The sequence below is a fragment of the Papio anubis genome, chromosome 5 (genome assembly GCF_008728515.1).
Source record: "Papio anubis isolate 15944 chromosome 5, Panubis1.0, whole genome shotgun sequence".
NCBI lineage: Eukaryota > Metazoa > Chordata > Mammalia > Primates > Cercopithecidae > Papio > Papio anubis.
In genome coordinates this window covers 152,062,184-152,186,120 of record NC_044980.1, presented here as the reverse complement: position 1 = coordinate 152,186,120, position 123,937 = coordinate 152,062,184, and the positions used below count along the sequence as shown (strand labels likewise).

At 42.9% G+C, this 123,937-nt stretch overlaps 1 long non-coding RNA gene and 1 pseudogene across 5 annotated transcripts; one reads left to right on the top strand and one right to left on the bottom strand.

Annotated features, from left to right (window-relative positions):
• Positions 1-12,744: 12,744 nt before the first annotated feature.
• LOC110743562 lies at positions 12,745-111,617 on the bottom strand. Of its 4 annotated transcripts, XR_002522837.2 has the most exons (7): positions 110,813-111,617; positions 108,219-108,322; positions 105,967-106,031; positions 101,124-101,435; positions 100,513-100,585; positions 87,580-87,653; positions 81,292-81,641 (listed from the first exon to the last, which is right to left on the bottom strand). It is a non-coding gene; the product is annotated as an uncharacterized LOC110743562 (long non-coding RNA). The 4 variants fall into 4 exon arrangements; XR_002522835.2 differs by lacking the exons at positions 100,513-100,585; positions 101,124-101,435 and adding an exon at positions 12,745-16,429 and having other exon boundaries at positions 81,557-81,641; positions 110,813-111,511; XR_002522836.2 differs by lacking the exons at positions 100,513-100,585; positions 101,124-101,435 and adding an exon at positions 107,534-107,671 and having other exon boundaries at positions 110,813-111,511.
• Positions 25,050-25,532, top strand: LOC101025027 (annotated as a pseudogene). The gene has a single exon (XR_648667.3). The product of XR_648667.3 is annotated as a 60S ribosomal protein L27 pseudogene (transcript).
• Positions 111,618-123,937: the final 12,320 nt, after the last annotated feature.

Genomic DNA, 123,937 nt, shown 5'->3' with positions numbered 1-123,937 from the left:
AGAAAATCAGAGATGGAGAAACTTTAAAGATAACTTGTCCATGATCACGTGGCTCATTGGTGGCAGAGCTAAAGCAGTATCTAAGACTGCTGATTCTTTCCATTAAAATGCAAATCACCAAGCATAAAGCTCAGTAGCAGCAGCAGAAGCACAAGTGGCAATTATAAAGCTCTACATGTGTTTTTACATATTGACTCATTTAAATCTCATAACAGCCCATAAGGTAGGTACTATTATTCTTTTTACACTAATGAGGAAACTGAGGCACAGGGAAAGTAAGTCACTTTCTTACCTAGTAAGTGGTAGAGTCAGTATTCAAATCCAGGCTGGCTTTGGCGTTCAGATTCTTAAGGCACTTAGTAAGCAAAGAATAAATAATGAATGAATGAATGAGTGGATGAATAAAATATCAAATGATTGCAAACTGTTCTGGAATACCCTATCAGGTTTTATCCTTCTCTTTGTCTCAAAACAAATGGATTGAAGTGGAAATGTATCACACCCCTGTTAGCATCTGTTTAAAGGGCATAGGAGCTGGAGTCAGACATACCTGAATTCAAATCCAGCTTTTCTGCTCATTAGCTATATAACTTTGGAAGAGTCACAAAAATCTACTTAAATCTTAGTTTTCTGATATGTAAAAGAGATGCAAGTATAGTGGCCATCTCCTAGGTTGTTGTAATGAAAATAAAACAAAGTCATTAAAAGGAATGATTATTTTAAACACTGCCACATATTTTTGCTGCCATGTTTGGTTTTCAAATAAGCTTGATGTTGTCTTAATAGTTGTTAAGCCCCCTGAGGGCAAAGCACTGTTCCTTGAACTTCTTTATCTCCAGGATCCCCCTCTGACTGTATTAATGACACCTTACTCACTGATAGGGATCAGACTCGGTCACTGTTGCTGTGTTTACATACCAAGAGGAGGAAGAAACACTTCAAGGCATAGTTTCTCTGACCTGTGCCTCACTGGGTTTCTTCTTTTACAGAGAGCATGCAGGAATGCACAGAGAAACTTCTATGAACAGCAGAAGATGAACTTTGTTTTAGAGAAAAGCTACCTTGAAAAATAATTGAACAAGGCATCAACAGCAGACTTCCCCACCCCGGTTTGTGACCTTGGGCAAATTGCTTTCTTGCTCTGGGTATCTATTTCTCTTCCTGTAGAACAAGCAGGACAATTGTTCAGGTCTCTAAGGGTTCCTGCCTGTATTAACATTCTAATTCTTTGAGTCCTCATTCAGTGATTCTCAAATTTCCCACCCACCCCTCTTAAGCTTCACTATGGGACACTGATGGGGAAGAACAAGGCTCTCATCAAATGAGAAGTGCATAAGAATTATTAAGTATTATAACATCCACAAAACCATTAGAGATACTATATATTGAGCACCTACTGTATGTTAGTTAGTAAGTGGCATGGATGGGATTTGAATCCATTTTTTTTTGTGATCCAGGTTATATTATTGTTTAAAAAAGTTAAAGCAAAATGGTAAATGATTTGTATAATATACTACAATTTAGCCAAGAAAAGTGAGGTGGTGAGTACAACTCATACAACCACATGAAACATGGTATATCTATATCTATGCAATAGAAAAACTGTAAAAATGTTAAGTGGTTACTTATAGTGGGAGTGAGGAAATTGAGTGGAGATGGCAGAGACTTCTTTTAACATATCTTGTTTTAAAAAGTACTCCCTAAATATCCAAAGTAGAATGAAATGAAACAGAAATTTGTAACCAGTCATTGACATAACCACATAGAGAAGAACTTTTCAAAGTGCTTTAAAGTGCTTCAGCTTTGCTTTAAAGCACAGTTATGTGACTGTACATCCCTACTAAGATATAGCATAAGAAAAAAAAGTACTAGAGAAAACAAATTATTTATTTATTTATTTATTTATTTTATTTATTTATTTATTTATTTTTTGAGACAGAGTCTCGCTCTGTCGCCCAGGCTGGAGTGCAATGGCGCAATCTTGGCTTACTGCAAGCTCCACCTCCCGGGTTCCCACCATTCTCCTGCCTCAGCCTCCCCAGTAGCTGGGACTACAGGCGCCTGCCACCATGCCCAGCTAATTTTTTGTATTTTTAGTAGAGACGTGTTTCACCATGTTAGCCAGGATGGTCTCGATCTCCTGACCTCGTGATCTGCCCGCCTCGGCCTCCCAAAGTGCTGGGATTACAGGCCTGAGCCACCACGCCTGGCCAAATTATTTATAATAATTATACTTATGGTGGTAGTGTTAGTATTGTTAGTCTGAGATGGCGGTGAATATAGTCTGGGATAAATCAAATGAATCATTTTGCAGGTGTCATTGAAAACCAGGAATTTCAACATGGGAGAAAGGAAATATATATATAAGATAGATGACAGTAGCTAAAATCCTGGAATTCCGAATTTCAATGAAAACTACCTGTATGATGTATATCAGTACAGGAAAAGCCTAGCAACAGCAATCCAGAAGCACTGAGCACTCCTCGTGCCTAGATTGCTATCTCTACATACCACTTCTCACTAAGAGAAGTCCAGGATCCTCAGCAAAGTGGCTCATTTCATGTCTGGGGCAGGTAATGTGCAAAATGAGCCTGGAGAATCTGTCATATCAAAAAGCAAGGAAGCTATCAAAAATTACTGGGATTCTGTCAAATGAACTCAGGAGCCAACATGAAGAGACTCCTACTGGCCAAAAATGAGATAATTTGAGAATTAATAACTTACAAATGATCTCTAGTATGTTTAAATCCATGATATTTAAAAATATCCATAGTCACCCTTAGAAGTTGCTGCAGAACTAGCACATTATTTAGAGCACTGGTGGAAAAAAAAAAAAGAAGGTAAAGAGTAAAGAATATTAATCATGTTTTTCTGTGAGAATTATGCCTCAGCATAATCACGATGAGAGAAAGTTTCTCTGTATAGAAGTATTCTACCTAATTAACAAAAAAGGCAGAATATAGAATTAGTCTATCACCATTTTGCAATTCCTAATGAATTAATGCATCTAAGCAATGACCAGTGACTGCTCACATTCCAGAGAGACAATCAAATACAGCGTGCCTTCTGCTAGATGAAGAGGGCACCACTGATGAAGTAGCCTTGCCAAAAGAAATTGATTGTGAATTTAATCAAAATTCAACATCCAACTACTGATTGACAGAAAACACAGGGGACCAGGAATCTATTAAATATCACCACAAAGATGTCATCAGCAAGATCAAGATGTGGGAAACTCTGCAGGACAACCCACCCAGTTTCTTCTCCAAAACACTGGTGAGGAAAATTATTTAAAGAGAGAAATGAGACAGAACCTGTAGATTACAAGGGACCTAAGAAATGCAGTAATCAATTACAATGTATGGGCCTTGTGTGGACCCTGATTCAAATGAACAAACAAAAGCAAATAACAACTTTTTATAAGACAAGTAGGGAAAAGTGAATAAACATCTATTATTTTTTGATGATATCAAATAATTATATCATATGATACATCAAAATTACAAATCCATTTGTAATTATTAATATTTTTAAATGTGATGATGCCATGACTGTGCTTTTTTTTAAAGAGCTCCTATCTTTTAGAAAATAAAACTAAGATATTTACCTATGAAGTTATATGCCTTGTAGGATTTGCTTCATAGTAATGCAGGGGGAGAGAGGTTGGGGAAATAGATGAAATAAGACTGGCCATGAGCTGATAATTGTTGGAGCTGATGGTAAAATGGTAACTTTTACTAGTTTACTTATAGATAAGTTTGAAATTTTCTCCAATAGAAAGGGTAAAAGCAAAACTCTCACAATGCCACTGATGGAGAATCCTAGATGAATGGCCCTTGTTTCTGTGGCCAACTTGGGACAGCATAGGCTGAGTAAAGAAATGATGGTCTCCTTTCCTCCATCCTGTTCACAGCCATTGATCTCCAGAGCCATGGTCTCTCTCCTCCCCCAAGGTATGAGCAGTGCAAAATGAGAGCCCTGAGAGCAAGCACCAACATTATATTCTCAGCTGCAGAAATCAATATTCCTCTTCAGAGCCTGAGGTGGGAGAAGGCACCTGGCACCTGGTACCTGGCCTGAAATGCAGCTCTGAGGGCATAAAGCAAGTTGTGTTGGCCTCACTTTCTTTGCCTTTCCTTGAGAGTGCTACAGATTCCCTTTCAGAGTTCAGATGCCTGCAGGTTGGTGTAAACTACCTATAGATTTCCACAGGCTCCCAGGGCCGGAGGGGCTGATGGGAGTGGAACTGACCACAGCACAGGGTCATTTCTTTCTCAGTCTTGATAGATCTCCTCAGTTTTCTCGATCTCCGTATTCGTTGAACCGACTGTGTGATCTTCTGCAGAGTGTCCTAGCCAATCTCCCTCCTCCTTTCGTTCTCTGCTCCTCCCAACTACTACCTAGCCCTCCAAACCATTTGATTCTCCACATTGTACTCAAGGTGGCTTTTTCAGAGCCCAAAACTTATTAAACCAACCTGCTCTGGCTTCAAACCCATTGCTCTGAGACTGAAGACTCAGATACTTGATACTCAACGTGGCTTCAAAGATCTATACCATCTACCCTCTGCTGGCCTTATCCCACACCAGAACCCTCCATTTTCCTTGTTCCCCAGCCGCTTGTCTTTCTTGTCACAGAGTTTTTCTCATGTCTATCATTTATTCATTCAGCAAATATTAGTCAAGGATCTACCATGTGCTAGGCATATATAAAACTTAAGTAAGTTTACTGATTCTTCAGATGTCAACCCTAGTGCTCCTTTATCAGGTAACTCTCCTCTGACATTCTTGATTATGGTTTTGTTCCCCTGTTTTATGCTCTTCTGGCATTGAGCATATCCCTTTGTAGTCCTTCTACTTACACTTTTACTGGTGTGGATAACTGATTTCTTCTTCCCACCACTAAACTATAAGTTCATGAGAGCCAAAGATTATGTATGATTCTGTTCACCATTCATATCCCCAGGCACCCGGCACTGTGCCTGGCACATAGTAGATTTTGGTAGAATAAAGCTAGCTGAAATTTTTTTCAACTCATCATCAAAGGATGGAGTCTATTTTGCCTCCCCTTGAATCTGGGGTGGCTCCATGACTTGTTTTGATCACTAGAATACTACAGAAATGACACTGTGCAACTCCTGAGGCTGTGCCTTAGAAGACCTGTAACCTCTCCCTCTGCTTTGCACACTTGCAGAGTTTCTTTTAGGAATCTAGCAGCCATGTTGTGAGGAAGCCCAAACAGCTATGTGGAGGGGCTCACATAAAAGAGAAACAAGGCCCTTGTTTGAACAACTGGTATCTAAGTGCCCCACCCAACACCATGAGAAAAAGAATCTCTCATTTAATCCCTAAGGTCTTGAAAAATTGATTATTGTTTTAGTACACCAAGTTTTGGAGTGCTTTGTTAGCAACCATAGGTCAGAAAACAAACAAACAACAGCAACAAAAAAAACAGAAGTTCAAAAAAATACTTGGAAAATCAGTAAATAGTCTGTTGTTCTCTGAGTCTTATTCAGTCCATAGTGCATACGTGGAACCTCTACATAATGTTAGAGACCTGGAAGAGCATGGTCATAAAATGTGGAAGTCTTCATGGAAGGACTGGAAAAGCTATTCAGTCAAAAGTCCAGAACTGATGAGATCCCACCCACTGGGAAAACAATGTAAGGCAAGCAAAGCAGACTGACTGTCATTCTGATGTTCTGTGGGGGGCCCTGGGACTCAGCAAAACCACACCCTGCTCTCCCAGGGCTTTCTGCAGGCCCCTGCCAGCCTGCCCCTGGTACCTCTGAGATGCGAGGTGCCTTCCATGAGGGAGCAGTCATCCCCAGGTAGGAATTATTTGCTTAAATGCTGGAATTAGCTGATGAGGGTTCAAATCCCAGTTTCCCACCGGTTTTTAAGGGAATATTGTACCTTGTCATTCAGAACTTTACCAAGGATGAATCACCATTTGAAAAAATCAGTTCACTATTAGCGTCACTGCTGATAGTATTTACTTCATTCTCTCAGCACACAGGTGTCCATCTGCACCTGGAGCTGCTGCATTCAAGGTGCTTTTACATAATGAGTAAACACATTGATTATTTTGCTTCTAGGATAGTGAGGTCTGAACATTTCCTTATCGAAATACACATTATTTTATTCCAAATTATTTTTCTTTTATATTTTCTTCATAATAAAGATGAGTATTACACATATTTCAAAGTACATTCTAAATGGGTTACATTATGTTTGAATTTCATTTCACATTAAAGAGAGTTTAAAAATATCTGTCATGAAAGGGTGCTTTAAATCTAATGGGGTTGGGAGTACTGTTGTATCAGAACCTCAGCTGCATGGCTGTGAGTTACTCATCCTTTCAAATTCTGCATCTGTACAAACAGATATAGCATCAGTGCCTGCCTCATAGAGTTGCTATGTGGATCAAATGATAGCATTGGGCTCATGAATGTAACTATCATGATGATCATTACAATTATTACTATAACGAATAATACCAGCCTCATCTTCACAGCTTTGTCTAACTGAAACTTGACCTCAGCTCAGTAAATAAGGGCCTTTGTGACCTGACCCCACCCACATCACACCACTAGGGACCCTGTGATCCAACCACACATAATAGCTTGCAATCCCCTGGGCGTTCTGTGCAGTTTCAGGACCCTAGACTGTGTCATGCTGTTCTCTCCGCATAGAAGGTTCTTTTGTGTGGCCCCCACCCCTCCCCAATCTTCCTTCAATACTCAGACCAACTAGCACCTCTTTCAGGAAAGCTTTTCCACCCACCAACCTGACATCACAACCCCTCCTTGATCCTCCCAGAGCACACGGTGTTTCCTGCACCTCTTATAGCTATGTTGTAATTATTAGTTGATTCATCCACCTCCCATATTAGACTGTGAATTCCCTGAGAGCAGAGAGGATATTGTTTGTGTCTTTAACTTCTGGCACAGCAGCTGGTGCTCACTAAAATATTTGTTGATTGCTTGAATGAAGCGAGTGAGCAAGCGAATGAGTGAACGCTACAGCCTCCCTAGAAACCCACTCAAGAGCTAGGACGCAGCAGGACCAGGCCTGAAATTCGGGTCTTTAAACATCCAGCCCAGGTGCCTTCCTGTAGTAACCTGGCTCACTACAGTGGTCTGCCCTGATCAACACTGCAGAATAAATGATTTTCTTCCTAGAAAGTCTGACCTCCAATCTCAGAATTCCCAGATGTCTTGGGCAAAGTATTACCTTTGAAACCATGAGGAGGAGTATACAAATGTAAAAAATGAGAGGGTCTGGGGCGTGGCAAAGGCTCTCAGGAATTGTACATCCCCTGGTTTATAATACACAGGTAGAGCGTCTCTGGTCCAAAAATTTGATATCAAAATGCTCCAAAATTCAAAACATTTTGAGCATCGACATGACGTTCAAATGACTACTTCAGATTTTGGATTTTGGGATTAAGGATGCTCAGTCAGTAAGGATAATTCAAATACAGTTGATCCTAAACAGCACAGGTTTGAACTGCATGGGTCCACTTATACAAGGACTTTTTTTTTTTTTTTTTTTTTTTTTTTTTTTAACCAAATGCAGATTGAGAATACAGTATCATGGAATTCCCTCTTCCCAGAGGTTGCCTAATGGGCCAGGAGTCGGGTTGTCAGGTGACTGGGCAGTAGCAACCAACCAGCTCCTTAGTGAAGAGGTTTGCAGTCTCAGGTCCTGATTTTGGGATGCTGGCAGAGTGGACTTGTGCATATTGGCTACCTCAGGTCCAGATGCTCCTTTTCAATGTTCATATTCCAGTGTGTCCAGCACCCATTTTATATTCCTGCCTCAGTTCCTACCTGAGGAAGTAGACAGAGCATAGGACTAGGAGTGCAAGGACCCAATTCTAGACCTGGTTCTGCTATTAACCATCTGGTGGCCTTGGGGAAGGTCACATAACCACTTAGGGGACCAGTTTTCCCATTTGTAAAACGATTGCACTTAAATGTATGCCAAGGTTGCTTCTAACCCTTAGTATTCTATGACCTTCCTACTCAAAGCAATGTCCTCAGACCAGTAGCATCAACATCACGTGAGTCCTTGTTAGAAATGCAAAACCTCAGGTCTCACCCCAGACCTCTTGAAGTAGAATCTACATTTCACAAAACTCCCAGAGGATTCCCATACACCTCAAGCTGTATGTATCTATCCTGTGCTCTGTGTTACCACTTGTTTAACAGCTGGGCTGAGTCTCTCTCCTCCTTCCAGAAAAGTACTTTTGAAATTGGACAAGAGTTGCTTCCACCTAGCAGATTAATGTCATCCAGAGAAGGAGGGATAGCTTTTTGGAAAAGGTTTGTTCAACCCCTACCACCTAAGTAAACTCCAAATCAGATTTCTTTCTCTCCTTTTCTACCTTCCTTTCTTCCTCCTTTATCCCTTCCTTTCCTTCTTTTTTCTCTTCCTTTCTTCTTTTATTTTCTACTAGAAAAACGGAGAGGGGAAAAAAAAGATCCCACCATTTTCCAACAAAAGAATTTCTCTGCTCCTGTTTCTCCAGCGGCCTTGGTCCCCCTGGGATAATCACTGTGTGTGTGGCCCAAGACCTGCCTACCAGGGCAGCCCCCTGGATGAAGGGAGCCATCAGCTGAGGAGGTAGAAGAGGCTTTGGAAGTGGGAGAAGGGGAAGCCAGTGAAGGCAGCACTGATAGGGCTCTGCAGGGAGCCAGGCCCCACTGAGCGTGCTTCTAAAAACAAACATTCTGGATCGCTTTTCCTCTTCTCTTGCCAAAATTTTCCTTCTGGGAATGGGGCCACAGGACCGTTGCCCCCATCCTCAGGCAGCCACGGGGGAGATTCAGAGACCAAAGCTACCCCCTGCTGCACGCTGCTGGTATGCCCAGACCCTGACAGATGATGAATGTCTGCTTGTGTTAGGAGAAGTCAAACATTAACACATGATCTTCCCAGTCCTCCCCCTATCTGAAAAAAGGACTGTGGCTTCTCCTGCTGAGTTTTTTCCTCTTCCGCACCTTTTCAGGGAGGCGTCCGCCATTGTCAGATGGGTTCTTTGGAAAAGGAAAAGGGGAGAAGAGGTCCAAGGACTGGTGATTATGAAAGAAGGCATCTTTTTAGCTGAGTTTTAAGGAAAAGGCATGAGAATAGTTAAATTATGTGAGGGTTGTTGATGAGAGAGAAAAAAATTGATAAAGTATCTTTATAAATTGGTAGTTCCCAAAGTATGGCTCCAAGACCACTACAATAGCATCAGTGTGGTTTGGGAATTTGCAGATTCTCAGGCCCCACCTCAGACCTACTGAATTAGATACCCTGGCAATGGGATGCAGAAATTCCTTTTCATACGCTTTCCAAGTGATTTTGATAGCTGCTGAAGTTTGAGAACTGTGCTATAGAACTACTGTTCCCACAGTGCTTGAGAATGGGAGGTAGAAAGCTAGAGTTCGTTTGAAACAATTTGACTCTTTCTGTGCATACTTTGGCTCTAAGACTGGAAGCTGTGCATCACCAATGGGACAGGGTTGCACCTTTCTTCCCGGTGTTCACTGCCTGGAAGGGTGGTCTGATGCCATGGATGCTGCCTGGCTCTTGTGCAGAATCACCCTGCAAGAGCCTGTCCCTGAGCAAGTCAGTACTGCTGATCAAGCCAGCACTGAGCAAGTCATCTGTCCCTGAGCAAGTCAGCACTGCTGCTTCCAAAACAAATCACAGCATGTAAATAAACAGGAAGGACCCATCTTTCATCCTTGGGGATTTGTTCTCAAGAACTGATATTCTCAAAGTCCTGTTTTCATTCAATAATAAGTGGCACATTCAATTTCTGCCCCAGACTGCAATCCTACCTTAAACTATAACCAGAACTGGACAGAGGCTGCAGGACTGGAGAGAAAATATATTCTTGTGATTCAAGTTTTCCTAGATCCCACCAGGCTATAAATACAGAGAGGTTTCAGAACAAACCCAGATATTTCGGTTTTGACTCTGCCTTGTTCAGGGAGGCTGTAGCATCCCGAGCCTACTGCCAGTGTCTCATGAGATGCTCATAAATTGGGTTGACAATTACCATGTGTCATCTGTTCTACAAGGGGTGCCTTTTACTGGGCATTGCCCTACCCAGTAGGTTCTGACTCACTTAATAGGTTTGAAAGTAGTTTAGCAAATTCTTAATGGCCTCATAATATTCCACCCCAAGAATGTACCATACTTGGAACACTCAACTCCCAGTTATGGCCCTTTCCCATTTTTCCCTCTCACAAATGATGCTGCAATAAACATTCTAGTATCAATAATCTGATGTACTTCTGTGAATGTATGTGTAAATTAAACTCTTGCCCATGGGTCAAAAGGTGTATGCATTTATACTTGATTTACATTACCAAAATGCACAACTAAAATATTGCATCCAGTTATGTGCACATTAACTGAATAAAAACCTCTGTTACCTCATTCACTTGTCAATACTGAGTACAGTTGGCCCTCCATATCTGTAGGTTCTGTATCCATGGATTCAACCAACTTCAGATTGAAGATATTTTAAAAAATAAATAAATACAAATATCAATACAACAAAAAACACATATAAAAACAATGCAGTACAACCACTTTTTACTATTATAAATAATCTAGATGTGATTTGAAGTATACAGGAGGATGTGTGTAGGTTATATGCAAATACTATGCCATTTTATATGAGGGACTTAAGCATTTTCAGATTCTGGTAACTGGAGGGTCCTGGAGCCAATGTCTTGAGAATATTGAGAGATGATTGTATTATCACACATTTTAAATTTTTGCCAATCTGACAGGTGAAAAATCGCACCGTGTTGTTTGGATTTGCATGTCTTTAATTTGATGAAACTGGAACATCTTTTCATTCATTTATTGAATATTTGCATTTATTTTTCTGGGAACTGCCTTTCATATCCTTTGCCCATTTTTTGGTTGGCCTGTTCATATTTATTCTTATTGGTTTGTATACGTTCTTTGTAAAATAAGGAAATTATCTCTGTCTGTTCTATGTGTTGCAAATATCATGTACCACTTTATCATTTGTCTCTTGACTTTGTGGAATTCACTTCCACAAAGATATTTTAATTTTATGTAGTCGCATTAATTAATATTTTGCTTTATGAAGACTGGTGTATGGGGGAAGAATAGGCAATGAGGTTACCCACTTCAGATGGTATTTGCTCGCCCCCTTTGTCCTTTCTGAAGCCAGAGACTTGGAGTTGACCCAAGGCTGAAGCAAAGGTGGGAGGAAGACTGTACTGGTCCACCTACTCAAAAGGCTACAACTGGTCCCGGATCGGCCACTTTCATAGACCCAGAGCAACACTCCTTTCACTTTTGGTGCAAAAGACAGTTGGTTGACCCACTCTCCTTTACCCTCGTGGAGAATTATCTTTCTTGGGCCTCATTACTCTTCCTACAATCTGACCTTGGTGGGGGTCACCCACCAAACAAACGTCCTAACTGAATCTCCAAGAGAGCAAGTTGAAGTTGTTGTCTTTTTCCTTCCAGGGGCCACTGTGCTCCTAAAAATATAGGTGCAAATAGCCCATCCATCTCTCCCCAGTACAAAGGAAGGCCCCATCTTACTACTAATGGAGGAGTAAGTCACAAGTCCCTAATTCAACCAAAATGTCCTGGTACAAAATTAATGAACCCACTGATCATCCCTTAAACCTTCCAGAGGAATATGTCAACTTAATTGAATCTCTTCCTGGTGGCACTTCAAGTATAAAAAGGGAGGTGACAAACATTCAAGTTCTGTGGGAAAGGACACTTGTGGGCAGGGTGGAGGGAGATGGTCAGTGCATGGGCACATCTACCCTGCCCCGAGTTCTGCCCCAGGGTCAGCTCCCCTAAATGCTCTCCACTGCCCAGCGCAGCCCTGCCTCTAAAAATGCCATTTTAATTTGATTTTTTTTGTTTTTTTTTTTTTTTTTTGAGATGGGGTCTCACTCTGTCACCAGGCTGGAGTGCAGTGGCACGATCTTGGCTCACTGCAACCTCTGCCTCCCGGGCTGAATCGATTCTCCTGCCTCAGCCTCCCGAGTAGCTGGGATTACAGGCACGTGCCACCACATTCAGCTAATTTTTGTATTGTTAGTAGAGACGGGGTTTCACCATGTTGGCCAGGATGGTCTCGATCCCTTGACCTCATGATGCACCTGCCTCGGCTTCCCAAAGTGCTGGGATTACAGGCGTGAGCCACTGCACCTGGCCTAATTTGATTTTTACAATCACACCTATGGCAGTAGCTGTCAGCGGAGAGGTGGACCAGGTACTGCAGCTGTTCGGATCCCAGGTGGTTTGTCAGAATGGAGTTGGTGAGTCGGGAACTCTACCATGCTGCTTTTGGGCGAACAGAAAGGGGTCAATAGAAAGAGTTATCTAAGATGGAAAGCTGGCATAACTCACATCCTGCTCATAACCCTGTGCCCATACCCCAGGAAATGGGTATGAATTTTGCTTCTCAGCTCAGTGAGAAGAAATGTTGCATTACTTCAAGTCTAATAAAATCTAATTCTTAAGTCCTCACTCACAGGTTGGTGGGAAATTCAGTCTCAGTTATAATTTTGAGAGCTCTTCTAGCCCCTGAATTCATACCAGAATCCAGGACCTTATTTGGAGATGAGGTAACAGAAAAAGAGTCATCCTGAGTGAGCTCACTGCTGACGCGCCAATGGTTGAAACCCATGGCCCTTTGAAACGTGCTGCTCACTCCTGTGCGCTGCTGGGTATTTCCTGAAAGCTACATTCCAAGTGTGCTCTGAGATCCTGCAACCTTCTGAGGGTGCTGAGTGTGGGATGGAGCGTGGGGCCCTGTCAACTAGAGGACTTGCTCAAACCTGGCCGTTTCTTCAGTTGTGGTGGTTTTAAAACATGTCTGCAAACCCTCAGACCTTCCTCTCATTAAGAGGTGAAGCCTAATTCCTCTCCCTTTGAGTATGGCCAATCCTTGGTGTGATGGGCTAAACTGTGTCCTTCCTCTCCTCTCAGATCCCCATATTGAAACCCCCAGTACCTTCAGAATGTGACTGCATTCAGAGACAGGGCCTTTCAAGAGGTGATTAAGTTAAAATAAGGCCATCAGGGTGGGGCCCTAATCCAATTTAACTGCTGTCCTCGTGTAAGAAGAGGAGATTAGGACACAGACACACACTTAGAAGGAAGCCCACGTGAAGACGCAGGGAGAAGAAGACCATCCACAAGCCAAGGAGAGCAGCCTCAGAAAAAAACAACCCTTCCAACACCTTGATCTCAGACTTCTGGCCTCCAGAACAGAAAACAAATTTCTGTTGTCCAAGCCACCTACTCTGCGGTGCTTTGTTATGGCAGCCCAGCAAACGAATGCCCTTGGGGACTCACTTCTAGTGAATAGAATGCAGTCAAAATGATACTGCCTGACTTCTCAGGCTAAGTCAGAAAGGGTGATGGAGCTTCTGCCTAGTTCTCTCCCAAGACCCCCACCTTTGGAACCTGGCCACCACACAGTGAGGAGGAAGCCTGGGCCCCACCGAGAGGTGTAGGTGTTCTGGCTGGCATCCCCAGCAAGGGCCCCGGCTCTGACAGCCAGCATGAATTGCCAGGTATGTGAGTGAGCAAACCATGAGAGGAGTCCAGCCCCGGCCTTCCAGCCACCCCAGTGGAGAGAGAGACATGCTGTTCCTGCAGCATCCTGGCCAAACTTCCAATTCGTGAGCAAAATAAATGCTGTTGTTTTAAGCCAGGGCATTTTTTTAAAGCAGCAGTGGATAAAAAAGAACACCAGTCTTGAGGTATCAACAGCTTCTTCTGCTTCTCTAACCTTAAGGAACTTTTTCTCTCTCCTCCTCCCGATTTGGAAAGACCCCACATAATCTCCCTTCCATTTGTCTTTAGTTATGCAATATTGGCTTCTCTTGCCAGGGGGAAAGGGTGGGGGTAGGAGAGGTTTATGCTAACCAGTGTTTCCTACAAATGTACACGAATACAGTAACTAGGGTATTCTCCATACAACAGGCTTTTATGTCAGGTGGAAGGTGAGGTCTGTAAAAGTAAGCAGGTCAGTGCATGTTTATACAATGGTGATGAATAAGTGCAGGTCCCCACTGGCCGCCTCTGCTCATGCTTCATGCCAACCTTGAGTGCTGAATGTAAAATTCAGCACTCCTCCACATCCCTCCAAAAAACCCAATTCCCAAAGCACTGGAGATAAATGCAGACATCATTGAAGTTTGAATTGGGAAGTGGAGAGACGGGTACATTTCCCACTACACAAGAAGACTTTCAGAGTCTACCGTAGACATCACGACCTTTTCTTTCTAGTCTTTCCACAATCTATCCCCTCTCCGCAAGTGCCCTATCACCTCCACCAGTGAGATTCTACCTCCCTTCCCTAATGTGCTACACCCAGTCTAATAAAAAATCCTGGGCAGCCAAATAGGAAGAGCTAATTGTTCCTGAAGCATGCCCCAAAGGCTTTCAGCTCATTCCAACACACTTCCAAACTCATTTTAGTGTTGTTACTCATGTTCCTTGTTTCTGTTTCTTTCTCTTGGAGCTCAAGGAAATTGGCAAGAGTCGCACTGTTTTCTCTTTGCTGTGCTGAAGAATGCGACCATGGCAGCCCTCCTCTAAAATTTCCATGCCAAAGTCAACAATGAGGTGGAGAACCTAGAGCCAGGCACCCTGTGCCTGGTGTCCCAATCTTGTTGTGGCAATGGCCTTATCTGCAAATGGCATGCAGCACACAGCTCTAAAATAGCAACAAGACAAGGCAAGTGCAAAAGGAAATGCTCCCAGTGTGCCCATCATCATTTTTCTTGCTAGATGGAGGGTATTGGAGTCTATTCCTCATCTCAGAGGTGGGCAAACTGTGGAAATCAAATCAGTGGGTAACACCAGGGATGTAGGTTAGTGGAAGCCAGCTGCCTCTCAGAGAGGCAATTATGTAATAATTATAATATTGTTATGTAAAAATTATAACGGTAACTTCCAGACCACTTCTTCTGAGACAGACATCATGCCAAGTGCCTTATGTACCATCCCAATGAATACTCAGAACAACCTTATGAGGCAGGTACCATTATTATTCACATTTCACACATGGATGGCAAAACTGAGGCTCAAAGGTCCTAAGTGCCTTATCCAGGACTACAGAGCTAATGAGGACAGCTGACTAATGAGCAAATGAAGGCAGTCCTCTTGTCTCCTAGTCAGTATCAAAGGAATATCAAAGGAATCTGGTCTGAGAAGGCCCAAAAGAAGAGTTGCCTTTTTTTGAGTATGTGCTAACCCTTTGAGGAGAGGTCTCTGTTTGGTTGCACATAGCTGCCCTGTGAGGAAGGTGTGCTTATCATCCTCATGGAACGAATGAAATGGGTTCAGTAGATGAGTGAGAAGCAATAAGCTTAATGGGCTGGATGGAATCAAGAGGGTAGGTAAGTCTGGGAAGTCTGTGAGTCACCTACAAAGGGTTGGCAGGTTGCTTTCAAGGTTTCCATTTTTCACCGATCACTCTTCTATTTAATATTCAACTAGTAATAGTCTGAACCTCTCCCTCTCCACTGGACCACACCAGTGGGTGGCATCTTCAATTTCCTTCCCCTATTTTACTGCCACTCCCTGAAGAATGCTTACTGCTTTGTCTAAATCCCTTCAGGTGACTTTTTTAATAATCTTTAGACACTGGGGCTTTGCTTATCCTGCTTTGCCTCAAGTTGAACATTTGAGAGCATCTAATGCACAACACCGAAGTTGGCACTTTGGTCAGCTTCCCAAAGCTGACAGCGAGTTCTATCCCTGAGTGGGGCATGAGGGCCAGGCCCATCTTTTTATACAATACTAGGGCAAGTGATGGTGCCCTTGGCTGGCACTGTTTGAATGCAGCAGCCCCAATGAAAGTACCTATCTCTCACATTACCACACACACACCAGCACTAAGTATTAACATCGTCAACAAGTGAAAAATTGATTGGTTTTAAATTTGCATTGCAAAACAAATCTTTTACACTGCAAAGCACAAGACAAGTTCAAGTCCAACATATAACATTAGTTAGAGGGCACACAATCTACCTAATGACAATGTTTAGGGTTGTCAGGACAAAAACCATAAAGGTGACCTTTATTAACTACTTGGTAAGTACCAAGTACTCTGATAAACACTTTATACACTTTAATGACTACCCTGTGAGGTAGCCATTGTTACTGTCTTATTTACAGACAAGGAAGCAGAGGTATAGAGAAACAAAATAATTTAATTGCTCCAGGACTTGGTAAATCAGTAACAGAGCCAAGACTACCCCATTAAGGCAGTAGAGCATCCAAGAGGGACATGTTTGGTGGTGCCTTAGTTCCTCCTCTGTCAACCACTCTGATGTGATTCAGGCATATTATGTCCTCCAAGCCGCTGCTACTCATCGTTAAAGTGTTGGAGACTCACCTGGTTGCTGTGAAGACCAAATGGGAAGGGGAGGAGGGAAGAGATAAAAAGGAGAGAAAAAGAAGAGACAGGGAGAGGGAAGGGGAGGGGAAGGAAGCTCAACGACCTCGATTAACAGTAGCATAAGCTGTAAAAACATCAAGCACTCTGACTATTTCCACCAAAGACACTTCTTCACCAAGTTCTGGGCAAGCCAGGCCACTGACTATGGATGGGGAACCTAAACCTGGTCACTTCCCACTCCTGGGCACCCTCTCTGCAAAAAGAACACAGTTGATTATCCCTAAAGAGTCCCTAGAGCTAAAGAATGTGTCATAATGGGGCCCCTAGCCGAGTGGAGTGACTCATGCCTATAATCCCAGCACTTTGGGAGGCTGAAGCAGGGGGATTGCTTGACCTCAGGAGTTTGAGAACAGCCTAGGCAACATAGTGAGACCTCATCTCTACTAAATTTTTTAAATTAGCTGAGCATGGTGGCATGCACCTGTAGTCCCAGCTACTCAGGAGGCCAACACAGAAGGATTGCTGGAGCCCAGGAGTTCGAGGTTGCGGTGAGCTATGATTGCATATGATTGCACCATTGCACTTCAGCCTGGGCCACAGAGTAAGACCTTGACTCTAAAAAAAAAAAAAAGTGAGGGGCCCTACTGTCTTGACTCAGGCCTTCTCCTCTTCCCATCACCCGCCAAGCAGCAGATGGGCCAGTAGCCACCAGCGACACCTGCAGGCGGTGGGAAGCCCTGCAGCTGCTCAGTACAAAGGCTCAGGACTCCGCATGTTATTAATACTTCATTGAGTTGAGGGAAGGTCTTTGATTTTCTTTAAATCGAAAGTCTGGGGGAGAGTTTCTGTTTGTTAAACAATCTCATGCATCAAGAAGTATAATTCCCAGGAATTTCCATTCTGCTACCTGTTTCGTGAAATGCAGTAAGGAATTTTGTACTGTTCTCTCATACACACATTCAAGACTGATCTAAATTTCAGATGCAGCCAGCAGTGGCCTTGGTTTCATTTTTTAAGGGTCGTATGAAGGTATCCCATGTCCCTCAACAAAATCTTCTCTTTCCTAAGCCTGTTGAGAAAGATTTACTTGCTATTATCAATTCATTTCTTTGGACTAGGCTCTGGCCTCTTTTTGAAGAGTATTTTGAAAATGCAAACTTGGTGATAGAGATAATCCATCAAGTCTCTATCACACAGTATAAAGGACCATCAGGCTGCTCATTTTAATTATTCACTCTATAAATCTGGGGAAAACATCTCAACTCTCTGTGACTCTGTTTTCTCAGCTGTGAAGTGGGAATAATGGTGACTGTAAAGATTAGCTGATACAGTCCACGTTAAGGGTACAAGGCCTGGCACAGTCAACATGGAAGTGGTGGAAGGCGTGGTGGTGGGCGTCATAGTAGAAGCAGTAGGAGAGGAGTTATTGTTGTCCACACCAGAAGAGATGAGGAGAAGTAAGACCAGTCAGTACCTGGAAGGCAAAAGGAGTGCTAAAAGGAAAGAAGATGGAAGACAAAAGTCACCAACTGGGCCATTTTGCTGAGAGCTGATCCTGGTGACCCCATGGCAAACACAGACAACCAGGACGCCTGCCACCAACTCAGCAGGAGTTAGGTTCCAGGCACCTCTGCTCAGACACTGAATTCATTCCCTCTGAATCCTCATAAGAACACCATGAAGTAGGTTCTACTTACAGTCGTCATTTACAATTGAGAAAACTGAGCCTCAGAGAATTAGGGCAACTTGCCTTAAAGGCATACAGCAAGGAGGCAACAGAACCAGGATCCAAGCCATCTCTCTGAGCCCAAAGCCTAAATGGCAGACTCAGAACCACTGCCCTAGGAACCATAGGCAACATCAAGCAGCTTCATTTCTGCCTATTCCCTGGCCCAGGAGGCTGCAGCAACAGGGTGGGGTGGGGGGTGGCTGTGGGGGTACAGTGCACATAGCTCTTCTCTCTTCAGAGTCTGGGGATTATAACCTTGCAGCAAGCAGACAAGCCCTGGCCCAGGCAGGGCTAGATCTGAAGCCCTGCTATCTGCTTCATTTCATCAGGCTGCTGGCGGCTGAGCACAGGAAATTAAAAGCAACTCGTAGATCATAGAGCGTGGCACCCAGTGATCTCAGACAGAATCCATCCCCTTCCCTCCCACTTCTCCTTGTGCAAGAGCATGGCTTTTAGCAGTCAGTTGCTGAATTTGTGCAGGGAGTCAGGCTGCCCTAGTCACCAGGGCCCTGGAGGCAAACAAGGAGGCCCTGTCCTCAGAGGGCTCGGAGTCTGGGGAGGTAGTCCCTTTACAGTGGGGGTGTGTGCGCGTGTGTGTGTGTGTTCTGGAAGGAGACACAGGAAACAGTGGTGGCCTCTGAGGGGCAAACTGGGGTCAGAGGCAAAGGAACGCCCAACTTTTCCATTTATATCAATTTGTGTGCTTGAACTTTTTACTGTGTGTTTATGTTAACTATTTTTACAAACAATACATCTTTTAATGATGAAATAAAATACGAGTCTACATAGAGGATAGACTCCTAACCCACAGAGAAGGGCAAGATTAGAAACGATTTCTTTCAGGTGATACTCTTGAGTTCTAAAGAACAAAATCAAGAGGTAACGAAGAAAGAAGAGGGAATTTCAGGTAGAGGGAGCTCAAGCAAAGGCGTGGAGGTATGGGGGTGCCAGGGCAGTAGCTTGGTGTATGGGAAAGGGCCTAGCACTGGAAGATAAAGGATTGGACTCTCAGCCCTTCTCCTTGCTCCTTCGTCTGTTAGCGACACACCACGGCACTGCTCAGTTCTAACCGTAGACCTATTGTGAAATTAATTGTAGAGGTGGGTAGTCATTTCACCTGCTCCACTCTTGTGTATCAGCAGCAACATCTTACAGCTGAGGTACACCATAAGCATGGGCATTTGCTAATTCTGCTTGCCTGGCATCCCTTCCTCTGAGTTTTGGCAAAAGTAGCCCCTTTCCTTCCTCAGTCAAGTCTCCTCTTATTCTCCTATGTGGTCCTGAGAAGATGGCCGGTCAATCTCGACACCCTTACCCCATGCTACCCCAGCCAAGGAGGGTGGGGATGTAACCCAGACTCAGGCCATCGAACTTCTCTTCCTAAGGTTTGAACTTGGTGGAAGCCTTCTTAGCATGGCAAACCCCTGGGCCAATTCATCCCCATGGGGTTGCCCTGAAGTGGGGTCTACTGTTCCTGCTTATTGGGACCTGACTGTTCAAATTCCCCTTCAGTTCTACGTGCCACCCAGAATCCTCCCAATAGAACCCTTTGTTGGCTTTTTAGCCTATCAATTTCTGTTATTTACTACCAAAGAAGTCTGGTGAGTGCCTTTGTTCTTTGAGAGTCAAATAAAAATATGGCTTTAGACCCCAACCTGCACATGATAAACGACCCTCACCCTTCTGGAGAATTCCTATTATCTCTTGCCTTATTTCACTTGTTTCCAGTGAGTTATTTTGTTTTAGTTTATCGATGGTCTCACCATCCTCTGTGGGCTGTCTTTACCAATAAAAAACAAACAAACAAACAAACAAACAAAAAAACTCAGCAACTTTCTTCACCTTCTCTCTGTTCTACCCCTCCCAAACAAAACCCACTTACTCAAGGTAGTGTGTGTGTTTGTGTGTGCGTGTGTGTTTGTGTGTGTGTGTGTGTGTAGCAGTCTTTGAAAAAGAGAGAAAAAGGTTTATAGAACTCATACACAAAAAAAGTACAATAAAAAGTTAGATAACCCTGTTCTTAAAAAGTTTAACCAATGCAGACTTCAAGTTCTAGTTTCTCTCTGCTAGATCCTCTCTACCTCTATTTCTTGTCTTTCTTGAACCCCCCTCATCCAAGCTATGTTATGCAAAAAAAAATAATAAAATTATTTCTCTTGTTATCACTTTGTCTCCTACCAACTTTGCCCTCAGGATTTCAAGGCAGTCTTGTCCCACAAGAGAATTCTAGGGCTGGCCCACTACAATGGTTTCTGCAGACAGAAGATGAGAACAAGGCCAAATGACCAGTTGTGGCATCTTTCAGTCATAAGTTCAATGATTCTGGGCACAGTAAGAATGCCAATCCTCCTTTCTACTTTAATTCACATTCAATTAGATGGAGCAATAATCTCGGCAAGCCTCTTTCACAGGTGATGTTCATTTCTCTCCAGAAACAAGGAGCCCTCTAAGGGAAGGAAGTCATCGGAATTAGAGCCACAGGTGGCTGAGGACAGGGCCAGGGACCAGTAGAGATTCTGGACAGCGTGACTGTCTGGTTGGCAACTGGGCTTTTCCCCTGCTGAATCTTTCTCTTGTAACTTTGTGTGCATACACCCGGTCACCATACACTCAGGATCCTGAGGGTGTGAGATCTGCATGGTATTTGCTTTTCATGGCGCCCACCCAAGCAATGATTGGCACTGGATACACACTGGGTCACATGCTTGTAGAATTAGCTTATAGAATTACCATATCCACTCCCAGAACCCAGAACATATCCACTCCCAGAATTAGCATATGCCTGTAGAATTAGCATATCCACTCCCAGAACTCACATTTCTCACAAATCGTTCATTCAACAAACCATATTAAATTACTTCTCTGTGCTAAGCAATGGGGACAAAAGCAAAATAAGTCCCCACCCCTGGCCACAAGAGTCTAAGAATCTAGTAAAGGATGGAGAGAAGAAACAGGCAATTATTCAAAGGTAAGATAAGTACTGGGTCATGGATCCGCTCATCAAGTGGCTATTGAGCATTTTCTATGTGTTAGGCTTTGTCAATTACCTGGGATTCAGGGGAAATAAGGCACATCTCTGTTATAAAAAAAAAAAAAAAAGAAAGAAAGAAAAGAAAAAAGCCCTGCGAGTTTGATTGTGTGTTGGATGTCTAGAGGACAGGAAAAGTGGACAGGAGAAAATTCCCAAGCACCTAACACAGTGCCAAGCACAAAGAGTCACTCAGTGAATATTTACTGAATGAGAGTTGACTAAAACAAATAATTACAGACATGATACAGACTATGACAGAAGCAAAAGTGGGCTGTGGCTGTTTGGAAATCAAAGAGCATCTTTTAAAAGGGAGATGGCACCTGAACCTTGCCGAGTAGGAATGTTCCAGAAGTAAGAGAGAAGACTAGGGTTTCAGGAACAAGGACCAGCACCTATGAAGGCTCTGAGGCACAGACCACTGTCACCTGTGGAGAAGTGATGAGTGGAGAAGGAGCATGAGTTTGGTGGGGATGGCAGGGAGTGGCCAGTAATGGGGTTGGAAAAATAAGTCTAAGACTATATCCCTGAGGGATTTATGACATATGAACACTGGAGAAGCAAGTGGACAGACGTTGCTCCTCTGTGTCTGCACTTTCACAGCAGAAAATAGAAGGCATCTCTCACCTACCTGATAACAGAAGAGGTGAGAATGTACGCTTTAGAATCAAGTGGACACTGGGTTCAAATCCCAGCACTACTACCTTTGAACAGTGAGCTGTTGGGCAAGTAACTGAGCCTCTCTGCACCTCAGTAGTTTCATCTCCAAAACAAGTACCATGAAATCCACCCCAGGGGAGTGTTGCAAAGAAATAAATAAGGTAAGGTATGTAAAATTTTGAATAGAGTGCCTGGCTTACAGTGACTATTTTTAAAGCATTTTTTTTTATTGTTATTACTGTAATAATTGTTATTCCTGTCATTCTATTTGGAATAACGTTACTTCTCATCCATCCTTTACTGCCTATTAAAAAAAAGTTAAATTTGAGGCCAATCTTTTCCAAATTGGTTATCTCCACAGAGCAAATGAATTTAGAGCCATTACTTGATGGTGAGTGGGGATTACTCAGGTTGGAAGGAACCTCCAAGAGCCTGTGGCCCGACAAACCTCTTCAATTTACCACTGAGGAGCCTGAGGCCCAGGTACCAAAGGCTGGCCCCTGACCCCAAAAGAGCTTACAGAGAGAACTGGGCTAACCCCCAGGCCTTCAGGCCCAGATCCAGACCCTCCAGATACATTTTACTGTCTCCCATTTAACCCTGTTGCCATGTCAACAAGTCCAAGATTAAAATCTACTGCAAATGCCAACCTCTCAAACACACATCAGAGGGCCCCGCCCACCTCACCGGGCCTACAGAGGTTGGTTTGCTTTCTTTACACCCTCTTGTAGCATCCACAAGCTGCTGCTCAAGTCTGAGAACAGACTCTGCCCTGGAGCCCTCATAGAGGAGGGGTCCCTCCCAGCCAGTGTCAGCTTACAGTGGGAACAGGGTCTGGGGCATGGCCAGAGCCTGGCTGACACCGGAATGTTGTTGCTTCCCCATGCCCTCGTCCGCAGCAGAGGCGGTGTCAGGCTGTGGCCAGCCTCACCATAGCAAGGGGCATGTTTCTCACCAGCAGGCCTGGCCGGGTTGCTTTGGAGTCAGCCCCTTCTCTGCTTCAGGCTCCCACAGTTTCCCAGAACTGCCCCTTTGGTCAGGGTCACGGCTCTCCTATGGAAGAGAAGTTCAAGGGGAGACCCTTGGCAGAAAGGAGCCCAGCTTTTTCTGGAACTCCCCCAGTAGCTCTTCAAACCCCTCACTAAGGGATTTAATGGGAGGACTCACGTGTCCTGAACAAGCCAAGTGAAGCACTCGTCTGCTATTCTGTTCCGTTTGTGAGACTCAGAGTGCCTGTCATACCCACAGTCAAATTTAAATAAATATTTAGCAAATGGGGTTATTTTCTGCACCATGAGGGAAAGAGGTTATTTTCTGCACCAGAAGTTATTATTCTCTACTCACAGCTGGCCAGACTGTGGGTGAGGTTCCTAACCCATAGGTAGCCAAGATGTTGGCCCATGTGGGAAGCCTGGTCTAGCCAGTAGGACTCTCCTGTGCTGGATGGTATGACCCACTGAGCCAATCAGATTCTTTCTTGTGCCTTACTGTATTCTCCAAATACATACGGGGGCCTTCCATGTGCCAAGCACTATGCTAGGTTCCAGTGATACAAACGTAGAAGGGGCTCTGTAACCTCAGACCTCTCTGCTCTTAGAAGGAGTTCAATATAGGAATCCATTCCTTATTAGCAACTTAGACTAACTGTTGGGATTTTGTTGTAACATATACACAACTCTCATTTATAATGTAACAGTTACTTTAAATAAACTGATGCATTTTTCAGGACCTTCGAATTCCAGGAACAGAAACCTAACCCAATCCAGCCTAAAGAAAAATCAGAATTTACTGGCTCATCTCCATAAAGGCCAGGACTAGAGCTGTCCTGAGGATATCGAATGATGATGTTGTCTCTCCCTCTCTCCTTCTTCTCCCATCCCATCTCACGCCATATCTCAGATCTCTGCTTGTCTCCATGCGTGGGACTCATTCCTTCCTCACATAGCAGAGCTTATTCACACAGCAGGAGGTATGGCATGGGCAGCTCCAGGCTTCATCAACCTAGATTAGCAACTCCCAAGGAAACAAAGATTTCTCTCTCCTAGCACTCAGATGTAAAATTCAAGGGCAGAACACCAATGAACCAAACTTAGGTCATGTGGCCATCACAAAGCCAATCACTGTGGCAAGAGGCATGAGATCCCATGATTGGTCAAGCCTTGGTCACATGACACAGCTTACCCACCAGAACCACATGGTGCAAAAGAACAGTTCCCCCAAGGAAGGAGGGTGCCTTTCCATGGAAAGGGAGTAGATGCTGAACAGGATGGAGGGGAGGAGGCAGAGAGAGATGTCTGTTACGCCAGAAGGAATAAAAGGAAAAACTATTGTTTTCCAAAAGAAAAGGTAGAAAAGGACTTTACCAAAGAGTAATTTTAGGATTGTTTCTAATGGCCAGCTTTATTAGAATACAGAAGACATTGATATGCTTTAAACAATTAATGAGTGGCAATTTTCATAAGATACACAGAAGAGGGGAGACAGCACAGAACTAATACAGTGACAGAGGACAAACCAAATATCTTTGAGGGAGGAAGAGAACTCATATGCATTGAACATTTACTGGGTGCAGTACCTTGTTATGAAATTCTGTTGCTATCCTGTGAGGCAGGAACTATTGTTTCCCTCCATTTACAGGAGCAGGAACTCATGCTCAGAGAAGTGTCCAAAAAAAAAAAAAAAAAAACTTAAAAAAAAAAAGCCTCACCGATAGTTCCATGACTAGTAAGTGTGGAGCTGGGATGTGATTCCAAGTTCGCCTGATTCCAAAGCTCATGCTCTTTCTACAAGTTTGGTCTGCCTTCCAAAGGCAAAATACATCCCTGCTGAAAGGTGGAGGGGTGAACAATGAGTCCCTTCTCTATTTATAGATGGAGAACAAAACCAGGCAGCCCAAAAGGGCAGAAGTGCCAAGAAGGAAAATAGTTTTTCTGGGTCCTTAATGAGGACATTTTTCACTCCCAAAATGGAGATGGTGCGGGAAAGTAAGATTGCCCATCACGGACTGCTGCAGCAGCCAGGACAATGCAGCCAAGAAAGGACAATGGATTCAGCACCCAGGGGTCATTAGTGGCCTTCAAGAGGCTGCTTCAACAGAGGAGTGTGTCCAGACCTGATATTTAAAGCAGTTTACAGCAAGTAACTGGTCGAGAAATCAAGACTGCTAAAGTAGATCTACTCATTCAAGAATAGCAGTACACTTTTTTGCTGTAGGCCTGAGTGGTTGCTGCCGAAATGGGCAAGTTCATGAAACCTAGGAAGGTGGTGCTTGTCCTGGCTGGACGCTACTCTGGACGCAAAGCCGTCATCGTGAAGAACATTGATGATGGCACCTCAGATTGCCCCTACAGCCATGTTCTGGTGGCTGGAATTGACCGCTACCCCAGCAAAGTGACAGCTGCCATGGGCAAGAAGAAGATCGCCAAGAGGTCAAAGATCAAGTCTTTTGTGAAAGTTTATAACTACAATCACCTAATGCCCACAAGGTACTCTGTGGATATCCCCTTGGACAAAACTGTCGTCAATAAAGATGTCTTCAGAGATTCTGCTCTTAAACGCAAGGCCCGACGAGAGGCCAAGGTCAAGTTTGACGAGAGATACAAGACAGGCAAGAACAAGTGGTTCTTCCAGAAGCTGCGGTTTTAGATGCTTTGTTTTGGTCATTAAAAATTAAAAAGGAAAAAAAAAAAAGAATAGCAGTACATATAATGATATCTGCATGTTTTAAAATTACAGGGAATGAATGAAGAGGAAAGGTTAAAAAAATCAGACTTTAATAAAAATGAGTGCTTATCTTATTTTGCAGATAGAAAAGTGCAAGAAAGACATGCCATTAAAGACGGAAATAAAAATCCGAATTAACTGGACCAGCTGAGAGTCTGGACTGGGAAACCATGAGTCTGAACCACTACAGGGTTCTTGGGGAGTTGTGTCTTTCCTGACACACTATTTGTCCACCCTTTTCTTTGGGCAACAGATGCCACTCCTGACCACATAGGTTGTCCTATAAATGGTCTGGCCACTTGTGACACTCTATTCCACTGGAAACAGTAGTCAGTTGACCTGATGTGACTCAAACTAAGCCAGCCAGTCTATCTTTCTGGGACTGGTGTATGGGCACTGGGAGAGCAGTCTTCTCTCTCCACTAGATTGTGAAGCTGGAGTCACCCAAGAGAAAGGCACAAGCAGCCCCCACATGTGAGCAACACAGATTAGCAATGACCTGGGCAACAAGGATTTTTCTCTCTCTTTCAGCATCCATACGTAAAATCCGAAGGAAGGATCTTTGGACGTGTGAAGGAAGCCTATTCATAAATAGGAAAAAATGAGGCCAGTCCAAAGAAAGATGGAGAGAGAGAGAAAAACAAACAACATCCTTCAAAATTCGGAATCTAGCCAAACCTGCTCCCCATCCTGGACTTTCCTGTTTTTTGGGCCATAATCAGAGTCCAGTTGTTCTTATTTTTAGCTGCCATAGACAAGTGAGAACATGTGCTTTTTGTCTTTCTGTATCTGGCTTGTTTCACTTAACATAATGACCTCCAGTTCCATCCATGTTGTTGGAAATGACGGGATCTCATTCTTTTTTACGGGTATATAGTACTCTTTTTTTTTTGTATTTAAGGAAGTTTGAAGTGGGATTCTCTAGCTGGCAGCCAAAATAGAGTTCACTAACGTAATTCCCACTGAAGCCTCAATCAAACCTCAATAGGTTGCCCTGTGAATGGAAATTAAAATTTTGACCTGACAGAGCCACTGAGAATGAATATAATTTTTTCTAAAAAAGGCATGGAGCTCTGTCCTCAAGAAACTCATAGTCATGGGAAGTTTTTTGCTTTCCTGCTACAAATAGGAAATCCCTCAGAAAGGTTGATGATGTCAGTGTACGTATGTGTGGTGGGAGAGGGAATGGCAGGGGAGGCACAATCCTCTTCCAAAAGAGAAATAATAATGACCAAGCTAACTATTACACTTGACAGATATACACAGGAACCAAAGGGTAGTGCGCAGAGCTTTGTATGTTTCTCATTGAGACACATCAGCCCACCTCGAGCCCCTTGGTGGGCTTCCAGACATCATTTCCCTCTTGCCTAGCTTTTCCTCCCTTTCTTGGGATTCCCTTGTCCTGTTGGCCTTTTGGGCTCCTCTGCCCTCCCTCCAGGGCTCCCAGAAAAGCAGTTCCATTTACTCCCATTGGGAGCTGAAGAGAGTTGAGTCAGATTCTTTCAGGGAAGGGGGCTTTGGGCCCTTCGGTAAAACACCAAAAGCTCAGCAAATTTTGCTCTAACAATGCCATCTCTCCTCTCACAGCACCTCTTCCATTAACTACTGTATTTGGAAATGTTTGTCTCTTTTCTCTGTCTTACCAAAAGCATTTTCCCCAAAAGAGGGGTGGGAAGAAAAAGACCATTAGAGAAGGACCAGTGCTCAGGAACAGTCTTAAAACTCTCCCACAGGGCCGGCCATCAGGTGGCACAAGCTGAAGGATTCTGGGCAGTCCCTCTTCCCTCCCTCCACAAAAGCAATATGCTGTCTTATGCTTGGAACACCACTTACAAACTGTAAAGCCATGCTATACAGCTATTAGAGACCATTTTTTAAAACCCTACTCTAAAAAACTCTTTCCATACATAGTAGACCTGCAATGGTGGGGGGCGGGTGGTTAAATGGAGGGATTCCATTGGTTTGTAGAATTATTTTCAAATTCAGAGACCCCTGCACTGTCTTCCACATGCTGCTGGTGAAGAAGTGAATCGTTATAACCTTCCTGGTAGGTCATTTGGCAGTGTGCTTCAAAAGCCTTAAAAATGTTCATTTTTTTTTTCCAACCCAACAATTTTAATTCCAGAGCATGAACTAGCTCCACCATTTACCAGTTATGTGATTTAGGCTCTCTGAACCTCAGTTTCCTCATATCTAAAATGGGGATAATATCATAGTCTGGTTGTAAGGATTAAATGAAATGTATGGAATGCCTTAGAATGATGTCCAGCATACGATTACATGCTCTGTGTCAGCTAAATAAGTGATCAGAGAGAGAAGTAGAAATACATCTCAGTATTGTTTTAATTGGCAAAATTTAGAAACATGTCTAATAATGGATTGTTAGCTAAACTAATTATGTGCATCCATAAGATGGAACATTACATGCCCATTTTAAAAATCATGTTTTCAAAGAATATTTGATGATATGGAAAGATGTTCATAATATATCATCAGGCAAAAAAATTCAGGTTTTGAATAACATACACAGTATAATCTGAATATCAATATAAAAAGTAAAGAAAATACTTCAAAGTATTATTGGCAGGTATCTCTAAGTAAAGAACCTTTTCTGCAATGGAATCACCCAGGGAACTTAGTAAAACAATCCTGCTCTAGGATGCCACCCCTAGAAATTCTGATCAAATTGGCCTGGGCTGTGACCTGGGCCTCAGGATTCGTATTTTTTTCCACATGCTTGGATATGTTCCCCAGACTTTTTCCCCAAAGTTTTCTAAAATAAGTACGTATCACTTTTATAATTAGAAATTAAAACCACAAATGCTATTTAAAACACATTTCAGTTACCCCCGTGAGAATGGCTGACTAAGCAATTATTTCAGTGACTGGCTTACCAGACTGTTTTCTCCCAGGGAAAGCTGGAGTTTGGCAGAGGAGGGAGAAGCAATTCAGAGTATGAGTCACTGCCCTGGGGAACAGACCTAGGAGGGGCATTAGATGGGGAAGGAGGGTGTGGGGCTCAAGGTGAGGACACTGGCCACTTGAGGGGCCAGGGCAGGGACCGAAGAGATCCTACTGACCGGCTTCACAGACTGAGCCTGGTGCACAGGCCACTCGGTTATTTATGGCCCTTCCTGTCTGACGCCTTGCTAGGCGCCCCTTGTGATACCGGGGTTTCATTTATGTGTGTCAGCATTATGCTTTCTCTTTTCCAGCACCCCGTCTTGATAAGGGGCGGGAGGAACGGACGCAACAAGGAGAAAGGAAGCAACGGAAGGTCTTCGGCTCTAAAAAATGTAACTGACAAAGAGTCCAGGGCTGTTTGTATTTTTCTTCCTCTGTGTCTCATATTAAATGCTTTGGGTCTGATGACTGAGTTTCTCCAGCTGACATAGCATTCATTTATTTTTTCCCATTCATTCAGCAAGTCCTCCTTGAGCTCTTATTATGTGCCAAGACCTGTGCCAAGTCCTTTTCATCATTTAATTCTTATCTAGAGCCTTAAGCAAATGACTCAAGTGCTGTGATTAGCTCGCCTTTTGCAGATGAAAAATTTGAAGCTCAGGGAAGTTATAGGCCTAACGTTGCCCAGCAAGTTGTTAATCATATCATCATCATCATCATCAGAATAGCTGTTGATTATCAAGAATCTTTGTGCCAGGCACTGTACTGAAAGCTTTATACCCATGTGTCTTTAATCACTCCACCCCCGCAATAGCCCTATGAGGAAAAGTTTATTATTATTAGCCATGATTTATAGATGGAAAAGCTTAGACACAGAGAGAGAAAGTTATTCATCCAAGGCCACACAGCCATTAGGCAATAGGGAAGGATTTATACTCAATATGTCAAACTCCTGGCCTCCTATTGTTAAACCGTAAGTAATGATGCTCCCACAGCTTAGTGACTGAACTTCAGAAGTCAAGCTTGATGCCTTTAGCATGCAGTATATTTAAGACACTCATGTCAATTAAAGATGTTCATCTCAGTCTGTTTTGGCTTATTCTCAATACCTGAGATTGCTACAGCCTACAAGCCAATAATATGAGGAGCTGAAAACCTACTCCAGCCTCATTTGCTTTTTGTTGTTGTTGTTGTGGTTGTGGTTGTTGTTGTTGTTAAATTCTTATTCTCTAACTACTATTTCAAGCATGTGCCCATTATCATCCAAAGGACCACGGCAGAAGAGAATTATGGGAAGCTGAAAGAGAAGGCAAGAAAAGGGCACCTGCTGGTCGCTACGGTGGAATGTTCGAAGGGAGCAGGAGGCAGCTATTAGCATTCAGTTTAATGGTGTGTTTAGCCCCATCCATAACTGGAAGTGTGTTTACCGTTTCATATTTCCTTAGTGAGCAGGAGCCACAAATCTCATTCTCCATATTGAAAGCCAGTTAATGGTTCTAATTATGTGTTGGCTCACACTGTTCCTCAACCAAAGGATGGGACAGGGAGAGCTCCCCAGTTACCCCCAGCTGTGTGACCGGATCCCTCACACCCCGGCCTTACAGGATTAACCACTTGCTGTCCAGTGGGTCCAGATGATTCAAAGTTGCTTAGGATGTGGCCCAGGCACCCCCACACTGAAAATAAAATGGGGTCACTTCAAGCCCCAAGAACACTTCATCCCAGTGCTTCCCATTTAAATGGCACATTACGAGCTGTTGATCCACACAGCAGTCTGCAATGTTGTCAAGCTCCATTGCCCACATCCTGCAAATGGAGATACTGAGATAAAGGTACACCACCTGGAATGTGAATTAGTCACTTCCTATGAGGGAATGGAAAAGTTCCTAACTACAAGGAATTCGCTAAATCTCTCCCCAAACCTTCTTCCTCTGCCCCAGTGGTTCTCAAGCCTAGAAGCCCATCAGAATCACCTGGAAAGCTCTGGCTCCATCTCAGATCAAGTGCATCAACAGTTTTGTGGGTGGGGACCAGGCATCTCTATTTCATGAATGCTCCTCAGGGGATTCAGCTGGGCAGCTGGGCAGCTGGGCATGAGAACCATGGCTGTGACCCCTCCACCATCTCTCACAGCACCTCATTTATGAATCTGACATTTCATCCCTTCTGCCAAACACATTCTTCACTAAGCCAGAGTTCCCATTAGATAATATGACTAAGTGGTTAGCACGGGGATGCTGAGGCCTGAGTGACCTGGGTTTGAATCCTATCTCTGCTACTTCCTGGCTGTACACTTAGACTTTTGAATCCTATCTCTGCTACTTCCTGGATGAATACCTGTAAATGGTATTCATCCATCCATCCATCCCATTTCAAACTGTCTCATTTAATTCTCATATCAGGTCTTTGGATAGAGGCTATTTTATGTAAGAAATCAAGGCTCAAATAGATTAAGTAACTTGTCCAAGACTACACAGTTAAACATACCTGGCTGTAATCTCATTATCTGCAAACCAGGAGTGGCAATAGTGGCTACCTTATAGGGCTGTCAGGAGAATGAAGTTCCTGGCACACAATTAGTGTCTCATAATAAATGGTAGCTATCACCATACATAACCATGGCCTAAGCTATTTCTTACAGAAGATGAAGAGAAGAATGACTGTTCTGGGTCAGTGTGTTTCATGATGGGCAAGTGTGGCAATGCCCAACTTTATATTCTCAAAACCCAGTTTTTCAACACGCATTGAGAGGGTGATTTTTCCCCTTGTTCAATTAGAGAGAGGCCTAACAGCAGCAAGAACTATACACTGGATACTTCAAGGAGATGAACAGTTTGGAACAACCTTGCCCGTCTTCTTTTTGAGAAAAACACTAAGTCTGAGTATTCAGAACATCCAGATGCAAACAAAAAAGTAGGAAAACAAACAAAAACCAAAATACCACCAGTTATCTGGCTTGGAACAACATAGATAGATTCAGATCATTGCTCTGATTTTCCATTTTCCACGTGTGCATACAGATTCCTCACAGACAGCAATTAACATGCATTTTGTGCTTGTTGTATGCCAGGGCCATATTGTTTTCTTCTACAAACTGTCTTATGTCTTTATTTATTTATTTTAATTTAATTTAATTTTAATTTTTTTTTTTTTTTTCCGAGACAGAGTCTCACTCAGTCACCCAAGCTGGAGTGTAGTGGCGCAATCTCAGCTTACTGCAACCTCCACCTCCTGGGTTCAAGTGATTCTCGTGCCTCAGCCTCCCAAGTAGCTGGAATTACAGGCACGTGCGCTACCACTTCCAGCTAATTTTTGTATTTTTAGTAGAGACAGGGTTTCACCATATTGGCCAGGCTGCTCTCAAACTCCTGGCCTCAAGGGACCCACCTGCTTCGGCCTCCCAAAGTGCTGAGATTACAGGCATGAGCCACGGCACCTGGCCTCAAACTGTCTCATTTAATTCTCATATCAGGTCCTTGGATAGAGGCTATTTTATGTAAGAAATCAAGGCTCAAATAGATTAAGTAACTTGTCCAAGACTATACAGTAAGCAGTAATATTGGGACTTAAACTCTACAGGCCCCACTCTTAACCAATCTACTGTCCTACTCCCAGGTTTTAGTCCGGCAGGGTAAATACATGATGATTATTCCATGGCCAACACAATGCAGTCTTAAGTGCAACAGGCTCCAATTCCCAATGTCCAGCTCTGCAGCCTATCACCTCTCCTCATTCCCTGCACCTGATTTGTTTGAAAGGTTTTTGGGAAATAATAACAGCATCTTTGCCAGGAGTGTTGGAGTCCCACAGAAATATCAGGTAACCCGAAGCCCCTCAAGCATCATAAAGTCAGCTTAAGAAGCAATATCACAACCTTTGCTTCCAAGACTTTTCAAAGCTTTTTCCTACTTCTGATTGCACTCCATCCTCCAAATAAGCATGTAGGTAGATGTGTTCTCATGTTAAAGAAAAGATAAGTTCAACAAGAAGGGGTGAAAACTAGGGCCAGAAAAGAAGTCAAGCATTTCTGCCTCCTAGTTTCTCTCTCTCTCTCTCTTTCTTTTTTCTTTGCCTCTAGTTCACATCTTTAGGGAGGCAATATAATATGTGTTAAAATGAAAAACAGATGGCACATGTGCCACTAGACATTCTACTTCACCCCTTGCAGACATTACTAATTGATCTCTGCACTCTTCTCCACCAATTTGGACATTGCTTCAATATTCTTCTCAGCTAAGGGCTCCTGGCAGCAACTGCCAATCGATGCCCACACGGCAGAAAATGCATATTTTATCCATGGTATTGTAATTAAGAACATATACTTTGGAGTCAGTCAAACCTAGATTAGAATCCCAGGTCTGACTGTGTGACCATGGACTTGTTACTTGACTTTCTGGACTTTAGTTTTCTTATCAGTAAAATAAAGATGATCATACCTTCTTCACAGAGCTATCATTAAAAGCAGATGAGAAATGCCTGTACAGCTCTGGGCTTCTTGCCTGGCACAAAGAAGGCCCTTTGTAAATGGTATTCATCCATCCATCCATCCCATTCCTTAATAAATATTTTTAGGGGCATTACCATGCACCACTCTGCTGGGAACTGGCACTACAGAGGCAGGCAAATAAGATAAAGTGGCACATTCTGGTGGAGAGAGCAGTTTTTGGTGAATAATTTTTTATCAAATAATTTCAGCTTGTGATAAGTGGTATGAAAGAAAAGATTTGAGTGATGAAACAAAGAACACCAGGGTGGGGTGGAAAGCAACATGGGGCCTCTTAGACACCACAGAAAGTTTCATCCCTCTCAAGTGCCAGTTCTTGAATCCCTGGCAGAGCAGAAAACAAGTGGAAATGGGACTGAGTGGTGTTCTGACGCACTGTGATGGCAAAGGAGGCAGGTTAGTCATAGTGCTTCTCCCCGCCATCCCCAGTCCTCTCTGTTTTGATTGGCTCTATCCCGAGATAAGAGAAATAGCAGAAAATTCAGCACTGGATTCATAGGCTCTGACAAGGCCCCTTTTAGGTCCCAGCTAATCTGCTGCAATCAGCCTGCAATCTTCAGAGCAGACCCAGCTACCCCAGCAAATCAGCCCTGGACCCCTGGGGATCCATCTTAACACACGTCCTCCTTCCTCTCTCATTCCCCTCCCCTCCCCTCCCCCGCCCCTACTCCTGCCTCCATAAGTTCCTCCCTCCACTTTCCCCTACGCTCCTCCCTCTGCTTCCCCTTGCCTGTGGGTGCAGAGCCCACTGAGGCCTTGGGTGGAGCCCTCTATCCCCCTTGACAACTACTTGAGGCTGCACTGGATTTCATTACCTGACTATGAGCTTCACAGAGACAGAGCCAAGAATCATTGCCTGGGAAGAAAACATCTCTGAAGAGGTTATAGGTCTGGGAGCCACCAAAGCATGACTTTAAGGATATGTGTGCTTTCAAAGCAGGGCGGACTCAAATAATTATAACCTGCACATATAGGATGCCTGACGAATCATCTTCATGATGTCCATCTTCCCAGCAATGTTGAGAGGCATTAGGCAGGTGATGACACCAGAAGCTCAGTAGTATCAGGGGTCTTTCCCAGGGCTGCTTAGCTGCTTAGCCAGTCAGAGAGAGACCCAGGACTAAAACCTAGGTTTATTTCAACACCCGCCTCACTGCAATGCAGTTTTCTCCCTCTGTATCAGTCAGAGTTCTCCAGAGAAACGAATCAGTAGAATACAATAGACTATATATATATCTATATATGTATATATGTATATATGTATGTATATAGATATATATATAGAGAGAGAGAGAAAAAGATTTGTTTTCAGAAACTGGCTGACAAAATTGTGGCAGCTGGTAAGTCCCAGACCTGTAGGGCAGGCCAGGAAGTTGGTAATTCAAGTAAGAGTTGAAGTTGCAGTCTTGAACCTGAAATCCATAGGACAGGCCAGCAGGTAGGAAACTTGGGCAGGATATCTAGGCTACAGTCTTAATGCTGAATTTCTTCTCTAGAAAACTTCAGTTTTTGCTCTAAGCTTTCAACTGATTAGATGGGGTTCACCTACAATATGGAGGGTAATCTGCTTTACTTAAAGTTAACCGATTGCAGATGTTAATCACATTTACAAAATACCTTCACAGAGACATCTAGACTAGTGTTTGACTAAACCACTGGGTACTGTGGTTGAGCTAAGTCAATACATACAATAAACCTCCTTAGAACATTTTCATACATCATTGCACTTAATCCTTATAATAACCTGTGAAGGAGGTTGTTGACATTATCCCCATTTTACACATGAGAAAACCAAAGCTCAAGAGAAAAATAACCCACCTGACCTCGCATAGCTCAGGAAACTGCCTCCTATTACAGAGACTTCTCAGGGTCCTAAGGATAAAGTATTGACGCCTGCATTTGGCATAAACGCATCAGAGCTTACACACACTGCAATGCTCTTCAGCCGGCATTCAAGCAGTTCTTCAGTTACTTAGAGATATCTCTCTGGGCCTTCTTCAAGTCAATTAAGGGATAGGAGTAGGCTCTTTCTGGAAGGATACACACAAAACACAGAAGGTAAACCAGGTGGCTGGGGGGCAAGAAAAGGAAAAGGACTTTTTACCATATATTCTTTTGTGCCTTTGAAAATGTGAAACATGTGAAAGTGTTGGTTATTAAGTTAATGAAATTAAAATAAAACAATAAATGAATGAATTAATTAAAAGGAACCTACAAGGATCTCAGACTCATGAGCGCATCATTGCACTTTGCTTTGGACACAAGAAAGATGAGGCAGATGCAGCAGCCACCATGTTGATCAACACTCAGCTCTCAATGACTTCTGGCTTCTTTCAAAAATCAAAACCACCCCCAAAGAATGAGGATTCACCACCATTGAGGATATTCAAAGAACGTGCTTCAGGCTCTGAAAAATATTCCAAGAGGAGTTTGAAAATCCTTTTGAGCCAAAGCAGTATCACTGGAGAAAGTAAACATTACCCTCAAGGTGATGCTTTAAGGAAGAACTCACTAGACTGTATTACTTCCAGTTTCATTCTTTTTCTTTCTGTTTTTGCTTTCTCCCCTTTTTTTATCCATCACATAACAGCCTTCAAGTGCCTGATCAACTACTATGTGAAAGGAGAATTAGACCAGGAATTGTGAAATCACATCCCTTCCCAGTCCAGGCAGGTAACATAAATATACGAAGTTCCCAGGGAGTGAACAGCAGGAAGTTGTAGGGCTACAGGAAAAGAGCTGCGCCTGCCCACCCAAAGCACCCACAGTCAACCACATTTAATTTATTGTGCTGGGTAACGACCTTGTCTAGATTCAGATTTGGTCATAGTCTACCAGTTTATCCCCACTGAATGTTTACTCCCACTGAATTAGGCTTTCCCTTCATGGATAAGAGAGAACTGAAGCCAGCAGAGTTACAAGGAGGAAGACTTCAGATCATTACGAGAACTAATAAACGAACAATGGGAGATACTCAGCAATGAAGTGATTAGCTAACAGAGGCATGAGTTTCCTATCACTGGGAGGTATTTAAGGACATAAGTTGATTGTATGCTGGCTGTGTAGCTGAAGGAGGTTCAAGCATCCAATGAATTGATGATCTTTAAATTCCTTTCCTACCTAGAGACTGATAAACGGCAGACTCAGGAATACTCACATCTAATTAGTGTCAATTCACAATGCTTCCTCTTTTCTTCCTACTTCCCTTCCATTTCTAACAACCAAAAATTCTTCATAGTGTTATGCATTTTTTACATTTGTTAAAAGGAAATAGGAGATTTTTTCTTCCTTTTTTCTGTGATACTTCTCTTTTTCCCCTTCTTTCTTGACTCTCTTTCTTTCTCCCTATCTCTATCTCTGTCTCCTTCCCCTTCTGCCTCCCTGCCTATTCTGCTTATAGCCCTAGGAATTTTTTTAGGAAATCATTCTCAGTCATGTGGTTTGGATGGCACTATACTTCCTGCTCCAGGATTGGATTATGTGATCCAGGCCTATCCAATCTGCGTAGTTTCACCCTCTTGGCTACAGTGATTGGTTTGGGAATCAGCATATGAGATAAGATGGTACAATCAGAGTGAATACAAGGATTTATGTGGTAGCTTCAGGAAGACAACCCTCTTTTCCACTAGAATTGGACATGAAAGATGCAGACATGGAGACACTGGCAGCCCTCTTGCCGCCATGCTGAGACTGAGAATGAAGCCCAGACAACTGAAAGAGAGAGAGACTGGATTTGGAGTCTCTGGATCAAACGTTCTCTGAATTGTTTTGTCATGTAAGATAATTAATTTCCTATTTTGCTAAAGTCATCTTGAATTGAGGTTTCTGTCATTTATAACCAAAATCATTTCAACGAATACCATCTGCCAGCAGCAATGTGCACCTCAGATTTGAAAGAAATCGCAGTCTTCCAAAATTCCCCATGAAAATGCAAATACTTTTGACAGAAAGACTTATGTAAGCAGTAGAATTGAAGAATTATAAACATGGCAGTAGCCTCAAAAATTTCCTTTGGGAAACCACTAATGGTTTTCAAGTTTTATTGCAACAACAGAACCTTTTTTAAAGAAAGTCATACACAGAACTCTAATATATACATATGTCTTTAGCGCCAGTTCCACTGTGTAAAACTTGTCATGGGAGTTTTGTTAGGTACATATTGTGTCCACTGACTAGAGTGCTTTTCCTATTCACTGCTTCCCCCAACTCACCCTAAGCCAGTTTGCTAAACAAACTCCTATTGCCCTCTGGATAATTTAAATTAAATGTCACTTTAAGATGTCTTCTCTGATGTCTAGGGTTCAGTGCCCCTGCAATGTGCCCCCACATCACCTTGTCCTTTCCCCCATAGCACATATAACACACAGGCACAATCTCTCGTCCTGATCTGCCTGCCCACCTGGAAGTCAGCTCTGGGGGTACAAATTGGGTCTTACGCATTGTTGTGTATGACATATATCATGCCTATAACTATATACTGAATAGTGGCATTAATGAATAAACAAATAAACAAATGGGATTTTGTGCCCCTGATGCAGAAGTCGTCTGCTTCTTCAGATCTGAGTTCATAGTTTAACCTCGACTCAGAGGCTGAGGGATAGGGAGGCAGAGTGATACGCAGTCTTCCCTACTTTCCCCACAAACTATCCTTCCCCACTGGCCTTTCTCTGTTTTTAATGATTCTACTTTACAACTTTATATCTTTGAGTTAAGGGATAGCAGTGACTTCTCTAAGCATGAGTACACTTTGAGTGAGTGACATCAAATCCTGCTAGAATGTAAGCTCCATGAAAGCAAGCATTTGTTTCTGTATTGTACACTGATGTATTTTTTTTTTACACTGAACAGTGCCTGGCATATCACAGGGACTCTATAATAATTTGTCGAATAAATGAATGAATCAGAGGGCATTCAAGTCAGAAAAGAACTTGAAGAGTAGATTGTTTAATAATTTCCAAAGGACTGTGTTCTGAAAGGCTAATATGTTGACAAAATAAGAGTTTTATGTCCACAGAAGTGTCTGAACTACTGCATATAATTTCCTCATTTTAATGATTCACAATGCACATTAAATTATTAAGACTAATAATTTATGTGGTAAAATACCTATGTAAGCTTGTTTAGCGTTGAGTTTTCTAAATTTATTTGGCCAGAAAACACTTTTTTGTTTGTTTGTTTGTTTGATAGCTTTAGCATAATACCAGTTGACATCCCATAGAACTGATGTTCCAAAAACACACTTTGGGAAATGCTACCCTAGACTAATGTGCTAATTTTTCAGTGGAATCATAATGGTTCACAACGGTGTAATGTTTTATATTTCAAGTGATTGCCTTGTTACTAACTCCTTTAAGCCTCACAAAGCTCTAAGAGATCACTCAGATAACATCCCTATTTTGGAGACAAGGAAATAGAGGTCTGGAGGGGTTAAGGGATTTGCTCAAAGTCACACAGCTAGTTAGTGACAGAGATGAGAAAAGAATCCAGGTCTTCTATTTATCTGGTCATCATCAATTAACACCTTAACAGGTGTCTATCTCATCTTTTTTCCATATCAGAAAGTAAGTTGAAAGCAACTTCTTTTTCCAAGAAACCCAAATTGTTTTTGCTAGAGAAAGACAGAAATATTCAAAAACATGAGAATTCTTGTTGAGAATTTGCATTGATTGTTCTCCTTGTCAACAACCTCAAAAGATTAAGGATAACCCCAAGCATCCTGCTTGCCCTTACTGTCAGCCACGTGCATTCGTCCAGCCCAGAAGTGGCACATTCACAGCCCACATACCGTCATGGCCCCCTTCTTTGATTGTAACAGTCATGGCTAATTTATTACCAACCACTGAGGCCAGGCACGACGAAAGATTTTCTCAGTCAAGCACTTCAGGGGCCACTATCCAAAGATCAGAGCTGGCCCAGGCTGAAACCTGTTTAGTGCCTTTGATTTCTCTTTCTACATTGTTCCACCTCTCATTTCCACCATTCCTTGGTTAATGGAGTCTATAAATTTACTCCTCACAGTGTCAAGTGTTCCTTTTTATATTTGTCTAGAGTACATATATCTTAATTTCACAAGAACTCAATGATACATATACAAGTGAAAGTGTTTTGGAAACAAGAAGTTATACTTTGAAAGACACTATTATGGTATTATAGCTCTTTTAGTTCACCTGTCTAGACTAGAAATGGAATGTTTTATCTGTTTTCTATTTCAAATTTTGGTTCGTTTGTCCTAACTACTGAATTCTTCATCCCAAGTGGCCCCCTTTCAATATGTGTTTTAAAGCTAAATGGAGCATCACTTAAAATAGGTCTTTGGTTAGTGTAGCTTTAGGTACTATAGTATTTACAAATGTTTCACGTAAAGGAAAGAGTACCTAAAAAAAAAGTTGAGAAGCAAACAACGCTCAGTTTAACTTCAACTATCTTAGTCTGTTTGAGCTGCTACAACAAAAACTCCCGAAAGTAGGTGGCTTATGAAAAACATAAATTTATTTCTCATAATTCTAGAGGCTGGGAAGTCCACAATCGAGGCACTGGCAGATTTGGCATATGATAAGGGCCCATTTCCCTTGTTCATAGACAGCTGTCTTCTTATTGTAACCTAATCTGGAGTAAGGGGTGAAGGTCCCTCTCAGACTTCTTTTATAGGAGGCACTAATCCCATCACCTAATCACCTCCCAAAGCCTCACCTCCTAATATCACCTTGGGGGTTCGAATTTTAATGCATGAACTTGGGAGGCACACAAACATTCAGACCATAGCACTAACTATCATTAAATTTGGTACTACCTTTAGATCCAGGCACAAGGGACCCTGCCCAGGTTCCTGCACTTTAGAGAGGCCTGTTTGTTCCTCCTCTGACTATACCTTTCCTTATGGAGTGAGGACTCTCAGGGCCCAAGGAAACATGTCCACCCAGAGCCTGCACCCATCTTCTTCATACTAAGTACCCAGCACCCTGGAATTGCCTGACTTAATGGCCTTGAGTTCACTTCTGAGGACCAGGCAGACTTCTTCCTCAGGGCCCACCTTTCTGACGAGGTGTGGATGGAGATTGGATGTGGGATTGGGATATCCACTTGCCTGCACTTGAGGTCCCTGTGGTATAAGATAGAGCTGGGAGTGAAAAGGGAAGGAGGTGGCACCAAGTGAGACTCATCTTACCCTTCCATGTTCCATCAGAAACATCCACCTGAGGCATCCAAGAATTCACAATTCAAATCTGGCCTTCCAGAGAGTCATGAAGTCCTACTTGTCAAGGTAGAAGGATCGACTATATTTTAATTTAACAGTTTTCTGGCTTTATTTACACATTTTAAATATTCATACATATGTAAATAGGTCTCTCTATTAGTCTTACTCTGGGCTCCACAAACCTTAACATGGATATGATTGCACTTTTTGGTCATTTTAGTTCTCAAAGCAGCCTTATCTAACTTTCTGTTATGTGATCCATGATTCAAGGTCAACCTGGTGTACAATTCTAATTCTAATCTAATCATCATGATGATTCTGTCTCCACATTGCACTCAAACATTCATTTACTCACTGAACAGCCAGAAGTTTCTTCAGCTTTATGACTTTATCAGTTTAAAGTTTACTAAATGATTTGTCTTTTTTCAACCACATGATATAATATAGGTAGAAGTGCTGGTAAACTGGAAAGTGCTGTTCAAATGTATTTTGATTTTTATTTCAATCTTTCAAAAAATTCTTACAGAAAGAAAAGGCTGTAATTTCTCACTTCACTGTATGACTAGGTTTATGGATGTTTAATTTGTGATTCTAACCAAAAGCATGAGAAATGAATGGCTTTTAAAACACCCTGGTTTACCCATGTTTTTTCAATAAATTTGTTTTTTGGGGGTCCCAATTACTGAAGACACACACTTGCTTAAAGTAAACGATTTTAATTTAACATGACTCAGGAGGATGTGCACAAAAGCCACAAATAACACTAGCAAATGCATATCCTTTGTATATTTCCACCTTTCCAAATTGTCTCCAAACATCTGGCCAGGGGCTCAACTTTCCCTGAAGCCTGGAGGCATATCAAAGCTGGGGAGAGCTCATCACTGCCAATCCAATCAATCAAAACCAACTAAGTGCCCATGTGAGTTTCCAGGGGCCAGCAGACTTTGCAGATTATAAGAAGAGACTAGGAGGAAAGGAGAAGGAAAAAACTTCCCTGAAGTGTTACTTCCTGGTTATCCAGACAGTGAAGCACAGGCATAATAGAAAACCAGAGAGGACAAAAAATGTATTCCAGTTTATGGTTCCTACCTGCTTCTCCCTCTACACCCTTTAACACAGACATTTACAAGCAGACCATGGACTGGAAAAAATGCCATTCTCAGAACCAGTCTATTTATCTCTTAGGGCTCTTGCTTGGCAGAGATGTACTTAGTTTACACATTTTTGTTGAGTAGCTACTATGTGCCAGGTTCTATTCCAAGTACCTGGAATAGTGGTGAATAAGATGAATAAAGTCCTGCTCTCACAGAACTTAAATTTAGTAAGACGATTCTACTTTGTAAAGAATATCCTCTTTGAGATTCCTTCCCCAAATCCTCACTTCTCCACCTCTAATTCTTCCTGTGAAACTTTGGACAGGTACCAGACAATAAATAAACTAACAAAGGAGAACATAAGTTTATATTGTAAGTAGTATCAAGGAAATAAACCAGGTGGTGTAATAAAGTGTGACCACAGGGAAGACTCTATTGCCCTGGTGGTCAGGGGAGGCATCTCTGAGGATGTAACATTTGAACTGACATTTGGATAAAAAAAAAACAGACAGGCAGCCCTCTGGGGTGGAGCCCTTTCAGAGAGGCTGAGCCTGACTGCCCTCCTCTGTGTCTACTCGGCCCACGGTAAAACCCATTTATCTTGCCCCACAAATGATATAAGTACTGTTGCTCCTCCTGCCACCCTGTCTCCTAGCCCCACTATCACCGTCATTTCCAGCCAGCCTCCAGCTTTCAGCATCTTCTAGGCAGAGGAACGCATCCCAAATACCTCCACCATTTACTCTTGCAGCTCTTTTATTTGACTGGAAGTAGTAGTGGTGGTTGGAGAGAACTACTCACTCCCAAGACATCCCTTCATTTAATTCTATCTTTAAATGTCTGGTTTTCTTTCTCTTACACAGCATGGATGTGAATGATGGACATGAGGGACCATTTTTGCTCTCTCTCTCAGAAACTTCCCAAGGATATGTCTAGCATCTATGTTTTCCAGAAAGGATGGGTGCTTAACAATCACTGACCTCTGTTCTGGGGACTCAGTGAAGCCTCTAAGAATGCAATAAAAGTCAATTTAACAACCTGGTACATTAGTCTATGAGCTTAAAGACAGTCATCTCCAAGAAGCAAGATCTTTCTTCTGCAGGAAAGGTGGCTTCCCGTGAAGATAAGCTTGTTGACTTCATTGGGCAGGGAGGTTCTTCTTACAAGCCCCCTTTGAGGGCTACTGCCATCTCTGCAGGCAAGAATGTCATTTTACATTAGTAATGTCTGCTTTGAGCTTAGGAGGGAGAGTTGAGGTACAAGTGCTGCTGTGTATTTGCTATTCCTGGACTAAGTAAGAGCTTACATGTGTAAAGACCTCATATAGAAAGAGCCTCAGTAAGTGCTAACCTCCTGTTGGACCATAATGAACTCCCTTCTAGACGAGCATGAGAATATAAACCACTACATCACTGTACATTATTCTGCATTATTCACATTAATGAGATTTGCTTAAATTAGACAAATATAAATGTGCATATATTTTCAGCCTTGCTTCAGGGCAAATGTGTTTGGGGGCATTTTATCTGCAGAATTGGACATGATCCAATTCTAGGCTTTGCCAGATATTTACTTAGGGAAAATTGAAAATTATTCTTTGCTATATACACTTTCCAATGAGATCGACATTCCTTCAAGACCAGTGAGGTTGCCTCAGCCCACCAACCCATGAACGTGCACCATTGCCTGGACCTGAGTTCGCATGGCCCCAAGAGCATCCAACCAATCAGAGCTCAGCATCAAGTTGGCTACCTGCCAAGCACAGATACCCAGAGATGTTTGTTCATACCCATGATCCAAAACCAGGCCTTATCTCTAGTCTTCGTGAATGGCATACTTAATAAGCTACATAAGTCCATTTAAAAGGTTAACCCATGGTTAATGATCAACAATACAATAATATGATTATAACCCATTGTGTAAATGTCTACAAGTGGGAGAGAACTTAACAAGGGCAGAACATTAAAATCAAATTATGCAAAGAGAAAACAAAATCAACTTTATCTGGAAAAAAAAAATCAGCTTGCCTTATTTGCCTTATGCCTGACTTTTATATGGGTCTTGCTAGCTCTAGAGAGGCTTCTGAGCTCCAGGGTAAGGGGGAAAGACTTGCGTTTTATTCATTCCATTATTTCTTGCCAGACAGCAAAGTGAAAGGCATGTTTTGATTACTACTGACATTCAAAATCTGCACAAGGGTGACAAATCTAAAGTAAGTAATCCTGAGATCTTATGCTATCAGAAGGGAGAATTGGTTTAAAGATCATGTGGTCCAACTCTGTGGTCAAATCCAGAGAGGTGAAGTGACTTCTCCAAAGCCACACAGCTAGTGAATGGCCAAGCAGGACCAGCATTCTGGGACCCAGACTTCTAGTCAAATGCTACTTCCTGAATACACTGTACTTCTCTGGGTGTATTTTTGAAATGTTTTTTAGTTAATAGACTTCATTTTTTAGAACAGTTTTCCATTTCCTGAAAAATTGAGCAGATAGTACAGAGAGTTCCCATATACAGTCCCCTACCCCAACACCGCTTTCCCTGTTATTAACATCTTGCATGAGTGTGGTACATTTGTTATAATTAATGAATCAATATTGATACATTATTATTCAGTTCATGGTTTACATTAGAATTCACTCTGTGTGCAATATGGGTCTATGAGTTTTGACAAATGTGTGACATCATGTATCTACCATTATAGTATCACATGTAATATGATACTTCAATTGCCATATGATGTTTCACTGCCCTAAAATCCCCTGTGTTTGATTCTTCATCAGTTGTCCTTCTTGGGCATCATCAGGACTCTCTTGATGGAAGCCCAGGCCCTAATATTTTTCATGCGTTCCAATTTCTTGCTAGAAGGATGTTCCTCTAAGTTAATAGAAAAGTCACGAAATATTTCATCACCTCTCTGGGTTTCGTATTCCTCCCAACTTAGGGGCCATAGGATTTGAATCACTGCTACGACTTCTGAATGGACCTGCTTCTGGAGATGAGCTCTCCCCCGTTCCCAGGAGAGATACCCTGGACAGCATCCATGAGAGCCACCTGCCGAGCCAGGGTGAGCACCTCCTAGAACCTCATTTCTAGAACTCAATCTTTCATTATTTCAGATACACTTGCCGCTTTGTAAATGCTATCTTTCCAGAAGAGAAACAGAAACAGCTTCTGTACAGCATATTAAAAGAAGCAGCCCCTGTATTAATCAAATTAATGAGGAAGAAAATCAATAAAAGTAATTATCACAAATAAACGTAAGAAAATAAAGAACTTCTTTGCTCAATTGTTCACTTTGCCACTAGGTGTTTCAACTTCAGAGAACCATAATTTAAGTGAGGTACAGGCTGAACAAATGAGTACAGCCTAGAAAGGCGTGGGTGTGATGATTCCTAAAAATAATCATGCCAAAGCTGGGTAAGAAACCAGGCACACCTCATACCCACTCCAAGAGTGAGCTTGAACTGATGCAAGTTTTCAGAGAAGCAATTTGGCAGTATCTATTAAGAGACGAGAAAATATTTATACTCTTTCATCCAGAAATTCAATTTCTAGAGAATTTATCTTAGAGATAATCAGAGAGGTACTCAATAATTTTGGAGAAAAAAAAATGTTTCATAGTTTTGTATACAATAGAAAAGGGGAAAAAAGGAAACAGCCCAAACATCTAACAATGGGGAGGTAGTAAGATGCTCTTGGTGGTTTCCTGCTAACCACATCCTAATGCCTTTGCTGTTTGAGAGATGGACCCCAGTGGGGACACTTAATGGGAGTCACGGCCTTACTTCTCACTACAGAATCAAATGGAGCAATGCTTCCTACTCTCTGTCCCCTTGTAGGTAAAGTGAGACACGTCACCTAGACTTGGTCAGCAAGAGGCCCCTATTCAGAACATTGAAACCTAAGTATAGAAAACAAAAATTCCAGGGACAGATTGTTTCTGTGGTCAGCCCTGGCTAGGGGTACCACTGCTGAGCCTATTTTGATTTCTGTCCCTTTTGTTAGCCTATTTTTCCTTGCCTCCCATAGATCCTATAGCTACCTAATATGATTCCAGTAAATTCATCTTTTGCTTAATATAGCCAGTGTTGTTTTCTGTGGCTTACAAACAAAAACTCTGACAGACACAGAGAATGATCAAATATATTATGAAACATCTATTGAATATAATAATATTAACATATCAAAATCCATGTTTTCAACACATGTTTAAAGATATGGAAAAACAACATTGAATCCTATATAGATCACAGTTCTATAAATCTATGTACATCTAGATCATTATGATATCTATAAATCCAATCTCTCTGTGTGTGTGTGTGTGTGTGTGTGTGTGTGTATGTGTGTGTTTGTTTAAAATACTGAAGGAAAACACACATATATGTTAACAGCTCTTTTATCTAAGAGGGATCAAAGGTGCTATAGGATGTTTCCTCTACCATCTAAGCCATTTTATCTTCAAAACTAGCTTATCTATTGCCTCCTCCAAAAAGCCTTCCTCAGCCTGGCTTAGGCCCCCTCCTCTGTGCTTTGAGAGCCCCTACTACATCCTCGTATCACAGCACTGAACTGTAGTTATCTCTTTAATTTACCTGTGTCCCTGACCATTGTTTGTTTGTTTGTTTTTGAGATGGAGTCTTGCTCTGTCACCCAGGCTAGAGTGCAGTGGCACAATATCGGCTCACTGCAACCTTTGCCTCCCAGGTTCAAGTGATTCTCCTGCCTCAGCCTCCTGAGCAGCTGGGATTACAGGCGCCTGCTACCGCACCCGGCTAATTTTTGTATTTTTAGTAGAGATAGGGTTTCACCATCTTGGCCAGGCTGGTGTCGAACTCTTGACCTTGTGATCCGCCCTCCTTAGCCTCCCAAAGTGCTGGAATTACAGGCATGAGCCACCGCGCCCGGCCAATCCCTGACCATTTTTTATTGCCCATTCTTTCCTTTGTGCCTCACATAGTGCCTGCTCATGGTAGAAATTCAATGAAAATGTGTAGAATAGATACATGCAAGAATTATTGTCATGGTAAGAAAAAAATGATGTTATTAAAAAGAAAGGGCTGGGAACAGAAGGTATTCAGGTGAGAAATAAAGACAGAAAACTATTACTTTACAATGAGTAAATTATATGTGACAGTGAGTTGACTATTTTGGACCCAGTGAAACGGACAGATACTGTGTCATCTAGTATATTAGATTGGTATAGACAGATAAACCATGTCTTTTTTCTTTGCAATAACTGCCACCCCTCTCCTCTTTTCCTTTGCTTCCAGAGATATTGCCCGTTCATCCAACTGCTACTGTCCTGCCAGTGTATCGTCTGAGATTACCATCAGCTAAATATTGCATTGTCTTTGGACAATTTTCCTACATTGTGACTCCTCACTACATTTTCAATGCTTTTCTAGTCCCAGACAAGCTACAGACTGTTAATTTACCCTTGCTTTTGCCTTGCCTGAGGAAATTGAAAATAAACTTTAATTTCCTAGTGAAGGGCTACGGGTGCTTTGTGTGGTTTGGAGGAAAAAAAAATACTGTTCGATGGAATTAGGGAATATTAGGAGAGTTTCTGAAGTTAGTGAAGGTACACAGTAATTGATCACTTGCCCTCATAGTGAGAGGTCATTCCAATGAGCAGAGGTTCTGTCAATATCTAAGGTCTGTTTGATACCTGGCCTCAATCTGTCAATCACTCCCAGTAACCATAGTCATAGGCTTCAGATCTGAATTTTGAATTCCATCAGCAGCTTTCCTCTGGCCTTGGAGATGCCATTGAGACCACTCTCATAGTTAGTTACAGCTCATGCTACACAAAATGGAAGAAAAAGCTTCCTTTGGGGCAAATCACAATCTCTGGTAGGAAAATAAACGTGGATGCTTTCACAATATCAGAAGCCCAAGCCTGGGCATGTGGAGGCAAAGGAAGAGTAGAGAAGTCTTTATTGGTGGTACCACTGCTTGTAGGAATTTAAGTGAACTTGGATCTTAGGAGTTGCTTGGTTAAGTCCTACAGAGAGCCTAACCGGGACTGATGAGAAGCAGAACAAATTGTTATTTCTGAGAAGAAAAACCAACACATTAACTTTTGGAGGTTTGAGTTTTTTGTTTTAGTTTTTATTCCTTTTGGGAAAAGCTATTTTTATTGCAAAAGAAAATATGTAAAGCTAGCAACACAATAGTTAAATAGTATTTATTGTGTACCTACTGTGTGATAGGAGCTGGGTTTCAAACACAAGTGAACATGAAATAAATGAGCCCTAGATGCACAAAACTACGTGTGTGTGTGTGTGTGTGATATGTCATCTTTTATCTCATTGCAAATATTATGTATATAAATGTTTTCTTTTTACTCAGCTTTTTATGTCCCATATTTTCTCATGTTTTCAAATGGCCTTCATGATCAACAATTTAATTCTGACAAGTGACCATTCTCCTTCCGTAGAACAAATTGCTGCTATGGTAAATAACACCGAGGAGAACACCTTTGTGGCATATAGAATTTTTTTCTTCTTTTCTAATAGTTTCCTGGGAGAAATCCTCAGGAAATAGATTCCCTGGGGATGGCACATATGATAGATACATACTACCATGTTCCATTTCTATGACACTGGCAGGTTTTGCTTTGTCATTTATAGCACTGTTCCTGGCTGAGCTCAATATCGCTTCAGAATTCTTCTTAACACAATACTCCAAGCATTCTCCATCATTCAACCTCCGTAACCTGTGCCAAACAAGTTAATGAGCTTGATTGGTATCACCACATCAAAATTTTATCTTGGAGCTACGTCAGGAGAAAATGACATTTCCACTTACTTCCCTTTCCTAGGAACTCAGCAGACTGTCCTTTCAGTCGATCCAAACTTCCCTGTGGTTTCCCTGCCCACTTCCGAGTTTCTAAAGATTCAGTGCCACTCCCCATCCACGGTGTTCCATCAGAGCTCACCACATCACGATGAGGACGACCTTTCTAGAGGCAATGAGTATCTCCAGGACTTAAACAAAAGCGGCCAATTTCCTTTGGCCAACCTGGCAATCTTCCTACCAGTTCAGTGATCTCCAGCCATGGGAAAGAAACTTCCCACTGCAGTGGGAAAGAAACCCTGACATCTTTATTCTTAAGTTAGAAAAAAGCAAACCATGATGCCCCCCACAGGTCAGTATCCTTGTTCTTCTAGCCAGGAAGAGTCCACTGACCTTCATGTAGGAAGAAATGTGACTGGCTCTTGAAGTCACTTTTCCAGCAGTGTTAAGGCCTATCCAATGCCATTAACAGCTTCCTCCCCCATACACACTTAAAGCCTCCAGTACCCTAAAATCTTTTGAAGGTATTGCCTTCTACTTGGGAGTTTCTCCAAGTTCTGCTTCTTACTTTTCACTTCAAATTTCATTGCCCTCTTTTCTAGCTTTCCTAGTTTGGGGACATCTGCTACTTTGGTTTATCAGCATTTCTCTCCTCTGGTTCTTTGGATAACAGCCTTGCTCCACAACACACTTCCATTCATGGGATTGCTGCCCCCTTGTTATGCTTCCCATGTGAGTCTGATGGGACTGCCAACTCCATGTCCCTGCTGATCCCTCTGAGAGAATTAGTGCATGGCCTATCCTTATCCCCCTGGCTAAGGTGATTGGTTCACAGGATAGGCAAGTGACCCAAGCCATAGTAATCAGTCCTTCTCACATTTCTAAATCTTCTGAAATGGATTGGGGAAATCGTTTTTCTCCCAAGGTTGCTAGGCTTAGTTGACATGAGCTTGGAGCTGACTGTGGCCATCCCCGCTTTGCCCTCTGCCATGTGGTGGAAGCTCATTCACAGTACAAGATAAGGAGTCCTGAGTACAGAGATGGAGAGGGAGCGGCTGGTGGGTCCTGTTGACCAATTTGAGGCTCTGTATCTAGTATGACTAAATGAAGGGGGCAAATTTTAAGGGTCTCCTTTATCCCAAAGCTCCCAGAGCCTGCCCTAACAACAAAAGTGTGAGGTTAGCATGGAATACTATGCAGCCACACAAAAGAACGAGATCACGTCCTTTGCAAGAACATGGATGGAGTTGGAGGCCATCATCGTTAGCAAACTAACACAGGAATCGAAAACCAAATACTGTATGCTCTCATTTATAAGTGAGAAGTAAATAATGAGAACACATGGATACATAGAGGGGACAAACAGACCCTGGGGCTTATTAGAAGGTGGGGGGTGGGAGGACGGACAGGATCAGAAAAAATAACTATTGGGTACTAGGCTTAGTACCTAGGTGATGAAATAATCTGTATAATAAATCCCCGGGATACAAGTTTACCTATATAACAAAACTACACATGGACTCGTGAACCTCAAATAAAAGTTATAAAAATATAAATAAACAAGTAAATAAATACATAAATAAATAAGTGTGAGGTTGGTATGTTGGCTAATTGTGTGAGTCAACCTGACTAGGCTAAGGGATGCCCAGATAGCTGATGAAACATTATTTCTGGGTGTGTCTGTGAGGGTGTTTCTGGAGGACATTAGCATGTGGATCAGTAGACTGAGTAAATTAGATTGTCTTCACCCATGTGGGTAAGCACGATCCTATCTATTAAGGATCTGAAAAGAACAAAAAGGCAGGGGATGGGTGAATTGGCTCTTTCTGCTTGAGTTGGGACATCCGTCTTCTCCTGCCCTCAGACATCAGTGTTCCCAGTTGTCAGGCCTGCAGGCTCTGGCTGGGATTTACACCACCGGCCCCTCTGGTTCTCAGGCCTTTGGGTTTGGATTGCAACTACCTCACTGGTTTTCCTGGGCCTCCAGCTTGCAGGTGTCAGATAGACTTCTCAACCTCCGTAATCCAGTGAGTGAATCGGGTCCTCATAAGTCTCTTTCTATATATCTATATCATCTCCTATTGGTTCATTTTCTCTGAAGAACTCTAATACAGTGGTATGATCACTCTGAGAAAGATTTGGATCCCTTGTGCAGGTTTGTTGACCTATAAGGCCTGGGATAAAGCCTACTCACTGCTTGAAATGCTGGCTTTTTTTAATAGAAAAAAAAAGCCTGAACTGAGTGGGTCAACCCTAATATTGTTTCTTTTTTTTTTTTCTTTTTTTTTTTTTTTTTGACGGAGTCTCGCTCTGTCTAATATTGTTTCTTACAGGTCTACAGGGGGACATTTGTTAGAAGTTCACAAATTTGGTTACACACAAATTTTAGTAATATTCCGCAAACACCCCTACATTTCCATCAATAACCTTCTTTCCTTAGGAAGGCAATTTCTCAGGACTGGAGTGAAATGCTTTCTTTTGACAGAGAGGCAGATTAATGAGCAGATTAACTAGTCAGTCAAATGGGTGTGCTCACCATCCCCTGAATGTTTCTTGCACTCTCCTTCTGCATACACAATGCTCCCACCTCAATGCCTTTCTTCCTTTCTACCATTAACTCTATAGACACCCACATTTTTTCAATTGTGCAACCTGTCATCCAAAAATCTGTGTGTGGGTGTGGGCTGGCTGCAGGGGTGACTTACTGAGAAGAGTAGTGAGTTGAAAGCCTCCATACGTAGTATATAATTTTTGGATATGATTCAGTTGTTAGTCAAGTGTACCTGGAGGCTTTATTGAGATTTCCGTTCCTTTTGTCAAGTGTACCTGGAGGCTTTATTGAGATTTGCCTTCTTTCAGAAGACCTGAGTTTTATGAGATAATTTTAGTGGAATAAAATTTAAGAACTTCCAGATCCCAGATCATATCATGATTTGTATCCCACTTCAATGACTACTACTAAATGATCCAAAAGTTCTAGCCAACACCCAATCAAAGTAATGACAGGTAGTAATACTTCATGATCATATCACTTAGTGTGAATTAACTACTTAGGAAAACATTTTAATTACTGAAGCTTCTATGGGCTGTGCCCTAGATGCAGACAGGCCACAGAAGGATGGAGGAGATGATTCTAAATGCACTCTCCTCCAAGAAGCCTTCTCTGAGTTCCTTTTCTTTTTGTGCCTCTCATTAGAATCTGATCATTTGCTGCTTCTCATGAATAAGCATTTACTATGTAGCCACCGTGTTCCAGACACTCTGTTAGATGTTGCACGGAAGGCTTTCCTCCTTCTTTTCCTGAGAGGACATACTTCCTTCTATCCCTCCACCCTTTACCCACTCCTCCACAGACAGGGAAGAAAAAAGAGGAGAAGCTAATCTGATTGATCATCCTTTGACATTTTATTATACCATGAGCTGTGTTACTCATGTGGGCTCTCCTGGCCCATCCACAGGTGAATGGCTGAGGCAAGCCTATCATCCTTGCTCACATCACTGGTGGGCAAATGAATGCAGCATCTGCTCCTTGTCTCTCACTACCTAGTAACATGCCTGAGCATAGGGGTCCCAGGATTTAGATTGAGGGTAAGAAAGAAAGGCCTTATCGGCCTTGGACTTAAGCTATGTATTCTACTCCAGCTTCAGTCAGAACTTTTGCATGTAAATAATGGGTATTCATTTGGCTATTAGGACTACGATTCCCAGCTAGATACTGAGCATGTATATTGGTCCTCCATCAGATAGGCAGGTGCAAGTGTTGAGTGACAGACTACCAACTGCTAATCACAGGCAGCATTGTTAACTGCATCTTTCTTGTTAGGGTGGCCAAGTGTTAGTCATCAGACTCAATTCCCCAGAGTTGAGGAAAGGTACCCATCTAAAACTCCTTTGTGATAGTCTTATCTGAGCCACTGGGTCTGACCAAAGCTCGGTGGAGAGGGTGGGGTTTCCCCTGAAGAGAAATGGTGTTTTCACTACCGGTCATCCTAAGAAGAGGCCAGTCCTTATGCAGGTATGAGGGGAAACACTTCTCGCTCTGTTTGGGGTCTGAAATCAATACAGAAGATGACTACAGAACTTCCAGGAGAGGGAAGGGTTGAAGGCATAGTTGCTGCTGCCAGTCACATAAAGGCAGGTCATAAGCAAGATGGATCTGCCCTAGACCCAAAGGTGGTTCTATCCTGTGCAGTATTGTTCTTTGATGTGTGTTCCTCTTCCACTGTCTCCAGTCATTGCTACTTTCTCCTTAGACAGTGCAGCCAGACCTCTTGGCACTGTGGAAATGGAAGAGCTAGGTTTCTGCTCAGCTCTAAGATGGAGATATACTAGGAGGGCAGAGACCCACCTCCAAAGCCAGAGAGGGGGTAGCAGGAACAAACAGCAATGGATGACAGCATGGACACCAGATGAGAAAAATGGGAGGAAGAGTGGGGATGCAACTGCTAACATGGCATACCACCACAAAACATGCACCTCTGTCCATTTCTGTGTTACTCTCTCAAGATCAAAGCCCTGGGCAGAAGGGTGTCAGGGCTGGAGCAGGTGCCCATGCCCTAGTTGTCTGTGGTTATAGGGAGAGAGGAAGGATTTTCATAGTGGGGGACAGGGCACTCACAATAGGGAGTTCCCCTTCTCATACAGGAAGCAGGGTTAGGGAAAAAAAAAAATATATATATATATATAAAATGTTATATATAATATATAATTTTATAATATATAATTTTATATATGAAATATACAGCATTTACATATATTTTATATAGAATGTATATGTATGAATTATATATTTATATATAATTTTTTATATATATTTAATATACATATACAGAGAGAGAGTGAGCGAGAGAAGATATCTAATGGATATCCTCTACCCAAAGACGATCTCTTCTACTTTCTATGAAAGTACCTGGAATTTCCTCATTAGTAGCTCATTCTTAAAGTTATAAGGTCCTTTAATCTTCAGGAGTTATCTATTAAGTCATAAACATCTCTGGGAGAAGTCATATTTTAGACCAGGTGTGATGGCTCACACCTGTAATCCCAGCACTTTGGGAGGCCAAGGCGGGTTGATTACTTGAGGTCAGGAGTTAGAGACCAGCCTGGCCAACATGGTAAAACCCCGTCTCTACTAAAAATACAAAAATTAGCTGGGTGTGGTGGTGCATGCCTGTAATCCAGGTACTCAGGAGGCTGAGGCAGAAGAATAGCTTTAACCTGGGAGGTGGAGGTTACAGTGGGCCTAGATTGCACCATTGCATTCCAGCTTGAGAAATAGAGCGAGGCTCTGTCTCAAAAAAAAAAAAAAAGTCATATTTTATTAAGCCCTTATTGATTAACACCTGAGTAGGAGTTTGAACGAATGATACCCAAAGTTGAGTAAGCTGAAGGGAAGGCCCAAATAAATGGGGCCCCTAATAATTCTTCTACTTATAGGTACTGCTATTTCCCCAATGCAAAAAGTTGCAGTTGTGACTAGTAAAACATAACTCGTTAAAAAGTATTACTATTACCCTCTCTAAGGTGGAAAAGATATCCAAGATACAAGTGAAAAGAGAAATGGAACACAATTTGCATAGTACTATCTAATCATGGGAAAATTAAAAATTATATTTCTGTTATACTACACATAGCAAACAAAGTCCAAAAGAATATTCACCAGACTATTTACAAATAATATGCAGAGAGTGAGATTAGAAGATGCTTTTATTTCCCTTTGTTAAACTTAGGTTTAAATTTATCAGAGTAATTTGGATAAAACATCTTTTAAGAAATCAAATAGTTCCACAAGGTTTATACTGGAAAAACAAGATTTCTCATTATCTCTCTTTGTAACCCTTATCTTCTCCCTGGGGCCAATCACTTTCAGCTTTGGGATATCTCTCTTGGTTATTTCCTTCCATATATAAAAATAATGTTTGTAAACCAGTACATTCTGATTTTTGCATTTTATACCTTATCTGTTGACTGTCTACTCTGGCCTTAATATCCCCACACAGGTCTCCTTCCTACCTACCCTTCCTCTCTCTCTGTTCTCCTAACACATTTACATTATGCTTTTGTTAAGTATTTTTAAAAATACTTAAATTTCCAATACTAGCATTTCTAACACTGTAACTAAATTTTCAACATCACCATTCCCAATACTATAACTATGTATTATTCACTGAAGTGATCATACTATGATTTTATTTTCTTTCTTGTACAACTTTGTGGCTTTTTTCTGGAATTGTCTCTCTTTGTTTTTGCTGTCATTGGGATTAACATTATTTTTTGCTTAGTTTTCTATGTGCCTGTCACTAATTTATCCCCCAACTCTCCCATGGAGCCCTAAGAATTTCTCTCAATATACCTGAATCCATTAGTAGTCTCTCAGTTCCACTCTTCTTAGGAACATCCACCATGGAGACTTCCACCTTTTCCTTTCAACCCGTACTGAGTTTCTAGACCTGCCAAACAGCTGTCATTGTGGGTCATCTTTCACCATCCGCCTAGTAATTCCCTTCAGCTCTCTCCTGTATTGGATCCCCATTTCCAGTATCCCATGATTTTCTATTTGTTGTTTTATTTTCTCAATACGGTTGAACAAAAACTGAGAAGAGTTACCACGAGATGTAACATTTTTAAAACCTTACACATTGGAAAGCGTCTTTTAATTCTAACACTTGATTCATAGTTTATCTGGAAAAGCAATTCTAGAATGGAAGTCATTTTCCCTCAGTTATATAAAGGCACTTCATTGATTTCTAGCTTCCAAGGTAGCTGTTTAAAAGTTCCATGCCATTCTGATTTCTCTTTTCTGTATATGACCTATTTCTTCTCTCTGAAAGCTTTAAAATCTCTATTTCTGGCATTCCGGAATTTAAAAATATTGTGCTTTGTGAGGGACTTTCAAATGTTATTGTTTTGAACAGTTTGGTTGATGCTTTCTAGCTAGAAACTCATGTCCATCTGTTGTTGAATATGTTTATTATTTCTTAGGCATTGTTTTTTCATTTTGGTTTTTTATTCCCTTTTTTAGAATTTTTAAGTAAATGTCGGACCTTCTACAAACATCTCCTCTGTTTTCTCTTTGTCTTCTAGCTTTTCTCTCCTCTTTTCTACCTACTTTCGAGATTTGCTCTACTTTATCACACAGATCTTTTACTGAAACTTCTATTCTTGTTACCATATTTTTAACTCTCAAGAAGCTCAGTATAAGTAACATCAGCAAAATGGTGAAATAGGAGTTTTCTACCATTATCTCCCCACAGAGCATCACTTTTGACAACCACTCATGGATCATACTACCTTTGCGGGAGTCTGAGAATCCAGCAAAGAAGTTCCAACACACTTTGTGGGAAAAAAAAAATCTGAGAAAAGCACATTAAAGAGGGTAAGAAGAAAAATTTCACTATACCCATGTCACCCCTCCCCTAGGGCAATACAGCTCAGTACAAAGAGAGAATCTCTCAGCCCGTGATTGCTCCCATGAGAGAAAGTGAGAACATAGGAAGTGAGTACCTGGCTTCCCCAGTCATGTAGAATGCTGCCCAAGAGGGCTACACCTTTCTTTTGCCACTGAAAGTACCACGGTGGTTGGCAGAGCTCAGCAGTTAGGAGAGATTGCGAGTAGAGAAGAGAAGAGACTCATAGCAACCAAGACTCAGTATTCAGCAAAGGGCTGCAGTTTTTATTAACTGCTTCATGAACTTCATCAGGAAGCTTGTCCAAAACTACTTGGGACAACTCACCTGCAGACTCCCCAACCGGCCCACAGGCCTTTACAATGTTACACATGCCTCACATATCTCCCCTACCCCCATTCTAGCTTCCCACTTGTGGCCTCATGGACTGAAAGTGTGCATCTCAGCAGGAGGTTTACAAGTATATGCAGACAGACAGCCTGACTTGGCAAGATTGGAAAAAAGTACACAAAGTTGAGTATTTCAGGGCACCATCCTGGGAAAACAAATGAGAGGATCTCAGCACCTGGCTTGGCTCTGCAGGACAAAGAGAAGGCTGATAATCTTAATAATTCATCCCCCAAGACAGAATAAGAGGTATGAAGGGGGCATATTCATAGAAAAGCTAGGAGAGAATCTCAGAATCCCTAGTCAGACTGATAGGTGAAGGTGTTTCTCAAAGCTGGTCAGTGAAGACTAGAGGAGGTAATTGCCTCTTCAAATGCAAAGATAGCAAGGTAACACTGCAGGGAACACAGAAAATAATTGTGACACTAACTAAGGACCATGACACCAACAAAGGAACAATTTTTCAGTAACCACTCCCAAAGGAATGGAGATCTACAAATTCCCTGAAAAAGAATTTGAAATAATTGTTTTAAGGAAGTTCAGTGAGCTAGAAGAGAATAACTTCTCTTTGTTGAGACAGATAACTCAACATTATCATAGAAACAACACATGAACAAAACAATGAACTCAACAAAAAGAAATCATTTTTAAAAAACCAAACCAATTCCAGAGCTGAAGAATACAATGAATGAAGTGAAAAATGCAATAGAGGCCTTCAACAGCAGACTCAATCAAGCAGAAAATAATCTATGAACTCAAAGACAGATCATTTAAAATTATCCTGTCACAAAAGAAAAAAGAATGAGAAAGAGAAAAAGAGAGCCTGCAGATTTTGTGGGATGCCATTAAAAGAATTGCTAGAGATGCTCCTTGACTTAGAATGGGGTTATGTCTCAATAAACCCATCATAAGTTGAAAATATCATAAATCAAAAATGCATTTAATACACCTGACCTACCTAACATCATAGCTTAGCCAATCTATCTTAAACACGCTCAGAACACTTACAGTAGCCTAAAGCTGGGCAAAATTATCTAACAAAAAGCCTATTTTATAATAAAGTGCTGAATATCTCATGTCATTTATTAAATATTGTACTGAAAGTGAAAAACAATGATTATATGGGTACTTGAAGTATGGTTTCTACTGAATGTGTATCACTTTCATGGCATCATAAAGTTGATGAGTTTTAAGTTGGACCATTGTAAGTTGAGAACCATGTGTACAAGTCTTATGCAAAGAGAAGGAGAGGAGAAAAGGGCAAAAAACTTATTTAAAGAAATAATGGCTGAAAGCTTTCCAAATGTGGTGAGAGATATGGACGTCCAGGTACATGAAGCTCAAATGTCTTCAGACAGGTTCAACCCAAAGAGTACTTCACCAAACCCATTATAACAAAAACATCAAAAATCAAAGACAAAGAAAGAATTTTGAGAGCAGCAAGAGAAACGAAACTCACCAAATACAAAAGAACATTACAAGATCATCAGAGGATTTCTCAGCAGAAACCTTACAGGCCAGGAGAGAGTAGGATGATATAGTCAAAGTGTTGGGGAAAAAAAGGCAACCAAGAATACTTTACCTAGAAAAACTATCCTTTAGAAATGAAGAAGAGATAAAGTCTTTCTCAGACAAACAAAAACTGGAGAAGTTCAGTACCACTAGACCTGCCTTACAAGAAATGTTAAAGGGAGTTTTTCAAATTGAAATAAAAGGCTGCTAACTAATAAAATGAAAACATGTGACAGTATAAAGCTCACTGGTAAAGGTAAGTATACAGTCAAATTCACAATATTCTAATATTGTAATATCAAGATGTATAAATTATTTTTAATTCTAGCTTAAAGGTCAAAAGACAAAAGTCTTAAAAATAACTATAGCTACAATAACTTGCTAATAGATACACAATATAAGAAGATGTAAATTATGAAATCAAATACATAAAATGGGGGAGGGGAAAGTATAATTTTTGTAAACATTCAAAGTTAAGTTGTTATTGGCTTAAATAGGCTCTTACGCCTCATTGTAACCCTGAAGCAAAAATCTACAGTTAATACACAAAAGATACAAAGGAATTAAAGCACACTACTACAGAAAATAATCAAATTATAAAGGAAAACAGCAAGATAGTTAATATCCCAAATGTGTAAGGAACTCATAGAACACAATACCAAAAAACAAATAATCCAGTTAAAAAATGAGTAAAGGACCTGAATGGGCATTTTTTCAAAGAAGACATACACATGGTCAACATGTATATGAAAAGATGCTCAGCATCACCAATCATCAGGGACATGCAAATCAAAACTATAATAAAATATTACTTCATACCTGTTAGAATGGCTATTATCAAAAAGACAAAAGATAAATGTTGGCAAGGGTATGTAAGAAAGGGTACTATTGCACACTGTTGGTGGGAAAACAAATTGATACAGTTATTGTGGAAAACAGAATGTAAGTCTCTCAAAAAAATTAAAAATATTATTAACATATGATCCAGCAATTACACCTCTGAGTAAACGTCCAAAGTAAGTAAAATTACTAACTTGAAGAGATATCTGCGCTCCCATGTTTATTGTAGCATTATTCACAGTAGCCAAGATACAGAAATAGACTGAGATTCTGTCAACAGATGAAAGACTAAAGAAAATGTGGTATATGTACACAATGGAATGTTATTTGGCATTTTAAAAGAAGGAAATCCTGCTATTTGTGATAATGTGGATGAACCAGGAGAAAACAAAGACAATGCAGTGAAAGAAGAAAGGTTTAAAAAATATGTCAGTATTCACTTTGGGAGGCCAAGGCAGGCAGATCACGAGGTCAGGAGATCGAGACCATCCTGGCTCACACGGTAAAACCCCATCTCTACTAAAAATACAAAAAATTAGAACGTTAAAAAATTAACGTTATGCTGAGTGAAATAGGAAAAACAGAAATACAAACACTGCCTGATCTCACTTATACGTGAAATCTAAAAAAAAAGTTGAACTCATATCAACAGAAAGTAGAATGATGACTATCAGAAACTGGAGTGTGGGGAGAAAGAGATGCTCTTCAAAGGTACAAAGTCTCAGTCATAAGATGAATAAGTTCTGAATAACTAATGTACGGCATGGTGACTATAGTTAGAAATGTAATTTGCCAAGAGAGTAGACCTCAAGTGTTCCAACCACCAAAAAGGCAACTATGTGAGGGCTGCTGATACGGTTGATTATGGTGATCATTTTACAAAGTATATGTATATCAAAACATCATATTGTACACCTTAAATATACACAATTTTTATTTGCCAATCGCACTTCAACAAAGCTGAGAGAAAAACTCGTTCCTTTTTTTACACCATCCTCTTCTTATTTCATAGATACAATTTTTTATCTCTATGAAGAAAATACTGACTGTTTGTTTGTTTCTTTCTTTCTTTGTTTGTTTTGTTGCCCACTCTGTCACCCAGGCTGGAGTGCAGTGGTTCGATTTCGGCTCACTGCAAGCTCTGCCTCCCAGGTTCATGCCATTCTCCTGTCTCAGCCTCCCGGGTAGCTGGGACTACAGGCACCCGCCACCATGCCTGGCTAATTTTTTGTATTTTTAGTAGAGACGGGGTTTCACCGTGTTAGCCAGGATAGTCTCAATCTCCTGACCTTGTAATCCGCCCGCCTTGGCCTCCCAAAGTGAATACTGACATATTTTTTAAACCTTTCTTCTTTCACTGCATTGTCTTTGTTTTCTCAGTGTTTTATTTTCCCTGTTAATTTACTTTGCTATCTACATTTCAAGTTAGAAGCCATGACTACATCGAGGGGAGCCTCTGGCTATTCTTTGACTTAAGAGAGAAATACTGACCAGAAAGGACCCACCACCACTCCACTGGGGATACCCAAAGGGTAGTAGCTGTGCCATTCTTTTCTTGTGTTGGTCTACTTTCCCTGAGAACAACCATCCAATCTAACTGTGTAGTGCAGCGAGCCTGGCTGCTGCATTCTGGGAGCTGAGCGGTGGAAGGCAGCTGGAGTCCTCCACATTCAATCTAGCATCTTTCACTTAATCCCCCTGCTTTTAATAAAGCACATGTGATGTTCTCTGTCTCTGTGCCCAGCTGTGTCCTGAGCCCAGAATGTCTCAGTTTCAACCTCTCTGGAGGGGACACATTCTGTTTTCTGCTGGATTAAGGAAAGGCAAGTTGCCTAACAGCTCAGGCTGGGGGATGAACTCTGAGAATCCAATTGTTCTTTAATCAGACTTAAACCCATCCTCCTATGTTCAGACCCACCTACACCTTGGCTTGCAGAGGACCTCTGAGCCTCCAATTCCTAAGATGCCAGAGGTTCTGTGCGGTGAGCTGACTTGCTCTTTATGATTCTCTACCCTCTTGCCTCCCAGGCTTTCCTTAGGCTTTAAGAAGACCCTTATGAGTCCTGCCCCCCAGCTTGCATTCTGTTGACTTCTCTCATTTTCCCACTTTCTTTGTCTTTGTGGGTTTTACCACCTTCATTCAATCAATGTCATTTTAGCTGAGTTTGAGGAAGAAACCAAAATTAATAGATCTGTTCACTCTGTGACATTTAAATGGAAGTTTTCAGGGCATCTTGATTTTTTATATTAAAGCACCTTGATTTTATATGTTATTTATGGTAAAATAAATATATTTTATTTATTTCCCATTATAATTAGCAAAAATAAACATTTTAAGGGCTTTTCTGAGATGTTATTAGCTTTGACCATATATTTTCTCAAAAAAAAAAAAAAAAAAAAGGCAGGTGACACTAAAAGTATTATCTCTTTCTGTGACAGCTTTTTTACATGAAAACTCAGCTCAGGTCCTGGAAGAGGCTGGCGATTCCTTGGTTTGTTGCACTAGTGCAGGGTTGGAGAGAGAGAGACAGCAGGAATGTGAAAAGCAGTGCAGGGAAAATGCAAAGAGAAGAAGGGCTTGGCCAGGAGAGGGTGGGGAAGGAGTCACCCCAACAAATCCCACCTTCTTCACAGACCTCTCCAGAGTCAGGCCCTGCCAAGTAGAATAAATACCATCATAATGAAACCCTTTCCAAAACAAAAAGAGTTTGAGAGTCCAGCCGATGTCAAATCGAACGGAAATCAATACCACAAAATGCCAACCAAACTCGAGAATTAGGGCAGTACCCCAAAACCCATTGCAATGGGCTCTGACCTCAGAGATACCTAATGTGGCCAGTGGGAAGGGTGGGGGCACCAGGAATGGGACCAAGGAGGTATGGTTATGTTACCTCCCTCCTTGTTTCTCTGAGGAAATTTAATTTCTTTCTGGGGGTTCTTTTTCCTGCCAGAATCCCTAATTCTTGGTGAGGCCACAAAACCTTCACCTCATTTCTTTTGTTTTGGGTTCTCTGCTTTTATGTGCTTAGGCAGAAGCTGAATCTGTAATCCAGTTACTGTTATTTATTTGACTATTGTTTGAAAAGGCAAATAGATCGGTTCTGAACCCTATTATAGCCTATCCATGTCCCTCCAGCGTTGGGCCTGCTGGAGTGCACTGTAACCCCCTCGCAGGATGACTCGCTATTCATATTTAGCAGGTGCCGTTTGCTGTCTAATCCTCTTACCCTCCAACGTGTTGCAGCCACTCGCTGCAGCATATAAACATGCCATGGTAACTATGTACTCAAGAGCCTGTGTTCTTGGCCCTTGATTCTGAACCAGGAAAGGAAACCAAATAATGATCAACTCATAAAATGAAATGCCCAAATTAGATTTTGTTCTTCCCATGGCCCAGCCCCCAGGATTACGGTGACTAATGCAGCAAATGGAGTGAAGCACAGAGATTTTGAGCCCTGGAGGGGGAAGCACAGCTTTGGCTGCATGTCAGAGGGTTAGAACCCCAGGGAAGGAAACTGCTTGCAACAGTCCTGCCCAGTGCCAAAACAACGTGCGGATGATTGCAAAGCACCACAGTGGTTTTCTCATCCACTTCTATCTGAAATCCCCTGGAGGAAATCCACAATATGTGGTTTTCTAGCCTATAGTTGCTTTTAATAATGGTGGTCCAATTCCTAGGAGGTTGAACGTGATACAGCCCTGGCTTAATACCTTACAGCTGAGTTAGCAATCAAAGTAGTGGTTACTGTGGCAGGAAGACGGCAGGGCTTGAGAAGGAACTTCTGGAGTGCTGGTATGGTTCTGATTTTTCATCTGGGTGCTGGTTCCTCAGGGGTATTCAGTTTATGCAAGTCCATCAAGCTGTACATTTATGACATGTGCACTTTTCTACATGTGTATTATTCTTCAATAAAGCATATTTTTAAACTTACATCAGTGACTTTTACCTCTCTCGAGTCACAGAGCCCTTTGAGAATCTGATAAAGGATGTGGCCCTCTCCCCAGAAAAGCTCACAAAACCCCTAACTGTGCATCTAATCTTGGGAGTCTCATTGACTACCTGAAGTCATGAACAGAGGAGAGAGGACCCATGAGCCCCAAGTGAAGATTCCCTGCCTGCCAGGATTCTCTCCTTTCTTTGTTATTTTCACTCCCATTTCTACTCAATTGCAGAGTCAGCCATGGATCCTGCAGACAGGCTACCTGCCCAGCACTTCCACATTGTCAGCCTGGCTCATCTCTGGTCTCCTTTGTCCCCAGTTCATCCTGGGCACCTCTGTGTGTGTGCATCATGATAGGCTTCTGCTCAAAACCTACACTGCCTTCTCATGGCTAACTGTAATAAACGGAAACACCTCCTCCCAGATTTGCAGAAACTCCATCAGACCCCCTTTCTTACCTCCCCAACCCCATCTCATACCCTTCTCCAACCACAACCTGCAATTTCAATGAAGTTCCCAATGTGTTGATTCATTCCTGACTTTGAACATTCCACTTTTCTCAGCCCCAGATCCCTCTTTTTTTGGGTGAAGCTCATAAAATACTGTAGTTACCATCCTGCTTTCTCTGAGAACCCTTTCTTGACTACACCAACAAAAAGGTCTCCCTCTTTGGAACTCTGTAGCATTTTTCTCTCTATCCCCGATTTCATTACATGGTCCTGCATCATTCATTCGCTCATTCATTTGTTCATTCTGTAAGGACTATCTGTTATTTTGTTTAAACTCCATTAGCTTTTTATTGCTATAACCAATTACCACAAACGTAGTGGTTTAAAACAACACAAATACATTATCTTACAATCCTGTAGGCCAGAAGTCCAACATGGGTCTCGCTGGGCTAAATTCAAGGTGTTGACAGGGCTGTGTTTCTTTCTGGAGGCTCTGGGAGAAAATCCATTTCCTTGCCTTTTCTACCTGCGAGAGGCTACCTGAATGTCTTAGTTCATGGCCTCCTTCCTCCATCTTCAAGGCCAGTAACAGGGGGTTGAGTTCCTCTCACGTGACAGCACTCCGCCCTCCTCTGGTGACTCTGTTTCTCCTTTTTAATGACCCTTGTAATTACAGTGAGTCCATCCAAATCATCCTAGATAATCTCCTTATTTTAAGATCGTTAGATTAGCAACCTTAATTCCATCTGCAACCTAAATTCCTCTTTGCCATGTAAGGTAACATATGAACAAGTTTGGGGGTCGGGGGGGCAGGGGCGGGCATATTTTTCTGTCCTACCACAAATTCTGTAGTACTTTCTTCTCTACATCTGATTTTATCACATGGTCCTGTATGATTCAGTCATTCATTCTATAGTGAACATCTGTTTTTTGTGGTCTGGCATCTATTTACCCCATTTCTAATTATAATATCCCAAATCTATCTCTGGGAGTCATTACAACCCCCACTCTTAGGTAACATGTAAGGTTACCGTACATGTACTCAGTGGAGAAAAATCCCACCTCAAGTCCAGCTTTGGTCACAGTGACTCTTTCAGTGATGGGCATGTGACCCAATGAGAATCAGATATTGGTGGATCTGGTGGGAGAGAGGCATATGTTCTTTGCCTTTGTGTGTGAATTGGAAAGATGAGACTCTGGAAGTGCCAAGAACACCACAGGAAACCTGGAAATGAAACCCACACTGGAAAAGGCAGATCTGACAGAATATTAATGCCATCATTTGAGTCCCCTAAATCAAATCACGACTGAAATCAGACCAACCTCTGGGCTTTTCAGTTATGAGATTTATAAATCTCTTTTTTTAATTAAACCAGGTTATATCTGTCACTTATGACAGAAAGAGTTCTAAGTGAAACACATTCCTTCATCTACTCCCTTATTCAACAAGTTCACCCTGCCTGCCTACATTTGTATCAGGCACTGTGAATAGGAGATACAGTCATGAAACAGACAGACATGGTCTCTGCCCTCATGGAACTTCAGACATAAAGTGGGAAGACTGACAAAAGACTGACACACTTCAATATAATATTGCTATTATGATAGCAATTATGAAAGCATTCAGCATAGACAGGTTACCTAAAATCTGGGGTCAGGGAAGCAATTAAGCTGACGTAATAAGGTGAATATGAGTTCACCAGGCTAAGGTAGGAGAGAGGTGATGATAAATTTTGTTTCAGACAGAGGAAAGAGTATATGAAGAAGCTAGAAAGCAAGACATCTCTACTTTTTTTTCCAAATCTCTAGTTGCCTCTACAACCAGAACATAAACTCCTCAGAGCTGTGTTTTGAATTCTTTCTACATTCGGAACAATACCTAGTATAGAGGACTTGCTCAAGAAAAAAACCTGTGGACCAATGACTATCTGTACTAATATCTAAGGCTAGTTTAAGCCCTCATTTTCCTTTTCTTCAGTGGCAGATTGAGACTTTGCCTATCTAGATATAGGGTAATATAATGATAACGACCAGTGAAAACAGGAACAGTATCAATCAATGCTAAACATTTCTTGAGCCTTTACCATGTAACAGGCACTATTCTAAGCACTATTTATATATATGCAGTTTATATATATATATATATATATATAAGCAGTTTGTACGTGTGTGTGTGTGTGTGTGTATTTAGAAATAAGGTCTTGCCTTGTTGACCAGGCTGATCTTGAACTCCTGGCCTCAAGCAATTCACCTACCTAGGCCTCCCAAAGTGCTGGGGTTACAAGCATGAGCCACTGTGCTCAGCCCTATATGCATTATGTAATCCTCACTACCCTTTGAGGCAGTTGTCATTATTATTATTATTACTATTGCCATTTTACACATGAAAACACTAAAGCCAAAAAAAGATAAGCAATTTGCGGAGTATAGCAGATACTTCTGATTGACTAACTGATAGTCATTCTCCCTGTCTTCTCCTTGCTAGAAGAACCTCAGTTTTGTTCAGGGGATCATGTGTTGCAGGGGAGTGGAGTCCTACCCTAGGCCCAGGGGGACGTCATAATTGGCTTAAGTCAATGGTAATCCCATTCGCATTGGTCATGATTATACATGTGAGACACAATTGTAGACAAGAAGACATGAAAAGAAGTCTGCTAGGAATCCTTGCAGACTAAAAGGAGATACATGAGAGAGGCTCTCTTTCTGTCTCTGGACATTGTCATCCGCATGGAGTACCTAGAACTGGAGCAGTCTTCTTAGAACCATGAGAGTAAGGAAGGAGAATAGGGTCTAGAGGCAGGGAGCTTAAGAGCAACTCAAGCTCACTTCTTAGAATTGAACCAAAAGGAAAACCCCACCTCTCCATGCCCAAGTGACAAGGTGCTGGAGGCCCCCTCCCTCAGCAAAACTCCTCTCCCCTTCAGCAAACGGGAAATACCTCTGATTGGCCACAAGCCCAGCCTTTACCTCGCCCTTTGAATGGCCACAGACAAAGCCTTCATTTGCATAGGGGCTCTAGCCTCTGATTGGCCAGTTCTTCATTCGCATAGGGTGTAAGCAATCGGAAGCCTCTAAAGGGTGTTATTAAGTTCTTCTAGCTCATAAAAACCCCAGGGGACATTATACTCAAGGCTCTTGAGCTGCTTGCCCAAGCCCACTCACACTCTATGGAGTATATTTTCTCTTTAATATTAATAAATCTGTGCCTTCATCTTCCATTGCTTTGTTTGTGCATTTTATTCAATTCTTTGTTCAATGTGCCAAGAACCTGAACAACTCATAGTCAAGACTTCCCATTCGGTAGCAAGAGGAGTCAGGAAAGAACAAGCTGATAGAAGGAGGATGGCAGCCTGAAAGAATAAAAAGAGATTTGCCCTTAACAATGTTATTAAGCTGCCAAATTGACCAACCCCAGCACTGCCTTTTCTGTGGCCTTCTTATAATGTGATATGCCATACTTCTTCTCATTTAAAATGCCATCAATTGTAAGATGCACCATTACATTGTCTCTGACTAAAAAAAATTTGTTAATGCTGTCAAATTAACTATGATGCTATATTATCATTTAGAAGTTTTAGAATATATTTTTAGAATATACTTCTAGAATTTTTGAATATGCCTAATGAAAAAGTCCATTTAGATTTACTTATGCCTAGATTTTTTACACCACCTATCACGCCTGTGCATTTAAATTTAAATATAAATTTACTAGTTTAAAGTAAATTTAGCTGGGCACAGTGGCCCACGCCAGTAATCCTAGCACTTTGGGAGGCCGAGGCGGGTAGATTGCCTGAGCTCAGGAGTTCGAGACCAGCCTGGGCAACATGCTGAAATCCCGTCTCTACTAAAATACCAAAAATTAGCCAGGCATGGTGGTTTGCGCCTGTAGTTCCAGCTGCCTGGGAGGCTGAGGCAGAATTGCTTGAACCCAGGAGGCGGAGGGTGCAGTGAGCCAAGACAGCGCCATTACACTCCAGTGTGGGTGACACACTGAGACTCCATCTCCAAAAATAAATAAATACATACATACATAAATAAAGTAAAGTAGTCAAGGTATTCCTAAATCTGCTTTACATTGAGTCAAACTCTCTTGAATCACTTGTCCAATCAGAGTTATCAATGTTCTAGTTTTTCCACATACACTTATCCTCTGTACCATGAAGAACATTGGTGATGCTGTGTTTCTTAAGAAAGTGCCCTTCTGTAATCTCTGGAGTTGTTCCCAAGAGGCCATCACCATTCTGAAGGTTCGATTCTGCACAAGGACAGGCAATGCTTAGCAACAGCAATTGCATAGCATACCTCATATCAGAGATGTTAAAAATATAAAATGTATGTGTGTGTATGCACACATGTGCATGCTTCTTAGGTTATTAAAAGGGGGATAACAACTTTTTCTTATTGTTAACACACTTTTGGTTTGGTTTCTATTATTTGCAGTAAAATGCTTCCTTTCTGATTCAATGGTCATCAGTTTACTAAGTATCAGAGCTTAGATTTGAACCCAGTCATTATAACTCTAGACTAGGCTTCTGATCACTATGTTAAACAGCTTTTGTGTTTTAGATAAAGTAGCAGATCTGGTTTCTTGATAGCAATTCCCTGGAGTGTTGCATTGAGAAGATTCTGAGGCCATGGTCTACTATCTGTGACTGCCATAGAACCCTGAGTGGTGAGTCGTATTGTGCAAAACACATATTTACCTTTCTTAGATAATTGTCTCAATTCTCAACTTTCATTCAAAGCCATGGATTCCTACAGCTAGAATGGGACCAGCTTCAATCTAAACATTTCAGGGCTAATAGGCAGGATAAAAGGATATGCAAATTACATATTGCACATCTCCAGAGGGTACCATTCACATAGACTATGGTGTGAATGGCAGTCCCTGGTTACGTGCAGTAAACAACTTGTACAATTGTCCATGGCAGGCCTTCAAATAGTAATTCTCTATTTCAACATCATGGATACAAACTTCACAGCTAATTGCAATCATTTATTCTGAAATTTTATACCCAGTATGAAGGTCAAGTTATTTTTATGTCTAATTAAATTTCTCGTGTTTAAATTGAATTCTCTTCCTGGATGACACAGACTTAAGAATAATACAAAGCATTTAGTCTGGCTCTGTGGAGGCTTGATATTCATCAAACATAAGTGAATCATTAAAAATCTTTCATATATTTGAAGGCAATAATTAAGTCTCCTATTCTCATTAGCTTCTCCAGCTAAACAAACCCAATTTACTTCACAAGCTATTACTATGGGTCAGGAACTATCCATGCTAAGCACTTTGATTCACAGCATCCTTCCATCCTCACTATAACGCTATAAGGTAGGCACGCAGTTATCCCATCTTATGAGTGAAGATAGTGATGAGCAGAAGTGCAGATGCTGAAGTCAGACTACCTGGAACCAAAATATCCTGCTCCATATGATTTTGGGCAAGTCACTTAGTCCCTCTGTGCTCCAATTGCCTCAACAACAAAATGGAGATATTGCAGTACCTACTTCATAGGCTTGCCCCAGTGTTTCTAGGATTCAGCATAATGTTTGGCACTTAGTAAACAATCAACACTCTTTTGCTGGTGTTGTGATCATAGTTCCAACATTCCACACGCAGGAAGGGACTGAGCAGGGATTTGAACTCCAGAACGCTTTTCCCCACTCTGCCTCTCTGACGCTGCCACAGATTTGAAAAGGACTTTAGAGACTCTGTCGTCCAAACTCTTCGTTTCACAAACAGGGGACCAGAGGCCCACCAAGGATCATTCTTGCACACTTCACTACCAGGCAGAACAGGGCTCTCAGAATGGCCACTCTTGGCCTGTCACATTGATTCACACTTGTAATCCCAGCACATTGGGAAGCCAACGCGGGTGGATCCCTTAAGCCCAGGGATTCAAGACCAGCCTGGGCAACATGGTGAGACCTCGTCTCTACAATAAATAACAAAAATTAGCCAGGCATGGTGGTGAGCACCTATAGTCCCAGCTGCTCAGCAGGCAGAGGTGAGAGGAATGTCTGAGCCTGGGAGGTCGAGGCTGTGGATCAGGAACACAGAATTAGCCCAGGATAGAGGGAGGGGTCTGGTCTGAATAAATGGAATGGAATAAAGAAGAAGGAAAAAGAAGAAAGAAAGAAAGAAAGAAAGAAAGAAAGAAAGAAAGAAAGAAAGAAAGAAAGGAAGGAAGGAAGGAAGGAAGAAGGAAGGAAGGAAAGAAAGAAAGAAAGAAAGAAAGAAAGAAAGAAAGAAAGAAAGAAAGAAAGAAAGAAAAGAAAGAAAGAAAGAAAGAAAAAGGGAAAAGAAGAAAGAAAGAAGAAAGATAAAGAAAAAGAAAGAAAGAAAGAAAGGAAGAAAGAGAGAAAGAGAGAAAGAAAAAAAAAGCCACTCTGTCACCTGTTTTCATGCTTCAGACCTATCTACTGGGTTAAGTTTCCCCTCCCATTGGTATGAATGGAGAGACCTTTGAGGAAAAAAAAAAAAACAAAAAACAAAAAACAGCCATCTTATAAGAAATAACTTAAAGGTATGTTCTGGTTTTTGGCAAGAGCTCTTCCTCCTACAATGCCAAACTGATAGAGCTTCAGAGGAGTTCCTGGGTGTGGAACCTCCCAGCAAACCTAGGACCTCATCCAGCCCAGGAGTAAGTGCACGCTTGGAAACTCCAGAGCCCTACAGCAATTATAGGGCATTATTTGCTTGCCCCAGGGACTTCTTGTGTGAATTCATGTCTCCTATTAAATATGAAATCCAAGATAATAAATTGTCCTAAAGGGCTCAGATGTCTTTAATCGTGGTTTGATCTTCTCCCCCAGGCCTGGTGACTTCTAATGAGTTCCAGCTCACATCCTGGATGAATTATCATTGGAGGAGTGTGTGCACTCAGTGAAAATAAACTAGCAGAGACTCGTGTTTACTCTTTAATTCCCTATCCAAAAATAGTTTCCTTTTTAAAGAACATTTTTCAAATAGAGGAGTGAATGCTGACTAACCCCTTGTGCTTCGTTCCCCATGCACCCAAAAAAGAGACGCATACACAGTTGGATTTGCAGAGTACAGTAATACGAACTTGAAATATCTGTGACCTTTGACCAGTCTTTTCCCTATCCCAGGCCTCGGTTTATTCATCTATAAAGTGAGGAAACTAATAGCTACCTCTCATGACTGTTAGGAGGATTCATGTAAATAAACTGTCTAGTTCAGCATATATAGTAAACGTTGAGTCTTTGGAAAGGTTAATTTTTAAAAATTTATTTTTATTTTTATTTTTATCTGTTGTAGAGACGGAGTCTCACTCTATTGCCCAGGCAGAGTGCAGTGGCACAATCTCGGCTCATTGAAACCTCTGCTTCCCGGGTTCAAGCAATTCTCCTGCCTCAGCCTCCTGAGAAGCTGGGACTACAGGTGCGTGCTGCCAGGCTCGGCTAATTTCTTTTGTATTTTAGTAGAGATGGGGTTTCACTGTGTTGCCCAGCCTGGTCTTGAACTCCTAAGCTCAGACAATCCACCCGCCTCGGCCTCCCAAAGTGCTAGGATTACAGGCGTGAGCCACTGTGCCCAGCCTATATTTTATAATGCAGTAAAAAGTTGTGTATAAATTGAATTTGGGAAATCCATCCTGTTTTCCTATTGATTTATTTGACTTCAGAGATACTTCATCTTTTCTCTTTACTTCTCCCAGAATTATAACAGATGATGGCTCCAAAATGGTTTTCTGCCTGCCTCTGCCTTCTCTAAAATAGTCATGATCTATAAGCAAATTCTTAAATACCCTGGGGAAATCACTGTTTATAGGAATCCTGTGTTGAAGTAAGGCAGTTGCCTATAAAATAAAGAATCACCTCCTAAATGATCTGACTTGTAAGTTGGTATATTGAATTTCCATAAGTTGAACCTACACCATGAGGCTCTCTCCATTTCAATTTCCCCAGCTACTTCATTGGTTAAAAAAAAAAAAAAAATGAGTGCAACTTTTTATGCTCTGAGAAAGGGAAGGATGAAACTGCCCTCACTGCTTTCTATAGGATAGGTCACTGTTGTTGTTTAAAGTTTTAATTTTTTAGAGCAGTTTTAGGTTCATAGCAAAATCGAAAGGAAGGTACAGAACATCCCATATACCCTCTGCCTTGACACAAGCAAAGCCTCCTGTATTATCAGCATCTCCCACCAGAGTGGTGCACTGGTTGCAGCTGATGAACCTCCATCGACACATCATCGCCCAAAGTCCATAGTGTATACAGTAGTCCTCGCTTATCCCCAAGGAATAATTCCAAGACCCCCAGTGGACACCTGAAACCTGGGATAGTACTGAACCCCATACACACTATGTTTTTCAGACCTAACCAGTGGGTAGCATAGACAGTATGCTGGACCAAGGGAAGATTTAAGTCCCAGGTAGGACAGAGCAGGATAGCTCAAGATTTCATCCATGCCACTCAGAATGGTGTGCAATTTAAAAACTTGCTAATTGTTTATTTCTGGAAGTTTTGTTTACTATTTTTGGGCCACAGTTGATCACAGGTGACTGAAACTTTGGAAAGAAAAACCTCAGAGAAGGGAGACTACCACATTAGGGTTCACCCTTGGTTTACATACTGTAGATTTGGACAAATGTATGATGACATGCATCCACCATTATAATCTCATACAGGCTAGTTTCACTGCCCTAACAATTCTCTGCACTGTGCTTGTTTATTACTCTCTCCAGGCTAACCCCTAGCAACCACTAGTCTTTTTACTGTCTCCATAGTGTTGCCTTTGTTTTGTTTTGTTTTGTTTGTTTTCTATAATTCCTTCTTCTTTCAGCATCTGGAAGAGGAAAGGGCTTGCAGGCAGGGTCTCTCCCAGCCCTGGTGGTGAGGGAATAGCTTTGAGCGTGAGCATGTGAATCTGGGCGTGGGTGTCGGAGAAGGGAGCTGAACTTCTGAACTGGAGCCTGGATCTGGGTGGAGATGGAGCCACTGACAGAAAGAGCCCTTTGTCCAAACAGCCGCCATCTCTCTTCCCAGCACCTTTTGCCCCCTTCCTTCATGCATTCCTTACAGGGCTGCTGCAACCCTATGGAGAAGAAACCAAAACCCAGAGGGACTCCAGTCAAGGGCACCATGACTTCCTCTTCTGCTTTGAGGGAATGAGTCATCCTCTGGTTTCGCCATTGATTGAAAGATGAATAGAAATATGTATTCCCCTAGGGGAACCAGGCAGTCTAAGGATGAAACCTCAGCCATTATTCATATGTTTAAGATCTACCTTGGTCCTGGCAGGCGCTTCAGGTTATGAGGAGGTGCTCTGAGAAGGAAGCCAAGAGCAAAAGATTAGAAAAGAAAATAGTTGAGGATATTTTCACCTAAACTCCTGTTGTGGATATAAAATTCATAGTCACAGTTCTGGAAACACTGTTTCTATGAGTGACACAAAAAGATCAAATCAATCTTTTTACATCAAGATAACACCATTCAAAAGAGATTATAGCCCATCTCTTTTGAGTAATTTATTCCCTTGAATTGAAAGTTCTCTCTCTCCCCTTTCTCCTTCTTGTCTTCCCAAGAGCGAAGTTAAGTTCCCAGAAGACTTGTTATACCCTCCTGACTTGTTCTCCCCTTCCTTGGGAAGGGTATCTGTTCCAGGTAACACCTGTCATCCTGGCTGGTCTAGGTAACACCCAACGTCATGGCTGGACATCGGCTTTTTTCCTTATCACACATACTTCTAAAGTGTCCACAGCTGATACGACAGTGGTACAGTAAATGTAGGTTGTCCTCCCTGTGACTCAGCCTCCACTTGGTTCTGTTGATCCTGTTGTGCTCTCTCTCTGAGCCCCAACTTTTGCCTCATCCACACTAAGACTCTGCCACAGTATTCCCCTCAAACCACATCACAATGATCCCATGCAAATAACTGCAAATAAGAAGTAATGATCTTACTTCTTAACTACCTTCCTCTCCTCTACCACAGGGCATTGAACATTTTCAGATCTCATTTACACCCATTGGACCTGAGGGAAACTCAGAGACAGAGTACAGGGGAATATCTCGGATCCTTTCCACTCAAAATGCCAGCATACTGCTCAACAGAGGCCACCTCATGTTGGCATGGGACACCTCAACAGACAAGTGGTCTCTTCCCAGGATTTAGATCCTGTTTTTAGATCTCCAACGCTCTCCACACCTTGATAGGTTCTACACAAAGCAGGAGGGAAGGGGCAGGTAGAGGATAATCATTCTATCTTCGACCTGTTCAGAGTGTTGATATGAATCCTTAGAGGATCCAAGGAGAAAATGTACATAAGACATTCAGCATGGAGCCTGGCACACAGAGACTGCTCTATCAGTCTTACAAAGATTAAAGTATCCTCATCAGCTAGCACAGTCTAATACTTAATCAGTTACTTGATTGATTTGTTAATATAGCTGTGTTCTTGTCACCCACGCCGGCACAGTACCTTACATATAAGACCTCAGAAATTCTTTGCTGAATTCATTCATTTTGAGGCACAAAATCCAATCTTCCTGACGATAAGTTCTTTCCTTTCCATGGAACTGGTGGGGTGTGGGAAGAGGGGGTGCTGGTACTTCATCTGGGGACCCCAAAGGGACCAAGATATGAGCTGGCTAGAAAAGGGGCAGGTAAGTATGGGGCTTTCCCACCCACAATAGTCCTGCTTCATGTTCTTCTTTCACAATTATTTGACAGGGCGCCCCATGAAATCAAGTGGCTAAGTCAGATTTAGGAAATGGTTTTGAAATTGATAGGTGCAGGGAAGTACCCTTGAGTCAAAATCAGAAGAAAGTGAGTATTGCTGATTAAAGGCACTCCTCTTACCTTGAGACGGGAAGCAGCCGTGGGAGGTGACACAGCAGCAGGAGGGCCACACTCAGAACTATGCCTCACATACATCGGGCACATAGTTGGTGAATGAGTGAATGAATGAACGAATGAATGCTTCCAGATGGGCATTCTAAACTTCATGGTTTTTGTTTGTTTGTTTTGTTTTGTTTTGAGATGGGGTCTTGCTCTGTCACCCAGGCTGGAGTGCAGTGGCGCAATCTCGGCTCACTGCAACCTCTGCCTCCCAAGTTCAAGCAATTCTCCCTGCCTCAGCCTCCTGAGTAGATGGGATTACAGATGCCCACCACCACGCCTGGCTAATTTTTGTATTTTTAGCAAAGATGGGGTTTTGCCATGTTGGCCAGGCTGGTCTTGAACTCCTGACTTCAGGTGATGTGCCTGCCTTGGTCTCCCAGTGCTGAGATTACAGGTGTGAGCCACCGTGCCTGGCCTAAACCTCACGTTTGATTCCCCTTTGTTCTGAGGGTCACCCTGGTGTATGTTACTAGACAATACCTTGGCTATCTGAGCTTCCAAAATCGATGCAGATAGAACAGCAAATGCCCTTGGTGCTCCTGTCACCCAAGCAGTAGTCTTTGCCCACTACGTAGTCTTTGCCCACTACGTAGTCTTTCATCCCTCACCACCCTCCCTCCCTTCCTCCTGAGTCTCCAAAGCCCATTATATCATTCTTATGCTTTTGCATCCTCATAGCTTAGCTCTCACTTATAAGTGAGAACATACGGTATTTGGTTTTCCATTCCTGAGTTACAGCAAGTTCTGTTTTATAGCAGAGTAGAGTAACTATAATTAACAACAATGTATTGTATATTTCAAAATAGCTAGAAGAGAGGAATTAAAACGCTCCCAACATACAGGAATGACAAATACTCAAGGTGATGGAAACCCGAAATACCCTGACTCGATTATTACACAGTCAATGCATGAAACAAAAGATCACATGTCCCCTATTATATATGAATAAAAAATTCAAAAAATATTTTTAATAAAACAGCAAATGCCCAAAAGAGCATTATTCATTATTGCACATACATGAGCAAATCCCTGGCACACCACACTTCAGCCCAACAGCAAATTAAACAAAAGCTAGCCACCTCAGAATGTCCTATAGTCTACTCAGGGTGGGCATCTGAGATGCGTAAGAACCAGTAATCAGAGCTTTGTGGCAGGGATGTAGGAATAAAATGTAATTCCTGCCATCAAGATACTTGTAACCTAATAGGGAGAAAAAATAAACACAGAAATATAGATCTATTCATACTAGGAAATATGTTTTGAAATTACATTTGGTTGATATACTCATTTCATGCTACAGGTTCTCAAAATAGAAGGTGATATCTTTGAGGACCACAGAGGTGAGGAGAGACTTTCTGGAAGAGATGAGATAGGCTGAGTCATGAGCATGACTCAGATTCAGACAGGAGGTGGCTGGTGGCAGGGGGAGTCCCTGAACACTGAGGAGGCTGCGTTTACATTTGTCACCTTGCTGGAGGATCCTCTGAGAAGACAATGGGGAGAGTCCCAACTAATAATAATAGTTACCACATGTCAGGCATTGGGCCAAGAGTTTGGCATGAATTATCTCAGGGAATCTCTTCAACAACTCTGCCAGTATCATGTGGCAGATACTGCTGGAGTCTCTTTTTCCTCCTTTGTGACAGGACTTCAATTTTGTTTAAGGCAACTGTATGTTCAGCTAAAATATTTGATATCTCAGATTTTTTTTTTGCAAGTAGTGTTGGTCATCTTGGCATAGTGTGTCCAACAAAGTATAAGATGCAATCAGTGAGTGGGGCTTTCCAGAAAGCTCTTCAAAGGGGAACAGATGTGGCTGGCTCATGTCTTCAGCTTCCTGCCATTTCGTCCAGTCCCCTTTATCTTGCCTGCAACCAGGGCAGCCACCCTGTGGCTCTGGAAGATTTTGGGAGCCTGTGTCCTTGATGAGTCCCTAGAACAATGGTACCAACCCTGGCTTGCCCACTTTTGAACTACTTATTACATGAGAAAAACAAACTTCTATTTGGTTAAGTCACTGCCGTCTGACCTCTCTGATTTCCAGCAGATGCAATCTTAACACATACAGATAGGTAATGTTCGTACCTTGTTCACAGACTAGGAAACCAAGGCTCAGTAAGTGTCACCACTCATAAGCAGCAAATCCAGTCTTTAAATCCAGACCAATGCAGAACAAGGCTGGTTGGCTCCAAAGCTAGACTGAGAACCTGTGAAACTACTCCAGAGTCACATTAAAAATTAAAGAAAGAAAGCAAAGCAACCTGTAGCAACTTTTTAACCTCTCACATAACCTTTTCACAACACACCCTTTATTAGATACTGGTAGGGGTCTCTCACCCCCAAAACACTGTTTCAGAATCTCCTAGAAGGCAGGACCAGGACTACAGCTTTAATCGTGCTTATAGCACAAACTTCTTCCCCATTTCCCCATGCCCAGCTCTGGCAACGTGGGTACCCAAAGATACTAGATGGGTTTAGTTTTTTAAAAAATCACTCAGGATAACACTCAGGTAAAAAAAAAAATCACTCAGGGCCGGGCGCGGTGGCTCAAGCCTGTAATCCCAGCACTTTGGGAGGCCGAGACGGGCGGATCACGAGGTCAGGAGATCGAGACCATCCTGGCGAACACAGTGAAACCCCGTCTCTACTAAAAAATACAAAAAACTAGCCGGGCGAGGTGGCAGGCGCCTGTAGTCCCAGCTACTGGGGAGGCTGAGGCAGGAGAATGGCATAAACCCGGGAGGCGGAGCTTGCAGTGAGCTGAGATCCAGCCGCTGCACTCCAGCCTGGGCGACAGAGCGAGACTCCGTCTCAAAAAAAAAAAAAAAAAATCACTCAGGATAACCATCTCTGGGAAAGCCATCCCTTTAGGTATGGGTGTGTGTGGTTGTGCAGGTTATGTGCCTGAGGGTGTGTGTCACATTGTGCACATGTGTGTAAATGTGTATCCAAGTGTCTGAGACCACAGAATTTTTTATTGCTGTCAAATTCAATTCTTCTACTCAGCTCCTACAGACCTACAGTGACAGCACCAATGATTATATTAGCGATAACTAAACTTTTGTGCAGGACCTGAAAATTTAATTTCCTTGTGGGAAGCGGTAGAGAACTAAGCTTATTTGGGGCCAAGAACTCATGAACTTTCCCAGAAAAGAAAGAGAGAACAGCACATATAGCCTCTCATTTTTCTTGAAAAATATAAAGGCACAAGATCATTTTTAAATGCCCCGTTTAGAAACAGCTCCAGATTCTTTTTTCTCTGTACATACCCCACATCAGAGTGGGTAGGAAGACATAGCAGTCCTTGAAAACTCATTGAATTCATTCCAATTTATTCCGTGATTTGTGATTTTTTTCTTTTTTGTTTAAAGAAGTATAATTCCATCATATTTTTTTCTTCTCAAGTTGCTTGGATGGTCAAGACCCTGTGATATATACTGCGTGTTCACCATGTACTAGAAACTGTTTTAAGAGTGTTTGCATGCTTTATCTCAGCTAATGTTTCCACTATGAAGATCATAAATCTGAGGCACAGAGAACATAAGTAACTTGCCTAGGGTCACACAGCCAAAAAATGGCAGAACTGGGATTCAAGCCCAAGCAATGTAGCTGCAATGCCTAAGACCTTAACCATGCCACTGTATAGGCTGATAAGTCTGGAACTCTCCTCCTAGTGTCTGAGTAGATGAGTTCTTTGAATACAAGCAACAAATGCCACCTCTGCTTAACTTAAGCCAAAAGAAAGAAAGAACGAAAGAAAGAACGAACGAACGAAAGAAAGAAAGAAAGAAAGAAAGAAAGAAAGAAAGAAAGAAAGAAAGAAGGAAGGAAGGAAGGAAGGAAGGAAGGAAGGAAGGAAGGAAGGAAAGAAAGAAAGAAAGAAGGAAAGAAAGAGAGAGAGAGGAAGGAGAGGAGAGGCACATGATCCATGGTTTGAGAGGCAAAATCCCAGGAGAGCCTCCTTGTCCCCATCTTACTCGAAGCTCTGGCTGGGCTGGGGACCTAAGCTAACCATCCCAGGTTGCTTGTGAAGAAATGGAAGGTGTGCCACCAGACCAAGAGGATATGGATATAAGGCAGGAGAAAATGAGGCATGTATATGCTGCCATGTCACCAAGAAAGGAACAGATCTGGAATGGAAGTTAGTTAATTTGAGGTTGAGTTCTGATATAAACTTGGTACCATGAGATTGACATTCAGGTATTTTTAAAGTGATCCACCTTTAGAATTCATCCATTCACTCAATCGTGAATGTTCTTTCACTAAAGAGTCCTTACTGTTTCCAAGTAAGTGCTGGGAGATTCACTGTCCCCAAAGGGCTCCCAAAGAATGGTCACATGGAGACATCAGACATATGTGCCCATTCACGTTCCAAGCTCCATTACACATCATTGATAATCAGATGCAGGGATAGGTTCTGGGCATACATCAATAACAAGTCAGATACAGTCCTTAACTTCCATGAGGCATATGCTCTGCATGCCTAATCTTTCAGTAGATATGACACACTAGGATGAGCATTGTGATAGGGCAGTACAGTGGTCTGGGAAGGCATATAGCAGAGGAAGGCAATTTGGAACATCCCGGACATTTTCCATTTAGCCGCTCCCAGATCCACTTTCCACCTATTTCTATCCTTTTTTGTACCCCAGGAGGATCACATTTATGGATCCGAAACAGAATCTTTTGTCCACTGGCTCCCAGCTAGGTTCAACTATTGGAGGCACTGGCAGGAGACTGGAGAGAAGGAGGAGGAGAACAAGGTGGAGGCACTTATTTGCCCAGCTCCCTCCCTAATAGGTGGCTACAGATTGGTTGCCTCCCTCTGCATGAGGCCACAGATCCCGTGAGGTGCCATGTCCTACATCCCTACAGCTACCACCTTTCTCCTGGCCCCCGTAACTGCTCCCTTCCTGCCTGTTCTAGCTTAGCAGGGGAACGGCTGCCAGACCTTCTTAGCTCCTACTTTTCTTGTTGGATTCCCTTAAATCTGCCCACACCTTCAGGAAAGCCCCTTTATTTACTTTGTTTGAGTGAACCATGTTTCCTACAGGGGGAAGTAAGGTTTACCTAGGAAGTGACATAAAAGCGGATACATAGAATTTAAGCAACAACAGCAGATGATAATGCGTTAGGCGACCTGCAGAGCAGTTAGTCCCAAAAGCAACTACCACGTGTGTTCTGTCAAATAACTTTTATTCCTAGTCTTATTCATTCAATATTGTAAATTATATGTTAAAAAATAGTGGGGGGATGCCAAAGAAATACCCAGAGTTAATGCAATGAATCCCCCTACATGAGCATTGTGGGATATCTGCCCAACCCACACAGCCAAGATACGCTCCTTCGGGCACGTCCTGCCCCCGACCACAGCTGACTGAACCACAGGTAGGCAGACACTGGGCCTAAGCTGGGCCAATGTGTTTCTCCTTCTTTGGGGACTGAGACTCCAGCACATTCCTCTTTCTCTGCTGCCCGCTTCTGAGGATAAGCAGAGGCCAGAGTTCCGGGTCCCACTTGCCATCACTGCACACAAACATGTAGCAGCGGTCCATTGAGCACGTACGGTCCTCGCTTATTTGTGTGTTTTTAACTCAGTCTCCTAGCAGATGGCAATTACAATATTTCCTGAAGGGGCAGCTTTTCTAATTGGCACAATTGGGCTATGGGCAATTGGGTCATGGGCAAGCCTGGGTATACTCATGTCATACGTCCACCAATGCAGTGAAAGCCAGCCCAGAGAGAGAAGAGACGAGGTAGACATTCAGAGGAGCCAGAGATGAGAGACTGTAGCACCTGAAGAAGTAAGAATCTGTGAGAGCACGTCCCCCAGGCACCTGTGCCACTTCCGATCCAATCAGCCATTCCACCCCTGGCTTCCCTAAGCTGCCTCTTAACAATCAGTTCCCGTAATTTGCTGAGGCGAGCTTGAGCAACTTTCTATTACTTGTCTAGGGGCATAACATTTCTAAGCTATTAACCAATGTGCTCTTTACTCTAGAATTTCCTTATACCCCTGGGCTGCTCCCCTTTTTGTGTTCAGCCCAGAAGTCTGCCTTCATTCTCTCATGGAAGAGTTCACATAAAAGAAAGCAAAGGAGGACCAAAAAAAAAGGAGGATCATTAACCAAAAGTTAATGATCAACTTTGAGCTTCAAGAGCTTAAGCATAGGCAAATAGGAAGGCTTCATGCACATACAACATATTTGAGAGAATATGAGTGGAGTAAAGGTAAGGCATCCTATTCCCAGAATAGAAAGATGTCTCTAGGCATCTTATGGAAGGGTGCGGGGAGAATAGAGATCAATTAGGACCTAATTTGTAGGACTCAAGGACAAGGTGGAAAAGTGTCTAGAGATGGCTCAGGCTCTGCTTGAGGCAGCACTGTCCTTCCATATAGCCCAGGAGCTATGCAGAGAACTGGAGACACACCAGGGTCCATTCCACTGAGCACCGTATGTTTCCTGAGCTAAGGCACCTGGGAAAATCCCCCTCCCATGGGAGCCAGCACCTCACCACTGACTGCAGAAGTGATGTCCATCAGACTCTGGTACTTTCTTCAGTCCACTCTGAGTCACCCACCTTCTGTGGTACCCACCGACCAGAGTGACCAGTTCAGCAAGCACCATACATAGCATCACCGTACATAGTAGCAGGATCAAGTGATGTGGCCACTTAGAGAACTTGTAGTTCAGCAAGAAATGAGACTTGATAAAAATGTCATTTTATCTTTGTGGGCAAGCTGAGAAAGTGAGAGTGAGATGGCAGCACATTTGGGGGAATTGGGAACCATCCGAACAACCAATGTGCTTGAAGCCTGATTCAGTATACGAGGATCCACTTTGAGAGCAGTCTCTGTCCTCAGCTCTGTCCTCTGTCCTCAGTTCTGTCCTATTCAGGTGGCAGCTCATCAAAGTAGAGGCCATTTCCTGACTCAGCAGAAAAGAGACTCACGATCAACTGCAAGGTGTGCCACAACTCAGACGTGGCACCTGGCACACGCTCCTGCCATTTGCTTTCTCTGCCCTCGACCACAGCACCCTGCCACACCTCTTTTCCTCCTGCTCATGGACCACCCAGAAGTCACTCTATGGCTTACTTTTTGTGTTGCGAGTACCAGTAAGCCACTCAAATGGACTTCAGAAAAAAAGGAAAGGTATATTAAAAGGATACAGGGTATCTCCGAGAAGCCTGGAGAGGAGCACATGTGGATTCTTTCCTAGGCACACTACCATGATGAGAAAAATCTAATAAACTAGACAATTCTGTAGTTGGATTTTTAAAAACTCCAACTGCACCAATCCTAGATGGGAAGGAATGCAGCTTGATGCTAGCACATGTGATAAAAACACTTAGGATTTTGACTGCCAGCTCAGAATGAGTCAACAATGTGATGTGACTGCCAAAAAAGCCAGTGTAATCTCGGGCTGCACTAAACAGAGAGCAGTGATGGTGCGGCCTTCAGTTCAGAGAATCATGTATCAATGCCCAGTGAACAGAGAAGGGCGGCCAAGGAGGACTCAGAATCATGCCCTACGGGGGAAAAAATGGGAGTACCTGGGATATTGCTCTCTGGCCTCCTTTTCAGGGATTGGTGGGAATGTTCCAGACCTAGGGTCTAGGGTTAGACTGCCTGAATTGAAATCCCAACCCAGCTACTTATTAGCTTTTTCCTACATGCCAAGAATGAAATATTTGTTCCTCATCACTACCTTCTGAAGAAATGCCATCTTCATCCCTATCATACAGGTGAGAAAACTGAGGTACAGAGAGGTTTAGTAGCTTGCCAAAGGTCACACTGCAAGCAAATTGAAGAACTAGGCTTCGAATGCAAGGAGAGTGTACTTTCTTTGTTCTTCCCCTAAGCAGCAATACAACCTTGAATCTTGTCACTTCTCACTATACTTCAGTTAGCTGTAGAGCTACATAACCAAGTACCCCAAAGCATAGAGGCTTCAAGCAAAAACACTCATTTGTTCACAAATCTGCAATCTGGGCAGGACTTGGTGGGGACAGCTCATCTCTGCTCTAGCGGCATCAGCTGGGGTGGCTCAAAGGTGGGGTTGGAAGCCTCACTCATGCTCCATTTGGTACCAAACATCTGGAGGCTGGAACAGCAGAGGATCCTTGGACATCACTCTCTGTGGAGTCTCTCCACATGCTGTCTCCAGCACAGCACCTGCAGGGTAACCAGACATTTCACATGTTGGCTTGTGGCTCCCTGGCATACATCCTGAGACAGACTGAGAGAGACAGGTAGATGCTTTCATGTCCTAGCCTCAGAAGTCACATCGTGTGACTTCTATCATATCCTTAGTACGATCGGAATAACCACAGTGCCTGCCTGTGAGGATGAATTGAGACAATGCAGGTAAAATGCTTAGCACATTGTCTGGAAGCTGGTGAGGATTCTATAAATGTCAGCTGTTGTTATTTAAAAAGTGGCTCAAAAAAGACATCTTTAAAAGACTAATCTGCCACTACTACCAAAAATACACGTCACGCACCCTTAAGTCCAGCAAATACCTTTTGTCCACTGGTGTCTTTCCTTGCCCCGTGTAGTCAGACACTGCAGCTCGCTGCTCTGGGAGGTCACACCCCACCCTCTCATCCCATCCCTCTGATAAACAAGGCCGGTACTTGGAACTGCCTGGGTTGTGCTTCCCAGGAGGGGTACCTTGGCTGACTCAGCTGTGAAGGCATTCAGTGACTCATCAAGTATCAAAAATTGATTAAATGTCCTCACGTCTTGGGAAGGGAGCAAATGCCCAGGAGACCCAAGATCCTCTCTTACCCCAGGACCCCAGTGGTTCCTCCGAGAGGAAAACATGGGCTTGAAGATTAACTGGGCCTTCATATGAGTGGAGGTGTTAGTCATTCTGGGCACACACACATCTCCAGCATTAGTAAGAAGTGTTGCCAGCTCCCTTCTGAATATTCAAACTCATGGCTAGTCCCCCTCCCACATCCATTCCCATGGCTTCAATTACCATCCTAAATGAGTCCTAAATCCATATCTCCAACCCAGAATTATTTCCGGAGCTTGAGACCTGCCCTACTCAGATATCCCAAAGGGCCCTGAAACTCAGCATACCCCCCTAATGTTGGACTCATCTCCTTTCCCTCACCCAGACCACGACTCTCAGTGAAGATTTCCATGGTGCACCCAGTGGCCCAAACCAGAAATCCAGCTCACCTTGACACTCCGCTGCCCTGCCCCCCAGGAGTGACCCATCACAGGTCCTGCAGTTTCCACCTCCTAATCTCCCTCTGCCAAGAGTTTTCTTAGACAACATCCTCGTAGCTTCTGAACCCAACGCTATCCTTCTCCAATTTTCCCCTCACTGCTGTAAGATCTCTGCCAAGTGCAAACATGAGCATCACCCCTCTGTGTAAGACTCTTCAGTGACTCCCCCTTGCCTTCCAGATAAAGTCCATCTTTCTTAACATGGTTCCAAGGCCTTGCTTGATCCAGCGACTATGCATCCATTACAGGCTGAATTGTGTCCCATAAAATTCATACAGTGAAGCCCCAGCCTCCAGTAATTTAGAACATGACTGTATTTGGAGATAGAGTCTTTAATGAGGTAATTAAGTTAAAATGAGGTCATGTTTGGGGGCCCTTAATTCAATATGCCTGACGTCTTTACACAAAAAGGAGATAAGGACACAGACATGCACAGAGGGACGCCCGTGTGAAGACAAGGAGGAAAATGGCCATTACCACCCAAGGAGAGAGGCCTCAGGAGAAACCAACCCAGCCAACACCTGGATCTCAAACTTCCTGCCTCCAGAATGACGAGAACATAAATTTCTGTTGTTTTAACCACCCAGTCGGTGGTACTTTGCTCTGGCAGCCCTAGCAGAGATGCTAGAGAGAGACTTCTTCACCTCCCTAAACCACCCAGGTTATGACACTCTAGCTGTGTGCTCAATGCCCTCTCCACTCCAGGCCGGCCCCACTCTCATCTGGGCATCTACGCTGTTCCCACGACTCCTCACCCAGTCAACTCCTTCCTCCATGAAGCCATCCCTGACCTTGATACTTAAGAATCTCCTAAGATACCCCCTTCCTTCCCCTCTCAGAGCCCCGTGTTATGACTACCCATTTACTCTGTGTCAACACCAGACTGCGTGCTACATGAGGACAGGGACCATGTGTATCTTGCTCACACCTGTGCCTAGAACAGTGTCTGGTGCCTAAAAGGTGCTCAATAAATTCTTTTGGATGACTGGCAATTAATGAAAATAAATCAAATAATTCAAAGTTGATCATATTTACTATTTTTTAAAAAAACGAAGTTCATAAATATCTTAATAGAGATTCCCAAAATTCCCTTTTGAGGGTTTAAGTTTACAAAGCAAAGCCACTCTCTCATAAATTTGTGTTTCTTTGGCCACCAGAGACTTCGAAATGAGGGGATGTTTATAGGCCCTCAACAGAAGGCAGCTGATTCAAATTTAGTTCAGGCGCCAAGACCATGCTTTAACATGTAACAACACGGTGAGCTGAAGTCACACTCTGGGTCCTTATCTTTGTTTCAGGAAAACTGAGCCCCAGAATTCCTGGCCCTCCCAGAACTCCTTCACTGGGAGTCAGGAAAAGGCCCGACTGCTTCCACAACAGACAGCAAGAAGCCCTGCACCTCTACAGGCAACCCGTGGCACAGGGACACATGTTCATTTCGGTCTGTTTAAAAAATCGATGCATAATGATTGTGCATATTTATGGGGTACAGTGTGATGTTTTGATACATGTGTGCGTGTGTAATAATCAGCTCAGGGTAAATAGTATACCCATCCCTGCCAGCATCTATCGCTCCTTTGTAGCGAGAACATTCAAAATTCTCACTTCTAACTATTTTGACATATAAAACACCTTATTGTTGACGTAGTCACCCTACTGTGTGACAGGACACCAGAACATTCTGGTCTTCACTGACACCTGCTCCTGGAAGTGCTGCTCCCATCCCCACCTTATGAGAATGGGCCCAGGCTTCTGGGTACAAACCACCTCCTTTACCCCATCAGCTGAGAGAGCACTGATGCTGTGAGGAGCCGAGAGAAACTTCAGTCTTATGTCATTTTGGCTCCAAGCATGCCCCGCTGAGGTGTTGGAGCTTTGCCTGCAGTTTACCCCTGAGGAGTGAATCTGGATTCTCTAAATTAAGACCCATTCGTTTATGAGAAAAAGAACCAAATTCTAGCTCCTTTTGGAGTGAGAATGATGGTCCATTCCAAACAAATCCCACCCACCTGACCTCCCAGCCCCTTCCCTGGTTTGTTTCCATCCATGTCACTTTTCCCCATCACCTAACTTAGGTATTTGATTTATGTGCTCGTCGATTGTTCCTCTTCCCCAATGCCCGTCGTCACCAGTCCAGCGAGGGGGCTCTATGAGGGTAAGGATTTACTCTGTTCTGTACCCTGCTATTTCTCTGATGCCTAGCACATTCCTTGGTACATAATAGGTTCCCCACGTGTGTCTGTTGAGTTAATGATATGAATAAGTGAATGAATGAATAAATGTACATACTCCCTTCTTTCCTCCAAAAACACATGCAGATGAGTTTCCACTCTCATCACTACCTTGGTGATTCCCCTTCATTCCACGGCAAGGGATCCCCTCTGGGGCGCTTTATACCTTACCTTTCTCCAAACAGGATTTCTGTGTGTGTGCCAACATCAGCATCTGGTCCATCTGTGGATATTGCCTGGGGCCCTAGAAATGTCCCTCTAGGGCCAAGGCAGTTTCTGGCCATAGAATGAAACCAGCCATGACTCCATTGATTCTAAAACCCACATAAATAGAACTACCAGTGGCCTGGGGTCCTTGTCCCCTGCAGGCAGAAGTTCTCAGGTAACAAGAGCCTGAGGCCAGGACTTTGGCTGTGGTGGTATTGGGGACACCCGGGGTCCACCAGCAACTGAGGCCTTGGGACAGACTGGAGGAGAGGTGGTGGCCTGGAGACTCCGAGGGCAGCTGGATGTGGGGCAGCAGGGAGGGTCAGGATCTGGCCTCCTGTTTTGGCTCCACCAGCCCTGGTAAACCATTCAGAGCTCCTGAGCCTCACCTATGACCAGCTGCCTTGTGGAGCCATTAGGAGAAACAGGACGGGCTTCGCAAGAGCCCAGCTCTTCATGTGTTCCCCACTCTTTTCCCCAAGAGAGGGAAACAGCACTGCAGTGAGCAGCCCAGGCTGGGACTGAATCCTCCCTCTACCACTTGCTCACCACGTGACCTCCCACAGGTTTCTAAACCAACCTCATGCCTCAATATTGTTTAAGGGTCTGGCACATGGTTAATGAACAGTTATTACGAAATGTGAAAGAATGCAAGAGAGTAATCTGATCCCAAGGTGGGAGTGAGAAGAAGGCTGGGTATTGTGCAAAGGTAGATTCTTACTGTTGGTGTCTTAGAACTTGAACATTGTCCTGTCCCCACTATTCTTCCCTCTACATTTCCAGGTGGGGAGCATATTGGTGTGCGAACCTCTGGCATGGCTGGGCTGCTGGCCCTGGGATCCCCCCAGAAGCTGCAGGTACTAAAGCCTTTCTCTTAGTTGTGACTGAGTTGAGATCCATATGTGCTCTCTACCCTATGGAAGTGGAGTCAGAGAGATGGCAGTTTAAATGACAGCCCTGCCATTTGTAGGGCTGTGTGACCTTGGCCAAATCGGTTACCCTCTCTGTGCCTCATTTTCCTAATGTGCAAAATGCAAATAATGATAGGTAGCACCCACCTCATATGGTGGCACATTACTGGATACATCCACATCCCCAAAGCAAACCCCATGCTCTCCAGTCTCCTTGTCTTTGCATTTGGTGGTTCCTCTAATACTCTCTTCCCTCCTCATCTCTGCCTGCCAGAACCCAGGCTAATCCTCAGAGCCCTGCTCAAATGACCCTGCTTCTGGGAAGTGTTTCCAAGTGTTTCTATCATGTGCGGCCTCCTCTTCCTTCCAGTATCCTGGACATACAACCTTTCTATGGGGCACGGGGTGAATGATACACATACGTTATTGCTAGCCCCCTTCTTGACCATAAGCGTTGGAATCAGATCTGGGTTTGACTCCAGCTTTGCCACTTAATAGCTGTATGACCTCAGGTTACTCAAGTTCTCTGATCCTGTTTCCCCAACTGTAAAAAAGATGTAACAAAACACCTACCTCATAAGGTTTGTGGCAAAGATTAAGGGAGGTGATGCCTATAAAACCTTCAGCACAATGCTTAGCACATCATATGTGCTCAATAGGAGTTATTATCATTGTAATGATTATTAGCACTAAGTAGGTGTTGAGTCTGAAAGGCTTTCACTTGAAATTCATTCCTTAGGGGCCCCTCCAGTTCAGAGAACTTCTAAAATGCACATCTTGGGGTCAGTGATAGCCCCAGGGAGGGGCAACTAGTGAATTCTCAGTAAAGACTTAGCTGCTCTTTTGACATCAGAACTTTTGGTGCTTAATGGAAGAGCAGAGAAGAGAAGACAAAGAAACAGGAGCCTGAAAGGAGTTCCAAGGAGACCCACATGTTCTGTGTTTAAACCCCAGGACAAACTTTCTATGTCACCATCGATGACTCCGAGATTCAGAAGAATTAAGTGACCTACTCAAGGCCACACAACCAGTGGAGACACACCCAGGTCACTTTTGCTCTAGGGGTCACGGAGAGAAGAGGTGGTAGGTGGAGGAACAGGAGAGAATGCTCATCCACCAAGAGGACGCACTCCCATGACACAGCAGGAAAAGCGATCTGTGGAAATGTGTGGTCTTATTTATGGAAAATTAATTCAGCATACAACTTCATCATAATACCATTTCTCGAAACATTAACTCCCATCAATGTTGTAAAAATCTGGGAAGTTACAAAATGTCTTTTTCTAAAACCTCCTGTTATCTATAAACATCCACACTTCAAGCCAACCAAGATTTCCCTCCTCTCCCCTTTGCCCTGTTGGTTTTAAGTCTACAAAGGTCTGGAGTGGCCCCATGTGTTAATGGGGCTTGAGAAAGGTTCTCATCAGCCTGCAAGCCCAGGGGAAAGCAAAGCTCACTTTAACTGCTCTGTAAATTAGAGTCTCCCTTTTTGGTTTAAATCCACGGCCACAGATGTCTTACCTTCACCAGTCCTAGAAACGGTGGTGAAGAATTCTTCTTTCTCTTGTCCGATATCGCCCTCTAGTGATCCAACTCTACTTGAAAAATAGAATGAATCCATGAAATAGCCAAATGACTCCTTCACTCCCTCACCGGTTCACCCACTCACCTAGCCAGCCTTCCCACCACTCATTTCTCATCATTGGTTATGGGCCTATTAGGCACCAATCAACATGGATTCCGGGATGCCCTAGGTGTTGAATGATTCACCTGCAAAACCTAAGAGTCTGGAGAAAATGGCCCTCATCTGGAATCCCGGCTCTGCCTCTTAAAGCCCCAAAGACCCTGGGAGTGGGAGTTAGTTCACCAAGCTGGACCTGTTTCCTCACCATGGAATGGAAATATCGACTTCTCCATCTTCAAAATACACAATATTACATGCATATCTTCTTAATCTTATCTTTTTTATTATTTGTAGAAATGGGGGTGGGGTCTTACTAGGTTATGATGCCCAGGCTGGTCTCAAACTCCTGAGCTCAAGCGATCCTCCCACCTTGGTCTCCCAAAGTGCTGGGATTACAGGCATGAACCACTGTACCTAACCTTATCTTTATTTTATTTTCACCACTAGCTACTGGAGCACTTAGATTTTTTGTCACAAAGAAAAAGCAGAGAAGCACGAGGCGCAGTGGCTCAGGTCTGTAATCCCAGCACTTTGGGAGGTCAAGGAGGGCAGATCATGAGGTAAGGAGTTGGAGACCAGTCTGATCAACATGGTGAAACACTATTGCTACTAAAAATACAAAAATTAACTGGGTGTGGTGGCACGCCTCTGTAATCCCAGCTACTCAGGAGGCTGAGGCAGGAGAATGGCATGAACCCGGGAGGCGGAGCTTGCAATGAGCCGAGATCGCACCACTGCACTCCAGCCTGGACGATAGAGCGAGACTCCGTCTCAAAAAAAACAAAACAAAACAAAACAAAAAAAACAAAAAGAAAAAGCAGAGAAGCTACTAGGTAAGCTCGGAAGCCTTAGGTTCAAATCCTGGTTCTGCCAGTTACCTACTTTGTTACCTTGGCAAATTACTTAACCTCTCTCTGTCTCTTTTTTCCTGTCTGTAAAATGAACAGGATTGAGAATAGTTTAGGTTTGCAAACTTTGGGATAAGCAAAATTCCCTGGGGAGCTTACTAACAGGACAGACCCTCCTTCCCAAATTTAACAATCCGGAAAATCTGAAAATGGCCCTGGGCCTTCTGAGCAGTTAACAAGCTGCCTAACAACGCGCAGCAGCCACTGAGAGCAAGTGTGATTGAGCCAGTGCACTGGTCCTCAAACTTGGCCGCACATAGAAATCAGCTGGGCAGCTTGAAAATGCTGCTGGCCCCTCACACACCCCACTAGATCCTGACATAACTAGTCCAAAGTAAAGCCTGGCATTGAGATTTTTAAGAATTGCTGGGGCAATTCCCCTGTGCAGCCAGGGCTGAAACCCCATTTCCTTAGCCCGATGCCAAAAAAACATAATAAATGTTGAAAGAAGTCCTACCAATACATCCACATCATGACTCAAATACTATGCTTTTACTCAACATCAACAACAAAATAGTAAGCCTCTATCAGGTGCCAGGCACTGAAGATAGAGCCATCATCAAGCCAAAACAAAGACAGAAAGCTCTGTGCTCAGGGAGATGGCAACAATGCTGCAGGCCAATTTGTCATTTTGCACTGGGCCCCTAAAATTATGTAGCCATCCCAGTGAGCTGGGGCTGATACCACAGACGGCCTTCCAGCTCACAGCGAGAACTTTTTCTCTCTTTGAGATGGGAAGGATTACAACTCCCACAGTTTTCTGTCTTGGAAAAGAAGAGATTTAGAGATGCCACTGCAGCTTTCAGAAAAGTTACTGTCTGATGATAAGATTTCAGGCAGGGAGACCTGGGTGAGAGAAGACATATGTGAGGCAGTGGAACCGGTCCTGACTCACCGCATCCCTTATATCTGTCAAGTCCCCTCTGAGTAAGACTGAGCAGGAGATGAACAACCACGGCCAGAAGCTGGTGGTTCCTGCTTCCTCCCCTCCCCCACCTGCTGTCCTTCAGCATGCAGCCTCCTCCCATCCCAGACTCAGTGGCCAGCTGCTTCCAGTTGTAGAGGTGAAAATACTTACTCACAATCACGATTTGGGCTTTGCACCTGCTCCCTTTGCTGGGGCTGAGGCTAATTCCAAGGCCAGGGATGTAGAGGGTGGAAGGGAAACCCTTTTGGATTACTGTAGCTACTCAGTCAACCCCCAGCTGCTCATTAGCACCTATGAACGAGGCCCAGGAAACCTGGTGAAATCTTGTTAAGCTGCTGAGAGCGCGGAAGGAGGGAGGATACAGAGACCTCTCCTGGTCATCCAACCGAAAATAAATGCCTCCATCACTCTCTCTCCCCTTGACCCTGCATTATCTTTATTCATAGCACCTACTGCAAGCTGACATTTTACTCTGTTTGTTCACTTCTGGTGGTCTTCCTAAAGATGAAAGATGGGTTAGGTGAGCTTACAGCACCCTTTCCCACAGAGTCAAATGGTCTTCTCCATCCCCACCCCGGAAGGGGAAGGGCAGGGACCTGTCTGCAGCCCCCAAATGGGGCATCAAATGAGACCACAAAACAGCAGCCCAGGCACAGTCATCGGATCTGTCCTGTTTGGTCTGCAGAGGTGTTGTTGTTATTGTTTGTTTGGTTGGTTGGTTTTTGTTTTTCTGCAAATGGCATGATTCCACGTTTAAAACCCAGGACGAGCAACCTCTCTGGAAAAGCTGGATAGTGACGGTGGGTGCCACATCCTCACACAGCACCAGCTGCTTGTTTCTGAGGTGCTGCTGCTCTTTAACTGGGCTGGGCTCTTCAAGACCCCATCCCCTCTGGGCTGCCCAGTTCTTTTTCTTTCCATTTCCTGCCCAGCCCTGAAGGCCTGGATTGCACACCGCTCCCCACCCTGTCCTGCTGGGTTTGCTCCTTCTCCCAGGCCTGGGGGCGTCTGTGTCCCCTCCTAGTGGTGGAGCTCAGGTTGCGCTGGGCAGCATAATTTGCCTGGTGGACCAAGCACCAGCTTCACCATCCCCACCGGTAGCTGCCAGCCTCCCCGACCTCAGAGCCACAGCCCTGATCAGCCAAGGTCACCTGGGAGTTGCCCGGCATCTCTCTTATGCCACCACATGGTGAACCAAGGAGTTTATTCCTTTCTCTCCTTCCCTGTGCGGTTTCTAAGAATTTGGCCATGAGAGTGATTTTATTCAGGTCACCAACAGCCCCACCTTTTGCTCAGCCTGATAGATATAAACCCCCAGCCATTACTGTCTCTGGTCCCCTCCACCCTTCCTCTCCCAATGCTCCCCTTAAATATTTCTCAACCAATCTCATTTCTTTTCATTTTTCTCTGTGGCCTCAATCCTCCAGCCCTGCAAATCTACTCAACTATCTCTGGCACGCAGCCTGTTCCTTCTTATTATTAATAAGACTGAGAATAATGGATAATAAATAAGACTTTGCTATCAAAGACTTTCACGCCATCGACCCAGAGCCTCACAATTGGTGACATGCAGAGTGTAAGTGACTTGCCTATGATCAGCAGCTAGTTAGTGGCCGAGCCAAGTCAGGAAACTATTTTAAGTGGTATTACTTATGGCTTATCAGGAAATTATCATTTTTAAAAATAAGCCAGTGAAAAGACAGCTGAGATTTTAAAGTATGCTTTTATTACATTTCAAGGGCAAGATTTATTCCACTCCTTAGTATTGTAATTAAACTAAATGAAGTAAGATTTGGTATTATATTTGCCTTTCCAACAACCCTTTGGAGACACCTGCATTGCTCTACAAAAGGAAAGCCATCTGCTCATGTATTCATTGCATTAAATACCCACTCACTCACTCAGTCCACAATTATGTGTTGCCTTCCTACAGCGTGCCAGGCCCTGGGCTCAATTCAAGACACACAGTGGTGAGCAAAACAGGTTTGCCCCTGCCCCCGTGTGCTTAGAGTCTAGTGATAAAGTCAGGTGTTAAACTAAGATGTGCACCAAGAATGTATGACCAGAAACATGCTAAGTGCCAGGAAGGAGAGGCACAGGGGCTCTGGTAGCCTCTAAGAAAGGAATCGACCTGGTCCAGAAGTTCAGGAAGGACTTCCTGGGGAAGTAGCCACAGCCCCAGGAGACAAGAAGAAATGAACACAGGGAAGAGGACAGGGAAGGGAGTGTGTAGGAGAGAGAACAGAATGTGCAGCGCCCCACAGCGCATGGACCAAGCACAGTGCCATCGGGGAACTGAGAGTCACCGGGAAAGTATTGTATGTGACCAGGCAGCACAGGTAGATGGAACCAGACTACCCAGTCTTGTGAGCCCGGGTAGTTTTATATTGCTTCCCAGGGAGCAATATAAAACTGCTCAGAACAGGGATTGACCTGATTGGTTTAAATCCACTTAGGTGCTGGACATTTGGGATGGCACAGGGAAAAGAATGTCTCAATCCTCAAAGAATTTTCCGTCAGATTCCTAGGCATTAATAAAGCTCTGCTCAAAATTAGATCATTGATTTTTCTCAGAAATATGGGTATCACTCTTACGCTAACAATGGTTTTAAAAATATATAAAAATTAAAATAATAAGCCAGGCACATTGACTCATGCCTGTAATCTCAGCACTTTGGTAGGCCAAAGCGGGAGGATCACTTGAGGCCAGGAGATCAAGACCAGCCTGGGCAACATAGTGAGACCCCCATCTCTACTAAAAATAAAAAAGTCTCCAGGCGTGGTGGTGCACGCCTGTAGTTCCAGCTACTCGGGTGGCTGAGGCAGGAGGATCACTTGAGCCCAGGAGGTCAAGGCTGCAGTGAACTATGATTATATGACTGTACTCCAGCCTGGGTGATAGAGTGAGATCCTGTCTTTATTTTTAAAATAAAAATAATAAAAATATCTAGTACCTCCTAAGCATTTGCTGCTTTATGTTTTTACATATTATTTCATTCAATCTTTGCCTCAAGTTATAAGCATTATCACTCCCATTCCACAGATGAGGAAAATGAAGTTCAAGAAGGGATAGTAACTACCCAAGGTCACACAGCTACTGGGAGATCTGAGGTTCAAACCTGGAACTGTCTGAATGTTGACTCTGCCATCTCTAGGCTCCATAATCTTGGGAATTCCTGCCCAGAAATTCAAGGACAGCCAACATGACAGGTCTAAAGCATTTGTTCCTCCTGCAATGTCAAAGTCAACAATGGGCTATACTTTGCCAAAGTCACTGGCCAACTCTCTCCTTGTCTTACTTGACCTTCAGTGTCAGTGAGCAGATGACCACCCCTCCTTCTTAAAACATGGTTCCTCTTTGATCAGCACCTGGTTGTCCTCCTACCTGCTGCTATTCCTTCTCAGTCTCCCCTGCCCGCTACCCCTCCTCAACTTGACCTTTAATTGTTAGACTCTACAAAGCTCTGCCCTTGGCTATTTTTCTATTTATAATCCTCCATTTGATGATCTCATCCACCCCAGGACTTTAAATTGGATCCGTAAACTAGCAACAAATCCACACCTCCTTCCCCCACCTCTCCCTTGATCATGTCTCCACATGGTTGTCTAATTGACCCACCAAGTTAACTCTGGACACCCACCACCAAACTCTCTCCTGCCCTTAGCAACTCCATCTCACTAAATGGCACCTCCTTGTACTTTGTTGCTGAGGCCAAAAGTCTAGGTCTTATCCTTGATTCATCTCTTTCCCATATGGCTCACCTCCACTCCATTGACAAGCCCTATTGTTTTGCCTTTCTTTCAACTATATTCTGAATTCAACCACTTCTTACTACTTCCATAGTACCGCCTTAGTCCAAGCAACTGTTTTGTCTTACCTGGACTATTGCACTTGCCTCTCAACTGGTTTCTCTGTATCCACTTTTGCTCTTCTACATTCTATTTTTCACACAGTAGTCAGAGATACAGGTGTTCAGTTTGTACACTTGAGTCTGACCTGGGTCCTAATCTTGCCTCAGCCAGGTGGCAAGTCACTTAGCCGCTCGGTTTCCCCATCTCTCAACCAGGGGTAATGAAATCTGTGACAGCACTGTTTGAGCACTAAGTGAGATGGTGTGTATATCATGCTTAATATAGTTCCTGGCTTGTAATGAGTGCTCAGATGTGTTATTACTACACACTGCTCAGATTTCCTCAAGGGCAGCCTTGCTAGATGAGCATCAGTTGAAGGTGATGCTGATCAGAAAATGAAGCAGTGCCTAATTCATTATATGTCAGCTACCCAGTTCCTATCTGACTTATGGTGGCCACGGAGCATCACTTCCTGCCCCATCCCTGGATGCCTGTTGACAATCATGGATGCGCACACACACTGGCCTATGAGCAGAGTTTTGAAATGTGAAGTAAGATGGGATTTGAATAGCACTTTTCTTTGCTCACAAAGAAACCACTCCCTGAAATCACTATCTTCCAGACCCAGATGGGAGCCCTGACATTTACAAGCTCCAGCTCTGAGACAGGGTTTTGCTGTCACAACTTGAAAGAGCCAAAGGCCTGGCCAAGAGAAGAGGTGGATGTGGCCAAGGGTAGAGTCATGATGTTTGTGCCTTACTGTAGAATTTCCAAATTATGAAAACAAAAAATCTCATTCTTATGGAGGCACAAGACCCAAACATCATAGGCTGGAGGATGCTTGCCCTCTGGTGAGGAATCACAAGGCAGGCCCCTGCATTCACCTTCTCTCCTCTTTCCTCATCCCTTCCTGGAAAACAGGGGTGAGGCTACAAAGTCAGACAGACCTGGGTTTAAGTTCTAGCTCAGCCACTTTCTGGCTGTGTGACCTGGAACAACTATGAATCCTCTTCAAACCTTGTTTTATTCATCCATAAACTGAAAAGTAATGGTATTACGTATTTCATAAGGAGCTGTGATCATTGTAGAAATAATAAGTATCATATCTGAAAAGGGAGAGGCAATATAACATAGCAGTTAAGACTGTGGGCTCTGGAGTTTTGAATCCAGCTCTTCCACTCACTGGCTGTGTGAGCTTCAACGAGTTAATTAACCTATCTGATTGTCTAACCTGTAAAATGGGATAACAATTGCTCCTCCCTCCATGACACATTGTGGGAATTAAAGTTAACACATGTCAAGAGCCTTGAACAGGGGCTGACACTTAGCAGGTGCCCACTTGCTGTTATTTCTGCCTGCTTCTTAGGACCCACAAATGACTTGCTGTACAAAGAGCTTGGGTGGAAGGGAAGTCCCAAGATCAGGTGGAAGATAATTGCATTACATGCTCCATTATATGTAGACTCATTGTAATTTTGCCCAATTCCCAGAAAGCATTGCACCTGTTAGTGAACTAGCTGCTGAAAATGAGGTTTCTGGGACCTACATGGGACAAGTCTTTCCATAGAGCTGTAAGGGAAGACATGCAGACGGACATAGTTCCTTTGCCATCTACTCTTAATGCTCACTTACCATAAGCACACAAAATGAACTGGCTTCAAACAGCATCTGGCCTCCTGCCTCCAATCGGTTCTCCACTAAACAGACAAAACAGACTTGGCAGCATTCAGCAATGCCCATCATATCCCTGCTCCTCAGGGACCCCAGAGAGAGTTCAAGCCCCTTACCTGGCCTTCAGATTTTCATACAGTCTGCCTCCAGCCCCTTTCCCTGATGCTTTCTCTCCATAAGATGTTCCCTCCGTCTGCCCACCTCAAACACACATGCCACTGCCACTCTGGACTACTTACTGCCCCAAATGTAAACCATGGGCTTATATCTTTGTGCTTTTTTCCATTTGGTTTGCTCAGTCTGGATTGCCCATTGTATCAATCCATTCTTTCAATGCTGTAAAGAAATGCTCAAGACTGGGTAATTTATAAAGAAAAGAGATTTAATTGGTTCATGGTTCTGCAGGCTGTACAGGAAGCATAATTGCTTCTACTTCTGGGGAGGTCTCAGGAAGCTTTCAATCATGGTGGAAGGCAAACGGGGAGTGAGGCATCTCACATGGTGGGAGTGGGAGCAAGAGAGAAGGAGGAGGTGCTACACACTTTCAAACAACCAGATCTCACGAGAACTCACTCACTATCACGATGACAGTACCAAGGGAGATGGTGCTAAACCATTCATGAAGGACCACCCCCCTGATTCAATCACTGCCCACCAGGCCACTCCTCTGACACAGGGAATGCTCACTCACCTGTGCACTCATTGCCACATCATAGGTACAGAGGGTGGTCCCGCCACCTGGTGAAGGAGATGCACGGACAAGATATGGCTGGATGTATGGGCAGGACATGTCTAGATGCACAGACAATATGTGGCCAAATTCTCCAAGGTACTAGACACAGACAATGAGTTTTCCAAATCCTGGAGGGCTGGGGTCACCTGCTTTCAGGCACTGGGGCCTCAGAATCAAAGGGACCTGGTTTACTGTCACCCTGTGTTGGCAGGACCCCCAGTCCCCTTTTCTCTGTGTTCTGTGATGGTGGTGAAGAGCACAAGTGTCATGTCAGACAGAACTGGGGAAAAAAACAGCTCTGTAACCCTGGGGGCATAATTTTATCTGTCTGAGCTTTAATTTCCTCTATCTGTCAAATAGAGTTAATGGTGGGACTGATGTCATAGGTTGTTAGAATTAAATGAGTCACTCCATATAATGTGCCTAGAATGATGCCAGGCACAAAATTTGAATCCAATAAGTGGTCACTGCCATTGTGGTTGGAAATACTTTGGCCATTTTTATTCTCCAGATTCCACCACACATCCAGCCTCTCCATTAGCTGGCACTGTGCGGCATGCATTCTCTTGGTAAGCCTCAGAGTCATTGAATAACTGTCCAGAGAGACAAAGCAAGGTGAAAATTACATCCAATCTTATGTTCACAGGGACCAGACGAGCAGATTCAGGGTTGGATTGGATTTGGTCATTCGTTTATTCATTCATTTAATTATCCACAATTATGTGTTGAGAAATTCTTGCGTGTCAGGCCCTGCTCTGGCTCTTAGACCCACAGTCAACAGCACAGAGATGGTGGTCCCTACCTTCAGAGAACTCATATTCCAGAGCAGTGCTGTTCAATAGAAATCCCACGGGCACATGTGTGACTATGATTTTCTTGTGGCCGCTTTTTTAAAAAGGTGCAAGGAAGCTTAATGATATATTTTATTTAGCCCAGTGTATCCAAAATATAATCATTCTGATATGTCATCAATATTAAAAATTAGTAATTGGATACTGTACATTCTTTTCTGTGCTAGGTCTTCTAAACCCAGTGTGTATTTTTCACACACAGCCCCTTTCAGTGTAGACCGGCCACAGTTCAGGCACTCAGTAGCCACAAGGTCTCTGTATTGGACAGAGCTGCTCTCTTGTGTGTGTGAGGGAGCACTATCTAGTTTATTAAATTTTTCATTTTAATCGGTATATTGAAGAGATACTTTCACTTCTATGCTTCTTGCAGCACACTATGCATAATAGCCAAGATTTAGAAGCAACCTAAGTGTCCACTAACAGACGAATGGATAAAGAAAATGTGGTACATACACACAATAGACAGCTGTTCAGCCATATAAAAAGAACGAGGTCCCGTCATTTCCAACAACATGGAAGGAACCAGAGGTCATCATATTAACCGAAACAAGCCAGATACAGAAAGACACACATCACATGTTCTCACTTATCTGTGGGAGCTAAGAAAGAAAACAATTGAACTCATGGAGATAGAGGTAGAAGGATGATTACCAGAGGCTGGGAAGGGTAGTCAGCGGAGATGGTTAATGGGTACAAAAAAATAGAAAGAATAAATAAGACCTAGTATTTGCTAGCACGACAGAGTGACTATAGTAAAATAATAATAATAATAATAATAATAATTGTTCATTTTTAAATAACTATAGAGTAGAATTGGATTATTTCAACACAAAAGATAAATGTTTGAGGTGATGGATACTCCATTTACCCTGATGTGATTGTTATGCATTGCATGCCTGTATCAAAATATCTCATGTACCTCATAAATATATACACCTACAATTTACCCACAGACATGAACACGCTTTGGTCTCCCCAATCCCACCCCTGCAAAGCCTTCACTGTTTTTCGAATCAAATCTAGGCAATAGGCAAATCTGGCTTCAGACCCCAGCTCTTCTAATTATTAGCTGTGAAAAAGTGAGCAAGAGCCTTGTTTCGTTCGATTTCCTAGGGCTGCCGTTACAAAGTACCATAAAGGGCGGGGGTGCTTAAAATAACAGAAATGTATTCTCTGACACTTCTAAAACCAAAAGTCCAAAATCAAGGTGTTGGCAGGGCCACGCTCTCTCTAGAGGCTTGCAGAGAACCCATTTCACACCGTTCTCTTAGCTTCTGGTGTTGCCAGAAGTCCATCTACAAGCCAAGTCCATTCCTTGGCTTGTAGATGCGCCCCTGCGGTCTCTGTCTCCATCATCACAGAGCATTCACCTGTGCGTCTGTGTCCTCATGTGGCATTCTCCTCTCTACGTGCACCTGTCTCTGTATCTCTTCTCTTCTTAAAGGATAACATCCATATCAGATTAAAGGCCTGCCCTACTCCAGTATGACCTCATCTTAAATCACATCTTGATTACATCTGCAAAGACCCTGTTTCTAAATGGGGTCACATTCACAGGTACCAGGGGTTAGGACTTCAACCTATCTTTTTGGGGTGCACAATTTAATGAGCAACACAGGGTCATTGTGAGGATTCGACAATCCACTGTGTACAAATGCTCTGACATCTCAAAGAGGCTCCTTTTATAGGCTACCTTGGATTTTCTCTGCTGGCATCTTGGCCGCTAGATCTGTGTTTGCCCTTACAGCTGACACCGGCCACCTCTGGCAGCTCCCATCACCCCCAGACTTGCCAGCTGCAGGGCATGTGACTCAAACTAGAAATGCACAAGAGATGACTCCCCATGGAGCAAGCTTAGCTATTGGGGGCCTCAAAATGGGAAAGAAGCAGAAGAGGTGTTTGCCCTCCTGTAGAGCCCTGCTCAGGGGGCAGAGGTCCGTAAGACCTCTTTGGGACTGTCCAGCAGGATGGAGCAACCTACAGGGCTGCTGCAGAACCGTGGTCACAACAAGAATGCATTCCTTCACATTACTCTCCTCCTTCACCACCGCACACCCTTTCCCTAGCGCCTTCTTCCCTGAGGTCGCACTCCCGCCCTGGTTTGAGCACACGATCCCTCAGATTTGCTTGTCGAGAGTACCTGGACGAAGATATTCAATAAAGGGAAATTCTATCACCTTTCCAGATTCCATCAAATGACATCACCTCCACCCCCATTCCGACCCCAGTTCCTTCACGCTCCCAGGGCACCCTGAACACTTACATCTATAGTAGCACTTAGCAGATCATAATTACTTGCTTCCTTGCCTGTCTCCTCCACCAGTCTGTGGCCCCTGCCATGAACTGCACTCTCTTCATGCTGTATCCCAGCACCTGGATGGACCATATTCTATTATCACTCTGTCCCAGGCATCCAGCACTCAGATATTTGATAAGTGACTTTCTGTGATTCAAGTAGCTGGGATCTGCTGACACAGGAGGAGGATGTCTATAAAATCTCTCCCATTCACTCCCACTCTGCCCCTGAGATAACACTTTTCTATCAGCTTACTGATGCCACAAACCATTTTTTCCTGGAGACAAAAATCATAATAAGAGATAAGATTTAAATGCAAATATGGCTAAGAGAGAAAGCATAAGTCCTTAAATTCTAACGAAGGTGTAAATGACTGATAGAATGGTTCTTTTCTGATAGGGAATGGGGAGTCACGGGGTGGTGGAGGTAGGGGGACAAAGGTGGGGCAGAGGTGGCCAGCCCAGGACACTTTATTCTCACATAGAATCAACACCATGCTGCCAGCCAAAGAGGCAGCTACCTTCTGGGGGCAATCTCAGGGGTGAAAATGCCTCTCCCCCAAGTTAGCTCTGCCATTGATCTGCTGTGTGCCCCAAACTCCCGCTCCTCCATGGATCAAGTATGCAGTGCAATGAAAGAAAACTCACGAAGCCAGAATACCTGGTTTTCCCACTGGCATTTCCACCTACTACTGTGTGAACTTGGGTGAAGCCTTTATTCACCCTCTCAGTTTCTTTAAACATAACATTAAGATGATGATGACGACGACACATTCTCTGGCTTATTTACAGGGTCATTGGAAAAATAAAAAAAAGTCACATGTATGAACCTGCCTCCCAGTATGTAAAGTGATTTACACATATAAGGCATGTATGTATGTGTTGAATGTATTTGAGACATGGTCTCTCTCTGTTGCCCAGGCTGAAGGGCAGTTGTGTGGTCATAGCTCACTGTAACCTTCAACTCCTGGGCTCAAGCAGTCATCCTGCCTCAGCCTTCTGAGTAGCTGGGACTACAGGTGGGAGCCACCACGCTTGGCTAAGTTTTTTGTATTTTTTGTAGAGACAGGATCTCACTGTGTTTCCCAGGCTGGTCTCCAACTCCTGGGCTCAAGCAAACCTCCCACCTCAGCCTCCCAAAGTGCTGGGATTACAGGTGTGAGCCACTGTGCCCAGCCAAGATAGTTATTATTTTTAGAACTGTGGTGAGGACCTTCTTTCTTAGAAATCTGTAACTCTCAGGGAGGGGACGTCAAGGGGCACAAATCCAGATCTGTCTGTGTCCCTCTCGACCACTCACCCCCATGGGCACCATTCTGCCTCTAGGGTTCTGGGCGCTAGGAGTCCATCTGCCCCTCAGGCGAAGGGAAGCTGTCACTATTCCTCTATGTACTGTCACTCAAAGCTCCTGTTCCCAGCCCCAAAACCCCAGGAGAATCTGAGCTCTAGGCCTTTCTCCCAGAGTCAACAGGCTCCCCCAAAATGACTAAAACTCTGCCTGAATTGGAAGCTATGGAGCACTCAGTTCTCACCTCAGCTTTAACTTCTCGGGGTGTTTGCTAGACACAGGCTTTCCTCTTTGGGGGCAAGTTTTAATGAAGAAATCTGGAAAGTGAATAGGGCCACAGTGTAAAACCAGAAAAGTAAAAGCCACGGCAGTGTCTCCTCCCAGGGAGGGTTTCTGTTCTCTACAGGAAACACCCCAAAAGCTAGACTTTTCCTTTCTAACTCTGCATTCCTCCTTGCACACTGCCATTTCTGGACTTTCAGTGAGTCGAGGCAGTTACAAAAGCCTGCCCAGGTTCAAGGGGAGGGAACACAGACCCCGGCTTCAATGCAGGTGTGTCTCATTATAAAAATGTCCCCAGTGTAAGAGCAGCGTGGAGGATGGGCTATATGTTGGTGTGGCTATCTCTGGAAAATACTAACTGCCACACTAGCTCTTTAATGAGGAGGAAGAAATGTTCATTAAAAACTATTAACTCAGGCTAAAATATAAAACAGAACATAGTGAATTATTATAAACATTCATACTGCAAGAAAACAGCATGTTTGCCCAAGCATCCCCTTAGAATACATCTTGATAATGATAATAACAATTTGCTAAGAGCTTCCCAGCTATCAAACGTCTCCCCATCATTACCTCCTTCCATCCAGCAATGCTGTGAAGCAAGTACATCCACTTCCCTGCTAGGGAGATGGCAGTCCACAGCAGTACCTCACCCTGACTCACACATTTGTTAGTGTGAGTTTTGGAGACTGAACCCAAGGCTTCTGACTCTAATTATGCTTTTCTGTCCACATCTGACCAGCAACCAGTTTGAGTGATATTTAGGATCCGTTTCATAGAGTTTGAAAGTCAATACGAAATGTTCAGTTTAGTGATCTGGCTGTGGCTTTACCGCAGTTTGAGTCTGAGCAAATCACTTTCCTCTCTGAGTGTCAGTTTCACCATCTGTAAATGCAGAAGATTGCACTAAAGGAATTGAAACTTTTTCCATTTAAAGAAAAATGTAAGCAATCACACCCTTTCTCCAGGCAAAATCTTATATGAGGATTCCTACTGTATGAAACATCTGTTCAAAAATAGAGCTTCGCTACCAACCAAAGCTAAACATGCAGCCACCCAGTAACCCTGCAATACCACTCGGGGTATACACCCAACAGAAATATGTTCATTTTTTCCCCAAAAAGCCTGTGCAAGAGTGTTCATAGCAGCTATGTTCACAACACCAAAATGTGGAAACAACCCGAACGCCCATCGAAAGCAGAAAAGCTAAATAAATTCTGGTATAGTCACACAACAGAACACTACATAGCAATGAAAAAGAGTGGACTGCTCCTACAGGCAAGAAAACGGATGAATCTCCCAGACATCATTTTGAACAAAAGAAGCTAGACACAATGAATGCATGCTCTATAATTCCATTTATATGAATTCAAAAATAGATAATATGAAAATGGTGGTTCTCTTTCATGAGAGCATTGATGGGAAAGAACCAGAGAGAGCTTACTGGGACTCTGGAAAGATTCTTGATCTGTGGTTACATGGATGCATAAGTTTATAGAAACTCATCAGGCTTTATTTTATTTTATCTCATGTATCTTTTGAGACAGGGCCTCACTCTGTCACCCAGGCTGGAGTGCAGTGACACAATCAAAGCTCACCGCAGCCTCAACCTCACGGACTCAAGCGATCCACCCACCTCAGCCTCCTGAGTAGCTGAGACTACAGGCATGAGCCACCATGCCCAGCTAATTTTTGTATTTCTTGTAGAGATGAGTTTTCACCATGTTGCCTAGACTGGTCTTGAACTCCTGAGCTCAAGCTATCTGCCCACCTCAGCTTCCCAAAGTGCTGGGATTACAGGCATGCACCACCGTGTCCAGCCTCATCACATGAATTGAGATTCACGTGCTTTATTATACATAAGTTGTACCTCAACGACAACAACAAAAGGGGTAAAAAGAGAAATGGAATGACTTTGGTTGTCGCAAACCAGAAGGTCTTGAAGACCCCTTTGCTCAGCCTCCCTCCCACTGCCTCTATCCATTGGCACCCTTGAAGGACTCTACTAAGCTTCCATGGGTACAGTTTAAAAGGCCATCAGACTAGACCATGTCTAAGGAACTCCCAGCCCTGACAGTCTGTGATTCACCTTTGGGATTCAGATCCAAATGCCTTTCCCTAGAAACCATCTGATATGGTTTGGATTTGTGTCCCCACAAATCTCAGGTTGAGTTGTTATCTCCAGTGTTGAAGGTGGGGCCTGATGGGAGGTGATTGGATCACGGGAGCAGTTTCTCATGAATGGTTTAGCACCATCCCCTTGGTGACGTTCTCATGAGAGTGAGTGAGCTTTCACAAGATCTGTTTGTTTAAAAGCATGCAGCACCTCCTCCCCTCACTCTATTTTGCTCCTGCTCCTGCTCCATGAAACACCTCACTCCCCCTTTGCCCTCTGCCACGATTGGAAGCTTCCAAAGGCCTTCCCAGAATCAGAAGCTGCTTTGCTTCCTGTACAGCCTGCAGAACTGTGAGCCAATTAAACTTCTTTTCTTTATAAATAACCCAGTCTCAGGTGTACCTTTATACCAGCGCAAGAACGGACTAACACATCGTCCTATAGGTGACAACTGTTTCAAATGTCCAAATCCCCACTCCATGGTTACCTTTTCTCACCCTGTTCTTGTTACCTTCTTCCCTACCCTCCAATGCCCAAAACCCACACACTGACCCCAGGACCACAGCCTCCTACTCAACCCTCCTTAAGCATCACCATCTGCTCCCAAAGTCCCACGGGGCCCCTGCAAGCTTACCTCCTGGTGTGAGCCCAGGCTCCAGAGTTCACCCACCTAGATCCAGATCCTGGCTCCTCTACTTGTAGCTGGATGTGCTTTTTATTTACACATTGAGGTTGACTAATGGTACATATCGTTGAATTGTTAGGAAGATTAAGATAGTACCATGGAAAACACTTCGCACAGTGTCTGATGCGTCCTAAGTGCTCAAGAAGTATTAGCTAGTGTTCTGATCATTGTTATCTGTCCCCCTCCTGTTCTATCATCACACACACATGGCTCGAAGAGAGACAACAACTTTTTAAAATTTAACAATAGGCCAGATGTGGTGGCTCACACTTGTAATCCCAGGACTTTAGGAGGCTTAGGTGAGAGGATCGATTCTTGAGCCCAGGAATTTGAGACTAGCCTGGGCAACATAGTGAAACTCCATCTCTATTTAAAAAAAAAAAAAAATTAGCCAGGCATGGTGGCATGCACCTGTCATCCCAGCTACTTGGGAGGCTGAGGTAGGAGAATGGCTTGAGCCCAGGAGGTTGAGGCTGCAGTGAGCCAAGGTCGTGTCACTGCACTCCAGCTTGGGCAACAGAGAGAGTCCCCATCTCAAAATAATAATAATAACAATAACAATAATCTAGTAGAGCGTTTACCACAGCTTTGCTGGACATCCTCCTCACAGCTTTTTTGAGTAGACTTCGAGTTGTGTGCCCAAAGTCACACAAACGATCAAGGCTGGAGTCAAAATTTAAATTCAAGCCCTATTGACTCCAAAGCCCATAGTCTGAGCCTCCATGCTATTTGCTTAAGAAACTGTGTAACGCAGTTGATGGAGAGGGTACTTAATCTAAAGGAGTGAGCATCTGCTGGGGCCACTGATGTGATAGAAAGAATTTAGAATCAGACAGATCTAGGTCCAAATCTGGGGCTGTGTGCTTTACCAGCTGCACAGGCTTGCACTAACTGCCTTAACTGTTTCAAGCCTCAGTTAGCTCACCTGTAACTTGAGATGCCATTGTGGAAGGCATTAAATGAACTTCATAATATAGCCAAAAATTTTAAAAAGCTAACCCTGGGGATTTCCAACATCAGGTGATGCAGATGGAGAGTGATTTGAGGAAGGGAATATATACTTCATCCATGCTTCACTCAGATCTCCCTCCAGTTCAAAACAGAACCCTTCACCCAAGGACAGCCCCTCCTAAGATTGGGGACTTTTTTAAAAAAATCAAAAGATGCCTAAGTTGCAAATGTTAACTTTGTGGTTCTGGTCTCTCTTCCTCTGTTGTCAGTTTTAAAACAGTTGCTAAAAACTAACATCCCCTCTCACCCTATCTTCCTCTTCTTGTTTGCAAGACAGAGCCTATTAGAGAATTCAAGGCAGTTTTGCTTTCAAATGGCCCATCTTTCTGATTCCCTCTTCTCTCTCAGTCTGAGCTCAGCATGACTTTCCCTCCCTACCTCTTTCTGCTCTACACACACAGCTATGCTGTATGTGAGGGCAATTCGGGTGACACCCTAGACTGTATGATTTTACACTCCCAGTTTGCAGCAAGAAGCAGGTAGCAGAAGTGGATTCTCAAAGGGAATCAGAAGGGGAAAAGAATTTGGCCGTCAATGTGGGTAAAAAAAGCCAGACACTCATATACACCCCACCTAAACATAATCCTTCGCCACCCCCAAGAGGTAAGTGAGGCAGTCCTGTTCTCTTGCTCACTTCCACGTAACTTGCTACAAAGTCTTTTGGCGACACTCCCTTTGTTGCCTTTAATGCGTTTCCTTTAATGACCCACATAATGAGATTGCACCTCTCCAGGCCTGAATAAATGTCATCCTGTGAAGTGGGCATCCTCAAGGAGCTGGGAAGAGCACAGCCTTTCTGGAAGGGCATTTTGGCTAAGAATTAAGTCTTTTAAAGGCTGATACCCAATAACTACAATTGTACCTAGTTTATCAAGGAGTCTCAGCTTACCACTGTTTCAAACACAAAATTGCCACAAACTGTGTGTTCTCAAATCCTCTTTAATGGTGCTTGACATCATCTTAGTGCAATTCCATTTATTTCCAGTTATTAAGGGTTATTCGGTGACATTTTTGTTTCTGTAGGACTCAGTTCCATGCATTTAGAAACTTGAAACTTGTTTTCAAATAATGACTCTCTTTTCCTCGTGACGCCTAAACACATAAACAAACCTAGACTTGAGTTTCTAAGCTGCTTAAAGGTTGTGGGGGAAAGAGTATGGTCTCTTCTCACCATGCCATCTCCTATGCACATGCCCTCTGATGTTAGGGCAGGATGGAAAGAGGGAAGGACAGAGATGTCTCCTCATTTAGCTGCTTATGATGAGGAGCTGATCCTTTTTATTTCAGTGGTTACTGGTTCCTGGATATGCAGACTGGGCTTTGACTCCTGCCATGTGGGTCCTTCATGGGGCTCATCCATTGGGTTCTTTGGAGAATGTTGTAGGGCCATCCCCTGCATGTTCATCTAAATGGATGGCCTGGCTAGGGCTCTAGCTGCTTCCTTTCCTTTTCCTCCCCAACCACAGTCTTCCCCACACTTTCCTTCTGCCAGGAGCATCTCATCCAGTGGGCAACCCACTTGGGGAATAATGGCAGAACAGCTCAAGTCCCACTTTCCAAGGTGTTCCCCTGACCCAGGGGAAATGTATGTGTCCTTGACATACCTGAGAAGTCACAGACCCCTATGTCCATGTCCTAAGCAGCATCAGGTGCTTCTGCTGGTACAAGACTCAAAAGCCATGAAAGGAAAGATAACAGACCCCAAATTAATGGAGTTGACACTGGAGGAATAGGAATCCTACTTGTCAAATAATTCTCTTTGGGCGTCTCTCTCTTGGTTTTAGGGAAGGAAAATACCCATACCTCCTTCTTCTCTCTTATGGAGAAGTGATGAGAAAAGTCCTATACTAAAGAATTAGTAAATGAATAAGTTCTACGGATGTATTCACAGAGTTGATGGATTATTTTAATGGTATGATATGTTAAATGAAAAGACCAGTGTAGCAGGTTGCATTTTCCAACATGGCGGAAACATCATCACCTATCTCACAGGCTCTCATTACCATGTGACCTTGACAATTCTCCTATCAAATGATGGGGTCTTTGTCACCTCCCCTTGAAGCTGGGCAGATCTTAGTGTCTGCGTCGACCAAGAATAGTGCAGAACTAACATTATGTGACTTTCAAGGCTGACTCATTAAAATGCCATACACTTTCATCTTGCTCTCTTGAGATGCTCACTCTTGGGACCCAGGCATCATGCTGTGACAAGGCCCAAGGCACCATGTGGACAGGCCATGAGTAGGTGTTTCAGTGGATGTCCCCAGCTGACATCTCAGCTGATGACTTACATCAACTGCCAGGCATGTAAGCGATAATCCTCTTAATAATTCTAGCCCTCACCCACGAAGCCATCCCCAACCTCTGTATCTCCCCATTTGAGGCCCCAGACATCATGGAACAAAAACAAGTGATTATACCATGATAGTCTCAAATCCCTGATCTGCAGAATCTGTGGACACAATAAATTGTTGTTGATTAACCTGTAAGTTTGGAATGATTTGTTATGCAGCAATAGTAACTGAAACAAACAAGATACCAAATTGTCCACAGAACATAATCCATGTATTTCATATATATATGGTAGGGTGGGAAATATTTGACACTGACTGCAGATGCCTCTGTCTTCTAAGAGGAGAAGCATAGTTAATATCAATGAGAAAATAAATCTCTATCAGACTCTATTTCACTTGCAGACTGGTGGAGAGACATGAAGAAAATATGGGAATTTCTAAGCCTCCACTTTCTCTTCTTCATTAATAATGATTGAAACTCAGAGTGGGTGACCCTTGGTGTGAATGGTACTTAATAGTAGATACAGAAAAGAGGTCTAGGACTGTGTAGGGGCTGTAGATCTAAATTGCCTTCTAGGATAAATGAGAGAATTTGAATGTTTTACGGACAGAGAAGGCAAACAACAAGGTAGAAGGCTGGAATCTTCCAAGAAAAGTGGTCGGTGAGAACAACATTCCCTACAGCAAGGCTGTTAAGGGACTTTTCAGGAGAGAGATATATAAGATCTAATTTTATCTCTTCTTTTAATTTTTAAACTTTTTTTCTTCCTTCTAAGGAAAGCAACACTAATATGATCTAATTTTAAACTCGGCATTTTTATGATTTTTTAAAAATCCCTCCTGAGTCCCCACACTGAGTAAAGTTTGCCATGTGTACCTTTCTTGGGAGAAGGGCCTGGTGGGAACAAAACACAGAGGCCAAGTTTGACATGAAGCTCAGTGACTTGCATAGGGAGAGCAGGGTGCTGTCCCTTCATGTGAGACCGTGAATTCAGAGCTCCTCGGGGGTGGACATCTGGAGCCAGAACAAATCATGGGACTGTCAGCCTCAGAGACAGCGGGGCTCTCAGTGAGCAAGCTGGACTTCCCACAGAAAATAGGAGAAAGAGCTTAAGTCACTATTGTTTAAACCTCAAAGTACAGGGCCACCTCAACTGTTGTCTTAATTATAAACAACAGAGTAGCTTCTTGAGTGGCATCTTGCCCAGGGGTTAGCTCGCCAAGTCAGCACACCAGGTAAAAAAAGTCAAAAGTCAAAATGCCCTTGAAATCCCTTAGCAGAATGCTACATGGGAGATGGCCATTTCTCAGTAAGTTTTGCCATGGCCATTGTGTCCCTAACAGTTCAATAAATCCTTGACTCTTAGTTTGACCGTCAGTTGAAGCAGCTGGTTTCAGTGACAGATTATGTCAAACCAAAAATACATATTTTTAAATTGAAACCCAGAATGTCCATGGTAAGATGTTTACACACTGAAAAGTTCCCTGGAACTGAGGTCCAAGGGAAGAACAGAAGATTCCTCCCACTCCCTTCTCACACTCACTCCCAGGCAGCCACTTACTCTGTGGAATGGTAAACAGAATCACACACTAGATTCTCTCCTTTCCTTCCTCTTCTCTATCTTGCTTACAGAGTTGAACTTTATTGGATGTACGACACAGCACTCTAGAAAAATATTAAAAATACTTATGTTAGGCAAAAATACTGGAAGGGAATACACCACCATCTTAGCAGTGGCAGTCTTTAGATACTCTGTTATTCACATTTTTTACAATATGCACATAAAATTTCTATCATGGTGAGTACCCCATTGGGGAGTTGTAGGGATTAGTAGTACTTAAAACAGCACATGCACAAACAGCAGGCCCTCAATATAATTTATCTTATTATTATTACCAGGAAAGAACAAAGTTTACCTCAAAGCGAGGTGAAGGAGATGGCAGTCTACCTGCCAGGGAGTCCCCTGTAAACCTGTGGGAGGCTTTCATTACCCGCCCCACTCCTGACTGCGATGTTTTGTTGAGTGAAGATCCTGCAGGGTTATATTGGCCAGGTGTCAAGAAGGAGAAAACCCCAACAAAGATTGAGAATATTAGGAGAAAACGGGAAGGTAGAAAGTGGAGGCTAGGAAGTAACCCAAATTTCCAGGAGTCTTATCAATGCTGTCACACAGGGCCAGGAACAGTTCTGGGTAGGACTCCTCCTTGGAGCAACAGAAGGAAGGCTGGCTGAGATTAGGTTTGACAGACCTGGGATCTGAATTCCAGCTCTGCCCCTTGAACAAATGATTTCATTTTCCTTTCCCTCAGTTTCCACATCTAGAAAATGAAGGCTGATCGTAACATCCACCCTATCAGAATGCTGTAATAATAGGTACTACATCTGCAGAATGCTTTAGCACAGTGCCCGGCACATAACAAGATCTCAACAAATGTTAACGGCTGTTATTATCTGCACCCTGAAATTCCCAAATAATTGCATGTGGTTTCTGGGCACTTGAATTGATTCTGTGTGTTTCTATTTACAGACATAGAATACTCCGCTGTTTAGGAGCATATCTTTGCAATGCAAATGGAAATGTGTTACCGTCTATCTAACTGGCTAATAATGGTGCCTGAAATTGGTTAAAATGTGGCCAAATGGACACATCCTGCTCTGCTAACAGGAATGCAAATGGCTTAATCTCTGGGAAGACTGATATGACAACATGTGTCAGTCCCTTAAAGATGACCACGTGGGGCCAAGTAGGTGGGCAGAGGGAGACAGGTGGTGGCAAGGGGTTGAGCAGAGGTGGGGGCAGGATGGCTGGGAGATGTGAAATGCAGAAACTAGGATGGATCCCATGGAATCAATATATCTCCAAGGAGTCCCAGAAATTCCGGGGGTCGGGGGGATATTATAAAACACGTGGTCAAACAAATCAAGGCTGGGATTATTATATGAGTGTTAGAGAGAATGCTGATTCTTTAAGACTGGAGACACCAAAGAAAAGTACTTCCCCATGCTGACTGCATATCCTTACCTGGAGTCTCAGAGGCATCTCCAATTTAGCACACCCACGAAAGACCTACCAACTTACCACACCTCCCACTCAAACTGTTCATCTCTCAACATTCCGCTCAAAAAAAAAAAAAAAAAAAAAAAGGCACCACCGTTAACCTGGTTGTTCAAGCTCCAACTTAAGAAGCCATCCTTGATTTCTGCTTTCATTTTACCATCACTACCAAGGACATCACATCCAGTCCCTCAACAGGTCCTGTTTCTTCTGCTTCCAGAACAGATCCCGAATCCAGCCACTTCTCTCAGTCTCCACTCTGTCACCCAGGCAGGGGTGCAGTGGTGTGACCATAGCTCAATGAAGCCTTGAACTTCTAGGTTCAAGTGATCCTCCCACCTCAGTTTCCTGAGTAGCTGGGATGAAAGGCACGTGCCACCACATTTGGCTATTTTTGTGTGTGTTTTTTTAGAGACAGAGTCTTGCTGTGTTGCTCAGGCTCATCTTGAACTCCTGGCAAAAAGTGATCCTCCTGCCTCGACCTCCCAAGTAGCTGGGATTATATTCACAAGCCACTGTGCCTGACAATTTTGCCTATCATCTTACCTGTTCTACTCTTATCCCTTTCAAACCATTCTATAGGTAACAGCTTGAATGCTCTTTTAAAAATAGAAACTATACTGAGTCACTCAATTGACCAGATTAAAACTCATCGATTTCTTCATGTTGTCTACCTCTTTCTCTTTGTCTACCATGCATTTCCCCTTGACTACTAACCCACAGTCAAGTCAACAGGTCTTCTCTCTGTATCCCCAGCACAGCATACTCAGGATTCTCTAGCTGGAGTGCTTCTTCTTTGGCTCTTCTCCAGGTCTTTCCTCAAAGAGGTTTTCCTTCACTAGAATAGCCACAGACACCCCTCTAGTCACTATCACAATAATTTGTTCTACTTTGTTCATAGCACTTATCTCCATCTGAAATTCTTTCATTTGTTTACTTGTATATTGTTTACATTTCCCCCACCAACACACATATGCAGGACTAGAATATGAGCTTTGTGAGGGCAGAAGCCTGCTTGCCTTGCTCACTTTATCCTCAGCACTTGTTACATGGCAAATGCTCACTAATTAATTGAGAAAAAAAAATCAATAAATGAATACCTGGGTCATACAAGTTTCTGGACCTCACACTCCAGCTCCCTCTAGTCTTTTATGACTTCAGTGTTGGTGGAGAACAAAAGCAGAGAAGGGAGAGAGGAGCAGGCCACTGGTTCTGATGGAGAGATGAAGATAAATGTTTCTTGTTTAACCAAAGAGAAAGCCAGAGGGAAGTTCAGGGTTTGGTCTGGGCTTGCAGAGCAAGTTGGTGGCAGATTGAGATGCTAAGGCTTCTAATACTTGGCACTTGTCTAGTTGCCTACTCCAGATGTGTCTTGTCACCATCACTACAGTGCTATGTCACAATGGTGCACAAAGAACTAACTTCATCCCAAAGGAACTCCTCTTGTGACATCTGATCACATGGCATACAGGAAGTTGGTTAATTAATAAGCATTCAAATGATGAAGTGTTGAAATATTATGAGGCTGCCCAACAGAGCTGAAACTTCCTTAACTTAGTATTTGCTATAGTTTGAATGTGTCCCCGAAAGAGCATGCACTGGAAATTTAATACCCAGTTCAACAGTGTTAGGAGGTGGAGCTTAATGAGAAGTGAGTAGACCATGAGAGCAATACTCTCATGAATGAATTAATGCGTTTATTGCAGGAGTGGGTTCTTTATAAAAGGGTAACTTTGGTCCCCTTTTCTCCCTCTCTCTCTCTCTCTTGCTCTCTCTCTCTGCTCTTCCGCCATAGGAAAACGCAGCAAGACCCTCACCACGTGCAGCCCCTCGATCTTGGACTTTCCAGCCTCCAGAACCATGAGCTGACTGATTTATGTTTATTATAAATTACCCAGTCTGTGGTATTCTGTTACAGCAGCACAAAACAGACTAAGACAGAAAATTGGCAATAAGAGGTGGAACTGTTACTATAACAAACACCTGAAAATGTGGAAGCAGCTTCAGAATTATGCAATTGAACAGAAGCTGAAAAACTTTGGAGGAGCAGGCTACAAAATGCCAAAATTACTATAAATGGACCTTGAGGATGATGCTGGTAAGGGCTCAAAAGAAGAGGAGAGCTGTAGAGGAAGTCTGAAACTTTACTTAAGTGATCATAATCAGAATGTTCATAAATATATGAGCAGTAAAGGTCATACTGATTGGGCCTCAGATAGAAATTGAAGAATACTTTATTGAAAACTGAAGTCATGGCCATCCTTGTTGTGAAGTGGCAAAGAACTTGGCTGAATTATGTGCGTGCTCAAGAGCTTTACGGAAGGCAGAATTTAAGAGCAATGAACTAGGGTGTCTGGTGGAGGAAATATCTAAGCAAAATACTGAAGGAGCAGCATGGCTTCTCTTAACTGCATAAAGTAAAATGCAAGAAAAAGAAATCATTTAAAGACAGAATTTAAAATTAAAAGAGAAATAGAGATTTGGAGGACTCTCAGACTGGCTATATAGTAGAGAATAAAAGAAGCTTTTTTTTTTTTTAAGAGAAAAAAATGTTTTAGGAAACCAAGGGTGTGGCCAAGGGACTATTTGATAAGGAGATTAGCGTGGATAGAATAAAGCTGGAGGTTATTTATCAGGATAAGGGGAGAAGGACCCCAACGGCACATGAGAGATTACTGATGCAGACCTTCCTATTGCAGGCTCAGAATGACAAGGTCGGGGAAAAGAAAATACATCAAAAGAGAGGCCTAGGGCATCCACGGGGCCTTGGCTCCAGGCCAGGTCAAGTCTCCGCTCTCTGAATTCTGGCACAGCATCCCAAGTGGCAAATCTTAGCAGTATCCATGTGGTGTTAAGTCTGCAGGTACACAGAATGCAAGAGTTGTGGGAACATGGCTTCTTCTACCTAGATTTCAAAAGATGTCTCAGATAGCCTGGAGGCCCAGGCAGAACTTTTCTCATGGGCAGAGTCACTGCAGACAGCCCCCACTGGGGCAATGGGATCAGAGCTGCTGCAGAAAGTCCCTACTAGTCCTTGTGGAGCCATGAGGGTAAGGCCACTCCCAAGACCCCAGAACTGTAGAGTCACCACCACGAGGTAACAGCCTGGAGGAGCTGCAGGCATGAGATTTCAACTCCTGAGAGCTGCTGCACAGGCCTAGCTCTCCCTAACCACCCATAAAGCCATATGGGCAGGGCTGCCCAAGGCATTGAGGGACCAACCCCCATCCTACTATACCCAAAGGTAGGACACTGAGTCCAAAAATACTATTCTTAAGCCTTAGGATTCAGTATTATTCACCTTATTGGGTTTTGAACTTGCCTGGGACTTGTTTCTCCATTCTTCTTTCCTATTTCTTCCATTTGGAAAGGGGATATCTATCTTATACCTGTTCAACTAATATATTTTGGAAGTAGATAATCTGTTTGATTTCACAGGCTGACAGTTGGTGCGGTTTTAACTCAGGATAAATTATGCCTTGAGTCTCACCCATATCAAATTTAAATGAGACTCTAAACTTTGAACTTTTAAATTGGTGCTGAAACAGTTAAGATGTTGGGGCTATTGGAATGGAATGAATGTAGTTTGCATGTGAAAAGGACATGAGTTTTGGGGGCCAGGTACAGAATGCCATGGTCTAAATATGCCCTCCAAAATTTATTTGTTGGAAACTTAATCTCCAATGTAACAGTATTGGGAGGCGGGGCCTAATGAGAGATGATTGGGCCATGAGGGATCCACCTTTCATGAACAGATTAATGCCATTATCACAGGAGTGTGTTTGCCATAAAACGGTAAGTTTGGTCCACTTTTCTTTCTCTCCCTCCCTCTCTTTGCCCTTCCACCTTGGGATGATGCAGCAAAAAGGCCGTTGCCAGATGTTGCCCCTCAAACAGGGACTTCCCGACCTCCAGAAAAGAGCCAACACATTTCTGTTCATTATAAATACCCATCTCAGGCATGCTGTAATAGCAGCACAAAATGAACTAAGACAGGATTCGAAGCATGCCACTCTATTCTCTTTCCAGATCTGAAATCGCCCACATTAGTTTCCCCATCTGTACAATGAAAAGCAAATAATCAGCAAAGTCTTTTCTGGTCCTGATGATTTAGAATGTTTCTCTTTGACATGAGTTCCTTCCTTCAGTCAAACTGATCTATTTACTGTCCTCCCTGTCCCCCAGTCCCATCTACAAATAAGCCTCAAGACATCTGCCTTTGCTTATACTGGTTCTCTACCAATAATGCTGACATTTCCTCTCTGCTGTTTGAAATACTATGCAGCCTTCAATAACCAATAGAATTTCCACTTCCACACTTCTTATTTTTTCCAGCTGAAAAAAACTTGCCTTTTAAAAATTATTATTAGTTTTAGATGGAGTCTCGCTCTGTCACCAGGCTGGAGTGCAGTGGTGTGATCTCGGCTCACTGCAATCTCTGCCTCCCGTGTTCAAGCCATTCTCCTGCCTCAGCCTCCCAAGTAGCTGGGATTACTGGCGTGTGCCCCCACACCTAGCTAACTTTTATATTTTTAGTAGAAACAGGGTTTCACCATGTTGGCCAGGATGGTCTCCATCTGCTGACCTCATGATCTTCCCACCTCAGCCTCCCAAAGTGCTGGGATTACAGGCATGAGCCACCGTACCTGGCCAAAAACTTCCCTTTTATAAATTCTTGGGGCATTTTCTAATCCAGGGATTGGTAAACTACAGCCTACAGGCCAAATGCAGGCCGTTGGCCAAATCTGTTTGTTTTTATAAGCAAAGTTTATGGGAACACACCCATGCCAATTCATTTACATATTATCTCTGGGCTTTTTTTTGCTATAATGGCTGGGTTGAGGGCATGTAACAGAAACAGTGTTGTGTCAGGCCAGGTCTCCATTAGCCACCAGAGCAGTTAGCCTTCACCAATACCTTATTGTCATTCTGATGAACATATACGTAAAACATTAAAGAACTGGAGAAACTGGTGCCTTAGTACAAAGGTTAGAATGTAAAAACAAGTCCATTAAGACTCCACCTGGGCTTTCTCAGACCTTAGAGTTTAATTAAAATAATGGAGGTGTTCTTGCACACCTTGTGCCATGACCTACTTTAGATTAAGTAATTGTTCCAAGCCTCTGAAGTAATTTTCCAGACCCCAGGCCCCACATGTAGGCATATCAGAGGCATTTAAGCCAGAGCAACTCCATCTTGAATAGGGACTAGATAAAATAAGTCGAAGGCCTGCTGTGCTGCACTCCCAGGAGGTTAAGGCATTCTTAGTCACAGGATAAGATAGGAGATCCGCAGAAGATATAGGTCATCAAGACCTTGCCGATAAAACAGGCTGCAGTAAAGAAGCCAGCCCAAACCCACCAAAACCAAGATGGCAATGTGAGTGACCTCTGGTCGTCCTCACTGCTACACTCCCACCAGCACCAGGACAGTTTACAAACATCATGGCAACGTCAGGACGTTACCCTACATGGTCTAAAATGGGGAGGCATGAATAATCCATCCCTTGTTTAGCAAGTCATCAAGAAATAACTATAAAAATGGGCAACCAGCCGCCCTCGGGGCTGCTCTACTTATGGAGTAGCCATTCTTTATTCCTTTACTTTCTTAATAAACTTGCTTTTACTTTGCCCTTTGGATTCGCCTCAAATTCCTTCTTCTGTGAAATCCAAGAACCCTCTCTTGGGGTCTGGATTGGGACCTCCTTCCAGTAACATAAACACTGGAGAAAAACCTCTAATTTTGAGTTGGTCTGGTGAGTTACTCTGACCTTCTCCCTGTAACCCTTCTTTCCCAGTCTGTCAGCATCTTGTTATTGGAGCACAAGAACAGGCAGCAGGACCTCGTTCTGTCCGGGAACAGTGTGGCTCATATACTGTTTAAATATTTACTATCTGGCCCTTACAAAAAAGTTTACCAACCTGTAGCTAATCTATGCTTCTCAAACAAGATCCAGGCTGAGATCCAAGCAGGAGATATCTGAATCCACATGGTCAACATTGTGTATCTTCTTGGAGCATCAATTTTACTAGAAGACTAGGAAGAAAAAAATAGTTAACAGACTATACATGTAAGACATTTAATAGACATTAAAGCAAACACATTTATACTATGGAGTAGAATCCAATATTTTGAATTAAATTATGAGTTAAAATTCCAAATGTGACCAAAATTTCAAGCATGGGGAGGTCTCTACACATTGTTTCTATTCCTTTACTGTTAAAAATATTTTTGTTAGCCAGGCGCGGTGGCACATACCTGTAATCCCAGAACTTTGGGAGGCCAAGGCAGGCATGGATCACCTGAGGTTAGGAGTTTCAGACCAGCCTGGCCAACATGGTGAAACCCCATCTCTACTAAAAATACAAAAGTTAGCCGGTTGTGTTGGCGGACGCCTGTAATCCCAGCTACTGGGGAGGCTGAGGCAGGAGAATCGCTTGAACCTGGGAGGCGGAGGTTGCAATAAGCTGAGATCACGTCATTGCACTCCAGCCTGGCGTACAAGAGGGAGACTTCTGTCTCAAAAATAATAATAATAATAATAATAATAATAATAATAATAAATAAGTAAATGAAATATTTTTGTATAAAATTTTAGAAAACACCCATGTATGCTATTTAATTTCTGATGGAAGTGTTGCAGAATTTTGCTTCTTAGTTCAACTAACACCGGGTTCTTGTCACACAACCAGGAAGGATGAGGCGCGCAGACACACTGAAGGGTGCTTAAAGAGGAATTTATAGGGCAAAAAGAAAAAAAAAAAAAAAGAAACTCTCAGCAAAGCAAGAAGGGATCCTGCCAGTGGGCTCCCATCTCACAGACTGAACACGAGGCCACCACACAGAAACTGAATAGGCCAGGTTCCTCCCTCCTGCAAACGGTGTGAACTTCCCCTGGCTCCACCCCGTTTTCCCAGTGCGCAGGTCAGTCGGAGATTCTCCGGGGACCCCTTTTTATCTGCCTAGGAACTTGGCCATCTCGGAATTGCATTTCTTCTGAGTCTTTGTATTCTTGCCACTCTGGCACAGTGCTTGACTATAAGAACTCCAGAAACGCTGGCATTTATTAACATAAATCCTGAAAGGTCTTTACCTGTTAGAACGGCTTAGAGGAGTTCTGCATGTAGGTGGAGGGATATACCAGATGACTCTGCCGGCAGAGGTCTCATACACTGTGACTTATTAGTGCCTGTACTATCACTATGGCAACAAAAAGTCTAATAAGATCTAGTTACATTGATAATATTCACAGCAATGTCATCACTAATATAAAATTCAAATTAGTTCTTCCTGAGCTGAAAACAGAAACAATCTTTATATGGATGAGCTAGTGATAACCTCGTTGTTTTGTTTTTTATTTGCCTTTTTCTTTTCCTTTAAATGATTTATGTATTTTGTAGGGGAATGGAGATATTAGAAGGTTTTCTGTGTCCCTGACTACCGGCCCAAGCACTATTACCATCCCACTCCCTATTCCTCATCCCAAAGCATCTCCCTGACTTCTGAGGTCTGAACAATCACTACTGCATAAAACAGTGACTGCTGGGTTTTGTTGTCTGTTGTTATCTTTGTTTTGTTTTTGAATGCAAATGTGCCTAGGAAAGGATAACATGTAAAGATACCAATCTCTTCTTAAGACTCGGCAGATGGCTTTGGCACTGGTTGGGGGTGGGGTGGAGAAAGGCACTCCCAGCCTCTGAATCAGAGTCAGATCTGAGGCCAAACCCCAATTCTGCCATTGACTTGCAAAGCTACTCTCAGTAATTACTCGCCACTGATGCACCTTCATTTTTCTTTCCTGTAATATGAAAGCTGGAAACTGGGTGTTCTCCAAGAGCTTTTCCAGCTGTAAAATTCTACAGTTCAAGGCAGCATAATTAATGGAAAAATCAAGGGCACAACCACATGGATAGAAATTCAAAAAGATAAACCTTTGGGAGGGTGAGGCAGGTGAATCATGCGATCAGGAGATGGAGATCATCCTGGCTAACATGGTGAAATCCCGTCTCTACAAAAATACAAAAATTTAGTGGGGCGTGGTGGCAGGTGCCTCTAGTCCCAGCTACTTGGGAGGCTGAGGCAGGAAAATGGTGTGAACCTGGGAGGCAGAGCTTGCAGTGAGCCGAGATGGTGCCACTGCCCCCTAGCCTGGGTGACAGAGCAAGACTCTGTCTCAAAAAAAAAAAAAAAAAAAAAGATAAACCTGATTGGAAAAGGTTAATTACAGAATGACTTGTATTGCATAAAACCACTTTAACTTTTTAATTTTTGGAATAGGTAACATAGTCCATCCACATTGGCTATCTCAAAAAAAATTAAGAAATATATTTAAAAGTCTTCTCCCATACCTCATCCCACCCCTCTTTCCACATCCCACATGCAGAACTGCTATTAGGTTTTGCATGTAAACTTTCAGTTTCTTTGTGCACATGCAAACAAAAATTAATACATAGGCTTATTTTCCCTTTCATTAGCACAAAAGATAGCATGCTATATATATTCTTCTGCACCTTGCTTTTCTTTCCACTTGATATGTATTTGAAAACTTTCCATATTAGTACAGATAGTGCCTTCATACGATTCCATTACAAGGATGCACCATACTTACTTAATCACTCCCTGTTAATGAATATGTGGACTGTTTCTGGTCTTTTTATTACAAGCAATACTGCAATGAATAACCTTGAACACATGCACTTTTGAACATGTGTAAACATACACTTATCTATAGATAAATTATAAGAAATGGGATTTATTTTATAGTTTTGTGCATTTGCTTTTTTTTTTTTTTTTTTTTTTAGAGGCAGGTTCTCACTCTGTTGCCAAGGCTAGAGTGCGGTGGATCAATCATAGGTCATTGCAGGCTCAAACTCCTGGATTCAAGCAATCCTCCCACCTCAGCCTCCCAAAAGTGCTAGGACTATAGGCATAAGCCACCACACCTAGACTTGTGTATTTGCATTTTTCATATACATAGTCAAATTGCCCTCTACAGAGATTATACCAGTTTACTTACCCACAATCAAAGTTTAAGTGCCTCTTTTCCCTCAGCCTCTTGTATACACTGTTATCAAATCTTGGGTATGGACCGATTTGACAGATTTTTGAAATGTTATCTCAATGTGAAGGGGGTTTTTTAGTGATTATTTTTAAAATTTGTTGTTGTTGTTGTAGAAACGGAGTCTCACTATGTTGCCCATGCTGGCCTCTAACTCCTGGGCTCAAGTCATCCTCCCACCTCAGCCTCCTAAGTAGCTAGGGCTACAGGAATGCACCACTGCACCCAGCTTCAATGTGGTTTGAATTTTTATTACTCTTTTTTTAATGAATGAGGTGGTGAATCTTTTCTGATGGTTAATAGCCATTTGCATTTTTTTCTCTGTAAATTAATACTTTAAGCTCTTTCTCATATACATAAATTTTTAAAACGTGCATACTTATTGTTTATAGCCATGAACATGCACGATGAAGGGTGGGAGGGAAACTCTAACCTCAATTGAGAAGCTGCTGCTGGCAAGGATGGCAGGCGGGTGGGACGTGGCAGACAGTAGAGACACAAAGGGATTATCGATGAGGGGGTAACATTTTATTTCTTAAAAAAAAAGAAAGCACATGAAGCAAGAAAGAAAATTGGAAAAAAAAAAAGGAAGCAAGGTAGGGAAAGAGAAGACAAGCTTTAAAATCAGTAAAGCTGGGCTTGAATCTCAGCCACAACACATGCTCTGTGGCCTTTCAAAGCTCTCATAACCTCTCTCGTTCTCAATTTTTGCATCTCTAGGATGTAGAGAATTTAATGACTAAAGATAACCCATGTAAAATCATGATTAGCACATCATTGTTGCTGAACAGTCACATTACATTGTTAATTTGATTATTATTCAAATGTAAATGTTGCCTCAAGCCAAGAGAAAGGGTCTGGTGGCTTTTCCTGGCTCAACTACCTTTTTCCTGTTAGATTTTCCCAGGTTGTAGCCTCTTGTTGGTGACATCACGCCAGCGGTTTCATCCTCTCTTGACTATTTTCCAAATGTCCTCCCCAGTACTGCCCTTGTTGGTGTAACTGGTGTGACTGAGAGAAGCAAGGATGTGCTTGAGGTAGGGCTGGGAGGGGGAGTTTCCCCTGTGTCGCAACCACTGTTTCCAAAAGCTGTGACCTCTGTTAGCTGTGAGATTTTGGCTTCCCCTTGTGGCAACATCTGTGGAACCACATCCATAGTTTACCTGCAGCCTGAAACGCCCTGGCCTCAGAGGAAGCCAACGCCTCTTTCTCCTTAGTTTGCATTACCTCAACAAGCAGTAGGCTGCCCGCCACACCCCCCACAGCCCCCAGGCTTCTCGATGCCTTGTTTTTCCAAAGCCTCAGAGACCCAGAAAAGTTATTTCTTTGCTGTAAACTCCTTTTATCAGAACAGAAATGATTAGAGCAGTGAACCTGGTACACACCTTTTTCCATCTTTGGATTATTTTCTGAGTTGAAACGGTTTCTATTCTTTTTCATTGATTTGATCCTAAAACATCAGAACACTAGAAAGGAGAGAAGAGAAAAAGGAAGAAAAAGAGAAAAAGAAGATTGCCAAGGCAGAAAGAAGAAAAAAAAAATAGGGTTGAAACAGATGGCGTCCTGGCAGGGTCACTTCTTAGGCCCTGGAGAGAAGCTCCAGAAGTGATCTAAAGGCCTACGTTGGACACTACCAGGTCCTTCCTTAGTGGCTGAACTTTTGCTCTCAGAGGCCAAATAGCTCTTGTATAGCTAATGCCCAGCTATAAGTGAGACAATGCTGGGTGAGCTTAAAGGAACACCCCCTCTGATAACATCTGGAAGCTTCACCAAACCAGCAAAGACAATGTCCTTCAATTATAATTGCAGCGATGAACCATTAACCCATCAACCAAATCATGAAAATCATGGAGAAAGGAATTACTGTTTTTCACAGCAGATGAAGATCGCTTTATCTTTGGCAGAACTGATCTGAAGGGAAATTGTAAGACACATGAAATTTAACTTTTCTGGCATTTGTGAGTATTTCTTCTTTTAATAACCTGGATTCCATGAAATCAGGAACCTCTTTCTGTTGCACCCCTCGCAGGCCTGCCGGCACATTTACTGCCAGTGCCTCACCTCTCTTGCCTTCATCCCAATTTCCCTTTCATTGGCCTAGTTCTCTGGAGCTCTTTGCTGGAAGACAGACAACTGTCTGTTCTGAGAAACCATTCCATTCTAAAGTGATAATGGATGCTGCAATAGGTAGAATAATAACCCCTCCGAATATATCCACGGCCTAATCCCCAGAATCTTTGAATATGTTACGACATAGCGAAGGAGACTGTGCAAATGAGATTAAGGTTAAGTACCTTGAGATTATCCTGCATTACCCAGGACAGCCTAATCCAATCACATGAATCCTTAAAAATGGGGTCACTTTTCTTAAAAATGAGTCAGAGAGGTGACAGGAAATAGGAGTTTCTGACTTTGAAGATGGAAGGTTTGTGCATGAGTCAAAGAATTCGGGTGGCTTCTAGAAGCTGGGAATGTCCCTCAGTGATAGCCAGCAAGGAAACATCATCTCAGTCCTACAACCAGAGGAACTGAATTTTGCCAGAGACCTGAATGCGCAAGAAAGAGATCCTCCCCTAGAGCCTTCAGTAAGGCACATACTCCTGCTGACACTTTGATTTTAGCCCAGCGAGACCACGTCAGACCCACAGAACTGTAAGAGAATAACTTTGCCTTGTTTAAACTACAATATTTGTGGAAATCTGTTGTGTGTGTGTGTGTGTGTGTGTGTGTGTGTGTTTTCTAGCAACAGTACTAACATGAGACTCAGTCAGTAGGGATTTCAGTTTGTTTTCTAAAGCAACCATTACGGTACAACATGAGGGGAAAAAATGTGTGCATTTTGGAGCAAACAAGTTGTTTTGCCACAGTTTGTGGGCAGGTGTGTACACATTCACCTGTTCCATAAATATTGATGGAATGCCTACTCTGTACCAGGCACATAGCTCCCTACACATGCTTCCTTTTAGATCATGTCTACATAAGTGGATTCAGTCAGCCAGCAAGTCAACAAATGTTCACTGAGCATCTACTATGTACGAGGTACAAGGACAACTCAATTGGGATTCATTGAAAGGTTCTTTAAGCTGTGTGCCTGGGGAGCCTGAGATTCCAAATTATGCAAAGGAAGACTGGAACCAGACAGCATTGAAGTCTGTTTTCACAATAGCTATGAGATATTGTTGTCTTCCTTTTATAAATGAGAAAACTCATGCATAGAAGGACTAATTGACCAAGTCACACCACCAGTAAGTGATGGAGATGGAGTTTTTAAATTAAAAATGAGTAACAGGGCCTGGTGCAGTGGCTCACACCTGTTATCCCAGCATTTTTGGAGGCTTGAGTCCAGGAGTTCGAGGCCAGCCTAGGCAACATGGTAAAACCCGGTCTCTACAAAAAGTACAAAAATTAGCTGGGGATAACATAAACCCATAACACAAAATGTACCATCTTAACCACTAACCACTTTAAGAACACATTTAAGTAATGTTAAGTACATTCACATTATTGTGCAACCAATCTCCAGAACTCTTCTTATCGGGCAAAACTGAAAGTCTACACTCATTAAACAACTACTCATTCCTCCCTCCCCACAGCCCCTTCTAACCACCATTCTACTTTTGGTCTCTATGAATTTGACTTTTCTAGATACCTCATATAAGTGAAATCATACAGTATTTGTCTTTTACTGACTGGCATATTTCACTTAACATGTCCATGTTGTAGCAGGTCAGAATTTCCCTTGTTTTAAGGCTGAAAAATATTCCATTTTGTGCATATACCATTTTCTTTTTTTTAGACAGGGTCTTACTCTGTCACCCAGGATGGAGTGCAATGGCACCATCTTTTTTTTTTTTTTTCCAAATTATTTATTAAATACTATACCAATTTAAATATGATTTGATAATATTAAATATCACAGATATATGACAAATTTTATTTTATTGTTTCTATTCTAACCTACTTTCTTTTTTTTAACTATATTTTATGTTCTAGGGTACCTGTGCACAACATGCAGGTTTGTTACATATGTATACATGAATGGCACCATCTTGGCTCACTGCAGCCTCAACCTCCTGGCTCAAGTGATCCTCTCATCTAGCCTCCCAGGTAGCTGGGACTATAGGTATGCATTACCACACCCTAATTTTTGTGTGTTTATGCTAATTTTTGTGTTTTTTGTAGAGACAAGGTTTCACCATGTTGCCCAGGCTGGTCTCAAGCTCCTGAGCTCAAGCAATTCACCTGCCTTGGCCTCGGCTGGGATTATGGGCATAAGCTACCATGCCCACCCTATATACCACATTGTTATCATTCTTCTGTCAATGAACACTTGGACTGCTTCCATTTGGGGGTTCCATTTTGTCAACAGTGCTGCTATGAACATGGTGTACAAATATGAGACTCTGCTTTCAATTATTTGGGGTGTATACCAATGGAGCTGGAATTTGAAAGCAGATCTCTCTGGCTCCAACACCCATTCTCCTTCTAGGATGCCACACAGCCTACAGGGAAATTATGGTTTTCCATGCTGCAGCTAACCAGATACAAAGCATTTTTTGCTCATATTCCATTCTACATGTAACAGATCAAGCTAGTTTTACTCTATGATTATCCAGTGATAAAAATACAACCTGATATACTGCACTAAGAATAAAATTCAAACTCCTTGGTCCTAGTGATCTGGCCCATGCCACCTTTTCCAACCCCATTTCACACCACTTGCTATACTTGCCATGCTGTGTGTATTTCTGTTGCTCAACACACCAAGCTCGTGCTATCCATTCTCCTTAGGACTTTGCGTAACTGACCCCTTCTCTTCATTCAGGTCTCAGATCAAATATCACCACCTCGAAGTAGAGGCCTTCCAGATGACCATTTGTAAAGTAGTCCCTCCTATCACCATCTATCAAATTATTCAATTTTATTTTCTTAATAACTAGCTAAAAACAATTTATTTGCTTTTGATGTTTTCTAGTTCATTATCTGACTCCCTCAGAAGAATGTACTTTCCACACAAACGTTACCTGTCTTATTTTCCTAATATCCCCAAGCATAGAACCATGTCTGGCACACAGTGGTGCTTATTAGAATATTTGTTAAGTAAAGGAATGTATAAGAATCTTCATTGTGATGTTGTTTATCATATCCCAAAAAAACCCAAAATAGT